Source organism: Prunus persica, chromosome G7 (assembly GCF_000346465.2).
Source record: "Prunus persica cultivar Lovell chromosome G7, Prunus_persica_NCBIv2, whole genome shotgun sequence".
Lineage (NCBI taxonomy): Eukaryota > Viridiplantae > Streptophyta > Magnoliopsida > Rosales > Rosaceae > Prunus > Prunus persica.
In genome coordinates this window covers 13,091,205-13,228,253 of record NC_034015.1, presented here as the reverse complement: position 1 = coordinate 13,228,253, position 137,049 = coordinate 13,091,205, and the positions used below count along the sequence as shown (strand labels likewise).

The following is a 137,049-nucleotide window of genomic DNA, read 5'->3' as shown; positions in this document are numbered from 1 at the left end:
GGATATTTTGCTTCATAGGGTTTGATTTTTTTTCTTCCTTGATTCTCAATTATTAAATTCTTTCAGAAGAGAGATGATTCAAAGGGGCATATTTATGTACACCAGTTGATATGTACAACACTGTTATTTACTATTTCAAAATCACCTCCAATTTCTTAAACAAACATCTATGTCATGCCGCAACTGCCTCACAATGGAAAACTAGAATACGTTGAAGGCAGGCACCTTTCAATTTGTACTTTGCCGTGCCAAGAAAAGTCAATAGTTGACAACTTCATTCCTTGTCCGCCTCCGCCGGTGTTGTGCGAGGAACAATGTTCATCGATTGGAGTTCCTGGATCAAGAGCTTGCAAGCATAAGGCATCATCGCAGTACAATAAATTTTATCTCCATGTTTCTAAAACCCCTCCATTGTTTTCTGTTTTTTTTTTCTTCTCATTGAAGTATTTTTTTTTAATCAAATTATATTTTATCTCCATAATGTATAAATTTTTTCTTTTCGCTGTCCTTTCCCCTCTATAATATGATGAAGAACCTTCAAATAGTTCATCTTAGGTAGTGAAGCAGTTAAGAGCCTTTACTTCAATATGACACTCCATGTCCATATTAGGTTTAGCAAATTGTGTGGAGTTAATAAATAAATTGACTAGCTTTAGTCTAAATGCACTTTCCGTTCCAATGTTGAAAGATGTTTCAAGTTTGAATCTCACGCTCCAATTAATTAAAAAAAGAAGTTTTTAGAATGAAGAAGATGCCTCTCAATTAATCAAATTCCCATGTTAGCAACTGGTTGAAAGTTTTATAATGTAGAGCCAGATGAAATCCAAAAGCCGGAAAAGATCAGCCAAGTGATAAAAATGCTTATTATACGTGAATAATTGAAATACAAAAGGATATATCTCTAAATGCAAGCATAAATTTTGTAATTCTCAGGTTTGTACATTTAAGGCTAGAGAGTTAGTATCAATATTATTAACACAGCGGCATTCATCCCATGAGGGTGCTGGGTGCCAGCAAAATGGTAAAATCATAAGAAAAAAATCACTAATCCACTATATCTCCTGTGGTAGATGACTTTTAAAATCCAACTATGGTTTAAGGTCGAAGGGATGAAATCCTAGGTGCCACAATCTCAAGAAGACCTTTTGGATTGTCCACGTGAACCCAATGGCCTGACTTGGGGAGAACATGAACTGAAAACTTTCCCTCCGATCCATCTCCTTCCCGATTGGCAAGGCTTCCAAGCCGTTGAATCACATCCGGGTCCCAACGATCACTGTTCTCAGCACGCACAACAGCTATCTCCATATCTTTTGGGGGTTGCTCTAACAGATGCCAATAGGACTTCTCCCTAATATTTTGGATTCATAGAAAGATGGAAATGTAAGGGGGAGGTGGGGAACAAAAATTATTGTTTATAATTCTAAGAACTGATATGAAAATAATAAGAAATTTACTGGTAAGACTTGAACATCTGGACAACACCGTCAAGATTGAACGCCCATGTCTCATGATCTCCCTGTTTTTTGAGGTTGGTGCCTATCCATTCTGACAATGACTTTGAGAACCCAAGTTCAATCATATGATCCACAAGCCACCTGAAGCCAAGAACCAGATGTATCACATAAAAACTTGGAAACATAAACGTTATATGACATATGACAATCTTTGTAACTCCATCATGCAAACAAGCTTTGACGCAAAAACAACAGTTTCACAATGAGTTTAAAAAGACTCCTGGTCAAGCTTAACCAAAGTAAATCTAAGACGGAACCCAAGACTCTTGCTTGAGTGAAGCAATCTGACGGTATGGACCAGTATTATTAAGCAGACTGACTTCTTTGATTAACAGCCTCCACTATATTATAGAGACTTTTGAGCAGGAGAATTAAAGCATCAGAATAAATTTAGCAATGTACGAAATTGTGTCAATCTCCAAAGGGGGTAGCATACAAAGAAAGAACTCCACCTAACTGACACCTATTTTCAGACCCCAAAAAAAAAAATGACACCTACTTCTGAACCTTTTACCCCATAATAATAGTGGCAGTTAAACACTCCAGCACCCAAGTACACAAATAAGAAACAAATAATTTATCATAAGGAGAAAGAGGTTTTACTTTCGTGATGGAATTGATGAAGGTAAACTCTGCAATGTCTGCAAAACTTTCTCAACTTCCCCATCACTGTTTTCACGGATCACTTCTCCTGGAATGGAATCCAATACCCACAGCTGTTCTGGATCACAGAGAAAGTACAAAGAGCACAAAAATATTTTTAAGTGCAAGTGAACTGAGCTTTCAATCACACAGGATCATAAGCTTTTAAATGATTTCTTTGTTTCCTTTTAGCTATAAATTCAAGAGTTAGAATTCACTAGGCAACTGACTAAGCTGGCCCTATTTGACAGCAGGAGTCGTATCAAAATGAAAAACCAATGTGATAGATAATCCTTGCTTTTGTTTCAATTTGAGTTCATTAGACAACACATAGATTATGAAGCAGTACTCGCTCATAAACCAAACACAGGAAACTAAGGCATGATCCATGCAACATTCAACAGAGCTACGCATGATAAGAATTTATAAGTTTACAAGCATTGGTTGGAAAGTTTTCAACATCCACGGTTCAAAAAAAACGTGGAGAACCAAAAGTGTCGTACCTACTCCCCAACCCACCAAGAAAAAATATGATTTTGATTCACACTATATACCCATATTGTATCAGGGAAGGGCACAACAGCCTACAAGCAAAAAACTTGCCAATTTAGTTCATTTTGCTAGAATGATTAGATTAGATTTTTTTTTTTTTTTTTTTTTTTGGTCTGAATGATTAGGTTTTATTATGGTTCTGGTTATTGCAGATGATGAAAGCCTAGAATTTGAATAACTTAAACATTACGCCAAAATAAAGCAACCTTCAGCAAAGAGAAAGCACAAGTGTTGAAACTACGAGGGCAAAAGTGAAAACCTGCTTGGGCAACTTAGCGGAACCACCATAGTGACCACGAGCACAGCTTTCTGCAAATTGCAGAGCAACCTTACCACCCATGGAGTGGCCAAGAACAACATCCGGCCATGCCCAACCTTGAGACTTAACCAAATGAGCCAAATCTTGGGCCGCATTGACCAAATCATGAGGTGGGTTCAGACCTTCGATCTTAGCTGACCTCCCATGGTTCCTCAAATCCACAAGCACCAATCTCCAACCTACAAAAACACACACAAGCAAAGAAACAAATTATCAAAATTTGTGCATTGAACAAAAAAGAGGAACCAGTAGAACTTGAGCAGAGAGAGGAAGAGTGACCAGATGGGTTGGAAATATTGGAGAGGAGGGCGCGAGAGAAAGATCTCCAGTTTCTGGCGGAGCCCAGAAGGCCATGGAGGACAAAAGCGGTGGCGCGGTAGGGTTCTGGGTCGGCGGAGTGCCGGAGCTCTTCGTAGGCTAGGGTTTGCAGTGGCCGTCGTGAGATTGTGAATCCGGTCAGGAGGTGGTGAAAACCCGGTTTGTTTCCGAAGGTCCGGGCCATGGTGATGAAAGAGAAAACTGTCCTGTTTCTTTCAGGCTTGAGCAAAGTACACATAATAGTGCGAAAAATTATGAGCTATACGACGTCGTTGCTCCTCTCGCGCGACGCGAGTACTTAACGGAAAGTGTTAATATTAACAAAACGATTAAAAAAAGTTTAATTTGACAGCTGTGGGATTTGAACCCACGCCCTTTCGGACCAGAGCCTAAATCTGGCGCCTTAGACCACTCGGCCAAACTGTCGGTTGATATTAATGTAGACAACTTGAATTATATATACCCTAATCTTGATTTATCTCTGTCTTATACAGCTTAATTATCCATTTGCTAGAATGATTTGGTTAGGTGGTGCTTAAAGGAAAGAGCTGATAGTTCTTTGGAAACTGAACACGTTATGAATGCTTCATCAACTTCAACGGGTTATTGGATCATATAGGAGATACTATTTTTTCTCATACAAACAATTGTGAATCCTATCATCTTTTTGTTCTTTTGAGTGGATTTGGCTCATAGGACAGCCAACAGTGTTGATAATCAAATATGATCGCTCTCACTCATGTCAAATAGCTCTTAGCTCTTGTGTTGATACTCAAAACCTAAAACCGGAGCTTTAAATGACCGTTTTTTTAATTTAAAGAAAATTGAGTAGAAGTGAGGTTTCTCGATGTATCCTTCCTGCACAGAGAATATCTGTTAAAGTTATAATTCTGATTGCAGGAAATCTTGGATTCTGGTTGCCGGCTGAATTCGTCATACAAATAAATTCATATTGGTTATGTCTGATCTCACATTGTAAGCTCCCTTGCATATCAATTTCTTTTTATTTAAGTAACTAGACTATTTTGCAGTTGCTCAGGATGTGATAGTCATTATAGCTTTGCTTCTAATAATCTCTTATAGAATATGTAAACAAAAAGTAAACTTTTCATTTAAATTGGCATTCTGCTCAACCAAGTACCCAATCCCTACATCTCATCAAACAGAAAACTTACAATGTAAACTTAAATTGGTGTTCCTAGTTTACATGAGGTACTCTGTGATTAAGACAACAATGCCAATATGAAGGGAAATTGTGACAACATTCTATTGCCTTATTTTATTTTTACACAATTTTTACTTTATATACTTTCTGTGTCTTTGGACAGTGGAGGAGAAGGCCAGGAATGGGAAAATTATTCCCAAGCTACATCGACAAGAAGATAACACTGGTAAAGTTATTTGTGTGGTTTGCTTTAGTCAAATGGATCTATCCGTGGGTCGTGCTCGCTTGCCATCATCATCCCAGTGCAGAGGCATGTTGGGCACATGACCTAAATGAACATGGAAGATGATTAGTACTACAAGGGAGAGATTGGCATTACAATATATCAAGAAACAAATTGCAAAGCTCTCTTATCAAAAGAAACAAATTGCAATTGAAGCTTTAACACTAAATCTTTTCTTTGGGAAGTATGACAAATCATCGTAAGTGTGATAATTGTTTCTTCTCTTTTAAGCTTAGTATGACTAAAACCATAGGAAAACATGACAAGATGGATTTATGGAGAGATTTGAAACATGTGTAGCACATGCCAAGACAAATGATCAACACTAGTTGATTAGTATGATAAATGGCAGTTCCATAAACTTCAACATGCCAAATCATATCTCATGAACAAGCCACCTTGTATAACAAATTCCATACCTTTCCAGCACCAGAGCAATTTTGACACCTCTCAGTTGTGGGAACTCGCAAAGGGCGGTCCGACGCACTAGATTCTAATATAGGATTGATGTTCAAGCACACACCACTTGCTGAACATCTAGCACAGGCCAAGTACCCTGTCCAAGTATGATCAGACAAAATTTTCAAACTCATACAAAAGAACAACAATTATGCTGAAAAAATAAAAAAGAAACCACACCCCAAAAAAAAGTAACAGAATAAGTTGAAAATAACTTTTGTGATGAAAAAACTTCAATAAATTTGAAGAAACATAATATCCACAACATCATCCCCTTTTTTTTTAATAAATAAAATCGTCAAAGAGATCCTAAATTCAAATGCAACTGTTCAGCATGAAAATCTGTTGGCACACTTGTATTTGAGACAAATTGAAACATACCAGTTCCGTGGCAGTATTTGCACCTTTTCTTCTCTTGTTGCTCAACATTGTTAGCTTCAATCAACATCAATGCTGAAATAACACCCACTGCCCCACCCGAGAAAGATGCCACAATGGGATCAACCTGACTGAATTCAAGATCCAACAGAAGTAATTTGGGACACCAAGTAAGCAAATCCGTATTTCATAGAGACACAAATAAAAATTGCTTGAACTTTAAATTCGTACTCAGGAAAAAGCATGTTCAATAAATACCTTAATTGCAAAGGCAAATGCATGCTGCGAATGAAGTCTTCATAAGAGGTACCTCCTATACCTAATTTTAGTTCCAACTGCCACAGAGAACAGGTTGAGACATTTATACATATAACAGTAAAGTGCATGAACATATTTACCAGCACAACGCATGAACTTTAAAATTAATATTAAAAGGAACATGTACCACCCTGCTATAAGGGTCACTAGACATAAAGAGGTATGGAAAATGAAAATCTACTTAGAATAATAGTATAGAATGAGCACCATACAGTCACGATAAAGAAACTTAAATTGACAATCTACATTTACAGACTTACCGTGGGTGCAATAAGGCCCCCAAATACAATTACAGTAGATATCATTGATAAACTTGTGAGGTAGAGCTGCTTCAATGTCTTTGGTGTCTACATGACAACAAAAATCACAAAATGTTGGACGAAACTAAACGGCAAGCTCAAGGCAGTTTGCTACATTATTAATGAAACTCACCACATGATTGAGAAAAGGGATAGTTGATGGAATGTCCGGCATCTCATTTGACTCTTCCTCGCAAGCCTCATCGATATCTTTCGCCATCTTTATGCGGTGCTGCACCCGCAATCTCCTTAGCTACACAAACCAAAAGTATCAAACAAGGAATATGCCATAAGAAAATGAACATTCAAGACACCCTTTTGAGTTTTGACCTCTTCCATGAGAAGAAAAATCTTGTTGCGCCTGCTCCTGATGTTGTCCTGAATTTCCTGCAGCTGCATCTGAACAAAGTCCTGTACCGTCTCTGGCCCTTCTATGATACAAAAAGTGCTGAGAAAAAAAAAAAAAAAAAAAAAAAAAAAAGCAAATTAAAATTCAGCATTTTCTCATCAACCAAACATCAGGAAGAAAATTCAATTAATTACCTGGGGAGGTTATCTCCGGAGGAACCCTCCTTGGAAACAGAACAGGAAAGTTGGGGACGTGAGGAGGTGAATTTGGACAGGGAGAGGCGTCTAGGGCTGCCATAAGAAGAGGTGCAGGGAATTTGGGTTTTGGAGGAAGGGAGAGGATGATAGTGGAGAGAGAAAGAAGCCATCTTTCTAAAACTTCTACGTTCTGCTCATCCTCATCATCCAAACGCAGTAGAGAGACGAGAGAGAGAGAGAGAGAGAGGGTTTGGTGAGTGAACAAAGGAATCTTTGAGAGGGTTTGAGGGGCATCTTTGGTAAAGATGTAGACAGAAAGATGAGGCTGATGGGCTAATGCCACGTGTCACTCTGCCAACTTCGTCTCTCTTGACCGTCTTAAATTGTTATTTGTGTTCCCGGCAATTACCGCCCCGCTCGTACTGTTGGCTCTTACTAATTTTTATTTTTTTTTTTTCTGGTGAAATGGGCCCACTTGCTCAACAAACTAATTGAGATTAACGGACAGGCCGAAGTCTTCTCTCAGTACAGTGCAACTCAAGCCCAAAATTTGGCCGTTTCTTGTTTCGAGTACTTTTTTGGTGTGACGTCTTTTATATAAGCGATATTGGAGGTGGGAGGTGAGATTCAAATACAGTTTTTATTTTATTTTAAATTAAGCGATATTAGAGGTGGAAGATTTTCTCACACATACTGTCAAAATTTCATGGTCTGTAAATTAATATCCTTTTTTTCTGGGCTAAATCCCGTTAGACGAACACAGTTTTCAAACCCGTGCATAACACAACATTAATAATATCACCTGAAGGTGCAATAGTAATAGACAAAAACTTCTCCTTACTAATAGGTCAAATAATTTTAATTTTAATCTTAGAAGAGGTACAATGGCATAACTAATATGAGTCACTTTAAAATCACTGAAACATTGTTTATTATTTATTCATTGATTTGTAATGGTTTAAGACTGTGTCACCATAGTAAGAGCATTTCCAGCAAAGGGCCCAAGGGGAGGGTTCGGGGGGGCAAACCCAATTTTTCCTTTTCAGCAGCAAAGATCTGGCCAGGGCAAGATGTGGGGCCCACAAAACTGGGCAGGCCCGAGGAGGAGGCAGGCCCGAGCTCCAGCCCAAGGGCAACGGGTGACGTCAGCGCTGGCATTCAAATTTTTTTAACGTTGGCGCGTGCAATGCACGCGCCAACGTTAAAAAAAAAATTGACGCTCCCGCTACAGTCCCCCAATGGGTCTCTTCCACGTGGCGCGCTCCTGAGCTGTCCGATTCAAATTTTGCAGCGATCCAACGGCAGCCATTTTTCTCGAATAAAAAAATAAAAACCGCACCCCCCAACGGCTCTCTTCCACGTGGCTCCTTCTGGGCTCTCCGATCTGCTTTTTCCAAAAATCCAACGGCAGCCAATTTTTTCCCAAATAAAAATTTGAAAAAAAATCGAAATTTTTTCCCAAATAAAAATTTGAAAAAAAATCGAAATTTTTTTTAAAAAATACCCAAAAAGTACTGAAATTTTTTTCTATAAATACCAACCAATACTCTTCACTTTTAACACCAATTCATTCCAAATTTTCTTCTCCTTCTACTATTATTCACTTTCTACTCAATATTTTTTCACTTTCAAGTTATTTTTTATCTCTATCATATTATGGGTTCTTCTAATGAAACCGGAGGGGCATGGAGCATGATGGAAGATGTTAGCTTGTGTGAGGCTTGGCTCCGAGTTAGTCATTGTCCCGTAACGGGCAATGAGATTAAATTCTGTCATATGTGGAAAAAAATTCATCAGGAATTTTGTGATAGGGTAATTGGTTCGACCCGTACGGATCAAGCATTATCTAGTAGGTGGAAAATTCTTAACAAAGAGTTGAGAAAATGGAGAGATGCATTGACAAAAGCTATGGACAACCATAGAAGCGGGGAAAACCTTAGTAGTGAGGTAAATTATTTGTAATTTTTGTTTATTAATTTCTATGTCATATTAAATTTTATTTAAATATTTCTTCCAATTTATATATGTTGTTAATATTTCTTGTATTTCCAATATTAATATGAATGTTTCTTGCAATATTTATATTTTGTTTTGCATTTCTAATAAATTGTTAAAGTTTCTTGCGTTTCCATTATTTTTTTTTTAAGCACCTCCTGCATTGCCAATATTTTTAAAAGTTTCTTGTATTACCATTTTTTTTTATACTTGTTGCATTGCCAATATTTTTTAAAGTTTCTTGTATTGTCATTTTTTTTTATACTTGTTGCATTGCCAATATTTTTTAAAGTTTCTTACATTTTCATTTTTTTTTATAGATTATGCAAGCACAAATGTTTTTTGGTGCTACTGGGCAAGGAAAAAAAAGTTTCAACCATACCCTATGTTGGGAGGTGGTGAAGAATTGTAAGAAATTCCAAATTATTCCAACGGGTCCGACGGTAGTCTTGAAGGAGACGCCACTCCATGAGACACCGGCATCGGATTCACCTATGGATTCCCCAATGAGTCAAGACTCGCCTATTGAAAAGGAGCCTAGGCCTATTGGGAGGAAGGCGGCGAAGGCGAAGAGAGGGAATAGTTCTACCAAGAATGCATCTAAATTTTTGGAGGAACTTTCAAAGATGCAAGCCATGAGAATTGAAATGGACATGAAACAACAAGAGCACGATAGGGCAATTGATGTAGAATATGCAAAAGAAAGGAAGTATGTACGCCAAGAAAGGGAGTATGTACGCCAAGAAAAGATTGAAAAAAAGGATCGGGAAATCATGGCCATGGATACAAGCCATATGTCCCCTGAAACAAAACAATTTTGGAAGCTAGAACGAAGGGATGTTATGAGACGAAGACTTTTTCGTGACGATGGACCTAGCAACACGGATTGGTTAAATGATCAAAACCATTAAGTTAGTTTGCTTGCCTTTCATTTCATTGTACCATTAAGTTAGTTTGCTTGCCTTTCATTTCATTGTATTTTTTGTTTTGTTTTAAAAATTAGTGGTAATTCATGTATTTTATTTTATGAGTTGTATTGATTTTCTTTTAGTGAATAAAGAAAATATTCAACAAAATTCCTTTTTATTCAAAACATTCCATACATAAAAAGCAAACCACAACCAAAGCATAAAAAATAATCAAACCACAACTAAAGCATAAAAAAATAATAAAGCATAACTAAAAATACAACATAAACATAATACATTAAAAAAACATCTTCACTTCACTTCATTCACCTTCATTGCCTTTCACCGCCCACAAATGCTCCATCAAGTCAACTTGACGGTGTTCATGAATATACGACGATTGCATCTCCGTGTAGCGCTCAATCATACGAGGCAAGAAACTACCGTCTCTAACCAAGGGATCATGCTGCACTGGTTCTCCATTTGGCCCTATGGATTTTTCATAAATTCGTGTTAAGGCCGTGTTCATGGGATTTGGTTCATACACTTCATCAGCATCGTAATCATACTCATCTTCCACAATCATGTTGTGGAGGATGATACAAGTCATCATTATACTCCTAAGCACCTCCTCATCAAATAGATGCGCCGCACCCCTGATAATAGCCCACCGGGCTTGAAGGATACCAAAGCACCTCTCCACATCTTTTCTGTACCCCTCTTGATAAGCAGCAAAAAAAATTTCCTTATGGGATCGGGGATGTGGAATTGATTTCACAAATGTTGTCCATCTCGGGTAGATACCATCAGCTAGATAATACCCATTCTGGTAGACGGTATTATTGATTTGATATGTGATATTTGGGGCTTCACCTCTCAGAACATCATTGAACACTGGGGATTGACCCAGGACGTTCAAATCGTTTTGAGAGCCGGCAACTCCAAAGAAGGCGTGCCAAACCCATGTATCAAAACCAGCAACTGCTTCGAGGATGATGCTTTTCTGTCCTTTCTGATTGCCATAATCCCCTTGCCAAGCAGTTGGACAATTTTTCCATTGCCAGTGCATGCAGTCAATGCTACCAATCATTCTAGGAAATCCACGAGACTCAGCTTTTTTTAGAAGCCGTTGTAGGTCCCTGAGCGTAGGTCTGCGCAGGTACTCCCTGGTGTACAGAGTTTCCACTGCATCACAAAATCGCACCAAGCTCTCCAAAATAGTGGACTTCCCCATCCGGGCAATCTCATCCACCTGATCAGCAGATGACCCATACGCTAACATTCGTATCACAGCTGTGAACTTTTGATCGGGAAGAAGCCCCAAATTTCCAGCACAATTTTTCTTTTGAACAAAGTATTCATCATAATTACAAATATCATGCATGACTTTATTGAACAAATGAGGTTGCATTCTATATCTCGCTCGAAAATGAACATCAGAGTACAGAGAATGTGGGATAAAATAATCTTCCAGAAGATTCTTACCCCGAGAATGTCTATGTCTGTCCACATTCGGGGCACGGCCTTCTCGTGAACCACGGCGGCTCTGGTTTTCTTCCTCCAGCAAAGCAACGGCCATGCCAAGTTGCTCATCTAGTTCTCTCTGCACCCTTTTGCTTGCAGCTCGTCGACGCATTCTTTCTCTCCTTTCTCTCTGTTGCCTCTCCAAAACCTCTTGCATGTCTGCTATTGAAAATGGAGAATTAAATCTAAAATATGAGAAATGGAAATGTAGAGAAGATCTGGTGTGGGAGGTATAAGTTGAGCCTCTGGTTTTATAGAAAAATTTAGACAGATAGATATGACACGTGGCGCAATCTTAAAGGGTGAAAATCTTATCCAAAATTTGAAATTCAAATGAAATTTAAAATTTAAAATTTATCTGAAATTTGAATTTCGAAATGTATCTGAAATTTGACATTTTGAATTATCTGAAATTTTAATTTTGAAATGTATCTGAAATTTGAAATTTATCTGAAATTTATATGAAATTTGAAACCGAAAATCTTATCCAATATGAATAGTATTGACACGTAGGAACCCAAAAATCTTATCCGAAAATATTATCCAAATTAATTGTTTAAGTAAACAAAGTTGTGAAAAAAAACAAAAAAATGAATAGTATTTGCCATGGCAAGCCTAAACTGCTAGAAACACATTTTGCTAGGGGGCTAAGGGAGCCACTATTCACGTGAATAGTAGCTGCCCTAGGGCTCTCCTTGCCATGGCAAGGGGCTAACTGGTGGAAATGCTCTAACATACTAACACTATTTGAACATTTTCCCAAAATGCTCAAAATGAAACTACATGACATAATGGAGTATGGGGCCTGGGGTTTTGACAAGGCAGTCATTAATATTTTCCTATTTTCAGTTATACAAACAATGACTCCTTTTGGCTTGGTCTGAAATTATATAAAGAATGACACTAGCAGAGAAAGCAACATAAACAACAACAAAACTATAACAAAAGGAGAAAACCAAGTTCCAAATTCACCCAAGCCTTCATATTGATCATCAGCTTCCCAATCCAAGGCCTCTTTTCTGCACTTCTTTCCCTTCCCTATTCTTCCTTGTTCAGCTGATCTTATATGAGATAGTATGTGAGGAAACACCTTCTTGTAAGATTCTTCTCCAATCAACAAATCTGAATGTCCAAAACCCTCCACAACTACCCTTTCATGTCTGAAGCCAGGCTGGTGCAACTTCATGTATTTATGAGCAAGGAAAGATGTGTGAGGAGTCACAAGGAGAGACTGCCCGCCGGATATGTAAAGTGTTGGGAGTGCCATTCTTTCTGGATGGATCAAATATGAGTTGCTGCCACTGCTGTCGACTATAAAACCAGAGTTGCATATCTTTCTGAGGTGGGGAAATGCTGCCATAGGAAGCCTTGTTGAGCTTTGCTTATTCAACCACTGGTGCATGGTGGGGCTTATGTTTTTGTGCCAGAATGTGTTTCCAAATATGCCAGAAAACACTTCGCATTCATTGCAGGTGCATTTCTCATACCGGGGTATGAAGCAGGCTATAAGTTTCAGGAGGCTGTGGCGTGAGCTGACCGATGATGTTTCCAACAGAGGAAGTATCTTGTTATTTCCAAGTATGAACATTGATATCTGCATTAAAAAAAAAAAATTAAGGTTCAAGCATGAAAGAATAATAGAGGCACCTTTAGGTCACTCAATTGTGGCTCTCATATATTATGAACTCTATGTCTCCTTAGTATTTACGAAAACTATGTACGATTATTAAATTGCTACAACTTTAAACCATATAATCTATTTAAGCATTTTGCCATTATTTGAGAGCACTTCTTTTTTCTTTTTTCCTCCCCTTGTTAAAAAAGTATCCTGCTAATTTTCCCACATCTTCATTGCTATTGTTTTACTGTGTTTTTTTTTTTCTTTGAGAGAAAGAGAGAGAGAGGGAGAGAGAGAGCTCACTGGCATCAGAGGAAGCCACATTTTAACTGTGGACAAAGCACTAAGCTTGAAGAACATTGAAGAGTTGGTGCAAGAAAGAGAAGCTATACGGGTTGCAGAGACATGACCTCCCATGACAGCTATATGTATGGCTAAGCCTCCAACGCAGTGTGCAACAACATGCACCTTTACACATGGTCCATGCAACTCCATGATCTTATTAATTGCTGCAGAAGTAGTAAAGCAAGAAAATGCTTAATGAAATACAATAGGATCAGATCAGTAAGAGTTAGAGTAGGTGTTTATAATTTTTTACCAGCAGGGATATCAAATCTTCCAACATCTTCAATCGTAAAACCGTTTGAAGGATTCAGAGGGTGTAATCTTGATTGCAACAGCCATGTTTCATGCCCTTCTTCAAGTAAGGTTCTGATCAAGTCATTTGGCTCCGTTGGCAACCAGTAACTCTCAGTAGAATATCCATTAAGAAGGAGAACTGGAGTTTGTTGTTCATCTCCTTTAAGTTGTGACAAAACATGGTAGCACTTCCATTGTCTGCAACTGATATTGAATCCATCTTCTGCATCATATATGGGACATGAAATTAGGAACTCAAGTAGCAGCAAGAATATAAGGGACAAGAAGCAGCACGTTCTGCGGCATCGGATGGAATTCCAAGGTTAAGCCAGATCATCAATCCAAGTATATGACCTGAAGTGTTCAGCATCTTTTATTCCAGTCTTCACCGAAGAAGGTTTGCATTGAAAATCCAAAGTTTTGACTGGATGCTATTTTGTAGATTATGAAGAATTTTTTAGGTTTGTGTTTTAAAGCAAATGATCATTGATGCATAGATTCTTGAATGGCAACATATTAAGTTATAAATAGGTTTGAATTTAAAGGCCTGTAAACAATGAACTCAACTTTTTGCTACCTGTTTTTATTTCATGGAGAGTACCACTTGGATAAGATTTATGTAGACAGTAGGACAGATTTAAATCCTTGGGATTCCCTCGAGGTATCTGCAATATAAAGGTTCTTAAGATAGCCCCTGAGAGGAGGCATATGAACCTTCCTTTCTTGTTTCCTTCAAGGCTAATGAAGCTCTTAAGAAGCTCCTTCATGGAAATACTAAGTTCCCCTTTCAAAATCACCTTCTCATCCCTTGAGTTTTTCTCTGCAACTTTTACAAATGTCACATGCAATGTTGTCATCTCCCTCCAAGCATATAAGCCAAAGAGATAAGGATTCATTATCTTTCTTCCCTCAAGAATATACCTGCACTAAAATTGGTAATGTTTTAATTGTGACAAAAGAAAACAAAGGAAAAGCTATCAAATTTTCAAGTTTCATATACCTTGAACCAGTAGAAGCCCCAAGAAGAAGATTATAATGCATATAGTGTGTGTAAGGAGTTCTGCAATCTACTTCACACAAATTTACGTCCCCGTCTATGACGTGTAATTCATCCTTCTCAAAGGCTCTAAATTCCACATGCCCTCCCACTTTCCCTCTTAGAAGAGGATGGGATTCTCCAGTACCAGACTTCTGTTCATCAGAGTGGTCCCCAGTGTTCATCTTCATTCTGAGATAAGCTGTGCAGGGCATACCCCCAACATAACCTCTCATGGTTTCTTTAATCAAGACCTCTGATCTCTGACCAGTAATTATAGTCTTATCAGTGAAGGAATCTGGACCTTGGTTAGCAGTTTTGAGAACACATTCAAGCCCCTTTCTCCTCTTGTTCTTGAGAACATCCTGCACAAGTTGCTTACTTATGTGCTCAGCTACAGTGGCAATAGTAAGAGATGGATTTATTCCAACAGAACATGGGATCAAAGAAGCATCGCACACATAGAGGCCTGGATGTACTGTGGTCGAATCCTCTGCATCAAAAACCTGCCCATTGGGGTTGCAAACACCGTGTGAAGGTTGTGATGATGCATTGCACCCGCCTAGAAGATGAACCGATGTGCTTCGATATTTTGACATAAAGAGAATTCCTCCTAATTTCTTAGTGATCTTTTGAAAAGCTTTAATTTTTCGAGGGAGAAGGGGATCATGAGCTGGGATAAAGCAGATTTTGTTTGTGCCCCTTTCTAACATGATCTTACCATCACTTTCATCATATCCTAATCCTATAAGAACCATTGCTTGGCTTGCTTTGAAACCCATGATATGTTTTATCTTGTCTATAATCCCATGAAAGAACCAGTATCCAGCAGGCCATCCATATGTTGTAATTCCTTTAAACAGCAGGTACGGATAAGCTGTAGGAAGCACAGCACTCTGACAGAGGAAACTACATAAGAGGTGGTTGTATCCATCTTACAAAAGAGCATTTTCATTTGCAGAAGTTCAGATTAATATTTATATATGCATGCATAATTCATAGTTCATATATATAATAATTCACTCGTTTTTTGTGCAAAAACCAGATCAGCAACTACTTAATAATTATCTTCATTCTTGACCATATCAGGCACCTCGACTTTAAGGCCGTCAGCAGGGTATGTATTATGGTACATCACAATCACACCAGCTGTACTAAGTTGTGAGGTTAACTATGACTAACTCCAACACCACAGAAATTTTGGCCGTATCTGGAAAGCCATGTAAACTCAATCTAGATTTCCCACCAGATAATTATATGATACAACGTTGATTTCCATTGCAAATTAAAAGTAATTGGAACCAAGCCATAAATTGCAATGAATGAAAAAAACTAAAGTCAATTAAGTGTAAAGAAGTCTCTGAACCTGGATTGTAAAACCCAGTGAAGAAGTGTAAGATGAAGAGATGGATGGCCCTGGCCTTTCTTGAAATGGCATCTTAAACACTTTCTTTCTGTCTAATCCGTAGCCATTCAGTGGTGCTGGGCTCCCAGCAAGATAAGCCACGGTATTCCCGTTACAGCTGAATCCAGATCCGAGTGCTTCTGAAAGTTTTAGTCCTCTCATTTGTGACTGGAAGAGTATCTTAGTTGTGCCAAAAACTCCAGCTGATAAAACCAAGTCTAGAAATTGTTAGAATCTCTGTGATCAAAATTTCCAGAAGATACCTACTTTGACTGTTTCTTACCTGATAGGATTACGAAATCAGAGGTGATATGGTCAATCTCATTGAAGTAAACAAACCATCTTCTATTTTTTCTTCCAACTTTTCCTTCATATTGTAAGCTTTCATGCAGGTTTCTAACCACATACTGCACTTGACATTCTGTTTTAACAACGCATCCTGCCTGCTTCACAAGAAACACTGATTTTAGTGGAGAGGGTGACCTTAAAACTTAAACAAAAACGTCTCTTACATCCTAATGGATATTATTATTTTCTCCACAATATAGTATAACATAAGGCATGCCTGGATTGCAGAACGTAGATAATTTTTATCGGTAGAACTTTTGGCATTATAAGGACATCCAGAAAGACAGTTTCCACAGGCTAAGCAGGTACCCATTGCATCGGCTAGTGGTTCTTCAGGGTCAAAATTCACACTCAGCTTCACTGAAGTATCAAAAGTTTCTCCAATCTCTCCATTAGAAACTTCTTCCATAACTTTCGCAATAGGAAATTTGACAGGAATACTCTGTGCTTTCAGCATGGCTGCAGCAGAAGCTTCACAGTTATCCCAATTTCTTTCCCATTCCTTTGGCCACTTTGGATGCCGTCTCGCACGAACTGGTGTTGGAACCATAACTCCTGCATTCACTAGTGAACCTCCACCAAGCCCACAGGCAACTGCTGCTAGAGAATCATTTTGCTCATATACCTACACTTCCATCATAATAGATGCATTTTAAGTAATCACATAGGTTTTAACTTCCATGCGACAGAGTTAGAATCTTTTCCAGATGACCTGCCTAAGGTCATATAAATTGATTTTAAAAAATCCACTCAAAATGTCTGGCGATATTATTCCCTTATAAGATCCAGTAATCACTGAATATGAGTTTGTTCATGGTGTTTGACAGCTCCCAAATCCCAAAACAAAACACTATAGTCACGTTGCATTTACGTTTAATATATGAGTTGCAAGGTGCAAGGTTTTGGGAAAACTGTATATGTTTCTATGTTGTAGTAAAAACATCCGTATATACACAATAGTAAGCAAGTAACATCAGAAATTAAAGGAAATAAAGACCCCATGACTAGTGGGATTTAAATTGAAAAAAGGAAGGACAATATAGCGTGGAGATATTGTCCGAGCTGCACTTTCTAACACAATGAGATAACAGCATGAAAAAGAAACAGAGGAAGAGAGAATAACCTGGAACAAAGCATCTTTTCGTCCAAAGCTAATGCCTAGGTTCTGTTTCTCCATCCTCATAGCAGACAAGATTTTGGAGCTGTCAGTTGGAAAGTCCTTAGATTCCCATCTCCGGCCTTTCTCAATTAGACATACCTTTACGCCTGCCATAGACAACCGACAAGCAGCAATAGAACCACCATAGCCAGACCCCACAACAACTGCGTCATAACCATCTTCGTGTCCATCATCAAAAAATCCTTCTGTTGTTGCTTGTTTCTCCATTTTCTTTTAAGTCTCAAATCAAGAAGTCAGGGAAATTTCTTATTTACTGTCAAAGTCTTACAAAGGGTGAAAGGGAAGTAATGGAGTACCAAACGACAGTTTGAGAGATTCAGTCTCAGATTCAAGATACCTTATAGCTGAGTATACTGCCAACATGGAAAGTACTGGATATAAAATTTTGTTTCTTAGTGCCCTTTTTTAATAGGTGTAATAGTAACTTCAACTTCCTTTTTTTAAGCTTTGAAGATTACAACTTCCCCTTTTTTTTTTAGCTTTGAAGAAACCAATGAGTTTAGTTAAGACAAAGTTGAGAGAATGATTACCTAGTAATAAGCTCTTAGACTATCATCCCAATGCCTTGGCCTGTCAAACATATAACATCCAAGAAACAGCAAATATAATGTAGTCTAGCAGCACAAAGGACATAAATCAGAACAATATAAAATCAGAGCGCAACAATATAATGTAGTTTAGTGTTGTGTCTGCATGTTAAAAAGCACCTTAATGGTGTTTCTGGACAATCCCAGTCCTTTTTTGCATTGAATGTTGCAGAAGCAGACACAGTTGTTAAAACTTAAGAGGGTTGCTTGGAGTTCACAAACATGTTCGCACATTCGGTCACGACAGCATAAAAATGTACAAACAACAAGAACTATGATCTGTTTGCTGAAACCAAACTTTCACTGAGACCAAATTTATTTGGACTTAAGAAAAGTACAAATATTTGCATTACATAAGAAAGCGCATATAATCACAAATATATGGCAAACTTGTTTACACTCTAGCGATTTCAACTGACTTCGGTCACGACAGCATAAAAATGTACAAACAACAAGAACTATGATCTGTTTGCTGAAACCAAACTTTCACTGAGACCAAATTTATTTGGACTTAAGAAAAGTACAAATATTTGCATTACATAAGAAAGCGCATATAATCACAAATATATGGCAAACTTGTTTACACTCTAGCGATTTCAACCGACTTCTGAAGAGCCTGCATAAGACTTCTCATGATTCTTGGCTCACCAGGAGGCGTCTTATCCTTCAAGCGTCCATTTCTCACAGCTCGGAAAATCGGCCCAGAATCAGCGTCTGCTGGAAAAACCAAGCAATCTATGTACACAAGGACCTCAGTCTCCCCGTCCCCAATTGTAATAAAACCCAATCTAGTCCCACCTGCAATTTTGTCCACCTGTTCCATTGCAATGCGCACAAGATTATTCAATCCATTACACTTTGCAAGGAGGCTGAGACAGATAGATGTCACTACAGGCCTCAATGCTATTGTCATAATACATGTAGCACATGTTTGTGTTGTCCAATGTGTCCATGCAATTAGCAACAAAAATATTAATGCAAACACCCAACAAATGTCACAACGCAAAGAAGCGCATGCCACCTCCGCGACATGCCCCAAAAGGATTAGTCAATAATTAGACTCAGATTAACCCAGTAACTAAGGCTTTGGCAAGGAATAGGTTTGAATATCTAAGGAGCAAGCTTGGAATTATTTCAGCTAAACACTTAGAAGGGAGTGTTAAAGTATAAGAGATTTAGCTGAGTTTGTTACTTAAATTATGAGCCTTTGGATCACAGTCCAAATGGACAGCTAGGATATATTCTTAGGTGTAGTTGATTTGTGCCAAGTGTAGCTATCTCATAGGGTAGTTAATGATTGGTTAGATTTGCTGATGTAAGAGAGAATATTCTTTTCTTTTACTGATATATATTGGTATGCACAGATTGTGCATGACTAAGTGTGAGAATACAATCTGATATTTTCATCTTCTTCTTCTCCAAGTTTTCTCTCTACATTTTACTAGAGCTCCATTCACCTATAATCCAAAAACATGGCAGATCATAGTCTGCAAATGCTAACAAAAATGAAAGAAAAGAACTGAATTGTTGAGTAATGTGTACCTTTAAAGGCGAAGGGAGAGGCAAGTTAGCTCCTTGGGCGAGACTATTAGCCCACTGTTAAACAAAACACAGCATCTTATCTTTTAAGATCAACAAAAATATGAAAAAATGAAAGAATAAAAGAATAAAAAGCGCTAGAAGGAGGGTTCGAACCTCCGACCTTGTGGTTAACAGCCACACGCTCTAACCAGCTGAGCTATTCCAGCTTTGATGTTAGGGTATACGCTTTAAATAATAAGTACATAACACAAATAGTACCTGGAAGAGCAAGATCTGGAATCTGGGAACGTCGGTATCCGAGGGCAATTTCATGGTCCCAAGCAAGACGCCATCTTCAGCGTCGTCGGAAGGGACGAGGCTGTTTCTTTCCTCATACGACGCCCTGGCCGGTGTCGTTTGATTTGGGCGGTGGCAGTGGCCGGAGTGTAAATTAAGCTTGAGGAAGAAGCCGTGGCTGCTGGTGGTGGTGGAAGCTGCCAGTGAGAGAGGGGGAGAGAATGGCACGTGGGAATTGACACGTGCGGAGTGGGAAGGGAGTGACCTCGCTCCCATAGTCACAGCATTGGCCATGGCTAGCTGAATTGAAGCTAAGTAAACGAAGAGTTTTTTTTGTTAGAATTCAGAGGTGGGATAGGATAGGAGGAAGAAACGAGGAAGGAGAAGGAATTTTAGAGGATATGCTGCTTTGCTTTCTTTTCATCTTCTTTTACGAGGCGGGAAGGGAATGGTTGGCGAGAAGCGCTTCATACATTTTTCCAATCAGTTCATGCCACGTCAGCAAAGTACCACGTACCCCACCCTCCACATCACATTATTTTTCCAATTCTAGTTTTTTTTTTCTTCATTCTATTTTTTTTGTATTATACAAGAATTAATCGAATCTTTAACATATCTTAATTTCAATTACCTGCCCTAACCAATCTTCATACTCCAATACCATTTTATAATTGCGTGGGAGCAATTTCTGACCATTGATTTATGTATAGCCCGCACTCCATTAACGGTAAAAAATAGCCCATGTATGTACAATTGACGTTAACAATGATTTGATACATGACACCTTGCATTTCTACATTTGAGATAGGTGTGTAGATTAGATTAATTTAGAGTTGTTTAGATTATTGTCAAAAATACACATAATATTTAATTAAAAAATCACATACTTCCCACATAATAGATTTTTCTTTAAAAACATCCTCAAACACGCCCTAAATAACTAGATTTCAATTTCAATGGTCAACTCAAGGAAAATTCAACATTTCAAAGTACAGCAAAATGTGAAAATAAGTCCAATGTGTGAGGTACACATGAAAATCTATTCGTGGTTTGCTCTGCAAATGACAAAGCAGATAGTAAAGCTTTTCAATTAGCTCTGAATTTGTACAGGTAATAAGTTAAAATGGATTTAAACAAATTTGTAAACCACAACTCGCACAACACCAGAATAGCAGAACAAACTCCTGAAGGTCGACAGTTTTTACAAAGCAAGAGCTGCCCTGCCATCTCTACGAACCAAGTGAATTATACTGCTCTGGTTTTAAATTCAATAGCTATGCAGAGGAACAAGTTTCGAGCTTGGGGAGGAGACTTCGCCAAGCATCTGCAATACTATTTGCCAGGCGTGCCTGTCCTTTGGCAAATTCGTGGAAAGCGATCCCCATGTCTGTTGTTTTTTGTTCCTGAAAACGGACAATCTCTTCGTTCATCAGACGCACCATTGTTTCAAATCTTCTACTCGCTTCCTCACCCTCAGCCTTCAACTGCATCACAAAACGAATTCTAGTCAAATAATGAAGATCCCTAATGTGTACACCATATACTATTGCATCAGATGACTTGCCCCTTTGTACTCGTGCTCAGCTTCTCCAACCCTGTCTGATCGCGTTAGCATGAGTTTTTCACTGCAAACCAATTGACAAAAAGGGATTAAACCAATCATCAGACCAACAAACAGTTACAGAAAAGAAAGAGCATCATGATGTCTAAATCAACATGGTGAGTGAAATCCAACTCTAGTTGAATCAATTGGTTGTCATCTACAATTTTTTTGCAATTTTTAATTCTTAATCATTTCTTTGTTTACTGAAAAACTTGAAGAGGCCAGCCATTTTAATACTGGCTACTTGTCTATGCTTTCGATTTACAAGTGGCCAGCCTAACAGTAAATTCAGACAAGCAGAGAAACACAATAGTTGGCTAGATGCATACAGATTTATCTCCTTCAACTTAATTGTTTCAGCAAGTTCACACTGTTGTCTGAAGGCATTTGCTCTCTCAGCTATCGTGGCCTGTTTCAACACACAAAAGCAGAAGGATCAGCAGCTTCTATGACAAATGAAGATTATCCAGAAGGCCAAAATAGGTTGGGAAATAAAAATTTCTACAAATAATTCATAGCCACTTCTTAACTTTTCCAGGATCAGCTTTTATGAGATATAAAGATTATCCGGAAAGGGAGGGGACAAATTCTACAAGTATAGTGCCAAATGGGCAGGAATAAGATTCTACCAATAATTTGTAACCATGAATTAGATTTTCCCACAGGAAAAAATATTGAGGATCAATATTTAAGCTTAAGCCATACACCTACAGTATTATCTAATGGGGAAAGAGAAAAATGCAATGAGAGATGATATATTCTGAAAACATTAATAAAGTCAAACTGCACTCACCTTAATAGATTGCACAGCGCGAACATAATCTTTCAAGGGTTCTTCAAAATTCATTAAGAGTTGGTGAGCCTACAAAGAAATACAAGAACAGTAATACTACAATATAACATGATAAGCTCTTAAATAAAACATAATGCACAACAAAAGTCAACACCAGGCATATACACAGAGAGGCAACCTCAACAAAATGTACACACTGGAACACTAATTTATGCTGCGTTCTCAATTGAAGCATACCTCCTTTTGCAGTCTGATTGATAATGCCTCTGACTTTGCCCCAAGCTCGGTGAAAGCCTTTCCAAGAGCATCACCTTCACAAGCTCCAAGGAGCTTGGCTGCTTTCCCGAAATCTGAGAGAGACTGTCCAAGCTCTGCATAAATATAGTTAAAAACAATCAAATTTTATCCTATACACACGTACTAATTAAGAATAAAGAAGCGAGCACCTGATACAGAAATAATAACTACTATAAAGTTAAGCCTTCATTGTTATTACCTCTGTGCCTCTTTACAAGACGGTATGCATGCTTCTGGGCTTCAGCCAAGTGGTTTTCAAGCTCAAAGATGTAGTGTTTCAACTTCTCATATTCTGGATTTGACTCTTCCACTGGCTTTTCCTTTCCAAGAACAACATCGCTCACTTTAGATTGTACATCCTGTCAAACATGCAGGTGCTGTTATTGCTCAATCAGATAATCACTCCAAAAGGAAAGTGTACTAGTTTAAGTGGCCTATTCAGTCCAATAGAGATCATAAATGCACAAGGAATGAATTGTGCAGTGGATAAAGGACTGCTCCTTTTGATTCACTTGACAACAGACTTAGCAAATTTTTAAAATTTTAAACATTGAAAGAATTTGAAAGAATTGGATTTATCATCAAGCAGAACTGACTTTACAGAATCCAAATAATGCTCTCAGATGGCTAAAGTGTTATGTTGCATTCAAGACAGAGGTTGCGAGGAGCTCTCTTCTTCAAATATTCCACAACAGATAAATGTTCTGCTTTTCTATTTGGCTACACAATGTCTACAACATAGGTCATAAATATGACAGTGACAATTTTCTACAGATTTTCAGTACTTGAATCAGAAAATTAACCTTACAATGTGCCCATTACAGGTCACTTGTCTAAATTTATTGAAAATGAGAAGTACCAGCTAGAGCATATGCAAAATAAGAAGAAGTTACAGAATGTTCCTTAATAACTCATGAAATGCTTTTCTTTTTTTAATGAATAGCTCATGCAAACTGTTCATCTTTGGAACATTGTGCAGAGTCTATGTTACCTTGAAGATTTGCATCAAATCTGCTGGCTTCTTCTTAAAGATACCAGTCTCATGAAACCTTAATCTCTCCATTGTCTGAACAAGTTACAGAAACATGTCAAATACTCTGAAGCCTTTGCACATTATACAATATAAATTCTTATTAGAGGTATGTGTTTTTGTGTGCACAACAAAGAATCAGTTCAGCTATTTTTCAGATGTCCAACACAGGTGACCTATTGACTTTCATAGTAGTGAACTGTGTAACTCAAGGCATCAGTTTAGAAACATCACCTCTTCATCTGCCTGCAAGAATGTTCTCAGATCCTCACTTTGCTGAAGCTCATGATGTGAAGCTATTCGATTAACAAATACATCCAATGCTTGACGCCTCATCTCAATGAATTCAGCACTGAAACGGAACTTTTCTGCATTAGAAAGACTGAAGTTAGTCCTGTTATATTTAAAATTATTCCAACATAATCTTATTAAAACTTCATTAATCACATTTTACAAAGACTAGGAAAACCATCAATGCATGATCCTTACATAAACCCAAAATAATAAGTTCATGTAGCCAACAAGAAAAATGCACAAAGCACCTTGCATGCAATAGGATTGGGCAGAAGTGTCCTGCTGGAATTCAACTTCTTGCCTCTAAGCCCTTCTTTAGAATACACAATAAACAGATTTGTGTAAAAGAGTGAAAAAGGGTAGCCTTTTTAGGTGCCTAAGCATTCCAAGCATTTCACTGGTTACAAACCTACAAACAAAAATTCCCACAGGGTGGGCTAACCACCTACGCACTACCACAATGCCTTGACTGGCAATTTCAAACACTAACCAAGTTTTATCCAACTGGGTATGTCAAGCTGTACCATGATGATGCAAGAAAAATAATTTAGGGGCAGAAAACAATTATGCTCACGGAAATGTAAACGTGGTATTTTCTACTTAGTACACCAAGGAATCCTAAGAAAGTGGGTAGAGCGATGTTGTTACCTACAGCACTCTTTTCGGGGAGAGGAGGAATAAAAACTCCTTTGTATTTTTCAAAAAGACGGTCACGTAGCCAAACAAAATCACTGTACCGTCTAATAACAATCTTCTCCGGCCCTTGGTACTCGGGAAAATTTGTCTGCCAAAGCAAAAGTATTCATTCAAAAAGTAATACAAACATAACAGAGATGTCAAAACTCAAGAATATAATCAAGCCTATAAGATTGCATCAACAATAGTCACAAAAATAAGATTTAAAGAGCCCGCTTAGAGATTGCAAGCTCTGCCCAAGTCACCAAGCATGTTATTCACAGCATGCTCAACCTCAAAAGATCCATAATAAAAACATAGTTCATTTGCACGCATTTGATAACAAGAATAATGATTAATGCAACATTGTCCCCAATCCAATCAATAATCAATCTTCCATCATTAATAAACCAACACTAGACCCAAGTCTTCTGCCAAAACATACGTACAAAACCATTATCCAGATTCTTGTTAGTTTGTTCCATCTTAGTTAGCAAGGAAATGCTACGGCACATAAAGCTTGAATAATTTTCAATTTTCAGTGCATGTTGTATGATAATGTAGATACAAATTCTTAATTTCTTTCTTACATGCCCGGGTATCCCATTTTCCTACTTGCTTTTTAAAGACCTAATCTAGCATTAACTGAATTGATCATTCGTAATTTTCTTCAACAATCTCATCAACCCATTTCCCTTTATCACAAGGTGTGAACTTTGTCAGCCCTAACTGTGAGCTATCAATCAACCATGCAGCTATTGTTAATTACGCAATGAACCCACTCACAGAAACACATCCTGCAATAAACCCTAACCCGGATCAAATTAAGTCTACGACTAATAGCACAAATAGAAGATGAAAAATCAAAGAATACCTTGGTGATTACACGATAGGAGATATAGGCCTGGACGCCATTGCCCAATTTCACAGGATCAGTCACTGAGACTGACAGGTACGGCTGCGAGGATGGAGATCTAGGGCTCTGCGACGACCCCGATACACTTCTCTGCTGCTCCATACCACACAATCAAGAAGAAGCCAAGTGGAAAATCCAAATTAGGACACAAATCAACAAAATTAAGACCCAATTGTATAATTTGGGGATAGAAGAAGAGGAAAGCGAGCAGGGGCAAATTTGTAATTACCGTGGTCAGCATCGCGGGTTTGGGGAAGGTGGAGTCAATGAAGAAGATGGAACGAGACGAGCCTCTGCGAGATTTCAATCGGAGAATCAAACAGAGCGTAAGGGTGGAACTCTGTAACTGGAGCTGCGATTGAAGACAGGTGTATGTTTCTAAAATGCGCCGGGTGTGCGCAGTACTCTGTTCCGGTGTTCCATCGGTCGACACCAGGAAGGAAATGACTTGGGATATCTTGGTACGTAAGTGAGTATGACCAAAGTATTGTATTTTTTCTTCCTTGGTGATTTTTAGAATGAAGTATTGTTGTATATTTTAGTGTTTTTTATTTTACTTTTTCTTTTGGCCTGTGTGTTGAATATTGGTAAGAAACTATTAAGTTTCTCAAGTTTCGTCACTTCGACTTATAATTAAGCTAGAAGCAACAAACATTTTCTACCAAATCAAACCCAACTGCAAAAATTAACCGTTGATTTAATGGTATTTGTCTCTTATTAATTGGAGTAGGTTTCAGGTTTAATTTATATGAATGAAGTATATAAATTCTTTATGAGTTTGTCTCGTGTTTGTAGTCTCTACTTGTATTTTTATGTATCTAGTTCTTTTCTAGACTAGCCACCTTTTTGCCATAATTTCTTAGGTCATATGTGGCTATGAGTGGAGGTGCACATGGTTGGACTAATTTGTATTTAGATTCACCTCCTTGTGGTTATTGTGCATCCGTATTTGCATTAAAATTATGTGGTTGTTTGTAATAATATTGATCTTTGTGACACCTAGATTATGAATGCAATATATATCCTTTCTCTTTAAAAAAAATACCTAAAATAGATGAAATTGTTTATATTAATTTCATTGTCTAACCATTGAAATATTGGTATTTATTATAGTCATTTCGTATTATATTTCATTTTACACATTCAATATATATAAAATCCCTATATTAATGGGCTGAATTATATAGATGGATAGGAGTTATAACCCTACTTAATTGTCTAGTGGCCTAAAACTATCTAGATTGGATCATGTTTAATTTTATTAGGCTCAAATGTAGTAGGATTATGATTTCACCAAAAGATTGGGAGTTAATCCAGATTTAAACCAAACCGATCGTGCGCACCACCACTAGTAGTAATTCCAACTCTACGCTAATATCCTTAGATTACACGGCACATTAACATCCATTTTTCCCATTAGGGACCAGAAAAAATTGGACTCGGATGCGACTTCGTTAAGGCCTGCAGGACCCGCCCAAAAAAAAAAAAAAAAAACTAAAATCCAAACCCCCAAAACTAACGCCCATATCCTTTCCGAAAGCAACTCCCCCACACGTGGGTCCCACTCCACTTCAACAATTTCAGGTACCTCCCACTTTCCTTCTCTTTCTCTGCTCTTCTTATTTTGCCTCACCCACCACACTCTGCGTCTGTCCGCCACATCAAAACCAAAAGTCTCCTCCTTTTTCTTTCCTCTCTGTCCAAAAAAAGAAAGGAAGGAAAATCCACAAACAATGGATTCAACCAGCTTCTGCCACCAACGATCGCCGTCGTCAGATCGCTTCCTCGGCTTCTTCTCATTCTCGCCGGCTTCCTCCGCCACCGCGGGCGAGGAGCTCAACGAGGCCGAGGTCTTCTGGACCACCGACTTCACCGAGCCCAGCGACGCGCAGAACCCCCGGCTCAGTCTGACGCGCCGGGTCAACTCCGGCATACTCGCGGTCCTCCCGGAGCCAGGTCTCCCGGCTCCGGTCCTGTACCGGAAGCCCGCGCTCTCTTCATCATCGTCGTCGAAGCCCATACCTTCAATTCCGAGATTTTCTCAGTCTCAGTCGCAGTCGCAGTCGCAGTCTCAGTCCGTGCCGACTTCGAGAAAGTTCCAGAGCTCGGCTCCGATGAAGGTTCCCATGCTGTCCAGGGCGGTGGAGAAGCATCGGAGAAACGACGACCTTGCTGATGTCGTAGACGATGATGACGACGGAGACGACGAGATGCTGCCGCCGCACGAGCTGGTGGCGAGGGGGTCGGGGCTGTCGGCGAGGACCACGTTCTCGGTGCTGGAAGGCGTGGGGAGGACCCTCAAAGGTAGGGACTTGCGTCAGGTCAGGAATGCCATTTGGCGCAAGACTGGGTTTCTTGATTGAGATTTCAAGTTTTTTGTTTTTGTTGGTTGATCAAGAATTCTGGTGGCTTTTATTATTAATGCGCCAAGAAATTGGGGGTAGTTTTTGTTTAGTGCCCCCATGATTTGCTGATTCTGGATAGTTAAGTAGAGTTCTATTTCTGTCTGCTTCTCGCTCATGTTTCTAATAATTCCTCTGTTTGCTTTGCAAGAATTAATGTCTGGATAATGAAGATCAAAACTTTCACTTTTAATCACTGGTGGGAATTTGTAGTTTCACAATCACCAATTGACATGAATTCAAGAAAAGTTTCAATCTCATTCAACACAATTGTTTGTTTCAATCTCATTCTACATTTTCACTGAATGACTGAATCTAAAACCCACATGAGAAAACTACACAACAAAATGCCCAAGTCGACGGGAGTTTACATCTACCAGACAAGAGTCAACATAAGTTTACATTGTTTCATCAACATAAGTTTACATGGTTCCATCTCAAAGACATAGTTGTAAGTATACAGGAGTTATGCCGGTTAGTCAAGGCATCCTTCGCAATTTTCCTAGATTTCGCTCCCCGTACATTAGAATTCAATTTTCCTTCCTGTACATTAGAGTAGCTGGAGCATAGCTCTGTGAAAACAAACAAAATTCGCATTGTTACGAAGGTTTGGCTGGGTGTGACTGACATTAGCCACAAGCTTTACAACAATGAGTCTCCTCTCATGCTGATTGAGAAGCTTCAAATCCAAGTAGAAGCTCCCTCATGTGCCAACAGGAGTACCAGCTGTTTGTTTTGCCTCTTTAGAGCAATTGTGGCACCACCAAAACTGAACAAGTGTACTTGACTCTGATCTGCAACGCATCATTTCTGCACAAAAATATGACCACCTCACCAACCATGTTGATGAAAAGCAAGCAGTTACCACAAGAGAGGGTTACATACATTCCAAGTAAGGTATCAATCAAGGAAATTTCAAAATGGGTAAGAATCACGAAACACGAAAAAGGGCATTCTCAAATCGTGCACCATTATACATAAAGCAGAAAGAAAATCAACCAATCCATTTTGAAATTCTGCGACCAAATCCCACTTCAAATTTTGACCTAAAAAGAACCAATAAAGCAAGAAAAGTTATGCCAATTCGTGGTCCAGTATTGTACATACGCAAACATACATCCCAAGGGGCTACATTCAGAAAGGATGAATATGGATAACTATGGCAGGCAAGTCAGACAAATCCAAATGCCTCAAATAATTGAGTTCATAAAAAAAGATTTCCCTTTCTCACACATCTAATTGAATCATCACTCTTGCCATGTCCATTTCCACCCACTTATTAAAAAAAAAGTTGAAAAAATCCGTCTCTTTAGCTCCAAAATAAAAACAATTATGGACTAAACTTGTTTTTAGCAATCATACAAGTCATCACATATCAAAAAAATCAAAACAAAATTACAGTGAAAACGAATCTTGCTTTAAAAAAATGAAGGAAACATAAATCACAATGGACAACATTTTAATAACATGCATCAAATAACAACAGAGACATGCCTTGATCTTAACCCCTTCGAGCATACTAAGAGACAATTTCCAGTAAAGATCACTTCTTGACTCCAAAATGCTCCTCCAATAACACATATTATATGAAAGTTTAACGTAACATTCAAAAATAGACAGGGACATCATATGAAATTCACAAAATATTTGAGATGGAATTTCTTTTACCAACCACAGAGAGCCTAAACAACCAATATTTCCAAGAACAAGTTGTACAAGACAATTTCAACATAGGCAACAACCATTAAGGGTGTTCTCAAGACATGGAAAGCTGAATTATCCAAAAGGCAGAAAGGAACTAAATCATAAGTTTTGAAATTGGGATACAAAATCCATTGGAGTAAAAGAACTCAATGAAACAGGAGAGGTTATGATAATTTTCAGTTGAAATGTAGGTGTGCATCTACACATTGATACAACTTAGAAAGAAGCTAACATGATTGAAAATGATGGCAGGCAAGTCAGACAAATCCAAATGCCTCAAATAGTTGAGTTCATAAAAAAAGGATTTCCCTTTTTCACACATCTAATTGAATCATCATTCTTGCCAAGCTTTCCGACTTTAATCAATTTATTTAAAAAACTATACACAAAAAATGGGATAAGAATGTTACCCACCCAAGACTGAGACATTTACAAGGAATAGTTTCCAATGGGCCTGAAGCTCCCCATTGACTGAAACACCCATGAGCAACTAGCATTGAAGCTATTTGCCATTTGGTTTCAGAAAATGAGAAAATGAGCTCCAGGACCCAAATGGAAACAGAGCAATGCCTCAGGAAGAAAAACCCAGGTGGGAGAAGAGGAGGGTTCAGAAGGAAAACCCTAAAGAAACCCTCCTAAATGGTGTTTTGCTATTGCGCAGCTATGACTCAAAACGCTTCCATGGTTGCTAAGGAAGGCGATCTTAAGGGCCGCGCTTTAAAACAAACGAAGCAAAATCGATACTGAGCTCAGCATCCAGAACTCCATGTTCGGATTCTGAGCCACACAAAAATAAAAAACAAAAACTATTTAGAGCTATCACTGTAAATGTTGCAGATTTTGAACGGAGAAAAACCCTAGTGGCTAAACAGACTGAGTAGGCGGGTGAAGTGACATAAGGTGGCTTATATAGGCTCTGTAGTGTGTGGAGTAACGAATTTACCCTTGCTCACTTTGGGCTGAATGATTTGAGGGCTTAGTTTCGATGTTCATATTCTTTAGCCCAGGTGAGATAAACTTTTGAGACTATTTGACGAGCTTAGTTTTGAGACCAGAGACCCAAGAGTTATCATTTGTGTGAGGCAAGAGGCCCAGTGAAGATAAATTTTGAAACAGCATCACCCTAAAATTTTATGATTTTGCCTGAAACTCGGCATAGACTTTGGAGGTCATAAATTATAACTTAAAATTTCATCCAAATAGATGTCATTTCTTAAATTTCATGATGTTTTCGTGCATATTGCTCCCTTTACAACGTCCTCTTTAATTCTTTATGCATTAAGCTAGCTAGTTAGAGTCGAAAAAATTTCGCCCTCAATTGTTTGTGTCGTGTTATTTAGTATTAAAAAATAATTGGTCATCGCCTTAGTCTAGTTGAGTGTCTCTCAACACTAACCTAACCCATTTGTGATCATATCGTGTTCGGGTTGACTCACATATATTGTGAACTAAATTTTTTAGATCAATAGTAAACTTATCCCTTATACATTCGTTATAAAAAAAAATATATAAAAAAAACTCACTTAATCATGAATAATACCATTAAAAAAATAATTTGTTATTATACAACTACTCATACATAATACATTGATACAAATAAAAGAATGACACCTCCCTCTCTGATGGTGACATTGGTGAGAGAAATTGGGCTCAGCCTTTGAGAAGCAGAGTAAGACTAATGGTGATAGAAGGGGGCAAATGAGAAATATGGGAAGTGCGATGACTTTCAAATTGAGCAGGGGACTTGGTGCTGGTGGTGGTTTTCGGTGAAGAAAGCCTTGGAAGGGTGGAGACACAAGACCATGGAAGTTTGGTCTGCTAATAGAAGGTGGAGGGTTTATCGAAGGCAGTTCCTGGTTGTGGATTCTGCCTCATTTTTATTTTTCTTTCTTTTGTTTCAAGTTCATCTCCGTCGGAAGATATTGGTGGTGTTTTCGTTTCTCATCTCTAGGGTTTTTCTTTAATTTATTTTTAATAACTAAAATAGTGTTATGATGCAAGTAAAAGATAATGACGTCATAATTTTTAAATCAGTTTTTTTTTTCTCTATCTTTAGATTAAATCTAATGGGAGTAATCACAATTTTCTTGGACCATAGAATTTAGGAGTGGGTACAATCACCGCAAAATTTCATGTAAACCGCAAACCAACCGAAGAGTTGCGGTTGACCGCAAATTGATGAGTGTCCGCAAAAAACACGGTATACACCGATTGGGTCGTTTTGGGCCTAAACAATCCAAGCTAAGCAATCCAAGCAACCCCAGAAAATCCACCACCCAAACTAGTCCTTAAAAAAAAAAACAGAGGGAGAGGAGATGGAAAGAGACAGAGAGAGGAAACAGGAAGAAACAAGAAAGAGAGAGAGAGGTAGATAAGAAGAAGGAAAAATATGAGAAAAAGTGAGAGATGAGAGATGGAAAGCGACGGAGAGAGAAGTAGGAAAAAAAAAGAAAGAGAAAGGGAGACAAGAAGACCGAGAGATGGGGAGAAGAAGAAGAAAAAAGAAGCATACTTTGATCTCGGCGCAAAAGCAAGGCATGCCCAACAAATGGCTAGCTTTTTAAATTTTTTATTTATTCTTGAACTGTATATTATATATTTTAAATATAATATAAATCCGCATCGAGAATCGCTAATTACGGTGAGTTTTAAAATCGCAATTTGCGGTAGGTTTAGATGCAGCTAAAATGCGGTCAGTAAATGTGGTATTCCGATTTAAAATGCCAGTCCTAATAGAATTCAAGTACACAAAACTGTTTCATCCTTGAAATGTAAATTTCATTGTCGATTCGTCGTGTCGTTGAAATTGTGACCTTTAATAGAAATTGAAACTGGTATGAGATGTTCACTTCCGCGAAAAGGAGGATTTCTTGGGTGAAGATGAGAATGGATGATATCTGGCAGTGGCAATGCCCTCGAAAGTTCACAATGAATTAATAAAACAAATAAAGTAAAGGCCAAGACTCCATTTATTATAACAGGTCAAGCATGCAGCAACTCAAGACTGATGAATTGATTCTGGGATTGGACCTGATGATGATAGCCTCACATTAATTAACCGCAAAGTAAACGATGATCATTATAATCAATCGGTAGGAGGAAAAAGTGAAGACAAAGTCTTCAAAGTACAGAGAAGAAAAGACAAATGAAGGAAAACAGAAATGCATGCATGTTTTCCTTTACTCGTGAGAAACACATGACCAAATACATTTCAACAATATATACAATTAATTTACTAGAGTTTAGAACCTTAAATTTAAAATGAATTAGCAACGTTTTAAACATTGTGATCGACAATTTTGAATGAATAATGCAACTCTTACTATATTTGTATATCATATTTTCGTATTATTTCATGTGGTAGATGAAGTGGACAACCACATCAATTAAAACTAATGTAACATTTTCTTTTCTTTTATGATTTATTGACACTTTTTAATTGATGTAGTTATCCACTTCATTTGCCACATAAGATGGTATGAAAATGTGCTATATAAACGTGGTAAGAATATCATTACTCATTTTGAATATATACCCGGTCGGCAGTGTAGACTTTAATAATATAGTTTCTAGAGGGAATCATATTATTTACTTATCATAATAATAATCATAATTGTAATTTGTCAATGGAGTCTATCTTAGTGGAACAGAGCTTTGACTTGCAAACCAGTATAAATTCAAAGCACCATGTAGTGTATGAGTCCAATTTTCTTGCGTGCTGCAAAGCAAAGAAGATGTAGGGACTAACGAGGAAAAAGAGGGGCACATAGAATTATTATTATTATTATTTTTTACATTAGAGGAAAGAAATTCCATTGAGATTCCATCCTGAGTGCCATGAGGGATAGGAGAATCCATCACCACTATGGTGGGAACCTATTAATGGGGCACATGGAATTTAGTAACATGAAAATTTGACTCATAAGAAACCATTCTCCCCAAGACATTTGCCCTCACGTACCTTTTTTATGCGTTTCATTTTGTTTTTTTATATTCATTTGCCCTCACGAACTTACCACATGACATTTTTTGATGGAAAATTGGATGGAGCTCGAAAAATCTAATGTGAAGCCCTATATTATTATTTTTTGTATAGTTCAAGTACTCAAATTTCTGGACAAAATAATTTAGGAGATCAATTCTCAATCAAGCGATAATTTACGGGAAAAAAGACTATTCACTCCATAATTAATTAATAGTAAGAGGTTAATAAATTTATATACATTGTGAGTAGTCAAGTGATTTTTTTTAAGGACCTTTCTTATTGAGATGAGTAATAACATATTAAACTCACATACACTACACAAATGCTAGGATTCAAACTCAAAACCTTTCTTATTGTGATGTAGTCAAGTGATTTGAATGTAGATCCGGAAAAAAAAGAAAAAAAAAAGTGATTTGAATGTAGACAAAAGAAGATTTGCATTAACTTTCATTATCAAGTCATAATATGGACCAGTTGGTTTTGTACTTGTTCTGAATCTGAATTGTGAAGACATTTCAGCGTGGTCTCCAGGCAAATACGGATTCCTTCCTTCCTTGTTTATCTCATTGCGCGTGAAAAATTGCATGATTTCTTTCCACTGCACATTTGCATTGCAGCCTTCAACTTGAACTCTACGGGGAAAAAGAAGAAGAAGATATATATCAAGATCCAAGTCTGTGTTTGTGTTGACTTCTTTATGACCAATATTGACTCATATGTATTTATTATTTTCACAATTGAGAATTGAAATTCAATCCTGCATGTGCATCTTTATTGGCCACCACAAGTCAATCGGCATTATTTTCTTCAGGCCGCGTTTCTTCTGTGCAATTGAAAATGAAAAATGCATTGTCAATTTGTCACGCACATTCATTGCATCCTTCTTTTTGTATTTTTTTTTATAAAAAAATTCATTAAATTTTAAACCACAAATTTTAGTTAGTCTACCAATAAAAAAATTCTTAATTCCGCCTTTGCCTGCATCTTTATTGGCCACCACGAGTCAATCGGCGTTATCTTCTTCAAGCCCACGTTTCTTCTGTGCAGTTGAAACTGGAAAATGCATTGTCACGCACATTCATAAAGATGCATTGTCAATTTATCACACACATTAATTCATCAATCTAGCTAGGTTGTTGAAGCAGTCCATATGTAAATTATGGCGGCCTTTTGCTTTATGAGAAGGATTGCATGCATAAAAAATGCAACTGAATTCTTATATAGATGGTGTAGGAATTGTTGCTGCAATGATCTATATGGCGACATTATCGATGACATAAACAGTGCCGATCACTTTAGTTATAGATATCATCAGTATTACAGCAGTTTGTTGGAAATTAATTAATGTTGCTTTTGTTCAACTGGAGGGGGCATCATAAACTCCATTATTCTAAATAATTCCTTGCTTTATGTTATTTTTGGAGTAAGAATTTCGGTGAAAGTACCTGAACATCTAAAAAGAAAGAAAGTTGGATTTGGACAGGTTTGAAGTCCACGATATTTATGCAAGTCAAGCTCAGTTTTCTTCTTTCAATTCCAATCCGTACCTACCATTAAACACCTAACATTTGCAACGAGTATCATATCTCAAACTAGCCTTACTCTCTTCTTTATCAAAGAAACCAAAAACACAAATAAAAACCAGTAACGTTCCCATCCACGTATACCAATTACAGCCCTACCATATTGTGGAAAAAAAACTGGGTTGTGAAATAGATCTGTGCATACGTGGTGCTTATAATTAGATAATTTGAGATAATATTTGTACATATATGTGATATGCGATGCAGAAAATGACATGCATATTTTCAGCTAAAAAAGGAAAATGACATGCATAGTTGGCCTCAATTATTATAGCCTCAATTATTATAGCCCGTAAGGTAACCCTAATTATAGGAGTATATAGCTATGGATAGTAGCTAGCTGCTGCCTCATATAGCTATGGATTTGTTCCATTTCTCTTCGTATATTTGCATGCCATGCCAAATTGCCAATAACTTGTAGGCCAAGTCGAGCGAGGAAGGAGAAGGACCAGACGTTGTCACAGTGAACGATCTTGAATTCTTTGTCAGTTTGCTAGATGACAAAAAATTGATAAATTCTATGCGTGTGTTTATTTTTTCTGCAAAAGAAACCAAGGAAGTTCACGGTGAAATTTCAAAGAACAAGCTGCACATGGCCACTTAATCCACAAACTTCTATTTTGTGGTTCCAAATTTATTTTTATTTTCGAGTAAGAGATGCATAGATAGGGGGCTAGCTAGAGATTCAATACTTTGTTAATTCATAGAGAAACTACAATTAGAGCCCGTTTGTTACTGTTATGCGAATATGTTTTTGCGTTGCAAAACAAAAGACGACCTGTCAATGGAGTATAACTCAATTGGTTGAGTTCTTCTATCTCTACTTATGTGGTCAGAGTTTTGAAGCCCCCAGATATCCAGTGAATATTTGTGTAAACCCCCATCCCCAAATCGTTTGTACTCAAAAAAACAAAAGACGACCTTAAATGGCATTTGGTTGTGAAATATGGAAACATTAGCAACATGCAAAGTCAGTCATAAAAAGAGAAAAAAGTGTTGTAAAAACCCATTAGTGACGACATTACGACGTTTTTTATCGTGTCACGTCGCAAAGGTTTTGAACCCTTTTTATGCTGCTTTTGGGCCGTCATAATAACGTGTCGAACTTGCTAGCAATAAATCAAGCGTTAGATTTAAAATGTGATTTTTACGACACAAGTTACGATGCGATCTCGTGTAGCAACTAAAGTAATTGCAATGGCGCCGTTCTGTCGCTCATGTTTATATGACAAAGGAAGCGACAATGTATACGACAGAGGCACACGTCGTTAAAATTGATTTAACGACTGTATGTAGCATCGCAATAAATATGCGACAAAGTTCTTCGTCCGAGAGCGCATCCCCTTTATTTTGAAGCTGCTAGTTTGAGAATATATTCCTGGTAAGGCGTTTGTTAATATTAATCAATTCTATTTTTTGAGTTGTTTTTTAATTAATATTTTGCATAGCCAATGACAGTTTTAATTGACATATACACTATGATTATAAATTAGAATTGACTATAAAAACTTATAAAATGGTGTTATATCTTTATCAAAGTAAAAATAACTTCATTTATATGTACTTGAAAGTACCATCTTTTACATTTAAAAAAAAAAACTAATAATAACATAATCTCAAATCTCAAGTCATATGTAAACAATACCATCTATATATATAAAACAAAATATTACGGATTCAAAAGTATTAAAATTAAAAACTTGAAGAAGTCATCATTATCTTGTATTTCACCTTCACCCCCAACCTAAAAATAGTGATAAAAACATAAATAAATGAATGGAAAACAAATATATTTTAATTTTATTTCAAAGATGTCTATCTAACCTTTTAATGAAAACAATTGCTTCTATGTCTCCAAGTCTAAATTAGGCTGCAGCTCGCTATTAACACTAAGTCTTCTTTCAGTGCATACTTGAGGCATTCAGAATTTATTGATGACATCAAATATAAAATATTTCAAAGTTACATAAAAACTAAGATCACTTAACTTTTAATAGTATTTATTCTTTAATAAGAGAAATACATTAAATATAATGTACATGTCCGCTTCCGCTTTCTTCTGAGGTGATTTGGAAACCAACATGAGTCGTCACTTGATTGAGTTGTGAATTGACTTCACTTAACTTGGATTGAAGTCATCACTATCCTCATCAAAAACGTCATCTTCATCATTTTTCTTCTTGTTTGTTCTATATGCCTCAGGGGCATCTCTATTATCCTACAATTATAACATTTTAATTATCAATCAAACTCATCAATACACATACATTATCACAAATATAATTAGAAGGTCTTGTAAGATATGTTATAGGAACTTTTTTTCCATTTCGTGCCATGATTTCAAGCTGTGAACTAAACAATGATGCATTCGTTTTAACTGGCTTCCACTCAGGATCAAAGGAAATATGCAATATGTTTCCTATTCCCCATGTTGAGTCCAATTTTTGTACTTGGACATAAATCCATGCCTTCTTACTACATCCCTTGTGAACAAATAACGATTATGACATTTCTTGCATAGATAATAAATTCTTGCATCATCTATATTTTTAGAAAATGAAAAATCTAAAAAATTCTCAACTCCAGTGAGATATTGCGTAGATGTTCGGTCTTGTATATCTATCCAACTCTTGTCTATACTTTTCTATTTGTTATCCAAGAAGAAAGAAGAAATAATACCTACCGATCAATACTAGAAAACAATGAAAAGCTTTTTATATCAATGGAAACCACAGCTATCGTTCACATGAACAATTATGTATTGAAATATCCGAATCTACAATAAGAAAGACAGATTAGGAAGATTATAATTGTCTTGTCTAAAAAAAAAAAATTATATTCATGAATATTAATTGTAACAATATAAACAACCTTAACAAACCCAAAGTACTTTAGTTCTAAATGAAATCAGTTTTAATTTTTAATTTTTCAGAGAACTACTAGATTTTATTTTTCATAGAAAACAGAACGATTGTGATCAAATTCAAAGGCAACAATAAATTGACCACAACCACCAAACCAAAATTAGCCTCCCTCTATATATATTGATGGGATCAAGTTCCCAACTCCAACTCTATTTACACTATTGATGGAGAATACTTTTCGCAAATAGCCATTTTTCTTGTAATGGAGAATACACTTCGAAAAACAATTCAAATTTGTACTTTAGTTTAGAAAGAACCCAAAAGTTATTTTTCTAGGTTTCATTGTTACGTTAAAATTGAAAAATACGGGAAAGACTTGCAATAGAAACACAGCAAAGGTTTCTCACTTCGTCAACGTTCCACTTCGATTCTTCATCACATTTCGGCTCCCCATCTAGAATATCCCCCTCACACTCTTACACAATGAATTGAATATTGTACATTAGTTTAGAAACCAACCAAGACCTATTTTCCTCAATTTTACGGTAAAATTGAAAATATAAAAGTCTTCTCAAGTAACATAATAATATAAAGGTAAAAGCTTTCACACTTCGTTGAATTTTCACTCGTTTTATCTCTCCATCTAAAGTCGTTTGTCTTTTCGCAGCTCAGTTGAAATAAATTACATTGAGAGCTGTTTGGCATTTCAAAATAGTCATCATGCACTTTTCTCTAATGAGAATGATAAAGGAGGAAGGAGTGCATGAATCATGATGGATTTTTTTGGGTGCTAATAATACTTATATTTGCTTTTTTTATATATATTAAATATATAGATAAACACCCACATAAATTTGTGTATATTTCAATTGAGATCTCCTTAGCTCAACTAGGATTGCTGAAGGGTTGTTTTATTTACAATTTGATGCATTAAGTTTTATCTTTACAATTACAATCACAAGGATATTGATCTAATAGTTTTAAACATAAATAAAAAATTATATATAATATCCTTGTAGTTGGATATATTAGTCGGGTAAAGTTCATATAATTCATAGTCTTGGAAAGATCCTTGGATATTTTATGCTGCTAAATTATTTATAAAAAAAATAACTGCACATGAATTAATCTGCTAGTGTTAACATATTATTGGTTGAAGAAAAATATAGTAAACCAAATTATACAACAGCGCGTGTAGAGAAAGAACCCTAGACTGTCCCACAGGGATATAAATTTTGACCGATTCATGAAGTCAAGCTAAAGGAGAGAGAATATTTTCTCACACAAGCGCGTAGAAATTTCCAAGCAACTCAAAACTGTCCCTCCTTTCTCCTTTCTCCTTTCTCCTTTCAGTCGGCTTCTTTTGCTAAACCGTTTGCTCATTTGCCTAACTTCAATTCATCCTATATATAATGAACCTCTTCACGTAAGTGAAAATCAAATTAAGCACAAGACATAACATTTTGAGAGAGAGAGAGAGAGAGAGAGAGAGAGAGAGAGAGAGAGAGATCAGATGGAGGATTTGCCACCTGGGTTTAGATTCTACCCAACAGAGGAGGAGCTGGTTTCGTTTTATTTGCAGAAGAAACTGGAAGGGAGGAGGGAGGACTTGAACCGAGTCATGGACCGAGTCATACCTGTTCTTTACATATACGAGTATAATCCATCGGACCTCCCACGTAATTAAACTTCTCTCTCTGGTGCATCATTTTCTTTTTGAGGTGCAGATATAGGATAGGCTGCATCATTTTAATAACATGAAAAAAATAATGGAGGTCGCTTATGGAGTTACTCCTCATTGCAATGTCATGATTTTATTTAACTTGTATTTCTGTTTTGTTTATACTTGAATTAATTACTTGGGTTATGTAATGAATTAATAGAGTTTTCGGGAGAGGCCTGCCATGGAGATCCGGAGCAGTGGTTCTTCTTCATCCCAAGACAAGAGAGTGAAGCTCGAGGAGGGAGACCGAGGCGACTCACAACAACTGGGTATTGGAAAGCAACTGGGTCACCGAGTTTTGTTTACTCTTCCAATTCCAATCGAGCCATCGGCCTCAAAAGAACCATGGTTTTCTACAATGGTAGAGCTCCTCATGGAAGGAAAACCGAGTGGAAGATGAATGAATATAAAGCCATTGAAGCTCATCATGCAGATCAAAATCAACCATTGATTGCCTCTTCATCATCAAATACCCCTTCTGCTCCTACGGTACTAATTAATCATATATCTCCAAAATTACTTAATTTGTTTTCGAAACCTAGATATCATATAACTTGTCAAATAATTCTTAATAATTTTGAGCACACAAGATCAAACCTTACATTTAATTTGTGTATCATAACAACTCGAAAAGACTTGATATATGTATGTTATTAGTGGTACCGCTTGGACCACAATGTTTTTAAGCGTGGTACTTGATGGTATACGACATCAATCAAATTACATGTACATAACCTCTCTTTATTATGTTGTAAATGGAATTTTGATGTGTTTCTAATGAAATATCTACCAAATTAAAACTTCATAAACTTAATTATGTTGTTGCTCTAGATTTATTAATTTATATTGGCATGCATGCAGTTGAGGCAAGAATTCAGTTTGTGCCGAGTGTACAAGAAATCAAAATGCCTGAGGGCATTCGACAGACGACCTCTAGGGGCGGAGATCATGAGCAACCCTAGTTTGAATTTGAATCAAACGGCTGCTGCTCATGAAGGTGCAGGTCATCAGGGTCAGGGTTCAGCATCACATAGCAGGAACCCCCTCATGGGTAGTGATCAGAGAACAAACTCAAGCTCACCAGAGAGTTCTTCCTCAGGAGATCATCATGGCCCTCAACCACCCTCTCAACCCGCAGGTGAAACTGGAACCTTGCCAATGTTCATTGATAATGAAGCACTTTGGGATTTGGAACAATTGATGATCAATAATAATTGGCTTTAAGGAAGAAAATAAGGAGAAGATTAGTTTCACTCAAAATGGAATTGATGATTTGTAGAGTTTAACCAACTTATAAGATAGTTGTATTACTTTTTGTACTAGAGTTGTGGAGAAAATGCCTAATCTTGTTGTGTTAGACTTGTAGCTTCAAGTGGTACATGTAAGGCCAAAGTTTGAAGTACATCTCTTGATATTTCCTTTGTAACAAATAACTATAAGTTTCTTTGCCCACTGTACTTTCATATGTATTATGTATGTTTCTTGGATTATATGAATCTTGAGATTTTGCAGAAGTGGAGAATAGTTTTTGTTGGTAAAATGGTGAGAAGTAGTAATTCATATGAACTTTTTATATCAAGTACTGCACAAATGATCGAAAAGTTCATTGTAAATAATTAATAAAAAAGAAAAGTTTGATGCACATTTTTCTTTTTATTCGGAAACACAGAAGTTCTAGTTATGATTCAGAAGAGATCTTAAGTCATAATCTAACTCCTTTAGCAAAATAAAAACTAAACGTCGTCACTAAACTAATTGATCATTAAAAATCATGTTTTCTCCTGAGGTTTTTAAATAATGTGTCTGAATATGAGATATGTTTATAGATCAACTAATATGAATGATTGGGATGCATTGACAAGGGAAATTCCCCACTCGAAAATATTTACATCATCGTCGTCATCATGCATGTGAAGTTACTATCACACATAAATCATTTCCAAATGTAGTCAAATACTATACATATTCCATGCACAAGCCGCATACAAAAACAAAGTAGGCAAATCATCCAATAAATACATACACATGTACGCACAAGCACGAATCGAGTCAAACATACAGACACATGTATAAGGAGAAATTCTTTAATTTGGTGAGGGAATTACGTCATATGTTCGACCATTACACACAAACAAGAAAGATTTTCGTATTAAGATTGAACCAACACAGGGCCGTGTGGACTCGAAACACAATAAAATTCTCTGATTGGTGTATGTGGCCGTACAAGTGATGTTATCCACCTGCCGAGTTGAAGAATTTCTCCATAATTAAAAAGGCAGTGGGGCGAATTCTTTGGTTACCAATCGATCAAATCACCTTTTGGGTGACGACCAGTGAGAAATTTGTATGAACTTTACCTACTTCATATACACTTGTATGCATGAGACTTTAGTGTTGATGTTGATGAGATGTCGACAGCAGTAATCTTTGGCCTTTGTATTTTCTTTCTCATCATGGAAAAGAAAACAGTAAATTGAGTTTTGCAAAAGGAAACATCTTGGAAATTCCTAGGTGTGAAAATACTTGATTATTTTCTTTCTCGTCATCATTATGTGCCGAGAAGAATGTGATCTTCCACGTGCAAACTGGAGGAGGTCAGCCATAGCAAAGTCCTGACAACGTTGCTTCGTCTGTTTCTTGTGTCTCTGCAAACTGAAATAGTATACACGTTTAGTCAGAAACACGCATGAACCGCCACTTGACTTTGTTCATTCTTTTTTTCCCCAAAATTTAAGTGATCATTATTTCTTCACCAAGAAAAAAAAACCATACACGTATGTCAGTTTTTCTATGAAAAGGACGTTCCTTATCGAAAGAAATGTATACATATTTGTTTTAGGATTATAACATTTCCCACATCTAAACCGCCTAGATTTTAGGTCATCATCCTTCAGTGCTTATTTCTGTAAAAACACACATTACAAAAAAAAATGGCAACAATCACTATTATTTGGTGACATTTACTGGGGTGATTAAAGACTTTTTTTGGTAGTGACATTCATATCGAAAGTGTTTGATCATCTAAAAACATGCAAAAAACCATAATTTGTTTGGATAAAAATGAAATGAAAATGTGGATAATTAAATGGCTAAGGTATTTTCTGATTTAGCTGATTTTTTGCATAAATAATCCACGGAACAACCTCCTTAAAACTAAATTGGTGTTTGGTAAGCCGTTATAACGATTATACTTTTCTGCATGACTTTCGGTCCATTGTACGAATGGATCAGATTCATTGTTATCTATATATATAAAGCAAAAGACAGAGAATTATGAAATATTCAAAATACCAAAAAATACCCTTGGTTAAATGAGGATAATATGGTAAATTCACATTTTTTTCATATTAAAAAAATTAAAATTAAAAACAAAATAAGATAATAGGTCATATTTTTATGGAACATAATTATCCATGTTATATTTTCTTAACTCTAAAAATAAAATAAAAAATAAAAAAGAAAACCAATTAGCACATGCGTGAGCGTGTACCAAGGGTTAAATTCTTCTACATTAGATGGGTACATATACTTGACCAATATGTATTATTTATTAAGCAATAATGATATATACGACTTTACAACATGACAGCACAAACGCTTACCGACCAAAGTCTTGGTTTAAACCATGACTAGGTCATCATCCTTGATATCTAGGATCATGTCGCTTCATAAGAAACAATAAAAAGCAGAAAGTAGAACGTAAAAAATGATTTTGTTGCTGCAACATAATTTGTTTAAATTTTGAAACAGTTCAAGTTCTATTGCATGATAGGAGGGTTAATGTCTTTACAGACACAAGGACATATAGTAGCATTATAATTATTTAATTCTCTTTATTAAACAAAAATTAATGATGTAATGAACACTTTTAATTGATAAAAGAAGAATTTTAGATTTAGGAACAGTCTACAATGACAAATCTATGTACTTTCTGTAATCTTTTGATTTCTTGGATATAAACGATTGGAGAATGACAGTTTACACAAATATTTATTGGATGTATGAGATTTTGAATCTCTATCGATGGAGATGGAGGTGGAAAACTCAACCAATTGAGGTCGTACTCATTGGCTTTAGTAACCAATTGTAGGTTCTAAATCGATGGAGATGGAGGTGGAAAACTCAACCAATTGAGGCCGTACTCATTGGCTTTAGTAACCAATTTTAGGTTCTAGATCCAAAAATAAAACAAAGATGAAGAAGAAGAAACGTCAGGTTTTTGTTTTTTGTTTTTTGTTTTTTGTGGGCATGGATCAGATTTTGGCCAGATTTTTGTCGAGCATCCAATGCCGTTCATTTTTATAGCATAAGACAAGACAGTGGACGTCCAACTAATCGTCCCTTGCAAGTTGCAAAGACCTACAAATCAGCCCATGGCTAAAACCTGGCCCAAAAGTCAGAGCTGAAAAGTCCCATTTCATGGGAGTGTCCTATATATATGGCATTTAAGTGATGTCTAATATTTTAGTAGTCAAATTAAACTAATCAATTTGATTCAATAATTAAAACGTAAGAATACACCTAAGCCCCTCACTACAGAATTCTTGGAGCTGAAAATCACAAGAAGCCATAGGGCTTTTATGAAAAGTCAATACCCAAGTGGGTGGGTGCTTCGTGAATATAATATTTTTCTTATATGGCTTGTTTTACTTGAGTTTTAGTTTCTGAAAAGTAATACAGGTTAAGGGGGAAAATAGGTTATTTTATGCAAGTTATACTGCGAAGGAAATTAAGGGGGTGTTTGGTATCAAAATCAAGTATTGAACTAAAAAAGTTGATTTTTCTTAGGAGTTGTGAAATACGCTTTTTAATATTTAAAAACTTATTTGGTATGTAATTTGAACATTATTTCTAAAAAAACAGAGATTTTTTTTTTCCTTCTACTTTCAAGCATTTGAATATTTTTGAGTTTGGATTTTCTAAACCGGACATACCAAACATATTTTCTGGATTTTAGACTCAAACTTTGTATTAAAAATTTAGATTCAAATAGAATACCAAACATGCCCCAAAATTCCAACTCAAAAACCAATTGGAAATTGGGAGGGTGATACAACTCCTTATAAGCCCCGGCAAAATTTCCTAACTCTGAGAGAATTTCTTCACATCCTCGTAGCCATGTCGAATTTTATTTTCCCTCTCTTCCATCTGATCTGAACTGGTATCATCAACTTCATAAAAGAGATGCATAGTATTTAACGATCAAAATTCTAGTTAAATTATATTACATAGCAAATACTACTATCACACAAAAGCAATCCCACATTAACCAGAAACCTAATGTCCCGCCCAAATCGGTTAAAAGGGCAAATTAATCAAGATGCCTTTGAACATATTACAAACTGATAAAAAAAAAATTGTCTTTGAACATTAGATATAGAACACATTTACAAAAGGGAAGAGTCTCTATCCTTTTCCATTGTATGCACATCACACTTCATGCAGGAGTTTACATTACATAATTGTTGGCCCCAATGATTGCCTGTCAGTAGTAGATAAGAAGCTAGGTTTTTTGATGTTCATCACCACTCATCTTCGAGGCTGGCACGGTGGAAGCACAAGACAGTGCAGACAAATATGAGGAATGAAAAGAATTCAATCCACATAGCAGATGTCTCAATCATATGAGCATGCCTAAGGATAATAGGAATGGCTATGCTCCCCACAGTTGATGCTCCAGTCAAGAATTTAGCAGCATTTACCCACCTGCAATATAATAATTTTATTTAATCTAAGAATATGAACCGAAAAGATAAAGAGAAAGCCAACAAGGAAGCTGTTAATGTAATTTTGAATTATAGAGGTTCTTCGCAAACTCAGTTTACAAGTTACAAAAGTTCCATAGGCTGGTTGTCAACTTGTCACAACTATTTTACGGTAAAATCACAATTACACACATAACTACTTATTGCTCTGTTTTGTGACCCTAAAAAGGAGCAATATTTTTTAAGTTTGGCCCTTCTCTCAGCGATATTCCAATGTGTACCTTTTCACTTGTTCTATTCCAGTTAGAGTTGAATTTCTTGAATGGGCTATATGTCCCTTGGCAGTGTTGGAAAATCACGACCCCCTTCAATACTGAGGTTCTTCCTTTGTGTACATTAATAGCCCCATTTGTTCATTTTGAAGCATAACAGTACCCCAAAAAATTGATTTTATAGAAAGCTAAAATTTATGGTGTTAATTTAAAAAATAAATTAAGTCTTTCTTAGGGACAGTAACTATCGAAACGAATTGAACCAATGACTCAATCCTGAGGTATTCAGAATATCATCCAAACCATGGCAGTGATCTTAAAAAACTTGGTTATATCCAGTTGTGAGTTCCGACAAAAAGGCTGACAAATAAATTGGTGCATGGCACACAAGTATCTTGACATTATTAAAAAAAAATACGGGATGTCTATAATGAATGAAAAATTATAGAAATACCAGGTATATATAAGAGGGTTACATTATAGATGAAATTTTTGGTAAGTAAAAGTGCTTAGAAAATACTCACCCATCACTTTCCCTGCTAAGCAAAAACTGAGTAGAACCACCACCAAAGAATAAGCAAGGCATGGGTACGAGCACGTACATGAGAGCTACAACAACAATTGAAATTTCAATAATTTGATGCTCAAACCAACCCTAAATATCAAGTAGAATAAGAAACTTATATTAGCTACTCTCACCAGATAACATTGGCCACCAATTGTTGTATAATGCACAAGCCTGCACACATTAAAAAAAAAACAGTAAGTGAGTCAGCATAAAAGATATTTGAAATCCAAACCCCCAATCTGGTGATGTATCACCAGGCAGTATTATTAATATCACAAAGGATACAAAAGCCCCTTTCAAATGCAGAAGGCAACTTGAATAACACCCCTTTAGTAGGGTTCTAGATTTTGTCTTGGTAGTAAGCTACTATATCAACAAAAGAAAGAGAAGAAAAAAACATCTAATCCGCAAAAGAACAATTGAATACTATAATTAAAAAGCAATGCATAAATGTACTCCTACTCACTTTGACATCATTAAACACATCCTAGGAATGAATGTACAAAATCCTCCAATTTCCAATGTCCACAAGTAACCAGAAGAATACTCATTAAAACTGAACCCTAACTTTCTTGCAGGACAATAGCCCATTTTGTAGCTTTAACTTTTCTTATGCAGTGGGTTTTTCCAAAAAAAAAAAGAAAAAAAAAAGAAGAAGTCATATATGCCAACTGCTTCAATAATTTCACTGTTTAAAAGCTCAATTGAACTTGAAAAATATATCTCAGAAATGTTTGGTTCAAAATGTTTGCAAGATTCATCACAGTGAGCAGAGCACCTTCTTTTCTTTTTTTGATAAGTACAAATTTTACTGACATGCGCCAAGAACAACAACCCATGCAACACAAGCACACACAATTAACAGAATAAATAAACAACGCGTGAAGAAAAGGATGAAAGGAAGTGCCATCCGCAAAAATAACAAAGTGAATGCACTAGACGAGAAAACAAGCATAATGCCTGATGTTCATAAAGTAAGATGATTCATGAAGATAAACGCATGCGCATGTGCCTTATTCTTGATGCATCTGGCATATTTGCAAGACAGACTATGTATGGCCTAACATAATACTGGGATATAATTACAATTGAACAAGCATATATATGAGCATCTGTTCGAGTAAAAGGACACAAAACTTTCAAAACGTAATTATAAAGCATTTACTATACAAAAAACAACACATGATTTAAAGCAAAAGGAAACTGCAAAATATTCCAAACCACTACAAACATTCAAACCATACCAGGATCTGTAGCAAGATGCTTGCTGAAAACATAAAAGCAAGTCCTGCAAGCCTGTACACGAAGAAATTCGTCGTTAGAAGTCTGTTTGAGATAAGCTGCATAACAGGGCTAAGATCACAGAACTAAATTCCTACTTACACTGCAAAGAACACGACCGGTCAACAACACGCAGAGCAACAATGCACCAAAAACAAAAAGGGTCAGTACTCAATGCCATCAAAATATGAGTGAAGGTTCAATAATAAACACAATTACATAAATTATCTTATATATAGTCACAGGAATTGATGCTCGACGCATACAATGCAACCCTTTCACAATCTGTGAACTAATGCCCCCAATTTACACATAGTAATCGTGCATGAAATTCGAGCTCCCCAATTAACGTTACCGAAATAGTAAGTTGCCACTAAAATCAAATTGATACGATTAACCATTTCTTATTTTAGACACACAAAAAAAAAAAAAAAAACCATTTCTTATAAGATATCATATCGGAAACATACATAGAATTTTAAGTTTTGATTTATAAAAAAAGTTCTGATTAAGATAAGCATTCAAACTGGGGTGTTTGAAATCATAAAATATGATTGTAATTTGTACTAAAAAGAATCAACTACACGAAACCCTAATTAATTGAGCACAATTCCAGAATGTTCAGCTCTCAAGCCCACACGATTCCAGTTCTCCAATTTTTGCAGTGGGGAATTGGAACAAGAGAAAAGGCTTATCTCAGTTTTTTGATATTATTCAACGAAATTCTGCACACACAAAATTCGTCGCCCAGCCAAAACCAAAATTGATTTGAAAAGAATCGAAGATTTGAGATATATGAAGAGAAGAAAAAAAGAAAAAAAAGAAAAAAAAGAAAAAAGTGAAACACTAAGAATTGTACCTTCAATGGTCATCGCCATCGAAGAAACGAGAGCTCTCTTTGTTGGTAGTGACGCCGGAGGAAGGTTCGTGTTCGCTGATCGCGACGGAAGAAGCAAAACGATGAGCTTGCGAAATTGCAGAAGTGTAGGTGGTCCTCGATTGGTCTTCGGTTCAAATAAAACTAAAATTTTAATCAAAGTGGAGTCTGGTTCTTTTTGCCGGGTAACCCTTTGCGGCAGTAAACTGTAAAAGGTAAGAACTCCAACTACTCTACTTTTTTTTGGGAAGGGGGGGTGGTGTGTGGGGTTGTTTGGTTTTATGTTTTGATAAACTTTTATTTATTTACTTTTTAACATTGGAAAATGGAAGTAAGAATGTAAAATACATGTTGGTGAATGAATCGATAAAACTATTTTTACATTGTAAACTAGGTTACCAATAAAGATGAGATCCATATGAATAACAATTGTTCCTATGATGTTTGAGGTTGTTTATTAATTAAACGAAAACAAAATGAGATCTGTGGGAGCAAATATTTTCGTCTTCAATCACAGCACGACACGTGGAAGAGAAGATTATCTCTTAAATTAATTAATTGAACCAGTTTATCTGACTAATTAATTAATTGAGATAAATATCTTAATTAATATGATATTATCTTAATTTAATAAGATAATATCATTAATTCAGATATTATCTATATATATAAAGCAAAAGGCAGAGAATGGTGAAACATTCAAAATACCAGAAAATGTCCTTGGTTAATGCAAACATTAATAATTCAAATTATTAATTAAATGAGGATAATATGGTAAATTCACACTTTTTCATATTTAAAAAAATTAAAAGAAAAAGAAAAAGCAGATAATGGATCCTATTTTTATGGAACACAACTACCCATTATCTTTTTTAATTCTAAAATAAATTTACTTATTTTTTTAAAAAAACCTCTCGCAAGCGCGGAAGCGCGTGCAGAGAGGCTAGTCATAATAAAGAGAAGATAATATCATTAATTCATATATTATCTTCATAAAATGTGATAATATCATTTAATTCAAATATTATCTCAGTCTGACTCGATCCCTATGAATTTGAGTAGAGAATAAACTCAGCATATTCTCTACAAAATCCTAGCCCTGAGGTTCCTATAAATAGACGACCTCATTCATCATTCAAGGTACATCTAAACCTACTCCTAATACCCGAGAAAAATACCTGAAGCTCTCTCTCCACTCTCCATATTTCTCCACACGGCTCCGCCCACCACACACGGCTCCGGCATCCCGGTTTTCTACAAACACTCGAACTAACTTAGGCATAGGCATCAGAGGGCCTTTGAGCAACACCCCCGGATGTGGTCTATTTACTCCAATCTTTTTTACAGGAAACGAGGAAGAGAGAGAAGGAAAGGTCGAAAGTTGAGGGATCTAGAAGCGAATATTCTCCCGTGAGATTATTTGCACAAACAAGATCTTCCATAATCATAGAGAACTTAGGCTACATTTGATTCGCGAAAAAGATTTGATGGAAAATAATTTTCTATATTTTTTCACAAGGGATGAGAAGTGAAAGATTCATTTCTCATGTTTGCTAATGCTAAGAAAGTAACCAGGAAATACCACTTTATTTCATTTCACATGAAATGCATTCTTTTTTTATTTAATTTAATATAGGTATAATTGAAAATTTATACAAACTTTGTTTTCCATTTCTACTCGAAACAAAAATGGAAAATGAAATAAAGTGATATTTTCCGGTTACTTTTTTAGCATTACCAAACGTGGGAAATGAATCTTCCATTTTCATCCCTTGGGGAATGACATGGGAAGTGATTTCCCCTCAAATTTGTTCCATGAACCAAATGGGACTTTAACGTAATGATTTTGAAAAAATGAAAGAAGAAAAATATAACAAAATTTGTCGCGTGTTAATGTTGTACTTAAGAAAAATTTACATTGATCAACTACCTAATTGTGCCGGTCAGTCAACATTCACATCAAGATAAGAAGTTCATGCTTAATAAAAATTTACACGATACAAAACTTCATTGTGGTATTGGTCGATGAGCATTTTGACCATTTCCATTGTCACACGAAAATTGTATTTTACAAATATCTCCCAGTTAAATTAATTCCCATTTCTCCTTTCCACTCTTAATTATACAACTCTAAATATACCATTGCCCATGAAATTGCCAATGATACTATTATATATATTTTTTTTCATGAACCTTGTAATTTCTAAACCTTCAAGACCTGCAACTTATTCAAGAAGGCAATAGCAATCCAATCCACCTCCACAGCAGACCAACGCACTTGGTTAATCTGAGCCGTCGCTCCATACCACATCTCTGGCTCCACATTCCCACCACCGTCCGATTGAACCCCAGGTTTGACCACCTCCCAAATCATAGCCCTTGAATCATCACTCACAGAACATATCTGGTGGCCCATACCTGGGGACCAGGAAATGGCGTTCACACTGGATCCGTGCTTTTTAAGCTCCATGAGAGGAGCTGTAGGAAATCTGATGTCCAATATCACGACTTTGTTGCTGTCCATGCCCACTGTGGCAATGAATCTTGGGTCTTGCTTGTTCCATTCCAGCCTCAGCAAGGACCCATCTTGAGATGGGTTTTCATACACTATGGTTGATCTATTGAAAAAATTTGTATAAAATTATTGTATTTATTAGCAATGCGATCAGTAAATGTGATAAAAATAACATCATTCTACTATAATAAATCAAATGCAAATATAGGTTAAGGAAGACAAATTATACCCCACCAAAATTGACTTTTCTCTTCCTTATAATAGTAGAACTTCATCACAAGACTTGTGAATCAGAAGGCTCAAAATTTTGTACTGTGATAGTAGGCTAAATGGAACTGTATAGGGGCTTACTCTCATGTAACGGAAATATCACTTTTTGCTATTTCTGGTCAATAACGCAATGACACGTATGATAACTTTTCCACGTGTCATTGTGTTATTGATCGAGAATAACAAAACAGTGATTTTCCTATTACAAGTAAGGTTTTTAGCCACACTTGACCTCATGTAGGTCAGCTCCTGAATCAGAAGTACGTTGAACTCAACTGCAGACTTCTTATCAACTAGGCAACTAAAACTAGGTCTAGTAGTATTTCTCATTCAATTACCCCAAATTAAAAAATGTCTCACGTTGGATTCCCTCTCTCAAAACAAATACGGAATAAAAGACTTGAGTTTTCAGTCTGAAAAAATTGCACGCAAAGTAAAATTTTGAATTAACCCTTACCTCTCTTTGTCCCTCAAATCAAAGACCCTGACAGTGCCATCCCCAGAAGCTGAGGCAAACACATTGAAGCCACCCCAAGAAATGTCATACACTTCTTTATCATGAGCCACCAACTGAGTGTCCACAGCTTCCCTCTCAATGTCCCAAATTGTGCATGTAGTGTCCACACTAGACGTGGCCACACGCTTAGTGTCACACTCAGCCCAATCAAAAGATGTTATAGCCGAATTAAATTCACTGCTACTGTTCCCATTGAGCAGGGACTTGAGCTCAATTCTGTCATCATGGATCTCCCATAGCCTCAAGTAGTCGCCGGACGTGGCGATCAGGTCGGGGTTTGAAGGGTCCTTGGAGGGGAAGAACATGAGGTTGGTGGGTGCGTAAGGGTGGTCGAAAATTAGGCGGTTATCAGTAGCAAAATCGGAGGTGTCCCGGTTGAATTGGACTAGCTCAACCTTATTGCTGTAGTCTTCAATGAAGCTGCCTATGGCAAGGCGTGAGGGCTTGTCATGACGGACTGACCAAGCTAAGGAGTAGATTGGCCACTGGCTTATGTAGGTGTACACTCCTGCTCTTTTCTCTGCTGGGCTTTGCATGCTTGGAATAATTGAAATTTGTGTATTTTCTCTCTAGCTGCTTGGTGATTTTAGTGTCAAATGTCAATAATGTACAACTTTTTTAATTTTTTTTATACAAAAGATATTCAATTTTCATATAATATAAATTACAGAGAAGGGGATTCGAATTCGAATGCATAATAGGAAGCATATCTGTTTTAACTAACTTGGCTAAGCCCATATGTGCAAGTTATATACATGCAGCATTAAAAAGACAAAACATACATGTTAAAAAAAAAAGAAGAAGCTCTATGATCTTCTAGCTAGGTGCCTACACTTTGATTTATAAAAAAGAAAAGGAGATGGCGGTCATCTCCATAAATAAAGTAAAATAAAAATAAAAAGGAAGGGTAGGCGCTTATCACCGTATTCTGTTATACCTAATCAAGGTTGACTATCAAAATCTCTATATAAAACCGATTTTCTGGAAAGGGTAATGTACTTACAAATTGTGCAGCAGTATCCATTAGACCAAGATGAAAAAGCTCTTTGACTATGATGAGAACTCATTACCACAAAAATAAAAAAAATAAAAAAATAAAAAGAAGAAGAAAAAGATTGACTCATTGATGAGAACTCTTCATCTTGGTTTTGTATACTTATTTTGATAATAATATTGTTCCATTATTCCATCCACAACAAATGCAGAGTCCTACAGTTAACTATCAAAAAACTACCCAGAAAAAAAAAAGATCAGAAAAGAAAAGGGTGTGAACAAAGTTTGAAAACCATCCAATATTAGAGGAGAGAGAGAGAGAGAGAGAGAGAGAGAGAGAGAGAGAGAGAGACTTACATTGGTGAAAACTCAAGAATACAATGGTGAAAACTCAAGAAGTTTCAGTGGTTATGGGCTGCTTCCAGAGCATGAGACATATCTACATAAGGAGGAGGGAGATGAAGAATTTGAGCTTTATGGTGGTAGTTATGAAAGTTGAGGGGGCTATATATAAAAATAGAAATATATATTATTATGAAAAAATAAATATATATGAAGTAGGGGAGACAGCAGAAATCAGAAGAAGAGAATGGAAGGTGAGGGCGTGAAAGCTAATAGCCAGTCAATATATATAAAGAGAAGAGAAGGTTTGGTCATTTTATTTTCATTTCATTTATACTCTTTCAAACCCCTTTTAATAACATGAACCACCACAACTACTCAATTGTGACTCTTTTGACCACGATTTCCATTTCAAAAAATTATATTACCAAATTTAGTTATTTATTTTTCTTATTTGGGTGCAACAATGATGGTGTCCAAATTTCTTCTAACAAAATTGCACAATAACGGTGTACAAATATTCAGTGGGTACTTTGGAACTTCGAACCTATGCGCCTGTATGCATGCTTTGATTTTCTGAGAGCCCCGCCATTGGTACTAGCTGGTGTTTTTGTAATTTTTCTTTGAAGTTTTGGCTTCCACGATCGGCACCAAACACAAAAAGAGAAAGACAATGTGTTTTTTGTTTTCGTTTTTCCAAATTTGTCGTTACTAAAATGGCCGACCCGGAATAGTATTCCATTTTTGCTATAACATGAATTAATTACTTTTCTCCATGATGATGCAAATGGTCTCACCCATGTGATAGGAAATATACAAATATATATAATGCAAGCAGCCTTCCTTCAACTTCCAAATTGTAAATTTGCTTTCTTGTTGGAATGTTTGTCAAAGAAAAGTAGCATATTAATTGTTTTTTTTCCTTCTATAAATTACCTCAGGAGGCTGCTAATGGTCGTGTGAGTACACTAGTGTGCTCAAGTACAAAAGCTTCCACCTCAAGTGAGAGTGATAGATGGTATTTATCCCCCCACATTCAAAGTCATAGTTTCAAACATACGACTCTCAAATTGGCCATTTTGTATTAAAGAGGGGGAAAAGACAAGGAATCCATTTTTGTACTAAAGAAAGTATAGCGGCGCTATACTTTTTTTTTATTAAGTGTTTTGTTGATATGGTCATTCCAAATGAAACTAAGCTTAGTCACCTACCCCACACCGTTACCATTGAGACTGGCAGGCTGCAAAAAACCATGATAGATGAAAAATCTGGTGTTGTTGCCTCTACTTCTGCCTTAGTGGAGGCTATGAGCTCTACTCTTTAAATTTGGGGTTCGCCCTGTTACCTTATTTTATTATTTATCAATGATACTGGTTTGGAATGTTAAAGGTGCTGGGGATAAAGCCTTACCCAGAATAATCAAGTCTCTACACAAGCACATCATATTGAGATCCTTGCTATCCTTGAACCAAGAATTCTCAGTGATCGTGCATTACATGTTGTTAATAGTTTGAGATTTACTAATCACTACATTGTTGATGCTAATGGCTTCTCGGGAGGTCTTTGGATTTTGTGGAATTGTAACAATGTTCAACTAAATACTGTAGCTTGTTCCAGCCAATCACTTACAGCTTTGATTACGAATGACAATACTTCATGACTCTTAACTGTGTTTCTGATGTTGCTAAATTGCCTTGGCTTGTGGCTGGGGATTTCAATGAGATTACTGTTGACTTTGAAAAAAAGGGAGGCAGACCCACTCATAGTCAAACTGGTTTTGCTGATTGGATTAGTATGAACCATTTAATGGATCTTGGATTCTCTGGAGCTGAGTTTACTTGGTACAAGAAAATTGATATCATGGTGAAACTATTCGGGAAAGACTAGACAGAGGTCTTTGTAGCATTGATTGGAGACAAACATTCCATGAAGCATATGTTAGACATTTACCTAGAATAAAGTCTGACCACTGTCCTATGCTGATATCCATGAACTCTGCTCAGTGCCCGAGACCTGAATTTAAAATTTTTAGAGTCCAAGCAATGTGGATGCTTCATGAAGACTTTAAGGGCTTTATCACTACTACCTGGAATAATACCCATGGTAATATTGTTTGTAAAACTACTTCTCTGGCCAAGGCCCTCACTGGCTGGAACAATGAGGTGTTTGACAATGTCTTTCAACAGAAAAAAAAGGATTATGGCCAGGATTTATGGTATTTAGAGAAACCTTTGCCACAAGGATAACCTTTTTCTTATTGAGCTGGAAAAAAAGCTTCATGGTGATCTTAATGTGATTCTAGAGCAAGAACAACTTCTTTGGCTCCAAAAATCTAGAAACACCTGGCTTAAGGAAGGTGACAAAAACACTAAATTTTTCCATCTATCTACTATTGTTAGACGAAGAAGAAACAAAATTGAGAGACTAAAGAACACCAACGACGTTTGAGTCACTGATAAATCTGACATGCATGCTCTGGTGGTTTCCCATTTCAATGAGCTATTCTCTCTAAAACCCAGAACTTATGAGATGTATAACAACCCAAATTTCTTTCCTGCTTTGGACTCTGAGGATTTGAACAACTTGAATCGAGAGGTAACTGACGATGATATAAAAATGAGTATGTTTTCTATTGGTAGCCTTAAAGCTCTTGGGCCTGATGGATTCCTAGCTAAATTCTACCATGACAATTGGTCCCTATGCAGCTCCGACATATATTCTATGGTCAAATATTGTTTTACCACTGCTTGCCTCCCTGACAGACTCAACAACACTCTTATTGCTCTTGTCCCGTAGGTAACAAATGCTACTATTATGTCTCAATTTAGACCAATTAGCATTTGCAACACCTTATACAAGGTAATCTAAAAAAATTTAGTGGAATAAACTCAGACCTATTATGAGCAAGATTGTGAGTCCTACTCAAGTCAATTATGTTCCTGGTAGGCAAATTGTGGATAATATCATTATTGCACATGAGGTGTGGAATAAATTCAAGACCTCAAAAGGTAAAAATGGTTTCATTGCTTGGAAGATTGATTTGTCCAAAGCTTATGACAGGCTTCAATGGCACTTTATCAAAGATGTGCTTTGGGAAGCTCGTATCAGAGGTAAAGTTTTGAAACTTCTTATGCAATGCATTATAATTGTCAAGTATCAAGCCATTTTTAATGGTGAAAGAACTGGGAGTATTCAGCCAACTTGTGGGATTAGACAAGGAGACCTTATTTCTCCTTATATTTTTGTTCTCTGAATAGAAAAGTTGTCACATATCATTAATGGTGCCATCATTGCTAAGAAATGGAAACCAATTAAAGTGGCTAGAGGTGGAGCTGCTATCTCACACCTCTTCTTTGCAGATGATCTTATCTTGTTTGGGGAAGCTAATATCCAACAGGTCACTATTATGCACCATTGCTTGGAAACTTTCTGTGGGTTATCTGGACAACAAGTCAATTTTGAAAAATCCAAGATTTTCTGTTCTCTAAACACCGACCGTGAGATTGCCCGCCAAATTGTTGCCACTAGTGGATCCTCGCTTACTAATTCTCTGGGAAGTTATCTTGGAGTCCCTCTTATTCACTTCAGAGTTAACAAAGACACTTGGAGTCATGTGGTCATAAAAATTTAACAACGCCTTGCTTCATGGAAGTCTCACCCTTTCTATGGCAGGAAGGTTAGTTTATCTACAATCTGTTACATCCTCCATTTCTATATATTCCATGCAAACGATTCAATTGCCTATTAGTATTTGCAATAAACTTGACAAACTCAACACAGACTTTTTATGGGGCCATAATGAGGATAAAGCCAAGATTCACCTTGTCAAATGGGATTCTGTGTGTAAACTTAAGTCCATGGGTGGTCTTGGTTTGAAACAAACCCATTTAATGAATCAAGCTTTACTAGCTAAGATGGGCTGGAAACTGTTGCAAAAAGATCAAGGTCTCTTGAGTCGAGTGTTGCATGAAAAATGTATTAAGAGCAACAATATCCTGAATATTAATAAAGCTGATCAAGCTGCATGCTCTACTACTTGGAGGGGAATTCTGTTTGGTACTCAAATTCTTCCTAAAGGCTTAACCTAACTACATGTATCGACTATGTGGTACAACGGTGACTGGTGGAGGAGCTATATGCACCAAGAATGACTCAGAGGATGATACTTAATGTTAGTATGAAAATAGTGTTGTCATTTCCTAAACTCTAGCATAGGTTGAAAATTAGTGTGTGAAGAATTGTTATTGGACGTTTTAGCACAACTCATTCAACCCCATACATCCGAGGCTTGACTTGACCGATATGAGAAACTTGATTTCAGGTAAATCATGACATAATCATGCATTCATTATAGGATTCCTAGTTTGAGTTTTTTTTTTCAATCAAGTATTTTTATGTTAATCTTATTTTTAATAGGATTAGACTTTATCTCTTAAGATTACTTTTCTAGTTGGACTCTATTTTGATTTAAGTTAAAATATTATCTTTTCCTATTATGACTTGTAGGTTGAAATCTTCTCTTACTTGATTGGTCTAATTCATTTGTTTTAATAGATATTGTTTTTCTATTAAAAATTGGTTGGTTGGCGTTTTTCAATAAGAATCCATATTGAATTAATATTCATGTTGGAAAACCAATTGTGGTCTTCATAAGAGTCCAAATTAAGCTAAAAGTTCATAGTTATAATTGAAGTGGGTTTGGTACTCATGTGCGGCCATCTGACTAGGTATAGGAAGCTTTGAATAAAAGCAGCTTGCATCTATTTGGTTTTGCACAATTTTTGATATTGGGTTGAGCATATAGAATTCTTAAGCAAAAGCTGTTATGCATATATTTGAGATAAATCATCAAGTGTTCCATGTTTTACTTGGTGATTTATCAAACACTTTAATCATTCATATTGCATTCATATGCATGTCGGTGACTCATACGGTTGAGGGCACCAAGACCATGGTGGCGGTTTTTCTCCGGCGAGCTTGAAGCAATCGTGGCCAGTATTGCGTTCAACATAAGGAGTGTCGAAGATCATCCCGTGACAGAAGTTGAGTTACGAAGAAGTCGGTAAACATTGAGTCTAAGATAAGTGTGTGAGTACTTCTTGTAATCATCGTTCTATAGTGGATTTGAGTTGGACTGAGAAGTCCCGTGGATTTTTCCCAGAGGTGGAGTTTTACCACGTAAAATAATTCTCTGCGTGTTCTTTTATTTTAAGCTTTGCACATCTCAGGATTGATAACTCATATCAATCCTGCTTCAAAGGTTGATCATTATTTATTGTAAAAATTCGAATTAGCTTGTTTAACCTTCTCCAGGCATATATAGATATCCTACAGGTATTTTCAATTGGCATCAGAGCAGGTTGCTGGACATACTCAGTAAGATCTAATATACCTTAGGATGGATCATGCCTCGGGCTCAATTGCACATCCACCATATTTTGATGGCAACAACTATGGAGCTTGGAATGCCAAAATGAAGTCATTTCTTTGGTCCTTAGATGAACATGTATGGAGTACAGTGGTTCATGGATTTCCTAAACCCATAAAGAAGATCGAAAAAGGAGATGAAGAAACCACAATCCTCAAAGCTAGAGATGAGTGGACCACTGCAGAAGTCACACACAGCACTACTAATCAAAATGGGTTAAATGCTTTATTTACTGCTGTCTCTTCAGATCAATTTGAATATATATCTGGTTGTGATACTTCTAAGGAAGCTTGGGATATTTTGCAGGTTACTCATGAAGGAACAGATACTGTCAAAGGAGCCAAGCTTCAAATGCATACTTTACAGTTTGAGATACTCATGATGGATGAGAATGAAACTTTTTCTAAATTTTATGCTAAACTGTGTGTAATTGTGAATGCTTGTTCAAGTTTAGGTGAAAAAATTTTAGAAGACAGGGTTGTGAAAAAGATTTTGAGATCCTTGCCTCAACGATTTCAACCAAAGATCACGGCTATTGAAGAGATCCGTGACTTGAACACCTTGAAAGTTCAAGAGCTCATAGGGTCCATACAAACCTATGAGATGAAACATCTAGCTCCTAAAAAGAGCAAAAATGTTGCTTTCAAGGTTGTGAATGAAGAAGATGATGGACATTCAAATGAAGATTGCAGGGATGAGGAATTAACGATTCTCACAAGACTATTCATAAACTTTCTCAAAAATCAGGATCCAAGGAGTCGAGATTCAAAAGGTATAAATTCTAAAAATAGGTTTGTTAACTATACTGATGGTGGGTCTAAATTTCGCAGGTCAAATGAACGAAAGAATCCAAGAGAAAAGGTCCAATGTTTCGAATGTGAAGGCTATGGACACATATCTTCGGAATGTGCCAACACCTTAAAGAAACAAAGGGATGGCAAGAATAAGGCAATGCATACTACTTGGAGTGATAATGAATCAGAATGCGAGATTGATGAAAAGACGGTTGCACTCATAACCACAGTTAGCTTGGATGAATCACATGAGGATGATGATTGTAAAGGTATAAATATTGAGTTTATCATGAACAAATATGATGATTTGTTGGCTGCTTCTTAGAAGCTCAATAAACAAAATAGTGAGCTCGTCAAAGAAGTTGCCGTGCTGAAGCTGGAAAATTGCAGGATTGCAAACGAGCTTCAATCCCCTGATGCAGATTCCGAAAAGGTAAGTGCAGGTATGAACGAAACATTGATGTTTTTGCATAAAAAATTGGCTGATCAGAATAAATTAATTGCATCTCTAACATCTGACAATAAAGCCCTTGAACTTGAACTTAAAAATTCAAAGGAAAGGATTGTTTCTTTAACCATTGGTGCAGAAAAAATTGACAAGATGATTAGCATGAGAAGAAGAGATGGTGACAAACGAGGCTGGGGTTTTGAACCAAGTAATAAGTCTTCCGCTGTGTCTAAAACAAAGTTTGTCAAATCCACTTCACCTATTGAACCTTCTGTCACTCATGAAGTCAAGAAATTTATTCCAATTTGTCACTTTTGTGGAACTCGTGGGCACATAAGACCGAGATGCAATAAGCTTCGAAATGAATTTATTTGTTTAAATTCTCATGGCATAGGTGGAAAAGTAAGTATTCAACATAAGATTTCAAATCTTATGGAAGAGGTAAACCGCTTATCCAAACTATCTTCTTTTCATTGTTTGCCGTCAACTAAGACAAAGTTAGTTTGGAGGAAAAAGGAAAATCATAATGGTATGTCCTCCTCCACTAATGTTGTGCATGAACCCGTTGCTTTAGAAAGTTTGGATCTTAAATGTATTGCTGCAAAATCTTTGGATAATCTTCCATTTGGCACTCTTAGAAAGTCTTTAGGTATATGTGCTCTAGATTAATTTGGACTCTATTGCATGCCAAAGCCTCTTTCATGTCTTATGATATTTCAATTAATTTCGGTGTTTATAAATCTGCCCAGCTCGTGCAAGGATTGTTAAGGTGTATCAATCTTGTAACTGTCTGAACGTATTTGTTGATCTTAGATTGGGCTCTGACACTGCACTATATTGAGAACTCATACTCTCAGCTTCACACAAAGGTTTCCATTGTCTTGGTGCATTATAAACTTCATTAAATGATCTATCCATCTTTTTATGTTTATTTTGCACATCACACTCTTTTCCTTGAAGTCCTTTGAATATCTCTTCTCATGCACTTGCCTCTCTTTGGATTGCCATAACACTACTGTGCGTAAGTTCTTGATCTGTTTAGAAATAAAATTATAAAAAATAAAAAAAAAGGTGTTGACGACTCATTGCTCAGTAACCGGGCCTCTTGTCTAACCAACGTCGAGGTTCGAGTCAACAAGTTGTGATGGTTTGCTATCCTTGCTTATCTTTGGAGCCTTCATGATTCGGATCAGTATTTCCCCAGGGGTGCTTTATCACCCAGTTGCTTCCAGTCATCTGACGTGAGCACACTGATTGACCATCCGTTACATGGATCATGTCGAAAGCTAAATAAAGTAAGCCACCAAATTATAATAATAATAATAATAATAATAAATACAATTCATGTCTCAAATAAACTGATCTTCTTATACTTACAATGCACTTAGTGTATGTGTCATCTTTGGTGAGATCAGTCTTGGGTGGACATATTTTTTTGTGCTTAATTGAAAGGAGTTCACTTCACACCTTTGCTTCCTAATGGTAGAATCATTTGGTGATGTTTATTTTTCACCATGCATGTGGTATGCCTCCTTGATTATCTGTGAGTTTGTGCATTTCATCTGGTGGCTTGCTTTTGTACCTGCCATGCTTTGCTTCTTATGCGTTTTAGACAGCGTTGGGTCTGCTACTACTGTCTCTTCTTGCTCACTTACTTGGCATGTTTATGAATGGAAAATAATTACATCTTCTAGAGAGCTTGGGATTTGCATCTAAAGTGTGTTCTACATCTTGGTTGTTTTGAGCCTTTTGTCTTAAGTGTGTTGTTTTTGTTTGTGTTATGTTATGTTTTTGTTTTTTCCTTTCGTTTTTCTTAGTTGTTTTGTTTTCCAAAAATTTAAATTTTTTTATTAAAAAAAAAAAAGAAAAAAAAGAATTTCTTTTTGTTTTCAAACATCGTGTCATTTATGCTTCTTGTTTAGTTGTGCCGCTAGGCTCTGCTTCATGTTACTAAGACGCACACATGATAAACTGAATCTGAGGTTTGCAGTGTCATTATCAATCTTGTCCGTTGCAGACCTATGGCACAGCAACATGTATGACACAATGCAGAGCATAAGACATGCAACCGAAGAGGTAAGTCTCATATATTGTTTATATGATTGAACCTAATTGTGTATGTTGCTCTTGTAGGTGATTAATGGATATTGGCTATAAAAAGATGAGACCTTTTCACCAATTGCACACCTGGAAGTAGTGAGGTTATTGCTCGTTGTCACTCAACAAGATAAAGCCCTTTACATGCATCATTGGTTAATCTCTATGCCTTTATATGTTGGCTTGCAATCTGATATTTTCCTCTTATATATGCGTCTGTATGTTATTTCCTTGCCATTTGGATTTCCTGACAAAAAGGGGGAGAGATCACTATGTGAAATTACGAAAAGGGGAGAGATTGTGTTGTAGAATTAAGGGGGCGTGATGTTGTAATTTTCTTTGAATTACAATTCTTCTCCCACATGCTTCACTGATTTTGTTGTTTCATAATGTGCAGGGATTCAGAGCTTCTAATTTAGAGTCAGATTTCATTTGTTTCATCCCATGCAATTTCTTTTGAGTTGTAATAGGTGTTTTGTCTAGGAAATGCCAAAGGGGGAGATTGTTAGCATGAAAATAGTGTTGTCATTTCCTAAACTCTAGCATAGGTTGAAAATTAATGTGTGAAGAATTGTTACTGGACGTTTTGGTACAACTCATTCAACCCCATACATCCGAGGCTTGACTTGACCGATATGAGAAACTTGATTTCAGGTAAATCATGACATAATCATGCATTCATTATAGGATTCCTAGTTTGAGTTTTTTTTTTTCAATCAAGTATTTTTATGTTAATCTTATTTTTAATAGGATTAGACTTTATCTCTTAAGATTACTTTTCTAGTTGGACTCTATTTTGATTTAAGTTAAAATATTATCTTTTCCTATTATGACTTGTAGGTTGAAATCTTCTCTTACTTGATTGGTCTAATTCATTTGTTTTAATAGATATTGTTTTTCTATTAAAAATTGGTTGGTTGGTGGTTTTCAATAAGAATCCATATTGAATTAATATTCATGTTGGAAAACCAATTGTGGTCTTCATAAGAGTCCAAATTAAGCTAAAAGTTCATAGTTATAATTGAAGTGGGTTTGGTACTCGTGTGCGGCCATCTGACTAGGTATAGGAAGCTTTGAATAAAAGCAGCTTGCATCTATTTGGTTTTGCACAGTTTTTGATATTGGGTTGAGCATATAGAATTCTTAAGCAAAAGCTGTTGTGCATATATTTGAGATAAATCATCAATTGTTCCATGTTTTACTTGGTGATTTATCAAACACTTTAATCATTCATATTGCATTTATATGCATGTCGGTGACTCATACGGTTGAGGGCACCAAGACCGTGGTGGCGGTTTTCCCCCGGCGAGCTTGAAGCAATCGTGGCCAGTATTGTGTTCAACATAAGGAGTGTCGAAGTTCATCCCGTGACAAAAGTTGAGTTACGAAGAAGTCGGTAAATATTATCTAGAATGAGTCTAGGATAAGTGTGTGAGTACTTCTTGTAATCATCGTTCTATAGTGGATTTGAGTTGGACTGAGAAGTCCCGTGGATTTTCCCCAGAGGTGGAGTTTTACCACGTAAAATAATTCTCTGCGTGTTCTTTTATTTTAAGCTTTGCACATCTCAAAATTGATAACTCATATCAATCCTGCTTCAAAGGTTGATCATTATTTATTGCAAAAATTCGAATTAGCTTGTTTAACCTTCTCCAGGCATATATAGATATCCTACAGGTATTTTCAATTAACTTTGCACTTGAGGCTAGGGCATATTAGTGAGCGAGCTATGCAAGAGTTGCGTAGAAGGAAGCTTCTGAATGGAGTGTACAGTTGTAAACTTGAGTTTTGTAAATTATGTACCACGGGAAAATAGTCGAAGGTGACATTCAAACAGCAAGACCAAGAGAATATGAGCACATGAGTGCTCGATTATATTCACTCATATGTATGAGGCCTGCACCGTTTAAATCATTAGGTGGAGCTCGCTATTATGTCACATTCTTGGATGATTTTTCTAGGAAGGTTTGGATCTATTTCATGAAAGAGAAATCCGAGGTCTTCACCAAATTCAAGGAGTGAAAGTCGAAAGTAGAGAACCTTAAAGGAAGGAAGATTAAGAACCTAAGAACTGACAATGAAGGAGAACATAAAGAGAGCAAAGTTTGGAGTTTTGCAAGGGCAAGAATGTCAAGAGGTATTTTACCATGAAGAAGACGTCATAGCAAAATGGAGCCGCGAGGAGGATGAATAGAACTCTTATGAAGCGTAAGAGGTGCATGAGGATTCATGTTGACTTGTTCGATGCATTTTGGGTGGAGAAAGTTAACCACACTTCCTATTTGGTTAACCGATCGCCATCAGAGTATCTTGACTTCAAGTGTGCGGAAGAAGGTGAACCGGGGAGACGAAATAGAATGTTGTTAGAATAAAGACAACCGTTATAATTTCACCAGGTAAGGTATTTAAGATACTTTAAGCATGCAGATAATTGAAGATGTTTATGAGGTGATGGGCTCCGAAACCTAGGTGTAAGAATTTGGGCAACAACGAACTCAAGATAAAAGAGAAGAAGATGCTTAAATTTAAGTGAAAATGTCATCTATAGCTAGGTCAAAGCCCAAGAGAACTATCAAACCTCCTCAACAGTTAGGATGGGAGATGGACGTAGTTCATTATGCTCTAAACATGAGTGAAGAAGATCTAACCATGTTCTAAAAAGCAATGGAAAGTTTGGAGCGAAAAAGTTGGATGAGTGCTATGATGAATAAGATGGAATCTCTACACCTGAACTCTGTTTGGGAGTTGGTTCCTAAACCCAAAGATCAGAAGGTGATCGGCTATAAGTGGGTGTTTAGGAAAAATGAATGGATACATGAGAAATAGCCAACTAGATTCAAAGCTTGTCTAGTGGCCACTTACAAAAGGAAGAAGTTGATTATGATAAAATCTTTTCTCCGGTGGTGAAACATGCTTCTATACAATTATTGCTTTCTATAGTGGCACAATGAAACATAGAGGTGGAGCAAATGAATGTGAAAACAACGTTCATTCATGGAGACTTAGAGGAAGACATCTACATGAGTCAGCCTCAAAGGTTCATTGAATCGAGTAAAGGAAATCTGTTTTATAGGTTGAAGAAGTCTTTGTATGGGCTCAGGCAATCTCCAAGATAATGGTACAAGAGCTTTGATGCATATATGCTGTAAAATAGGTATAGAAGATGCGAATAAGATTATTGTGTGAAATGTCATGTGTTCATGGATGGGAAGATCATCTTGTTGCTACTTTATGTGAATGATGTACTAATTGTGTGTCAAGACATGTCAAAGGCTCGAGAGTTGAAGATTCTACTTGGAAATAAGTTTAATGTGAAGGATCTTGATATCGCACAAAAGATCCTAAGAATGAAAATAAGGAGAGACCGAGATATTAGCAAATCGTGGCTGTCACAAGGTAAGTTCATAAATAAGTACTTGAGAGATTCAACATGTTGAATTGCAAGTTCACGTCTACTCCTTTGGCGAAGCACTTTAGACTAAGTGCCTAAGAAAGTCATTCTAATGACAAAGAGAATGAGGAAATGAGTAAGGTCATGTATGCAATCGCGATAGTGTGTATCATGTAAACAATTGGTTTGCATACACCTAAACTTAGCTTAAGCTGTGAGTATAGTTTCAAGATACATGGCAAATACTGGTAAACAACATTGGCGCTGAAGTGGATTTACAGGTATTTGAAGGGCACCAAGAAGTTTGAAATTTTTTTTGAAAGACAACAAAGAAAGAAATGTGTGGCGGGTTTTGTGGATTCGGATTATGCGAGAGACATAGATAAGAGGAGATCCACCACGAGGTATATTTTCACTCATGATTGAGGACTAATTAGTTGGAGAGTAGTGCTACAATCGGTTATTGCTTTATCCATTACCGAGAGGTTTAAAGAGGTACTAGGGGTCAATAATTTTTACAAGATGTCTAAGGCTCGCCAAAGTAAATATTGTGGATGTTGGCTTACTTAAAGATACGGAAAGATTGAAGGAAACAGACAGCCAAACGAGTTGAAGACGTATTGACTAGGCTCTAGATCTGGAGCGGTAGAGGGAAGGTTTTCGTCCAAGCGCAGGTGCTCGAGCGCCTGCTCAAGCAGCATAACTCAGACTCAAGTGGACGTAGGCACTCGAGCAGGACACGTGAATTCAGCGCATATCCTTGACAAATCTAGACATATTTTTTTCCTAATTTTGGGGTCTTTTAAGTTTTATATTCCTTGTATAATTGTACTAAAGCCTTATGATAGAGACTTTAGCGCTAGGTTATTGTAACGTGAGAAATCTGAGGCATCAAATTGGGGTTTGAACCAAAAGTGAGAGAAAAGATAGCTAGGGTTTGTGAGAGATCAAAGAAGGTTCTTCATTCCAACCAAAGAGGTTCTTTTATACTAGTGAATTTCTCGGGGATCACTAAGAGGACGTAGGCACAAGGTTGAACCTCTATACATTCTTATGTTCTTTGTGTGTGTGTGTTTACTTTTTTGTTAGTGTGTGCTTTATCCTTGATGGCTTGTGTGTGATAGTTGCGTAGTCCATCAACGACAAGTTCTTGAAGTGTTTTCACACGAAAATATGATCATTTTGTCATTCTATAGTGGTAAATTTGTCTTATTTCTAAGTTTAATTTGTTTCTTTGTGGGTTTTGTGTGTGTGGGAATGATGGGAATAATGAGGGTTGCTAATTTGATTTTAGGGTTAACGGGTTTCCTTCAAATTCTCTGAATCTTATGTCTGATGAAGTTGTTGTCAAACGTTAGGAGGAAGATATTGAGAAAAAGGCCATGGCCATCAAGATCAAGACATAGAAAATGGCATCAACATCATCATCTTCATCTTCATCTATATCTTCCTTGGACCTGTTGGCTGATGTAGCAACCCAACAATTAATGGAGTTGCTTTTGGACGTAAAGACCGTTGTTAAAGAAATGATCAACTTCTTTGCTGGGAAGGGAAGGGAAGGGAAGGGAAGGGAACAAAGGGTTGGCCGACAAGCAAGGTTTGAGTTGAATGACATTTTCATTCCAAAGAAGAAAATGAGGAGACTTAGTCCATTTTCTCTTAACATGAAAACACTAAAAAGGAAGAGAGAATGTTGTGCAGATCCTAATAGTTCCAAGAGTGGGAGCCATAAAAAGAAGAAATATAAAGGCCAAGGCACCATGATTAGGATTGCCAAGGCAAATAACTGGGTATTCCACGTCAGTGATGTTTCCCAGCTTCGCTTTTGTGCTTGTCAAGCTTAATAGCACTACTACAAAGGAGGAACCTCACCAACGTCTTGGATCAACTTCTTCTGGGACCTTTGCTCTTACTTATCAATAAGTAAGCAAAACTGGAGTATCAACTTATTGTCTCAATCATGAGTAATTGATGGTACATAATACATATAGATATTGTTTGTAGAGATTCTTTTCATTTCTTGTTTCGGAAACCAACTTCATAGAAATTCCAGTTTAGATCTATATTCTTTTATGATGATAAAGGGTTGAACTGTATTTTTTTAAAATCTCTTCAATGGAATCAAATGAATTTTTCATATTCTTTTTCTTTATTAGCCTATTGTTGAGAAAATTAGAATACACAACTCTAATATAGAATAGTTGGAGACATAACAAATAAATAAATTACTTGTATTAGACTCACAAAATATTACAACAAGACAACTCTTAAAGGAAATATCAACTCTTACAAACACTCTTTTTCACTTTCTAGACACAAACTCTAAAACACTCACACTCCTAACAATGACTACTTAACTCTATAACTTTTTGGTCACTCTTCTTCTTGACTTGATTCTTAACTTCTACTTTTTCTCGATTACACAATGCATGACTTCACACGTATTTATAAGAATTCCTAGCCGACATAGCCCAAGTCCACCGATTTGGGGTTTTTCATTATTAGCCACACGTTGTTGTTTTTGTTCTAGAGATTTCTCATATAATATATTTGATTTTTATGCTCCAGCCAACATTCCACATTTAACTGGTTGACTTTCTACTTTTCTAAAATTATCTTGCGAATTTATCCAAGTGTTGCAAACTTTGCATAGTAGGTGAGGACTTCTCCACCTTTCTAGATTTCTCCAAATGAACAATATCATTTCAAAAGGCTGGGCATTTATTTACCTTGGGCTTGGTTAATGTGTTGGGATGGTGGTGGTGTCTCCTCTTCAACATCAGCTCACATTCTTTGCACCACATTGAGCTGACGTTGAAAATTTTCAAATTTGCTTGTTCTCAAACCTCTTGTAAACAAGTCTGCAGCTTAATCATCTATACTGATATTTCTCATCTCAATATCTTCTTGCAGAACCTTCTCTTTGATAAAATGGTAGGTCTCTCCACATGCTTAGTTCTTGAGTGAAAAACTGGATTTTCTGCTAAGCAAACTGTCGATTGATTGTCACAGTATAACGACACTGAATAATTTACTAATTGATGTTGATCATTCATCAGTTGTGTCAACCACGTGATCTCTTGGGTTTTCATTGTTGTTGTCATGTACTCTGCTTCCGTGGTTGACAAAGATATTGTCAGCTGTTTCTTGCTGCACCAAGAAATTGTTCCTAACCCAAGCTTAAACACATACACGGTAGTTGATCGACGAATGTTGTGATTTCTCGCATAGTCAGTGTCACAATAACCAATTAGCTTGAAATCTTCACCTTTCTTGTACAAAAGACCACAGTCAATTGTATTCTTCACATACCTTAGTATTCACCAAACTGCGTCCAAATGAGATTTTCTTGGATTTTGCATGTATCAACTCATCATACCAACTGTATATGAAATGTTAGGTCGAGTCAATGTCAAGTAGATTAGAGTATCCACCAATTGTCGATACATCGTTTTGTCTTCTAAGTCTTTTCCTTCATATGTACACATCTTAGCATTGGGTTCCATCGGCGTTGAGATTGACTTGCATTCAAGCATTCCAAACTTTTGCAACAAATCTTTTGCATATTTCTATTGACACATAAATATCCATTCTTGTGTGCAATTGACTTCTTGCCTAAGGAAGTGCTTGAGTTATCCCAATTCTTTCATAGGAAAATGTACTAATAAATTCTCCTTCGTTTGGTGAATTTCTTCCTCATCATTATCAGTGATGATTAGATCATCCACGTACACCAGCACGATAGCTAATTTTCCTCCATTAGCTTTGACGAATAAACTGGAATTTACATGTATCACTGCATAACCACTTTTAAAAAGAAATTCAACAATCTTACCGTATCATTCTCTTAGCGTTTGTTTCAATCTGTAAAGTGCCTTTTTCAGCTTGCACATATACTTGGGATGGACTTTGTTCTCAAAGCCCATTAGTTGAATCATGTAGATTTCGCGATCCAACTCCTCATGCAGAAATGCATTCTTCACATACATATGGTACAAGTTCCAATCTTTGTTGGCCGCAAGTGCAAGTAGGACTCGTATGGTCATAAATTTTGCCACCCGACTAAACGTTTCATCATAATCTAGTCTGTATTGCTAAGAGAAACCTTAAGCCACCAACCGAGCCTTGTACCTCTCAAACGATCCATAAGGATGACACCTTATTTTGTACACCCGTTTGCAATATATGGGTTTCACATCTCTTAGCTTTGGCACTAAATCCCAAATCTGATTTGCTCATGCGCAGTGATCTATTCTCCCATGGCTTTAACCCATTCGAAAAGTTGTGATGCTTCTTCAAACGTCTCTGGTTTAACTACTTCTTCTACTATGGCTGTGTTGACGTATTTAGAATTTGGCTTTTGTACTTTGTTGACCTTCTGGGTTGTGATTGTGGAGTTGATATTTCCACTTCACCAGGTCTATCTTCTTCTAGTTGTTGTTGATGTACACTAATTTGCCAAGGATTATGAGTTACTTCTTGCTCGTCACATCACAATCGAGCAAATCTTCATGCTCATCTAAACTCGGTTGGATTGGAAGAATTTGCTTCTCCATCTTCTGTTGAAGCTTATCTTCAATTTCTCTCGAGTCTAATAACACCTCCTTTTTTGGGAACCACTAAGATGATGCTTTATCGAACACCACATCTCGTGATGTGTAACACCTTACATTTGTGGGATCACAACATTTTCACCATTTTCTCTAGCTGTTGTATCCCACAAAGATACATCTGACTGCCTTTTTGTCAAACTTGCTACGCTTGGAACAAATACTTATGACACACAGTCGAATACTCGAAAATAACTGACTGTATGTTTCATATCCCATAGTTTCTTGAAGGGCATAACAAATTCTAACCTTGATTGAGGAAGTTTGTTGATAATAATGAATGAATAAGTACGGTATAAATAGGTAAAATCCCAGCTATGGATAAAATCCTAGTGAATGAATAAGTATGGTATTTATAGGTACATAATGGATAATAATCTCATCTAGTTATATTAATCATAACATAACAAATACATGAGTCTGTTATAAAATATATAAAAAAACATTTGTCCGAGCTATGGGAGGTTAGGAGGGAATAGTTGAACTAATTTTATTTTAGCTCATTATTATAGGAGCGCAAACATAAATGTGCATTGAGACATGGTTATTATTTATTTGCATAAAATAATTAAATAAGGCTAAGATATTACTTAATTACAAATATTAAACTAAACAAAATAATTTGTACTAAAAAAATTTAAAAAACAGTCCACAAAATAATTTAAAATAATTAATTACTATATATTGAGTAATTTATGAAATTAATTAAAATATTTAAATACTAATTATTCACAAAATAAATAATAATTTAAATATAATTAGTAATTAAAGTAATTAAATAAAGCTAAGATATTTCTTAATTACAAATATTAAACTAAAAAAATCTAATTTTGTTTTTTAAAAATAAAAATAAAATAGGTATATTCAAATAAATATTTTTAAAGAATATAGCCATTATATATATTTCATTCTTTATGTATAACCTTCTCGAATTATTACCAAACATAGGCAACAATGATAAAACATATGAAGTGTCCCTAGGCATTGGGGCCATTTTTATTTAGTTTGTCTCTTAAATTTGGGCATTGGTCTCCGTTTCATCGAAAAAAGAAAAGACATATTATATGATGACAAAGCAAGTCCTTCCATGTAATATGAGCCCATCAGTTAATGAATGAAGCCATAATATATAAAGTTCATGTTCACATCCTCATCTAGTTCACCCACTATGACCATTCAATATATAGCTCACAGTCTCACCTCTGAAAAAATGCATAACAAAGTGATACTTCTCATATTTAAAAAAAAATCATTTTAAATCTCCCATTTTCATTGATAAATAATTTAGAAGTGAAATTTTTTTCAAGAAGCGTGAGATGGGGACTCTAAAAGGAGGGTTGTGGCCAATACAGGTTGGTTCAGTTGGTAAGGTCCTTGCACTGTATGTTGCCCCATCAGTGTTTGAGTCTCGCTGCCAACAGTTTTGTGTTTGGTGGGTAATCTGTAAATTCCTCTGTAAAACCAAAAAGATCTGGGGTTTGCCTTGACCTTGCGTGTGGGGGTAGCCTCTCCATCCCCTAAACTTTTGTTACCAAAAAAAAAGAAAAAAAAGAGGGTTGTGGATCTTAGCTAGCGCTGCCTTTGCAGAGAGGCCCCAGAGGCTTTTCATAGCAAAATGATAAGCAAATGATGAAAGCAGTTGCGTCAAGTGCAAGCATATATAGATGGAAGATGTAACATGAGGATGAAACACATTTAAGTCCATAAATATCATATAGTAAATTCCAGTCATGACTAAATCCCTTACCATTGTTCGACACAATAAATAAGAACATTAAGCTTGTGTAGGTTAGATTAGTTGGTCAAAAACAGTATGTTTGCCTCCTTGCATTCGAGTTTGATCTCCCTCTCCATAGTTTAGAATATCGTTTTGTCAAACAAAAAATGAGAACATTGCTTGTGCAAAAAGATCTATATAATTAAGCATCAAAGGACCGTTTTCGTTTGATACTTCTCTATTTGATTGATTTTTCAAAAGTGCGAATTCATACTTAATACAAATTGGTGTAGTGGTTAGATTGACTAGTTCACACTTCTTTACTGCTTAGTATTGTCTCCCACATACTTTTTTTATTTATTTAATTATTATTTTGTGTGCGCCCTAATGCATTACACTTGGTCCTCAAATCAAATTGGTTCTAATTCTAAACAACAACATGCCCAATAATGTCAAATCACAGTGGAGAAGAGTGCTTGGTGGGTCTTCTTCATTCTTGAGCTGCATATCCCTATCCCTCCCAATAATGTCAATCCATTATATGTTTTCTTTTTTGCACCACCCAACGATGAATGTTTATGTTGATTGATATTGATTGCTTATTGGCCGCTATTTGAAGTTGACACGCACAATGAAATTTCATGACCCCCGCTGCAACAACATACACACATACACCTTTGATTTGATTTGATTTTCGTTGTTTTATATTCACAATCACCTTGAAAATACCCAAACATCGACTTGACGATGAAATGTTCTTGGCGGATTTTCAATCCTTAGATCAAACACATGCACAACCAAATGAAACACATGGTTTTGTCCTATAAAAAATGGTCGATGTCATGAAGGATAGTGACGGAGTTAGAATATTTAGATTGGAGGCTTGAAATTTAAAACTTAATTGTAAATAGGTTTATTATATTTAATAGATGCTAACACTAACTTAACTCTTAAATTAATGAAACTATATATCAATCAAGTACAATAGTTCTTTCTCATTAATTGTCTAGCAAAGCAAAGAAAAGTTTATCATCGACTAATGTAACTATGAATTGAAGAGAGCATCATGACAATATTACGTGTGATTACCTATTACTCGTATTACACAACGACATGATTTCTTACTCACAATTATCAATCTATCAAACTATTACTCCAAATCAAGGGTTCAATGAAAAGAAGAAGCAAAGGCAATTAATTAGGAAGGAAAAAGCGACGGAACAACATAATGCATGTGAAGAACTTAGAAGAATTTTGTTTCTTTTTTTTTTTGATATAATTATAGTCAAACTCACTTAGGACGAAGCCACTTAAGGACCACTGGTGCTGACATCCCTAAAACTTTCAAATACATATACAATAACATGTCATTGCATATAAATATTAGTAGCTCTTCCAAACATGTATATAATATGTGAGATTTGGTAAACTTTGTAAAAATCAATCCAATCAAAGCTTATTTTGAGCCCCCCAAAAACTTAAAATCCTAGCTTTCTTGCTCACTTATATACGTATGCACTGATGAATTTACATTATGACTATGCATGGAATTGGCTAATGTTTGTTTGGCGTTTCAATTGGGTGGGTAGGGTCACCAAAAAATCAAAGTTTTCTACAAAATGCCTCAAAAAGGTTGTGGCATGGTAGAGAGCCAAAGGCAGCTGACATGCAAGCTTAATTTTGTCCCGAATGAAGAAAAACTAATGGATACGCCATTGCACTTGCAGCTTACAAGTGTGGTCCGATATTTATTACAAAAATATGATATGTGTTGCGTTACGGTTTCATTCCATAAGTGATGTCATTTTTTTTTAAAGATAGACACGTGGTCGACATGGTGTGTTTCGTAACGTAACCCTTTTAATTTTCTTTTCCCAAATTTTCTTTTTCTAGGTGGATAATAATTACTTGAATAAAATAGGGGAAATACCAATTATACCCATAGAGCCGGAGCACATTGGCGACAATGGCACGGTAACCAGCTCACCCCCATGCTCAAAATCACAAAATCCTTTTAGGGCTTTCGGGGATTTTGGGGCTGCCGACAACGATACTCCTCCTACTTCGCCACGCCGAGTCGCCGAGTGATTTGTGTTTTGCGCGGTCTCAAGACTCGTTTTAGCGCAGTGGTATAAAAGCAAATACGGATAAAAAACAGGGTTAAAGAACACACAGAGCTTTGTCTCTCCCATAGTCCCTCTCATATGTCCCGTTTTCTAAACGTTGTGATTAACGGCCTCCCTTCTTCTTCTTCTTCTTCTTCTTCTTCATCATCATCTTCTGGGTTTCATTTTGGACACATTCAATTCAACCTGTGTGTCCAAGAGAGCCAGAGGCTGCTGAGGCAGGGCGTCTCTACTTTTTACCCTAGTTAACTCTATAAAACGGCAAAACCCCCAGCTAAAGTCGGGTGATTGACAAAGGAGCTCGACTAGCTCCAACGGAGACCATAGCCGTGCCCTAGCCGTAGCCTTTGATCTCTCACCATTGCCCACTCTGTTTAGGTAAAGAAGGAGCTCGTCGACCTCCAAGTGTACGCTTCAAATTTCAAAATTCCTAATTTCCCTTGCATTTTTTGCCATTTTTTTTCACTCTTCCTTCTTCTTTAAGCCCCTGTTTTGAGCTTAATAGCGTGTTATTGTTATCAAAATCCTATCTTTTATCCATATGTGATCGCGGTGTATTAGGGTTTTGGTTGATTGCTTAATGATCGTTTGGTTTTAGTAGAGGGCTACTGTGATCGTGCTATATTAGGGTTTGAAATTGTAATTAATGGGGGCGTTTTGAATATGAAAACGATGGTTAGTTTATTAGGTTTTTCTGGGCATTGTTCTGATAGTAATTGCTGCTACATGGCTATCTAACTTTGTTAAGCTCGACTCTTGAGCTTTCATCCAACTGTCAGCATTATACTGATTTTCCAAAATCTTGGTTTTGCTTGGCTTAACTTATGCCAAACAAGCATTTAAATGATTGATTTTTTAGTGCGCCAAATTTCAAATTTGTGGTTAAAACTGAATCTTTATGTTTAATTTGTCTGTAGGTAGATTTTCGAGTGAAAAGTAGCGCCCTTTTAACCATTCCCAAATGGCATGGACGGAGAAAGATGTTGGTAATGGGAGAGATGGAAACTCAGTTGGAGAAAATGGATTCTTGGATGGTTCACATCCTTCTCCTAGTACTAGTGGCTCTATCGTTGCTGTACCTCCAGTAGGGAAGAGATTTGAAGTGAAAGATGCTCTGTCTTATGCCAACATTCTTCGCTCGAGGAATAAGTTTGCTGATGCTCTGAGTCTTTATGAGACTGTGTTGGAGAAAGATGCCGGAAATGTGGAAGCTCATATTGGAAAAGGAATATGCTTGCAAATGAAAAATATGGGAAGGCTCGCATTTGACAGTTTCACGGAAGCAATCAGGTTGGACCCGCAGAATGCATGCGCCCTCACACATTGTGGTATTTTGTATAAGGATGAGGGCCGCCTAAGGGAGGCTGCTGAGGTATGCTCCCCTTACTTAACTTACTATTTTTGTCTGAAAGAACAAAAAAACAATAGAAATTTCTTTGGTGAGTAACAATACAAAGGTGCTTGGCACTTCGCAGGCCTACTGCAATGCTTTAGTGTTTGTTTATTTGCGCCCAACCACCCTTTTCAATGCATTACTAGTTACTTAGTGTATGCATAAGAAATGAATAAGTACACTTGATTGTCCATTGATTTCAATGATGACATTTAACTATTTTACTCTAGACCTTTGAATGGATCCTGTCCAAGTAAGGTCGAAGTAAGGTCGTTTTGATGATATATCTGTTATCTACTACTTTTTTGTGCTTTGAGTGATTGATAAATCATGTTTAAAACTATGAAATATTACCAATTAACAAACAAGTTTGCTTGGAACAGTCATATCAAAAGGCTCTAAAAGCAGACCCCTCGTACAAACCTGCTGCAGAATGCCTAGCCATTGTATTAACAGATCTTGGAACTAGCTTAAAGCTTGCTGGCAATACTCAAGAGGGACTGCAGAAGTATTATGAAGCTTTGAAGACAGATCCACACTATGCTGTAATTTCATATTCTCTGTCCTCCTTTCTAATGGTTTCTACCCTTTTTTATTCTTCTTGTTTTCTGTTCTTACAGATTTATATTCTTACCTCACTCTGTAAATACAGCCTGCATATTATAACCTTGGTGTTGTCTACTCTGAAATGATGCAATTTGACACGGCCCTTAGTTGCTATGAGAAGGCTGCACTGGAGAGGCCGATGTATGCTGAAGCATATTGCAACATGGGTGTCATTTACAAAAATCGTGGTGATTTGGAGTCTGCTATTGCTTGTTACGAGAGGTAGTCTAGTGTTTGCATTCTATTTGTTGGTCTAAGTTGAAGCTTGCATAGATAGCTGTAAATCTTGTTGATGGTTATATCTATGCTGATGCTATGCTTGCTTGGTTGCTATGCTGTCCTAGGTGTCTTGCTGTTTCACCAAACTTTGAAATTGCAAAGAATAATATGGCCATAGCCTTGACAGATTTAGGAACAAAGGTGATATCTCGTCCTTTTTATTTTTTGGGTTTTCCTGCCATATTCATTGTCTTGTTGTAATCAATTATGTTATCCTCATCACTTTTCTTCTAGGGCTTCCATTTTGGTTCTGCTACCTAATTTGTTATTCGTGATCATCATTGTTTTGTTGGGCTTATTTTCTAATGATTGGTTTGGTGTAACTTTTAAGAAGTGGCTGCTATTTTTTGTTTTTGTTTTTTTAAAAATATTGTGCCGAGGGCCCAAGAGAAATAGTGTCCTAGAAGGCAGTGAATAGGTCTGGTCAGATTTATCGCACTCTCCTGTCACTAGTGTAGATGTTTCACTGAGATGGATTTAATCAATCCTCAATGATGAAGAGATTTTTCTGGCAAAGCTGTGGCACTGGCATCATGGACTCAAAATCGAACTTTCCACCAGGACAAATTAGGTTATTGGGTTAACCCAACTCAAATTTCTGTTGAATCACCTGGAAATGAGAATCAACCCACTAATTACTCAACTACACAACCACAGAGAAAAAATCCTAGGCTTTTTACCACCTAAATTTTACTGGTAGCATGTGCCTGATAAGTTGGCAGTTAGCTGGTCCATGTCGGTCGGGTGAGCCTGGGGAGTGTTATGCTTGACCAAACATAGATTAGATTTGTATCTTCAAGGCTCTTCTAAACTCGTCAAGCTGTCTACTTAATGATTTCTTCTTGACTAGTTCAAGTGAACACATCAGGCATTTGCCAATCCTAAGAATATTATATACTAGCACCCAGGACATAGGTTGTAACTGGTAATTATGAATTAAAAATTTTGACGAAGTATTAATTATGGGAATTTGACTTAAATAAAAGAGATATTAGCTGGTGAAAATCATTGAAGCATTTTGGTAAAGAGTGTATAGAAGTCCTAACTTCTTAGTTCTCCTATTTAAAGAGAATGCTGTTGAAAATGCAGAAATATTTTGTTTGCCGCTCATAAATTAGATGTGTCAGTCAAGGGGGAACTATATGAGTTATGACTTCAATTTCATTTGCTCTTATTTTTCGTTGCTCAAATAGTTCAATAACCGAAAAGGGTGTCTGGACTCTGGAGATCTCATCATAGTGTTTCTTCAACATTTTTAACTCGATTCTTTTTGTTGTCCATCATCTTACTTAACTCCAATCAGTAACATCCATGAAGAAATTTTGGTTGTCAAACCTGATTATTTTATTGACTTTGGGTGAGATAAACATGATGGTACATATTCGCTGCAGTGACCCAAATGTTTTTCTGTTCCAGAGTCTTTCCTCAGATCTGTCTGGCCTATCTATTTTCCTTTCATTTATATGAAACACACCCTAACTCATTTTGAAGACATTCTCATGTTCCCTATTTTCCAATTATGATCAAATTTCCAATTTTTTTATTATCTGATTTTGGATTCAGTAACATGTTTGTTAGGTTAAATTGGAAGGTGACATTGATCAAGGTATATCCTATTACAAGAAGGCTCTTTATTATAACTGGCATTATGCGGATGCTATGTACAATCTCGGCGTTGCTTATGGTGAAATGCTAAAGTTTGACATGGTAAGTTTTTATTTTTATGAAAGGATCTCTCTCTCTCTCTCTCTCTCTCTCTCTCACTTGGATATATTTTCTTTATTGGTTAAGTCAGTTCGACATGGCGGTGGTAATCATTTTCTGTTTGTGCAGGCCATTGTGTTCTATGAACTTGCGTTCCACTTTAATCCCCATTGTGCAGAAGCGTGCAATAATTTGGGAGTAATATACAAAGATCGAGACAACCTTGATAAAGCAGTAGAGTGTTATCAGGCAATTTTTGATACTTGTACAAAAAAAATTCTTTCTTTTTTCTCTTCTAAAATACTAATTGAATGATGTTACCATCATCACTTTTGTTATCATCATCGTTGGTTATCCATTTGCAGTTGGCTTTGTCAATCAAACCAAACTTTTCACAGTCGTTGAACAATCTTGGTGTTGTCTACACTGTCCAGGTTTGTTTTCAATCCCTTCTAGGCGTCAGACTCTAGAATGTCTATATATCATATATCAATGACTGCTCTTTGCTATTGGCAGGGTAAAATGGATGCTGCTGCAAACATGATTGAGAAAGCTATAATTGCAAATCCCACATATGCAGAAGCATATAACAACTTGGGTTGCTCTCTTTTTCTATGACTCTCTGAGTTTTTCCTTCACTGAGCTTTTGCCATTCACATTACTCTTAGAGACACTATGCAAGATTTGGGCGTTGTGATTGTTTTTGTATACGGAAGTAGTTCTGTGAGTTGAATTGTAGCAACTCATAATGGAATTGGTATTATGCTAGGTATTTAAATTGAGTAATCTGATTTGTTTTAGAGTTAATCATAGAATTTATTTGACAACATATATTAGCTGTTAAATGTGTTCTTAGTTTATTGTTTCTAATATAATTTAATCCGTCTTAATCCAGTTATCAAGCTCGGAACAGAGATTTGCTTGCTATTTTATATAAAAATTAGTCCTAAAGATGTGAGAGGAAATTCTCAAATTTGTTTCAAATGCCTCTGCTTTTGATTGTTTTGTTTCATTTTATTGTTGATGGGAAAGTGTTTAACTCTTAATGTAGTCTTTAGACCTTAGGCTTTCAAGGGTCGTTGGGATTTGAATGGATCTTAATTCGAAATTCAAATATTCCCAGAAGCAAGATTGTATATATACAGAGAGCTTCCATTGAGGGGTCCCTCAAATAAGCTTATTTGAGGGACACCCTTGTCGGGCCCACTCCGCATTGTATTTCACTAATCCAAACCATCTATTTTCTAGATATTCATTCAAAGATCATCTCTACAAAAAATCACTTGAATCTGATATCATTTGACCACTCAATTAAATTATTGAAATTCAAGTACTTTCTTGAAACACTGTGTTCATTGATTTTGTTGGTCTCAATTAGATGCCTTAATGATTTTCAATTTGCATGATTTTTTGCAAGGATGATCTTTGAATGAAGATGTGAAAAATAGATGGTTTGGATCGTTGAAAAAATTTTCATAGGGGACCCTAAAGGGTGTCCCTCAATAGAAGGGGATTGTATATATATTATATATCATTTGATAGAGTCTAAGAGGATGGATCCTTCAAAAGGCAGAGTCTAAGAAAATAAGAATTCGTACATATAAGAGAAAATGCCAAACACCTGCTTTGACCCATATTGAAATCGTTGTTTCCTACTTGGCTAATGTTAGGACGGGAAATTTTATAAATAGAAATGGTTAAGATATTCTTCTGATTTTATTCATAGTGAATTTCGAATTTCTGTACTTGTTCTATTGTGGTGGGTTATGCTCCATTTTCTTTTAATTATAAATTTTGTTGTAAATTCATATCTGTTTATCCATTTTGTGCAGGGGTTCTCTACCGAGATGCTGGAAATATTACTCTGGCTATTGATGCGTATGAGCAATGCCTAAAAATAGATCCTGATTCCCGGAATGCAGGCCAGGTATTAATTCTCTACACTCTCATACGATTTACTCATGTGAGTGCTAAAGGTCTTTCAATCTGTTTGCTGTGGTTTATATCTGTAATCTTTGTGTCAGTGAAAAAAATGTTAAACTTGGTAGTGGCATGCTCCAGGTTTGATTGCTAATGGAAAATGGGATAGATATTAACAGTTCTGACTTCTGATATGAAACTCATTGGTGCACTGCCTTTAGATAATGCAATAAATGAGTATTTATTTATTGTTGGTGCTCTTGGTCTCTCTTATGGCTGAACCTGTTATTTGCAAGTTTTGTTTTTAATCTCTATATGGTTGACCGTGTTCTTGCAGAATCGATTGCTTGCAATGAACTACATAAATGAAGGACATGATGAGAAACTTTTTGTGGCTCACAGGTCTCAACTAAGTCCTCTTAACTTTGCACGATTTCTTGTCCCTTCTCCTTGTTCAATGAATATACTAAACTTCTAATGAAAAAAAGCAAGTATTGATAACCACGTTGGTATATTATAAAGGTATAGCCTAGACTTATCAAATGTGTACCCTATTTATTTATATATATTTTTTTATTTTTAACATTAAGTATTACATTAGGCTATACCTTTATAGTAAAGGTATATTATAAATGTATAGTCTAGTGTAGCGGTAATTGTAGTTTTCCTATTGGCTTTTGTTTATTATTTTTTATGTTCTGTTTGTCAATTCACAAAAAGAATCAGTAATTGTAAATTTGATGATGCTTAAACTGAATTTATGTACATGCAGGGACTGGGGTAGACGCTTTATGAGGTTATATCCACAGTACGCTTCATGGGACAATCCAAAAGATCCAGAACGACCCCTTGTGATCGGATACATATCTCCTGATTATTTTACTCATTCCGTGTCATATTTTATAGAAGCTCCGCTTGCCCATCATGAATACGCAAAGTACAAGGTGGTTGTTTATTCTGCAGTAGTGAAGGTATCCTTTTTCTTTCTTTTGTCAATTTATACCTACATTCATCTATGGGGGTCGTGCATTTTGATTTTAAAGTATGTTCATGGTTCCTGTGTGTCTTACTTTTTCATTTGCATATTTTGCCAACATTCTAATTTGCTTTCAATTCCCATTACAACTCCATTCTAAAGCCATATGTTTGGTGAAAACTCATCATCATCTCTCTCTGTATGTGCTTTAGTTTTCCTCAACCGTTCGCAATACACTGGATGATCATTAATGTCTGTATCCTTCTATTTTTCTGATTTCCTCTCTCCTCTGCTATTCATTGATTGGTAGATAGAAAATTTTGTTGCTTCACTTATGAGTTTTGACACCCATGTGGAGCTCCCAGAAATCCACACCTGGTTCTACTTTGACTCCTGGAAAGACGCAACGACCACTTAAGACTGTGTGACGAAACCAATCTTTTCATTGTCTATTTTCACTTTTGTTTTTATATGCTGCATGTTACATGTATCGTTGCCAGTGTGTTGGTTTCTTCCTTTCCTTTTACCACTGTTACTGTCATTGCCACTTTCTGCATTGTTTAATTTTGCAATGTTAAGAGTTCACACCCTCTACAACAGCCAAGAGCCACCACCACCAGCATAACCACTAAGTTCACCTACCATAGGCATTGGTATTGCCTCCATAAAGCTTGCAATTCTCTCATTTTTGTAAAGCTTGGGCCTCCAACAAATGGCCATCTTTACTATATCCAAGTACATTTGGTGCTTGCACTTTTTCCACCACAACTATTGTATTTGTGAATAACGCCACGATCACCGCCAACGCTATCTTGATTATCATCAGTATCTATCATCTCTTCCACTGTTCGCTAACCAATACTCTCCTAGGATGTGCAAAAAGTTACTTGGTTATTGCTTCACTGGTCATAAATTCTCATGTTCTCTTGAAATTGTGATTTTTATTTTATTTCAATGTTGTATATGTTTCTTAACGTCTTATTGCTTATATGGAAAATACTATTTGAGATGTTTTATTGTTAGATAGTTTTATCCCACAGACAATTTGGAATTGATTTTTATAAATGTCACAGGCAGATGCCAAGACTATTAGGTTTAGGGATAAAGTTTTGAAAAAGGGCGGGATTTGGAGAGATATATATGGGATTGATGAAAAGAAGGTTGCGACCATGGTTAGAGAAGATAAGGTTGATATCCTGGTGGAACTTACTGGCCATACTGCTAACAACAAATTGGGAACAATGGCGTGCAGGCCCTCACCTGTTCAGGTATGCTGAAAGGTGTTCTGATTTTGCTATAGCATATGACTTTAAACATTCTTGTTATTGTTAGTTTGTGCAATTTTTCTTTGTTGACTCATATCTTATAGTGTACAGTATATAGTGTATTGCAAATCTAAATTTCTTTTTGGCCTTGGAAAATCTGGAAGTGGAGCAATGTTAAAAGAGCATCTTTATCCTGGAATAACTGTATGATTTTCCTATTTATTGTACAACTTTCTAAGCATCGCGAGTTGCTTTATTTATTAAAGCCTGATGTTTTATTTTTCAGTTCAAAAAACAAGGGCTTCACATCAAATTTGTTCCTTTTGTTGTCACATACCTCACTCATTCACTGTTTGATTGCGTATTTGTACTGGATCATGTGCTTAAAGTAGCTAAACCTGCTATTGCTGGATTTACAGGTGACCTGGATTGGCTATCCAAACACAACTGGTTTACCGGCAATTGACTATAGAATCACAGATTCACTGGCGGATCCTCCTGATTCAAAGCAGAAGTAGGTCTACTACTTTTACTCCTATGATTAGTACTCTTGTTTTTTCTGAATTCAAGCATGAGTACCCCCTAGAGTAGGTAGTACCATTACATTTTTATGTAACTTTGATCTTTTTTTTTTTTTTTTTGGTCAGGCATGTTGAGGAGTTAGTTCGATTACCAGACTGCTTCCTGTGTTATACACCTTCCCCTGAGGCGGGGCCTGTTTTGCCCACTCCTGCTCTTTCCAATGGCTTTATTACTTTTGGCAGCTTTAATAATCTGGCAAAGGTATTGGCTAGGTTGTTTCTCTTGTATCAGATATACAGCTAAAACCATAAGCAACTAGATTACTTATCATATAATAAAATTCTTGTTTCTTTCGGAAAAAAAGATCGTCCTTATCGTGTAATGCTTTGCCTCACTCCTCTTTTCTTCTCTCTTATTAGATCACTCCAAAAGTGTTACAAGTTTGGGCGAGAATTCTTTCTGCAATTCCAAATTCTCGTCTTGTGGTGAAATGTAAGCCTTTTAGTTGTGATAGTGTGAGAGAGAGATTTCTTTCAACATTGGAGCAGCTGGGGTTGGAACCACTACGTGTTGATCTTCTACCTCTAATTTTGCTCAATTATGATCATATGCAAGCCTATTCTCTCATGGACATTAGGTAAAACTAAGATATATTTTCTTACATTTGGAAGACAGTAGTATGAAAGTTGCTTATATATATTGTTTATTTATCTCTGTTGGATGATCACTTCCTATACCTCAAACCTTTCTTACATCGTGTGGTTGTGTGAGCCTTCTATATTATCTATGGAGTTCGAATCCAAAACTGTGAACTGGTTTCCACTCTGGATCTTGAATTAAATAGATTATGTAATATAAAAAATGAACGTAGGAAAATATTTTAATTTGGAAACAAGAGACTTGATCTTTCACAGTCGTAACTAAAGTTAAAATATGTGAATTGAATTATTTTATGAATGACTCTAAAAATAATGATAGAAATTAACAAAAACAAATTATGTTTGTTAGGGGAAATTAAAGGCATTAAAAATAAGAGATCTTTTTATTCTTTGCAAAAATTGTTCAAGACATGAAGGTTACCCAAAAAAAATGTGAATTGAATTGGTTGGGATGAGTTATAAAGCACTCACTTACATGCCTATTTGGAACCTATCATATGAATGTTAAGATACTATAGTTACTAATTACTAAGTTGACAGTACTTTTTCTAAGGGAATGATATAGCATTGTATGATGTGTATGATATTATCTTGATGACATATTAAATAAGTTGAGATAATTAGTTATTAAAAATCTTGGTTAGGGAAATTGCTAGGGTATTCCTAAATTCGTAGACATTGAGATATTTAAATCAAAACATAGTTAATGAATTTAAGCTTTTTAGAGATGGTGAGATGCATTAATATCATTATAATAATTATTATTTTTCAATGAGTATGAAAGGAGGGCTACAATATTGGGGGAATAAGAGGGAAAACAGAGAAATTATCTCTTAAATGGTATGGTATAGTTGTAATAATGATATTTATGCCCAATGAATGTTATACGATATTAATGTTTTTATTTAGTTTAACAAGGAGTTTTTTTTTATGGAGTGTTTTACGATATTTTTCTGTAGATGGAATATTATATAAAAAAAATCAGTTGCCTCCTTGGATAAGGTTTACTCATAGCTTAATGACTACTAAGGAAAGCAAGTAGAACAAATCATAGTTGATTCCTGATCCTTCTTTCTTCCTCTTGCATCTAATGCTCGAATTACAGTCAGCATGTGTTCTTTTAAAGAATTAGTCAGATGTCTAAAATCAATTGCATTGTTATGTACTGAAAGGTGCTTTAAACTTGTCATTGGGTATTTCTTTATTGCATTATAGCTTTGCTCCATGTTTGTCATTGTATGTGTGATTGCTAAAATAGGGATCCTTCTTTCTTCCTCTTGCATGTAATGCTCGAATTACAGTCAGCATGTGTTCTTTTAAAGAATTAGTCAGATGTCTAAAATCAATTGCATTGTTATGTACTGAAAGGTGCTTTAAACTTGTCATTGGGTATTTCTTTATTGCATTATAGCTTTGCTCCATGTTTGTCATTGTATGTGTGATTGCAGAGGTAATGCTACTTGTAAATATCACTTTTTGAATGGTTGTTTTGCATGGAAAAAAGAGATTTGGTCAGAGTCTTAGGACAGAAATTAGAGAACCATTTGAGAATTTATGATGTGTATGCAATAAAGTCTCGCTGGATTCATTTATGCTAGTCCTGCTGGTTGCACATTTTAGTGACGGTTTCACTTGTTTATTGTTGGATCTTGTTTGGAGGTTCTGACCCAAGTTATCTTCTCTGTATGTAGTTTGGATACTTTTCCATATGCTGGAACAACCACAACATGTGAATCTTTATATATGGGAGTTCCGTGTGTTACTATGGCTGGTTCAGTACATGCGCACAATGTTGGAGTTAGTATTCTCGGTAAAGTTGGTAAGGAATTTTTCTTTCTGCTTTTTGTTTTTTATTTTTTTTAATCAATGTCTACTGGTGTATGGTTGCACGGGAGATTACTGTTTTGCTTCATCTGCCTTATGGTTGGTATGCATATATTTTGGTTTATGCTATAAATGCATAAACAAAGCCAATAGAAGTATGAGATCATATCTCATACCTAAGAAGAACTGTTATCTTGTGGAGAGGTAGATTTAACTATCCTAGTATTTGAGATATAGTGGGATAAAAGGGGACAATAAAATAAACAATATATGAAAAATAAATGCCTTCATTGGGGTGGGAGAGCTCATATAGCCACAATCTTCTAAGTATCTCCTCACTGTAACAGGTTCATATACATTTTTCACACCTCACTAGGCAAATAGTTTTATCAGTTTAGAGATCAATTCTCTCGATATCGAACCTTTGATGGATGTGTGCAAGTCTTTCTTTTGGTAATGTCTAATATGTGTGTGTTCTTGCTGATGAGTTCAGTATTGTTTAACCGATTAAAGTGGACTTAATACAGGGTTGGGAAATCTGATTGCTAAAAATGAGGATGAATATGTCCAGTTGGCAGTGCAGTTGGCCTCTGATGTTACAGCGCTTTCAAATTTGAGAATGGGTCTCCGGGACCTTATGTCCAGGTCGCCTGTCTGTGACGGACCAAAGTTTACCCTTGGGCTGGAGTCAGCATACAGGAACATGTGGCACAGATACTGCAAAGGTGATGTGCCATCACAAAGGCACATAGAAATGCTACAACAGGAAGTAATCACTGAAGAGCCAGCTGCTGAAATCTCTGAGTCAACAAGTATTACAACACCAAGAGAAGGTCCTCCTGGATCTATTAAGACGAATGGATTTATTCCTCTTCCACAGCCTGTGCTTAACCTCTCTACTTGTGAAGAAAATGGAGGAGTCTGATGGGCACATATCGGAGGCGTTTGTACGGGGATTTGTTTGATGGGAATCATATTGCTTTTCTGGGTGAATTGATCTCCTATGGTATATTTAGTCGTGGCTGCCTATAGTGGATTGAGTCCGGTGGTAACTAAGGTGGAAGCACTATGTTTACTCGCCTAGGATCACATTTTTTGGGAAACAACTGCTGGCAGCATTCAGAGTCTATATATTATTATCTGCGTACAAAATGAAGAATTTAAAGAGGTGATGCTATACACTACCAATGAAAAAGAGGTGATACTATGAACTGATATTTTAGGTGGCTGCCAGCAATTTTTCCCGACTATAGAATTGTGTTTGTAAATTTTAAGATAATTTTTTACTTATTTTAGGATTGCTTGTATGATTTTTAAACAGCAAAGATGGTGAAATTACCTGGTTTAGTTACAATGGAATCCTGTTTATCTCCCAAAAATTCAAAATTGTACGATTTAATCATTTTGATGGTGGCATGGGGGTTAAGTGTTGCCAATCAGTTCTATGAGATGGATGCATTCTTGTAAATTCAGCCTGACGTGTCGAGGCATTGATTCATGAAATGTTCCTGCCCGCATATGAAAGTGGGAATTCGAGTTTTGAAACAAGACGTAGTTCTATGAAAGATCACTGAAAAACGGTAAGCATAAAGCAATTTGTAGCACCTTTTTGGTTCCTGAAAGTTGAAAACTACTTGTGTAAAAGTAATCTTCAAAGGTATAAAATTCAAGTCGGGGACATTTTTCAAACAGTTTAAGAAATATCAGCAAAATTCGTGAGGTTCCATATAAGGTTTAAATCCAGAATTTTTCACTCTTAGTATCCTTGCAAGAAACTGAAATACATTGATCATCCTAGTTCTGAGTTAATACAAATATCCAATTAACTTGTTGCAGCTCTTTGGCTTTTTATCTCTGATAGCAGCTTTGCAACGTCTAATCTTTAACAGATGTCCGCAGTATCTTCACATCATGCACCGGCCTGTATTTCGGACAAATGCACATGTTAAATAGAGTTTTCGACAAATCACACAAACTAAAGTCTTCTAAAGAAGTATAGTGAAAAGGAGCAACAATTAGATAGTGTAGACCCTGTGGCCATGAATGGCAAACTTTACAAATCTAGGCATGTTAAGGATGCATGTATGGCGGAATATGGTTCCGCAATCCAAAGCCATGACAAGATGCCACAATGCGTACTTGCCTAAACACACATTAAATCTATTAACTAAGAATATGTGCGGCCAAATGGAGAGTTTCATGTTAATGGTCATAAATAAAGATTGAGTACATTGGACAAGATGTTCCAACTAATGACAATTATCAATTCTCCCAGCATCTTTTCTAAGTGAACTAAAGCTTTGCAATTGATAACTCTTAACTAATGACACATTTTATAATTTTTCCAGCATCCTTTTCAAAATATCGACAAGCTTGACCAGTGAAGACATTGTATCACAAAATTGAATCCGAAAAAGAAAATAGTCAATAGCCTAACTTTATCGAATATATAACATCATCGCTTGACATCTCATTTTCTCCCTTCATTTCTCATAAATTTTACTCAAACCACACCAGATTCCTTTAGCAGATTTTACAAGGCACAATGTCACCTATTTTCACTCCATTCAAAATCCCAAAAATGTAAAGTCTTAAGTTTTTTGGTTTAGTGCAGGGAACCACAACAGGCTGAGCAATTTAGGGGATCTAGCAGTCTGAATTCCTAGAACAACTGCCAATATCTTACGAAAAGTATAACCATGAATAATCATTTGCAGATAAAATGTAAACATGATAAGGACATGTATGTGAACTAAACATCAAGAATACAACTAAGGGAAAGCATACCTATCATTATTATCAGTTTGGACACTGCCGAGTCTTTTGATGATTTCCATTCCTTTGCACACTCTTCCAAATATTGTGTGCTTTCCTGTATGAAAACAGAAGCAAAAGGCTAAGTGTTATTGGTGCAAGACAAATTTTTACAGCACAAAATTGTACTGATGAAGACTGAACATAAGAATAGAGAGAGCCTTCCCTACTCTTCCACCAAAACCCCTTCATGAATTTTTGAATGGAGATAACTCAATGGTAAGTAACAAACAAATCCAAGTAAACAGTGTTGCTCAAGCGGAATCCTAACGGCGGTGGTCTAGTTTTTATTGTCACATAAAGCCTAAGGAATCCATACAGAAAAACATCCCAGTACCATACAGATAAAATTATTATGGCAAGAACTGTTTTTCAGTTTCCGATCGTTTCAATAGTTCACACAGTGATGCACTGATGTCTCATGCAAATAACTTCTGGGAAAAAATGCGATAAAGCCATTTACGGTCAGAAGTGCACCCAACCACATTGTATACTTAGCCCATCATAAAGCAAAAAACATTTACTGGTAACTGCTAAGCGCCACTTTTATGCAGATTAAGTAAAACAAAAGGTGGCATACTGCAGAAAACACATATGAAACAAAATAAAGAAAAAGGACCAGACCAGTTTGATTAAACAAAGTCTAGACATTACTGGGTAAAGATTATATTACCATCCAGTGATGGGCATGGCGCCAGCGTGATAAAGAACTGGCTTCCATTTGTATTTGGACCAGCATTCGCCATAGATAAGATGCCAGCTCCAGTATGCTTCAACTCTGTTCTTATCTCATCCTCAAACTTTGCACTGAAACGCATGATACAAGAAGGCATTAACTATGAGTTATGATAAAAGTATTTCCCACAACCCTTCAATGGGTATAGATTATTATAAATATCCTTCAACGTTTAACTAAATAATAAATAAAAATAAATAAAAGAAGAAGCAAAGCATACCCATAAATGGATTCTCCACCCCTTCCTGTCCCGGTGGGATCTCCACCTTGCACTATAAAATCCTAAATCCAATTAACAATTCAACCATCAGTAATGGGGGAAAAAAAAGAAAAAAAAGAAACCAAAAGTCCAATTTTGAAACCTTGATGATTCTGTGGAATTTGACATTGTCATAATAACCTCTGCGAGAGAGCTCAATGAAGTTTCTGCAAGTCCTTGGTGCGTGTTTGTAGTAAAGCTACGATTTTCAATAATTTACAAAAAAATAAATAACGTCAAAATACGAACTTGATGGATTGAAGTCTCAGCTTGGCTTCCGGGGAAGTAAGGGAAAGTTAGGAAGAAAAAAAATTACCTCAACAGTGAAAGCGCCCATGGAGGTTTCTAGAGTGACCTCCGGAGACCCTCCTTCTGCACTTGCCCACATCTTTCAGACTCCAAGACTCGCACAGACTGAGCAAAAGGCTTCAACTTGGAAAGGGTTTTACAATAAGTCGTTTCGTTTCGCTTCGCTTCGTCCCGTAAATAAACCCAGACACCCAGAAAGCACGACATGTCGTTACTCCGATACGACCTGTCGTTTGTTTCAAACTCGTGGTTTAAGGCTTCGTGGGGTTTTGGACGAACAAGCAGCAAAAGAGGAAGAGGAGACTAGAAGAGAAATGAAATGATGACTGAAGAGATTTGAAGCCCTTGGGCTTTTAGGCATGGCGGAGATGTTCCAAGGTGGGGTCCACCGAGCTAGTAGAATCAGAAGAGCTGTTGTGATCGGAAATGGGTTCGCGGGTGCAGAGAATCAGAGCATTGGTTTGGTTCGTGCTCTGGGCCTCTGGGGTCGTCAATCCGTCTACGTGAGTATAAATTTTTAATCTTTTTGTAAAGAGAAAACAAAAAAAACTCTTGATATTGTTTTAGCTTGGTTCTGAGCGTTGTTTTTGGTTGGTTTAATTGATTGATTAATGATTGTGCAGCGTGTTACTCGGCCAAGAGGAGGAATTAATGAGTGGCTTCACTGGCTTCCACTTTCTCTCCATAGAAAAGTCATGCCTCTTCCTGCTGAAAGAACAGGTACTCGTACTTGTATTGTTTTAGTCCTTCATGCTGCCTTGCAATGTGAATTCTGTCAACAAGTTATCTCTACTGTACTTTATTTTATGTGGGGCCCACTTAGATTTCATAGTTGAAGGGAAGAAGGTTGAACAACTTGAACTAATAGTTCATTTTTCTGCTGAAAATGGTTCTAGCTCAGGCCTCTCATCCTGATGTTTTGGAAGCTGATGCAAAGCAGATTGCAGAAATGGCTCGTCAAACATTTGACACGTATGTTGCTACTTCCTTTCTATTTTTCAATGATTAAATCTTTTAGTTAGATACGTGGGTTCCATTGTTTGTGCTTCGTGTTCATCATCCTCACAAGCTTATACAACATATATGATGTTACTTTAGTCTTAATGCAGGGGTTTTTGAATTATTTCAAATTTTGTTTGGTAATTTCTTTATTAGTAAAAAAAATATATCTACATGCATGCTTCATGTTCTCTCCAGAGACGGCCCGTTGCTGGTGGTTGCATCTGGCCGGGATACCATTCCTGTTTCAAGCGCCATAAAACATTTAGCTCCAGAAAATGTTTTTGTTGTCCAGGTTAAATTTCACTTCCCCCCTAAAAAGAGCTGCATATGTTTGGCTGGTAAATACTTAATACTGATACTCTTATTAAAAAATACACTGATATACAAAGTGAGGCACTACGGCAGTTTATATACAATTTGTGTTTTTTCTTTCCTGTGTGCATTTGAATGAACTCTGGTGATATGCAAGTATCGTCATTCATGAAGATGGCCTAACCATCCTCTCCCTCTCTTTTTTTTTTTTTTCCTTACTGCTGTTCATGTTATTGAGCTGTCACAATTCTCATAAGAATTTGGAGATTCAGTTTTGCTTTATCGGAAAGATATTCAGAAACTGTCTGGTTTAGATAAAATGGAAGCATATGATGTTGTTGCATAAATTTTACACACCATGAAGTTATCCGTTTTCTGCTTAAGAAGCACATATCTTTGATTATATTTTCTGCTTTTAAAAAAAATAAGTTTTTTGCTTATTTATTTATCATATGTTTAGCTAAAAATTGATTTTTTGATATTAATGGCATCATATTATGTTTTTCTGTGGATCGCTATGTAATTTGATTGTAATGAACTGACACATGCAAATACTGCAGGTCTAGATTATCTGATTTTATTAGTTCTCTTTGGAAACATGTTTCAGATACAACATCCAAGGTCGCATCTGAATAGGTTTGATTTGGTGATAACTCCTCTCCATGATTATTACCCCTTGACTCCAGAGGGACAGGGACAAATCCCTTGGTTTCTGCGGAGGTGGATTACCCCACGTGAACCACCTGGCAGTAATGTGGTGAGTATTTTGGTTGAATAGGATCTGTACAAATGCCTTTCTAGAATAATTGTGTTGACAGGTTCACTTCTATGAGTTTCAGGTTCTCACAGTGGGAGCACTTCATCAGGCGGATTTCACTGCACTTAGGAATGCTGCATCTGCCTGGCATGCTGAATTAGCACCACTTCCGAGACCTTTGCTTGTGGTTAATATTGGAGGCCCTGCAAGTAATATTTTTCGTCTAAGAATCCATCATGATTTTCATGTTGTCATCTTTATAAGGGGATGACTGTGATGGATTTATATCATTTTTAATGTTGTGGTTGCCTTTTATTTGCTTTTTCGTTTTACGGAATTGCTTACAGGATTACCAGCAAAAGTCATTCTGTAATGTTTAGTTTGATTATATAAATCCTGACATTGCTAGGAAATCACATTTTTTAGTGCTGTACTGTTTTATTGAGTACAGCTATCTTTCATACTTGTGATCTGGCGTTGCTATGTCAGTAGCTCAAGAGTTATGGGTTTGTTAAAATTACATTTTGAACCTCTCTTGTATTTTTACATTGGTCAAGCTGTTTCTCCCTGTATGTCTTTTATTTAAAAGATAATCAAAATGCATCCGTATTGTTTTCATAGGAAACTGTTCATATGGTGTCGATCTTGGGAAAAGGTTAGCAGCTATGCTGCAGAATGTTCTTTGGAGCTGTGGATGTGTGAGAATATCTTTCTCTAGGAGAACTCCTGAGAAGGTACTAGTGCTCCTTTGAGAGTAGATCCTTTAGAGGCTTTATGGACGCATACTTACTTTCTCTGGTACACGTTTTCAACAGTTGTCCAGAATTTTGATGAAAGAATTCGGTACTAATCCAAAAGTCTACATTTGGGATGGTGAAGGTACTTAGTTGCCTTATTCTTAGAATACATGCATCTATTTATGTATCTATGTTATGTGTGTACAGAAGAGGGGAAATATTGATATTTTTTATTTTATTTTTTATGTAATACTGCTTAGGTTGTAATCCACACATGGGCCATTTAGCCTGTGCGGATGCTTTTGTCATCACAGCGGATTCAGTCAGTATGTTGAGTGAGGCTTGCAGTACCGGGTATGTTCCAAGTATGATGATAATGAAGGTCACTTTTTCTTTTCTTTTTTTGAAAAGGAGAAATTTAGGGTCACTTATTTACAGTTGTTTTAAATATTCCTTTCTTTGGTATGGGATTGTGTGTTTCTAAAAATTCATAATTTTCACTTCAGCAAACCTGTTTATGTGATCGGTGCTGAACACTGTACGTGGAAGTTTGCAGACTTCCAGAACTCCCTGCAGGAACGAGGAGTGGTTCGACCATTCACTGGTAAAGAAGACGTAAGTCTGTCGACATACTGTTGTAGAATGATAGTGTTTTGTTGTGAAATAATTTTTGGCCATTCCTTACTCTTTTGGTTAGTAAATGAGGAAAGAAAGGATGTAAGAGGCTCTCTTTGAAGAGGAGGGTGGTTTTTCTTAACAAAGTTTACCTTCGGTTATTAATATGAGGTTTTTTTTTCTTTTCCTTTTTCTGTTTTTGTTTCCGTAGATGTTCAAGTCTTGGAGCTATACACCACTCAATGACACAGCAGAGGCCGCCAGTCGGGTGAAGATGGCACTTGCTGAGCGTGGATGGAGCATATAGTAACTTAAGTAAATGAGCTTGCCAAGCCCTTTGTCTAGCTTACTTCAGTAGTTTGTTTGACCCAGTTTTGTCCAATTCATCTTTTACCAATGTAACTATTATTTTCTATTAAATTTTGCTGTATCGTGCCCCAAGGTTAGGGAAGGCACGTCCTTTTGTATTTGCTTTTATCTTGCGATCGAGCCTGGGGGTGTTGCCCATAAACAATTTCTTCAATAACAAGACCAAATGAAAGAAGCAAGATCAAGGACGCATTCTTCACCTAGAGATGCAAATTTATTTATTTTTGTTGTTGCTAAACATGGCCTGTCCTCGCCATATGTTGCTTCTGCTTTCAAGTGCGGTTAAAAGCAGCTTCAAGGAACTAAGTTGTTGAAATTTTTAGAGTGTTTGAACAATCTTTCTTTTTCTTTTCCCGTTTCCTCATTGCAAGCATGTTACGCTCACAACACATTCTGTGGGGCCAGGTGGGCCCCGAATTCTTGTAACCGAGATAAACTTCATTTATCACGTGACGAGAGAGATTGCAAAGACAATGGGCTATTGTTCTTTTTTTTTTCAAAAATTTTCGGAACACAGCAGCATAACATGAGCTCGGCAATTAAAGAGTACATATATTATGTGGCTATCCATGCAAAGGAAAAACAATATTGGTAAACTGGACAACCTTAAAGTGTATGCAAATAATGTGGTTTACACTTAACAATGATAGAAACAACACTTATCTCAAACCAAAAATAAATAAACACCACTTTTCATTGTTGGGTTAGGGAGCCCTAGCTGTGGTTTAGTTGAGTGATTAAAGAGAATAAAGTTTCTTAGTTAGGAAGCCCTTTTGACTTTTTAAATTTTATTACTCTTTTAATAGAATCCAACTTCCCTCTTCTGCATTATATCATCAAAAGCTGAAAGTCCAAATGGTATGCATCATCAAACTTTTCCATCCACTCCTCCTTTTAACAACATATTATTTTATTTTAATTTATTTTTGTGAAAAAAAAAATTTAATATTGAAGTGGTTACTACTTGATCCATCTGCCAGATAAAACCTCTTCACTTGCTGTATGAACAAAAAGTCATATCAACAACTCTCCTTTGCCTCCCATTAGCTGATTAAATAACAAATTAATTTGTATTATGGCCAATTTTAATATACTAATCTCTTATAATTTGCTGCACTATATAAAGCCTCTCATGTTAAGCAGTTTTCATCACAAGCTTCTGAGTCTCTCCCATTCAGCAATTCTCATCTCCAAAGTCTTTTAGCTTATTTCTTTTGCCTGTTTCTCTCTTAGCTAAAATGAAGAGCGGTGACTCAACTACCATTGATGTTCCCCATCATGAGGCCAGCGGTGGCGCCGCATCGAAAGGAAAAGGGGCAATTCTGACAGTCCCTGCAAGGCAAGAGAAGGGAGGGATGAGGAGAGGGATGGCCATAATTGACTTGGTTTTGAGGATTGGTGCTATAGTGGCTGCTCTGGCTGCTGCAGCCACCATGGGAACAAGTGATCAAAACCTTCCTTTCTTCACCCAGTTCTTCCAGTTTGAAGCTAGCTATGACGACATGCCCAGTTTCCAGTATGCACTTTCAACCTCTCTTTACAATCTTGCATTTTACATTGTTAGACTATCAATCTGAACCATTATTTGCATGTGACGTTGTTAGACTGTCAATCTGAACTATTAATTCGATGAACAATTGTTTCTATCTGTGATGCCAGATTGACAATTTAGCGACATAACATACCTATCTATTATCTAACACACTCATGCATGCAATGCAGGTTTTTCCTCATAGCAATGTCGCTTGTGGCTGGCTACTTGGTGCTCTCAGTTCCCTTCTCCATAGTCTCCATTGTTCGTCCCCATGCAAGTGGAATAAGGCTCTTGCTCCTCATCCTTGACGTTGTAATATTCATTAACCTCACAATCATACTTAAATCCTCATTAATTAATTTAATTAATCTGTGTATAATAATACTTATGATGATCATGACAGGTGGCACTCACCCTGGCCACTTCTGCTGCTGGGGCTGCAACTGCCATAGTCTACTTGGCTCACAATGGCAACTCAAGCTCCAATTGGCTTGCCATCTGCAACCAGTTTGGTGATTTCTGTCAGACAGTCAGCGGGGCTGTGGTGGCTTCGTTTGTTACTGTTGTTACCTTCATGTTCTTGATTCTGCTGTCTGCTGTGGCTCTCCGAAAGCATTGAGACAAGATATGGAAGGGGAAAAGCTCTTCAAAAATGACTGTGAACGCTGTTTGTGATTCTGTTTTGGTGCTTTTCTGCATAAGTGCTTTTTCAATTGTTGTGTGAATTTGGTTGTAGTTCATGTAATTTACTTTGTCTAATGCAAGTGGAAAAAATATTGTAATTGAATTTACTGTTCTTTCTCTACAAGCATCCTTTTGTCAACTGGTTTTTCTTTTCCTCGTCTCTTCAATTTTCAACTTATATTAAACATTAAACATCAATTGCCATTAGTTTTATTCCAATTCTCCAAAGTCTCCTCCAGAAGAACTGAATTTTCGAACTTCTATAAGGTCCTCGAAAATGGGCGGCACGAAACTTTACTATAAGGATGTCTTGAATAAAATCAGGGGCACCGGTGACACCTCTACCCAATTCACACAAACTAAGTCTAGCTGGTCTAATCTATATGAAGCAACTAAATTAAAACATACCATGATGATGATCATCAGAGATTTAGTCCACAACCACTAGATTTTTATATCTGGGGTAAGAGATGGCTGTTTCCATGATGACATGGTAAGGGCCAAATTTAATTTTGCCGTCATTGTCCAAGAAGGACCTGACCAAATTGTCATTGAAGCCACTCAACATCTCCAGCCCTTCCAACTGTGCATGAGCTACATCTGCATCAGTCGAACACCTTCTCAAATTCCAAAACACAGTCTGTGGCACCACATCGCCGTACCCTTTGTCCTTGAACTTTCTCTGTATCTCCTCATACTCTGTCTTCCAGCACCCATCAAAGTCATTCTCGCTAGAGAACACGACCACCCTCCTGATCATCTGCTCCGGCTTCAAATCATTCTTCACTGCAACCTCCAAAACCAAATCAAACACCTTCTCAAAATCAACCCCCCGCTCCTCGTACTCCATCTCCATCCTCCCCGCCAACTCCAGCTTGGCCTTGAGATTATCGAGGCCTTTTAACGAATGCAGCCGCGTATTTACACTGCAATTCATCAACTTTCCTTTCCATGGCTCTTCACTCAGCTCGGAGATCATCACTGCCAAAGCCGCCCCCCTCGCCACTTTTTTATCTCCGCAGTCTGCCTTTAAGCTTAACCAGTTGTCATATACAGCCAAGCAGTTTTTGAACTTACCCTGCTTTTTCATGTGCTCCACCATTGCCTTCCACTGAAGCTCGGCCACTTCGCCGAAATCCTCCTTCTTCACATAACGTGCTATGTGATGTGGAAGCAAAGCACAAGCCTTAATCTTCGACTCGCCGGCGGCGGCTGCTGCTTTCACTTTCTCCAAATACTTCTCCACCGCATAGGTCTCGGGCTCGGGCTCGGGCTCGGGCTCTGGCTCGGGCTCGGGTTCCGGCTCGGGCTTCGGATTATAACCCCACCGGTTGACAAGTGTGGAATAGTTGGGGGGCATCAAGGCCTTCCCCAAGGGCACCAAAACCTCCTCCCTCAGCCGCTGCCGGACTCTGTAGGCGTAATCCGCCTCCTCAATGCCTTGGTACTCCGGGTACGATTCTCGCGGGAAAACCTTATTGGCGATGCTCTCGCAGAGCAAGGTGGCGCGGTTGAAGGGGGAGTCGAAGTCAGGACACAGCTTCGCTGCCGAGGTTATCTCCAAGCACTCAGCAGACGTCTCACCCTCATCGCCGTCATTGATACTCTGCTGCTGTTGCTGATGGTGTTTGTTGAAGTTTTGTATGTCGAACTTCAAGCAATCTGCGAAAAGATCCGAAACGCGGTCGTGTAAGAACCGATAATCTGGGTCGCTCTGGTACCTGTCGAGGTAGGCGAGGAACTTCTGTCCGCTCCGAGGGACTCCGGTGGTTGTTCTGTCCTCTGAGTGGACAGAGAGATGGAGGCGGCGGTCATGGCGTTGTAGGATCAGGGATAGAATATCCAGAGCGGTTTCTAAACTGCCGAAGGAGCCGGTGATGGACGGGAGGTTGCAGGCCAGGGTCTTGGGGTGGTTGTGGTGGAGCCAAAACGCCGCCGAGTCGAAACCCTTTTTGTAGTTTTTGCAACGGGGAGGACGGTGGTCTAGTAGGTTGCAGATGAGCTTGATGGTGGTTGTGGGATTGTGGGCCCATGCCGCCGGCAGCAGTTGGTTCAGATACTGGAGGGAATGAACGGGGTAGGCGTCGTGTCGTTTGGCGTTGTAAAACAGATCAAGGCAGGGGTTGCCGCGGGAGCGGTAGAGCTTGTTGGCCATGGAGCTGTCGGATAGAGGCGCCATTATAAGAGTTGTTCGAGTTGCAGGAGCAGGAGAAGTAGAAGTATTGCCAACGGCATCGAGATAGTTCCTCCGGCGGCATGCTTTCAGAACCGAAGTGATATAGACTTGCACCGGTTTCTTCTTCATCTTCAACTGATGGAGCTTTCAGAACCCAAGTGATAGAGTTTGTTTCTTGTGCTACACTTCAATGAGGCCTCTAATTAAACATAGAACCAGCAGCTTCCTTGGATTTAGGCTTTTTTGTTTGTTTGAGAATCCTAAACAATTAAAATCATTCAATATATAATCAGTTCTATTTATTTATTTTTCTTATTGTATTTGGAAAAAGAAAAAAAAAACAACAATCTGAACCCTACGTTGTTACAGAAAAAAAAAAAAAAAAAGATGGTATCGGTAAGTAAGGGTCTGGCATACTACTTGGATCTAATTTTATAAACTCGAAAACATATTTTAAGTTCAAAATCATAAAAATCCGTTTAGTAGACCTATTTTTTTAAATGGGAATCTTGGGTTTCTGATTTTCTGATTTTAATTTCAATCTTTGTAGATCTTAAAAATAATTTGGAGTTCAATACCAAACAAGTTTTTAGATTTTAAAATCACTATTTGAAAATTCATATTTTTAAAAAGAATCATAATTTTCCTTTTCTTTTTTTTAGTAGGATATCAAACAAGACCTATTGATTGAGGATTTTGTGGAGAAGAAGAGAGGATATTTGAACCCCAAAATCAACAATCTCAGCATTAATTTCCTACCAAATATATGTCCTGATTTTCTCATCATATTCAGTGCACAAAAAAACTAAAGTGTGGTATTAACATTAGTATTTAACATAATTCTTAAAAGTTGCTAACATAAGGGTTTAAGTGTAAGGTTTTTGTGAATTTGGATATGGATTTTTGAAGTTCAGATACCAATTTGAAACGACTTTCCAAATTCTGAAGGTTTTATGTAGTTAATTAAAAAAAAAAAAAAAAGGGCACCATGATAGGGTTTAGGTGTATGATTTTCACAAAATTAGATATGAGTTTGTTTAGTTTTCAAAGTTTGAATACCAATTTAAAATAATTTTCAAAATTAATTCATTCAAATAAAATGGCACGATGATTGTGGTCTTAACTAAAAAATTAGATTTAACACTTTTTCAATAAGTATTTAAATTAAAAATTAATTACATATTTATTAAATTATTAAATTATATTCATTAAATATATAAGTAGATTTAATTTGCGACATATATCCAATCCTACCGTCTAGGTTTTCATAGGTTGACCACAAGAATCTACAAAGTTAGACTTTTATTTTTATTTTTTCCGTTGTCTTTTTGGAGACATTGGATTGGACTATGGTCCGCATGTGTCTGACAAAATGGGCCTCCAAGCCCACAACATAACCGAGATGGTGAGGACATTATTGTAATTTGACAATAATAAGTAAGCGCAGCAAATCTGTGTAGCTCCATTGGAACACTGTTCTTCCATCACACGCTTACCCTCTCTCTCTCTCTCTCTCTCTCTCTCTCTCTCTCTCTCTCCATTCCCGTAGCTTCTGTAACTTTCCCGGGAAAATAAAACGGAAAGTTCAAAGGGAAATCACCTCTAGGGTTTAAGGTTGTTCTCCGCCAATCAAAAATGTCTCAGACGGGGAAATTGATGCCAAATCTCGATCAGCAAAGCACCAAAATGCTCAATCTCACGGTGCTGCAGAGAATCGATCCCTTCATCGAAGAGATTCTGATTACGGCCGCGCATGTAACCTTCTACGAATTCAACATCGAGAGCAATCAATGGGTTCGTTTCTCAATCGTATTTCACTTCTCCGCTTGGTTGCGGAGAAAATTAAGTGAAACATAAGAAGATGCAAGGGTTTTCAGAATTAAACCAAATTAATAGTTGACTTGTTCTACTGGTTACATTAATATCTAATAGTTTTCAAAATATGTTTGGATTTTTGCAGAGTCGCAAGGATGTTGAAGGGTCTCTCTTTGTTGTTAAAAGGTAAATAATTCTTTTTTGGGTGATTGTTTTGTATCTGTTTTGGTAGTAAGCTTGCATTTTGTTCCTTTAAAGTTTTGAGTGAATTTTTCTATGGGTTGTGTTTATTTATATTGATGATTGGCTCACCTAGTCTTAAACTGTTGTATTATCAAGGAACGAGTATTTTGTTTATTCATAAAGATGGTTGACTTACCTAATATTGATACTATTGTATTGTTAAGGAATACTCAACCACGGTTCCAGTTCATTGTAATGAATCGGCGTAATACAGGTACCGATTCTCACTGTTCACTGTAGTTTATATTTGAGGTATGCTCTTTATTGATTTCCATTTGGTATCACAGTATTGTAGCGCATTTTACCACTATGGTAAAATCTATATCTGACTTGCTGGTTTGCTACTGTTTGTATCAATCATCATTACCATTTTCTCTGCTGTGATTAAATGTTTCTTTGGACAGTCTTTTAAGCGAAGATAAGAAGTAAAAATAAATGGTTTAGTCTGCTTCCTCAAAAAATATAAATAAGCGAAACTTATGGTTCAAGCACGTCACTGATCTATGGATAATTCTCAAGATTGATTCATATCAGTTGATGAGAAGCTTGGGATATTTGGTCTCTTCAAAGTGGCATGATATTCATGTTCATGAAAATTTGAGAAATAGATCAATGTAAAGTCAAAATTGTCACAAAGTTGATAAAAGATGGAGCTTGTTTTTTAAGTGCCATAGAAAATAAATTCAGTAAGAGAAACAATGATTTGAGAGCGAAAGTTCAGAGGTAACTGGTTGCCTGTCACAAGAAATCTACTTTTAGCTTCTTGTCTAACCTATGAACTAGGGTCTAAACTTTGTTTCTTATCCCAGAAAAGAAAATGGAACTAAGTGGTTAAATTTCTAGATAGTTTTAAAATGAGTGTTTTTTCTTTTCATAAGGTCATTCTCTTTTGTTTATGAGCATATTCTTATTAGGAAATTGTGTACATACTATCTTCTTACAATATCTCCTCTAGTTATGTTAGTAAAATATGTTGTGCATGCATTTACATACAACTATGCATATGCCCTTGTAGGTATTAATTTTACATTAATATGTGGTTTTATCTTGTACAGATAACCTAGTGGAGAATCTCTTGGGAGATTTTGAGTATGAAGTACAAGTTCCATATTTGTTGTATAGGAATGCAGCCCAAGAAGTTAATGGAATTTGGTTTTATAATCCCCGTGAATGTGAGGAAGTTGCAAATCTCTTTACTAGGTGCAATATCTTTCTTATCCTTTTTATACTTCCCAGTTTGTTTGTAAACTGTTTGTTGTTAGTTTACTGTAGAGTTCAAAACATCCAGTTGCACATGGCTGATGGTAAATACCACATAAAGGATTTATTTATTTTTGGTTAATACTTGCCCATGAGAGTTGCAGTTACAAGAGCTTGACATTAGCAACTTTAGGAATTATACATATAGAATATACGTGTGTCCCAGATGCATGCATATGATATGCATACAAACACAAAGCATATCATGGGATCTAAAGCAGTAAAATGGTGATTTGAAATTACTGGATACGTAGATCAGTGTCTGCATGCAGCTATGGTGATGTAAATAAGCCACATTTACAAATTTGTATTCTAATGTTTTTTATTTTACAGGATCCTTAATGCATACTCAAAGGTTCCTCCAAAGTCCAAAGTAGCTTCAAGCAAAAGGTTATTCCCCCAATTTCCCCCTTGTATAAGTATTGAAACTGGAATGGTCATAGTTCCAATTGCATTATACGTTTTCTTTTTACTTTCTGTGTTAGATTCAGAATTATTTTCTCCAATTTTAGCCATATAAATTTAGCTTCTGCATGAATTGGTGTGATGTTAAATAACTTATATAATATATTTCCCGAAAATGGAAATTTGATAGGAGGGGTAATATCTCTCTGTTAGATAACTTCTTTGGTATGGTTTCTCTTTTCTTATCAAGGTCATGTAGTTTCTAATATTTTTATGTTACAAGCTTTGTCTTTTGGGAATATAATATGCCATTTTCTCTGCCATATCAGGAGATGCATCCTTAGTTGGGTTACATCTAATTTTCATTCTGAATGTTACATTGTAGCGAGTTTGAAGAACTTGAAGCAGTCCCATCCATGTTGGTCATGGAGGGGCCACTGGAGCCATCTTTGAATGCCTCTACTGCCACTGATGCCCCTGAAGATTCTTCCTTTGTGAACTACCTGGTATGATTTTCTGCATAGTGGCTTTCCCAGAGAATGTGGTGGCAATCTGCTTATTTTTGTGTCATCTAGAACTTTTGAAGTTGAGAACTGTGGTTCATTTTCGTTATGCATCATCTGTAAATATGTATTTAATCCTATGGTTGAAATGCTTTTAAATTTATTTCAAGAATGCCAAATTCTCTAGTTCATAGGCATTGCCTAAAGAACTCATTGTTTGGTACTGGGCATGTCTGGATGAAGTTCACCCCAAGTCTGAGCTATTTTCCCCTCTCTAAAATCTATTGGTTCTGCAGTTGACTGAACTTAATTCCAATCCTTATCCTCTGAGATATCCATTGGTCCTAGAAAATACCAAACACTTAGCAATGCTTTGAACTTCTTTATAGCTTGAGGACATTTTGTTTTTCTCTTTCTTAGGCCCGGATAATGAAAATATGATTCAGAAGCAATACCAATAATAGAAAGAGTGTGGGTCTAAGATTAAGTTTGAGAACAGACATTGGAATTATAAGTATTAGAGATACAAGTAGGTGCAGGAGATGAAGAAAAGCTTATTTCTGATGCTTTAGTTTTTACAGATAGTAGTGTTTTGGCTAAAATGTTTCTGTAAAAAACCCTTTCTTCTTCTCTTTTTCCGGATAGAAGTTTTCTAAGAAACTTGACTGATGTAGTTTTGGGTTGTGTGTTGTCCTTACTCAGTATCTCTTTACTCGCTGTAGCTTGTTTCCAATGAGGGCTGAACATATTTTCCCCTAATCTTACTGCAGGCAGCTATGAATATTGGAGGTAATACTACAAACCCAACAAATTCAAGACAGGCCTATCATTCTGCTGGAACTGTTCCAGCGTCTTCCTATGCACCCAGTGCTGTTTCACCTCCTGCACCAACTCCACAACCACCACCCCTTTCCCTTTCAGTCCCATCTACGCCAACCCCCCAGCATGTCCCCTCTGATCTAACCACCAGCAACAATCGAGTCACTAATCTTATAAAGCCCTCTTCTTTCTTCCCTCTCCCTGCTTCTTCATCTTCGTTGATTATACCACCTGTTGCTTCAGCTGTGCCAACTGCTGCCGCACTTCATCCTCCCCTGAATCTGCAACGCCCTTATGGTACTCCAATGCTTCAACCCTTTCCACCACCGACGCCCCCACCATCTTTAACTCCAAATTCTGCTCCTCTGGCTCCCAATGATGGGCCTCTTATTAACAGAGAAAAAGTTCGCGAAGCACTGCTGATGCTGGTTCAGGTATTTTCGTCTTTTGTCTCTTGTTCAGGTATTATTGTCACTTTGAAAAAATGTATGAAGTAGTGTATATATGTTATCAATTTCTAGCAAGAAAGGAAGTCAGTGTATCAACTATAGATGCATCTTAAAGTGATAATATGTTTGACTTGTATTGTACATTTGGCCTCCGACGTTATAAGCATCCTCAATGTAAAGTTTTGTCAATTATTAGCTTACTCGTGTGTGGTTATTCTGTTAGGACGACCAATTCATCGACATGTTATACCAAGCATTGCTGAAAGTGCACCATACATGATAACTTAGTGGAACCAGCGGGGTCGTCCTCTGCAAATTTGATATGAGTACAAAATCATGTAGAATAAGTTCTGTATATAGTTATTCTACTTTGGTCCTCAAGAATAATGGCAGCACAACAGCTAAGGGGTAACATCCGCCAAAACTTCTCTCCGCTCTGAGCTTGTCAACTTTCGTGAGGAATTACTGACTTGGGAGGGTTGCAAGGGTGGCACTCACTTGGCCTGTTTGTTAATCCATATGTATCTCCCCCTGGAATTTAATGTTTGTAATACTTAGTTGAGTTTTTTTTTGCTCTTTTTATTTCCAATGTTTAATTTGGAGGAGTAATTTTGGTTCTTTAGGAGGTTTGGTTGTATTAGTTGTATTCAAACTTATGTTAAGACGTTGTGATTATGGATTTATTTTATTTCTTTTATTGCTGCGTAGCAGGTACACAGAATATACATGAATAACCTTTTTCTTCCTTATCCTTTTTAATTCCCTTAGCCTGGCCATCCTTTCTATCTTACTATGAGACACGAGTTCTTCGGTAGTCCTGCCGCATCGAAGCACCCTATCACAGTGGGCTGATATGTGATCCCACCCCGGATGTGAGAGGGTGCTGCACTGCGACAGCACTGTGTAAGTGTTTCTCGTGAGACACAAGATAAAATTTGAGCATGGTGCCCTCGTGTGGATGGTGTCTGATGATGGTATATCGATGTGCAATGTGCACGAATGTCGTTAATCTATCTCTACAATTTCGAAGTGCACGAATGTTGTAAAGTTTTCTTTATAAATAAGCCTCTCGAAATCGAGAACATAAAAACGACGTCGTTTATAAGATTTTATAAAGCTTTCTTCTTTTGGTTTCAGGTTCTTCTGTCGCTTGGATTGGATTGGATCCAGCCCACCCAATAACCCTGTAAACGTTAAAATTACTTGGTTTCAGAAAGCCCCAGCCGCCCCGCCCCCTTCCTCTTCTCTCTCTCTCTCTCTCTCTCTAGTTTCTCTCTGGTAAGACAACAGTGGTAGCAGAACCAGAGTATCATAGTAATGGCGATGCTTAGAAGACTGGTGAGGTCAAGCCCTAGTTTATCATATTCCTCCCTTATTCCTCCCGCTTTTCTAATCTCTTGCCGGGGATTAACTACTAAGCTTTTCGTTGGTGGTAATATACTCTCTCTCTCTCTCTGCTTTGTTACCATTTCTGATGATCTGTTCTTCTTTATTAGATATAATACCTAAAAACTGAAATTAATCCACGTGGGTTATCTTTTCCACGTAACACGCAATAGAAGAAGAAAAAAGATGATCTTTTGGCTAACGTTGGTGGTGATATATGATTAATTGAACTAGGTTGACAAAGTGTTTGAAGTAATGCCTGTTAGAGATAGAGATATGCTTGTTCAGTGTTATTTACCCACAATAAAAAAGAAATTATATATTGAAACAGAGTACGCACACGTACTCTGTTTCAAGCTAATCTCACGGTTTATAAGAAAACATATCATTTAACAGTTCGTTATGTACTTCAAACATTTCTCATCAGAATGGTGAATTTTAAGTAGCAATCATGGTGTTATTCTATGAGAAGTTATGGGAATGACTTCTTATTTCTCTGACTCTGTACTCTCTGCATGAGATAATTTGTTCTTGTATGATTTGACCTGTAAAGCTTGTTTGAGAATTTTTTTTTTTTTTTTTTTTTTTGCTTTAGTTTTGCTCAAGCTGGCAAAAAGATTGATCCCTCATCCAAATTTTCATGTTATGACATATGAGTTCATAGTTGTTATTTTTATCATCTTCTTAACTTTTTCAATGGGGGTTATTATTGTTTCTTCTTTTCACTTTGTAGATTTCTTTTTCTCTCCATTTTGTAGGGCTGTCATTTTACACCAATGATAAGGGGTTATCTGAAGCATTCTCTCAGTATGGTCAAGTGATTGAAGGTGATTTGTGGGATATTTCACATGCAAGAATACTAAGGCAACTATCTCTGAACTGATTAAATTCTGTCATTTGGTGCTTAAACCCCCTTTTTTTTTCTTTGGCAGCTCAAATTGTAACAGACAGAGTTTCTGACAGATCAAAAGGATTTGGGTTTGTGACCTTTGCTTCAGAAGATGAAGCCCACAAAGCCCTAGAGGAGATGAATGGAAAGGTGCATCCCTGTCTTCTGTATTCCTTTATCCATTTGATTCTTTTGATCTTAGGTATCCCAAAATAACAGATTTAAAATACCGGCAGGCACTGAATGGACGTGTGATTTTTGTGGACTACGCAAAGCCGAAAGCCAATTATGGTGGCGGAATGCCAATTGCAAGAGGACCTCCTGATACGATAAAGGACAGCTGATCTACTTTCATAAACATTTAACTTACTGGTAGGCACTTGCAGGAAGAATGAAAATGCCTGGAGAAAGGAAAATCAACTTCATCTGAGTTTGCTGTATTATCCTATTCTCGAAAACAATTTAGAAGCATAGCAGGGTATTACAAAAGCAAGAACATATGGAATTTTGCATTGGATGAGTTGATGGGACTTTGGCAAACATACCAAAATCACTACACATTTTGGCAAGGACAAAGAATGATGGAAGGTTGGGCTTTTAGCTAATATGTGAACATGTATGTGTTGCTTTTGTTTATGTAAGCATGCATTTCAAATATTTGTTTACCCTATTCATGTTCCTCTTTCTTTTGCCTTCCTTTTTCGATGCTTGTAATTCCTTATGTTGGATGCATACACAGAAATTTCATTGCTTTGATGAAGAGTGCAGAAAATATTTCATTTTTCATGACTAATGGCCATATCATTGCACATACAACAAGTGGGTCATTCTCATGTGATGAGAGAGACAGAGAGAAGAAGGATATAAACCCGTTACATGGAAGTTTCTCTCTGATTACACACACTTGTGCCACAAACAATAGAAGCAGAGCAGCATGCCTAAAATGAAACTTTCTTCCTACGTCTTGGGCTGTTACCTGCTATGGAGACCCATCTAAACAATAACCCAAATTCAGACCCACAAAAACATAATATGCTTTGCTGAAGAAAAAAAACAAAAGGGCCTCCATTATAAAATTAAAATTATAAAAAAAAAAAACCCAAAACACAAACCGAAAACACACATGAGACATGAGAGAGACTATTCATTCACCACTTCTCCTCTTCCTTAAATCATCTCCCCGTGAATTAACAACCACCGCCCAAAACCGGTTTTCTTGGTGGCCTCTTGTCGCGTCAGAAAGGGCAGTCACGCTCTCATGTCATGGCACTTTCTAGGACTCGACACAACATTTTTCAATTTAATTGTATGCCCAAGTAGGTAGTAGTTACTAATTAGTTAGCGGAGCGAGTCGTTTTGCCTTTTTTCGATGTCTTCGGATGCTTTGCTTCACAAGTGAGATATCCTGTTTCTCCACATCTCATTTTCTTCTTCTTTCTTTTTTGGGAATATTGATAGAGAAGGAGAAAAAAAAAAAACTTACCTGATTTGGTAGTTTGTGTACTAGTGAAATTTCTTTTCATGTTACTATTTTTTCGTGACACAATATATTTTTCTAATATGATCTGCATGACAAGTCTACATCTAATAATAATACAATTCATCAAATTTGAGTACACGATATCTTGCTTGGACTTAATACAACATAATTCATTTTGTGTATTAGTGAAGTTTAGTGAAATTTCTTTTCATGTTACTATTTTTTTATGACACAAGATATTTTTCTGACATGATCCACATGATAGATCTACATCTGACAATAATATGATTCATCAAATTTGAACACACAGTATCTTGCTTGGACATAATACAACATAATTATTTTGTGCATTAGTGAAGTTTCTCTTAAAGTTGCTATATTTGGTGACACGAGATATTTTTCTAACGTAATCCACGATGAGTCTACATCTAACAATAATTCAATTCATCGAATTTGAATATATGATATCTTGCTTAGACACAATACAAAATAATTCATTTTGTGTATTAGTTAAATTTCTTTTAAAGTTACTATTTTACGTGATACAAAATATTTTTCTAACATGATCCGCAATATATCTACATCTAACAATAATTCGATTGATAGAATTTAAATACCTGATATCTTGCTTAAACACAATAAGACACAAATACAACATGATTCATTTTGTATTTCGTTCCACATGATACAACATAAACCGTGTCGTGTGAGTGTCAACCTCATCCCTTTTACAACTATATTCTTTATGAGAAATAAAGCTATGAACACTTCTTTTGTTTCTATATATATATATATATATATATATATTTTCCTGCCAATATGCTTCTTCTAAACCGCTGAAAGAAAATAACAGGAAAAAAAGAAGAAGAATTTGAGTTTCATCTGCATAGAATAAATAACCAAAAGACGAAAAACCCCAATACCCCAAAAGCCACACACAAAGTGTCTAATGTCCCTTCTGTCCTCAGCTTCTTCTCTTTCCTTTGCTTCTTCCTCTCCAAATACTCTTCGTATCTTTTTCTTCCCTCCTCTTCTCTCCTGCTCCTCTTTCTTCCCTTTCTGCCCTCCAACGCCCTCTGCAAAATTACCAAACCCTCCCTCCCGTTCAAATGCATTCCATCCATGTCCTCCACCTGCAAGCTCACCTCCCTCACCTGCAGCTCCCCTCCCTCCGACTCCCCGCACGTGACCAAGATCCCGCACTGCACGTGCTCCGACGCCGACCCCTTCTCCCCGGGAAGAATCGACGCGAACCGCACGTGCACCTCCCCGCTCAGCCAGTGGCGCTGCACCGACACCGCCCTGTGGCTCGTGAGGTTGATCGCCCGCCGGCCGATCGGGTCGATCAGAATCCAGCTGAGGGTCAGATCATCCCCGAGGTCGCGACACGTGTCGGATTCCCGGCCCGCCGGGTACTTGATTTGGGTGGGGACCACGTCCTTGGGGTCCAGCAGGTCAATCCGGAACGGCGAGCACCGGAACCACCCGGTCACGGTCTCCGTCTCGACGACCTTGCTCAGAATGAGCTTGTCGCGGTGGTAGATATCGACGGATGAGATTAATTCACACGGGCGGTCCTGATCGTGATTCGGCGCGAGAGTTGTTGCGGCGGTGTCTAGGTTGGTGAGGAGCGGGAAGGAGTCGGAAAAGAAGGAGAAGGCACCATCGGGGAACGTGGAGATGACTTGGCGGACACGTGGCGTTGAAGTGGAGGGCCATGTGGAGTGGCAGATGTTGTCCCAGAGGGGTTGGTGGGAAGCGAGGGCGTGGAGTTGGGAGGAGGTGGAGGCGGCGGAGGCAAGCGTGGGGCCGTCGAGGCGGGTGAGGATGTGGGTCTGGATTATGTCCGTATGGACGGTGGAGATTGACGCGGGGCTGGTTTCATCGACGGTGGTGGATGGCGATGGTAGTTGGGAGGAGGAGGAGGAGCACGCCATGTGTGACTGATATTTAGGGGCACACACTGAAGAGAGGTTTCGTATTTTGGGGTTTATATAGGAATGTGGTAAGGAGACAAAGCTGAAGTCAAGAATCGAGTTTGTTATTGATTGCCCTTCAACGGTCATTTAATTACGAGATTACCATTTTTTTGGAACTTCATGTTTGACTGCATAGTTGGTACGCTTGCTTTGACTTCGAAAATGCGAAGTTGCACTCAAATTTTTTAAATAAACTTGCACTCAATCTCTACAATTTTGAGGAAGAATAAACTTTAGGGTTTTAGACCCTAATAAACTCTTCTTAATAAGAGTTTTATTTTTAACTAAACTTCGAGACTCCTATAAATAGATAACTTCATTCATCATTTAAGGTACATCTAAACCTACTTGAAAAACTCGAGAAAACTCTTTATCTCTCTCTCCCTAGCCACTGGCGATGACACCACCGCTGTCGGCCACACAGCTCTCCTCTCTTCATATATACACAGCTCTGACCACCACACACGGCTCTGGCCACTCGATTCTCACTATAGAGAAACTAATTTAAGCATCGGAGAGTCTTTGGTCAACACCCCGGGTGTGGTCTATTAGCTCCGGTCTTTTTTATAGGAATTAAGGAAGAGAGAGAGAAGATCGAAGGTTGAAGAATCACAAAGTGAATATTTTCCTGCGAGATTATTGCATGCTTAATAAACTTTTCTTCTCTTCACTCTCCAATGCTTATGTCAATGCATCGAGAGTTCAATCCCTTTCAATATAACACATAAAGCTTGATGGTGCATATCTAGAGCCTAAGGTGACTAAGGCACACATCAGATTCGAATCGGGAGGGGAATAACATGAGTTCCCTCTTCTCACAAGTCACAAGTGGAATCTTAGACTGTCCTTGTAAGTTAGCAACACCAAACTACTCAAAAGGTTTAGGGGTAGCCTTCAAAGACGCTTGAAGGTCCAAGCCAATGAGATGGACATGACGTTACATAGGTTATCTCTATATATAGCAAAAGGCAGAAAATTGTGAAACATTCAAAATACCAGAAAATGCCCTTGATTAATTCAAACATTAAGAATTGAAATTATTAATTAAATGGAAATAATATGGTAAATTCACTTTTTTTATATTAAAAAAATAAAATAAAAACAAATCAGATAATAACTCCTACTTTTATATAACACTAGCCTCTCTGTACGCGCTTGCGAAAGGTTTTTTTTAAAAAATAAGTAAATTTATTTTAGAATAAAAAAAGATAATGGGTAGTTGTGTTCATAAAAATAGGATTCATTATCTGCTTTTTTTTTTCTTTTAATTTTTTTAAATATGAAAAAGTGTGAATTTACCATATTATTCTCATTTAATTAATAATTTGAATTCTTAATGTTTGCATTAACCAAGGGCATTTTCTGGTATTTTGAATGTTTCACCATTCTCTGCCTTTTGCTTTATATATATAGATAACTACCCATGTTATCTTTTCTTAATTTTAAAAATAAAAGAAAAAAAAAATCAATTAGCACATGTGTCACGCATGTGCCAAAGGGCTAGTCTTAATAAAACAAAGGAGTCATACTCAACTTAACCCCACTAATATTTTCTTTAATAGAAAGATCAATGTCATGATAAAATGAATGTCGCAGTCGTATATTTTCATAAGTTTCTTCCTTTAAATTTGATAGGCTCGACGTGTAGATTAATTTTTTTAAAACCAGATTTTGATTGATTTGTATATTCCATATCCATGCTATTAGACACTGAATATAATAATTTGATAGCTGTAGGCAGGTTAACATCACCCAATTATCCTAATTGTTTTTATGGAATAATTTATTCGTTTATTATTATTAAATTGAAATTAGGTGAGAAACACGCTTTAAGGAATTGTCGAATAGGGTAAGGGCAGTACTAAGTTCAAAACCTCAATTATGCACAAGTCCTTTTCAGTGGGGTGCTAGGGTTACATATTGTTTGCATTGCTTTCGAGTACATTTCTTCAATAAATATAATTAAAATTAAGTTTATCCTCGTGATCATGGATCACACAGTAGCTCTGGTATAGTCAAGAATTTTTTTTAATTTTGAAAATACCTATAGGATGGCTTAAAACACCAAAAACGTAAAGTCTGTGTTTTGAGTAGTTAAGAGTATCATAATAATACAAATAAAACAAGCGAAGGGGATTGATATACGATGTACCAATTCTGTACAGTTCAAAACGTAAAAGCAGAGAAAAACACAAAAGGTATTTTACATGGTAAAAGCCCACATTTGGGGAAAATCCACGGGACCTGATAGTCCAAGACAAATCCACTATAGAACGATAATTACAAGAAGTATACAAACTTGTCCTAGGCACTCTAGACAACATACCAACTTCTTCGTAACTCAACTTCTAGCGGGATTTCTCCTTCTCTCCTTATGTTGAATCTGATTCTTGACGTGATCGATCCAAACTCAACGGAGGTATGAGAACCTTGTAACTTGTGCAAATGAATGCAAAGACAAATCACCAAGATAATCTTACTCTTGATGATTTATCCTTATGAACAACAAAGCACAACAACTTTCTTTTGTGAATATGAAAACTCAAGAAATACTCTAGTTGTTGAAAGTTGTTGAATGAATGAAAACCAAGCCTTGCTTTTCATAATGCTTTTCAAAGCTGGAAACAAGATCAATTAGTTCCTAATCAACAGATTAATTTTTCAAAATCAGACTAATTGATTTCCAATCAAAAAAGACTTTTAATGTTCAAAACTGGAAAACAATTTATAAAATAAATTAATCTTTCTTAAAATAAGAAGTCTTCTTAATCAAAATGTTAATTAGATTGTGAGTTTGAAATAATGCTTGAAATATCACAATCGGAATGCATGATTGAATGAAGAATTTACCTTAGTGATCGTTGGTTGACATATAAGCCTTCAGAGTATATCTTGGAATTTTGATGGCCACCATCACAACTAATTTACCATCTACATTTCATATAATTTGTCTCTAGGAAATGTTAATCACAAAATCAATACTAACAGATTTAAAAAGAATGAAGGATGGAAAAGATGTTTCCTAATTGATGACCACATTGATAGGGTTGCTATAATTAGAACTTTAGATTCTCTAAACAATTCTATCAATGAAATAAATAGCAAGAGATGCTAAACAAATGAAAGAAATTGGAGGATCTTTCTCCCTCTTTATTTTATAAGAGAGTGCCTTTCGTTTTCTTTCATTTTTCTCCTACTCTTTTGTTGGAGTAAACAAACTATGATTTGTTAGACCAAGTCCTACTCTGCCTACGGTTTCAAGAGTTTGTGATTAAGTCAACTTGTTATCCACCAAGAGTTAGTTTTGGTTAAGACTCTTTTAAATATTTCATTCCGTGTAAATCTAAGTGTGTTGTTTCTGTTGTATTGTTTGAATTTCAAATAGCCTTGTAAATAGGGATTTCAGTTCCCTGATGTAATCTTGAATGAAGTATAAATACATGCAGCCCTTACTAATTGGGTATGCAATTGAGATCACACATCCTTCTCTAAGTTTTTCATGGTATCAGAAATAGCATTCATTTTATCAAGATAATCATCAATCGACAAATCACCTTTTTTGGTTGTATAAGTTCATTCCGCAAAACATGATGCGATTCTGGGACGTACAACATAACGTTGCTCAAGAGCCTCCCAGGTATCACCGAGAGGTCCTCTTGTTGGCTACGAGCCTTTCCATGATCACAGTCGGTGTCAGAGAGCCATGTGACCAGCTGAATATCTTTAAATTGTGAGCCTCCCAGGTAGCAAAAGCAGGATTGGTAGTTGTACTTCCAGAAAGCTGCTAGGAAGGACAAACAATGGTTCCATCAACATAACCCATCAGGTCCCGACTCCTGAGAATAGGTAAGATTTGAGCCAACCACAAAGGATAATTGGTACGATCCAGCTTAATGTTTACAACTGAGGTGAAGGAAGAGAAGGGGTTCATGGTGGAATTTGGGAGAGTGGTGTTGATAGTTTGGGGGGGAGTCATTGTTGCTAGAGTCAGCCATGGAAGCAAAGAGAAAAAAAAATTTGGATATGTGTCATTAGACTTCTAGGGCTCTGATACCATGAAAAACTTAGAGAAGGATGTGTGATCTCAATTGCATACCCAATCAGTAAGGGCTGCATGTATTTATACTTCATTCAAGATTACATCAGGGAACTGAAATCCCTATTTACAAGGCTATTTGAAATTCAAACAATACAACAGAAACAGCACACTTAGATTTACACGGAATGAAATATTTAAAAGAGTCTTAACCAAAACTAACTCTTGGTGGATAGCAAGTTGACTTAATCACAAACTCTTGAAACCGTAGGCAGAGTAGGACTTGGTCTAACATGATTATGATAGTATGGTTTGCACTTTGAGTAGCACAATACAACGATAAATTTTTCATACAACTTGTAACACCATGCAGTGTTAATTACCATCATACATAATAATTTTTTCGAGTACATGTATACTTTGAGGAGAGCATATAAAGCTTCTTTAATGGCATATGTTTACTAATCTGTAATTGAAATCAAAATAAGAAGTTGGATTTCGATTATGAATTACTCATGCTTTTACTTCACATAAAGGAATGAAAATGCAAGTGGAGCCCACTCTTGAAGTATATAGGAAATAGTAAGCATGCAATCCATAACCTATATAAATTTGATTAGAAGCATATATCATAATTTTTCTTCTAGTCACCCAAAGCGTCATATTTGAACCTTGAGAGCCTAGAAGAAATAGCTCTGCCCCTCTAAAAAATTGTACCAATATATCTTCAGTGGGTTCTTCAATCTTGTTAAGTTTTTTTAATTTTATATATATTCAATTTCCAATTTTAATTGTTGTTGTTAAGTTTTTATGATTTATGGTTTGGGTGAAATTTTTTGGTAATTATTGATATATGTTTTATTTTTGCAACTTTAATTATTTATTAACATATATGATTTTTGGTGTCTAGTATTTCTTGTTAGGATATCATGTCACATGATGATAATAGACCGACAAAGAGAGATCATTCTTCAAAAAAGTGGTAAAGATAACAACGATACACCTTATACATCTAATGTTGATACTTAATTCCTGAGGAACTTACTCAACTCATATCTCAAGTAATTAAATAATGTGTTTAATTTGATATTTATTTATATTTTGTACTTCTTTGTGTTGTTTGTGCTTGTAATGTGACATTATTTGATTTATAAATTTGATTTACATTTTTATATTAAAAAAAAACTTATAATATATTTCCCATAAAATAAATAGAAAATATTAGCCTAATCCTATAAAAATTCATGATTTCCCATTGCCTAAAAGCGTCACATAATCTTGGGCGGAGGCATGGTGGGGCTTTTCCGGTTGTAACCTATCTATTTCCCACCACCTTGCCGTCTCTATTACGAATCACTTTGACTGCGACTCATCTACCTTATTGAAAGATGATACCGACCCTAAATGAACAAATATGTCAACTTTAGGTTTAATTTAATTAATTAACTGACATAAGAAAATTATTTTTTTTGGGTCAGAACTGACATAAGAATTAAGCAATTGGCACCGGCTTCTAATATTTTAAGAAGAAATTAAAAAAAAATCCCATTAAGTTTACAACTAACAGGCTGTTTGTTTGTCCGACCAAAAAAAAAAAAACAGGCTGTTTGTTTGTTGTGATTGAGATGTCATTTACTGAAAGCACTATTTCATTTTTATATATGTATGTGTGACTGTAACACGTTTTATTGAGACATAAATTGTTACCGTAACATTTAAAATTTTCTTGTGATGACAATCACGTATGATCAATTTAATTAATTGATGTGGGGTTTGTTACGTACTTAATTGCTATGACTTGTCGAAATTTCAGAGGGTAAGTACATGGGAATTGAAAGTACCGCAAACAAGAAAGGAGGTGCGGTAACTTGCTCTTGAAGGCTGACTGTGAGGTTTTTACTACACAATTTAGGGATCTTAATTACTTGTTTTAATATGGGTTAATTTTTTGAACCCCTGAAATATATATTTTGTTTCTATTTATTGAGGAACTACATCAAGGTAATGGTGATGGGAAGGTCAACGTCCCCCAGAGATGTGATTTATCTGAGTGAAAGATCCTCCTCCGTGCAAGAACTTTATTCCTCTGTTGCTTCCTGGAATTTTAAAAACTATAGCAAACAGGTCAATATAGCATGATTAATTAAATACTCCTCACAATATATTGTTTATTTATACACAACACTAAATTAATTATAAAATGTTGTTCTGTATAGACGTGAGTTAAGTTAATTGGCATTGATGTGCTGTGTGTCTGCCTCCTAAATAAACAATGTCAAATAGGCACTAAAACAGTGTGTCCACTTCCTTTAACTTAGTACGTATAATGCCTTTTGTTCAAATTTTCGCATAAAAAGAAAAATATTTGGTTACGAAATAAAATAAAATTTTACCATGACCACCAATTGTTTTCATCTGGGGGTCCGTCTGGCCGACATTTTTTAGGCTATTCTGTACTTGTCAAAGATTTCATTGGTTATACTATTTTATTGTAGTAATTTGGTATGTGGTTATTTTTGATCACGCATCAAAGAGTTTGACTTTTATAAAAAGATCGAACGTCATGTACAGAGCCGAATCATATCAACTTGTTTTAGTTTATTATGTCAAATACCAATCCCCCCACAAATCTTTTAGATCAGGTTGCACTTATAATTACATTGACCAGATTGTAGTTTGAAAAAAATGTGAAAACTAGGCATTAGTTCTTTGTCAAAAAGGCTTTGCCAAAGAGATATATATCAGACTAACTGCAGTCCCCATTACCAAAGAGAGCCCTCTTAGCAAAACTGTTACTTATTTTGTGTGAGGATCATACTTCAATAATCTTTCCGTTGCGTCGCGGCGAATACTCTACTAAAGGAGATCTTTATAAGATGTCTGACAAAACATATGAAAATAAAATACTTATTATGTCGTTAGAGTGTGAATCTAAACAATTGATACGTCATGATATATTAGTCCCTTAGCTCGCAGAAGGAACTAGCATATGTAATATAAACTATTCCAGTTAGGAGGTCAACATCCAAAGCATTAAGGAATCGGAATGGCATTCCTTCAGCACTGCTGGCAATTTTGGTTGCTAACAGTCTAACCTTTCTCTCATTCTAACATTTCACTACTAAGACTCTATCTCATTTTGGTTCTTTTGACACCTTGAAGTGAAGCTGCAAAAAATAGTGCAGAAGAGTTTGGACTCTGTTCTTTATATCCAAATCAATAACTAAACTCTGTCTTCCTCTAACTCGATTCTATACTGTCTCTTTTCTTTTTCTGAAGTTTCTGTCTTAACAAGGACTTCTTTATGGACTTCCACCTTGATTAAAATACGTACTATCCTAAGTTCCGGGGAAAAACCTCCAAACCGGTTCGAATTGACTAAATCAAACTGACGAAATCAACTAATTCAAGTCTAAGGCGAGTCTAAGGCCTAAATTAGTACTTGAGTGTAGTTTCAAGTAGCTTAAATTTGTCTCTGACTTGATCAAAAAGACTATGGAACAAGCTGTTGTCAACTTTGTTCTTTTTTGTCAAGGCTGTTGTCAGCCTAGAAGAAAGCTTGGCTTCGTGTACTAATTGAAAACGAACCCATATCTACTTTCTACAATAAAGAAATAAATTGCACAATCTAGCTAGTTAAAGCAAACATTTAGTCGCCACATTTGCCAGATCTTTATGCTGTATAGTTCATTTAAGAGAGGAACATAAATATAAACAATTTCTTCTTGTATATAAACGATAGTTAAGTTTGAATTCGATACGAAGATATGTCACACTGTCTTAACCAACCGACCTAACCGTAGACAAAAATTTGCAGCCTAAATCAAAGCTTCTTTTAGGGGACGAGGCCCAAAATGATCAAAAGATGAGCTGAGCCAATACAGGCCTGTTGGGCCCTACACATGGCTGCACCAGGGTGCTTACTATAAGATTGACCACACACAATCCATCCCCACTATACTCTTCTACATGTTCTACAGTGTAGATTTCGAGAGGGAGACTACGAGAGCCAACAATCTGTTATGTGATCACACCCTTCTCCACGTATGCGGATAATTCCATTTTGTCACGTCACTCTTGCTTTCTCTGTACACAAACAACCCAGACAGCCCACACCAAGCCTAAAGCCTAAGCCTTCCCCAAAAAAATTCTTTGCTTTTCGCTCGATTTTCCCTGTGCTTTTCTCGCCAACCAAGCAGATTTTCCGACCAGTTTTATCTCCTAGCTTGTACATGGCCACTAAATTGTGCCACAACGGCTTTCTATCACCAAGGTGCTCAAATTCTCTTCCACATTTTTTTTTTGGCGCTTTTTTTTATCTAAATTCTTCGCAGCTTACTCTTTTCTTGTTGCCGTAGGTAATTTAATTTGTAATAAACTGCAGTAGGGTTCTTGAGGATATGATATACGATTACTCGTTGGAATTTCTTTGTTTAATTATGAATTTCTGTATTTCAATGTTTGGCTACTGATAAGCTGAAAGTGAAAGCAAAGAAGAAGATAAGATTATGGCAAAGCATTGAATGTTGATTTGCTTTCATTCAATCTAATTCGATTTTAGTTGATTGTTCGTGGTTAGTATTTCATTTTCTTGTAAACCAAACAGTAGATAATGTAAAAATTTGTAGAATTTTGTTTTTCGTTTTGTTCGTTTGGTCTTTACGAAAACTAACTGCGAATGTGTTCCTCGTACCAGATGGAGTCCTAAAATTTTAGGTTTCAAGTGCCTGTTTTTGTGCAATCACTGTGCATTATGTGTAACTGTATTGTGTTTGAGAGTGGAAGTAAATAATGTGACAAGTTTTGTGGTTTTTAAGTGTTTTTGTGTTGAAGTATGACGAGTAATAGAAAACTTGAAAAATGTAGCAGCTAATACTATGGCTTGACCCGTCAGAGTTATGCGGTGTTGAATGTATTTGTTGCTTATTCCTGTACTTGCTCCTTGCAGCTCTTCAAATCCATGGCATTCGCGGACGCCAGCTAGAAAATATTATTCTGGAAGTAAGGTGGTTGATTTGGACCATCTATTAAGTAACTGGGGTTATTCAAGGAAGAGATGCTTTATAAGACTTGCTTTGTTAGAGCACAATAATGGTTACAGTCTTAATCTCCGAGCAGTGGGACATAGGAAATGCTATCTAAACTTTCGAAAAGCAAGGAGGATGGGTAACCTAGTTCCGCTTGCATCTGCTGATGATGGTGTCACAGTCAACGGGAGTCCTCAAGCAAGTACCAGTAGGGATGTTGAGGCCATAAAGGTCAAACTTAATCAATCACTTAATGGTGAAGATTCTAGCGATGGACTTGTCCAATTTTTACATGAAGCAGCCAGGGTTTTTGAGTTAGCAATTAAGGAACAGGGTTCATTCTCAAAGTTATCTTGGTTTTCAACTGCATGGCTTAGTGTAGACAAAAACGCCTGGGTCAAAGCACTGTGTTATCAGGTGATGTCATGAACTTCCCTAATGTCTCTGTATAGGCCTCAACATGTATGCATCATCTTATGATTCACTGCATGCTGCTATCATTTTTGGGAAAGGAAAGCACTCTCTACAATTGTATTTGCCGATATTTATTGTTGCAAGAAAACCACTACCACTCTAATCTTTAGTTTTAGTAGGGGAGATTTTGTATGAGTAAACTCAATGTTCCTTCCTACTTGGTTTATTCCATCCTCATAGAGTTAGTGAACTTGTTCTTCAGTTCCAGGACGTGTCTTCCATAGTATGACTTTCATACTTCCCTTGTTGAATTAGTAATTTGTGTTTCTAAAGTCATGTTGTTAGTTTATCCACTAAATTACTGTATATATATCATGAAATCTCCTTGCATTATATTATATTTGTAACCGGTTTAAGCTTCTTGTAAATCTATTACATAGGACTTATTTAATGGGTATTGACTTGTGAACCTTTTGAGCTAGTTATTGTTCTAGGTACTGATTGATTAGTTCTCAATATATAAGTGTATTAATAATATATGTGTGGATATATACACTTATACATAATGTATTTTATACCGTCACTGGGCCTATCTGAAGACAAATAATTTCTCAGGCTTCAGTGTATTCCTTATTGCAAGCTGCAAGCGAGATTGCATCCCGAGGGGATGGTAGAGACAGAGATATAAATGTTTTTGTCCAAAGGAGGTATTGCATCACTTGTATTCCAAAAATTATGACTTCTTGTGTGGAATTGGACTACCTAGAAGCTTGTCATATCAGTTTCTTAGCTAGTCTATTTAAACTGTGATTTCCTTTGTTACCAATCCCTCTAATAAGGATGTATGTTTTAAATTTGGGCTTTAACGATGAGTCTCGACCTGTGTATTGAATTAAGGACCTGTCATCTTTTCCTCACTTTGATAACATTTACATAATTTGATCTCTTGTACAGACAGTTGAAATAAAGCAACCATAAAGTTTTTAATATCAGCACCAGCAACCTTATTTTCTAATGGCATTGACTGTTTGTGTAAATGGAACAAACTATAATTTTTAATTGAAAATTAAGTTGATTATTATGTTAACTTGACAGTGGAAAATGTGTGCTCTGCTTTATTTGCCAGGCATACTATACAGAGGACTTTGAAATTTCAGTTATTCTGTTTTATTCATGTAAAGGTTTCAATTGTAGCTGATGTGTACTTTCTACCAATTTCTGTTGTTTATTGATTAATTAATATGATTTATTTGGTTTAGGATTTTCAATATATTTAATTAATGCATTGGTGCAGTTTATTACGACAATCTGCTTCCCTTGAGAGCTTAATCCGGGATCAACTATCAGCCAAGCAACCTGAAGCTTATGAGTGGTTTTTCTCTGAGCAAGTTCCATTCGTGGTAACATCCTTTGTTAATTATTTTGAAGGGGACTCTCGCTTTACTGCTGCAACTATTGCGTATGTTATCATCTTTTGCTCAATGTGTGTTATAATTTTGCTAGATGGCTTTGAAGGGCATGGAATTAATACTGCATTTAATTTGTTTCCAGGTCTAGGAAGGGAACACTCTTGGGGTCTAGCAACACAAGTGACATATCTCTCCTCATGCTTGCACTGACATGCAATGCGGCAATTACAAAGCTTGGGCAAGCAAAAGTATCTTGCCCTCAATTCTTTTCGACAATTCCTGATATAACCGGCAGATTGATGGACATGCTGGTTGATTTTATTCCTATACGCCAGGCTTATCTTTCTGTAAAGGATATTGGTCTGCGCAGAGAGTTCCTTGTTCATTTTGGTCCTCGAGCTGCAACATGTAGAGTGAAAAATGATCGAGGTTCAGAAGAAGTTGTTTTCTGGGTGGATCTTGTACAGATGCAGTTACAGCGAGCTATAGATAGGGAGAGAATATGGTCAAGACTTACAACCTCTGAAAGTATTGAGGTAAGTGTTTAAGCCTTCTTATGGATAACCTCAGGGACAACTTGTAGGCCTGTCACCTTTCCATGGGTGGCTTGGTTGCAAAGTTCACAATTGAAATAAATTTGTAGGTAACATTCGTGCAGGTTAAGCAAACGAGGAGTGTAATGCATTAGTGTGAGTCATGAATGTCGGGCCTATCATCCCCAAAAAAATTATATTAGTTGTGTTGGAAATGCATTATAAAAACATTTTACTCACCAGTATGTGCCATTGGTATGACGGAACTGTTTCTGATGAGGATATGTTTGGGATAGTAACAGAGGAATAGGGAGTTCTGGGCAGCCGTAGCTACTATATTTCTTTCATATTTTAGTATTGAGCGGAATTATCTTGTTATGTAATGGTCAAACCTTTTGAATATTTAGAGCATGCTTCATACTCCACTCAAGAGTTCCTTTTAGAGACGTTAAGGTTAGCCAGTCAATATAATAGGAGAGTATATTAAAGATGTGGCTCAAATGTAAAGAAATTAATGAAAGAACCAGATAATGAAATTGTTTGAATCTTCTTCTTATGTACAACGGTTGACTTAATGGTCAAACCTTCTGAATATTTAGAGCATGCTTGATACTCCACTCAGGCGTTCCTTTAAGGGACGTTAAGGTTGGCCAGTAAATATACTAGGAGAGTTTCTGAAGATGTGGCTCAAATGTGAAGAAACTAATAAAATAACCAGATAATGAAATTGCTTAAATCATTTTCAAAAAAGTGAGAGGCAAATTCCCTATCGTTAAGATACCTATAATAGATGGTTACTTGTATAAGTTGGGGCTTTCAAGCCTTTCTGTATGTGTGGTTGCAGTTCTGTACTATGTTGATGCTGTTATGGGAAGCTAATACTGAATTAGTGTAGGTATTGGAGAGGGATCTGGCTATATTTGGATTCTTTATTGCCTTGGGTAGAAGCTCTCAATCCTTTCTATCAGCAAATGGATTTGATGTTTTAGATGAACCACTTGGAGGCTTTGTTAGGTATACCTGGATTCCTTTGACAGATAATTCTTAAGTGTGAAATTGATTTTTATGGTTTGGTTGTGGATTTAGTAATTTCAATATGTGCAGGTTCCTGATTGGGGGCAGCATCTTATACTATCCTCAGCTTTCATCAATAAGTTCCTATCAATTGTATGTAGAGGTCAGCATGTGTTGTCTTTATCGTCTTGTGGATAATGTTTTGTAATTCAAATATGATATCTAATGATACATAAATTCCCCAGGTAGTCTGTGAAGAGCTGGACTGGCTTTCATTTTATCCTGGCAATTCAGGCACCCCTAAACAGTCTCATGGGCATAAAAGTAAATGGGAAGGACCTCCCAATGCAGAAGCAATCCCCCAGGTCCTAGAAGTATGTCTTCATTGGATGCAGAGTTTTATCAAATACAGTAAATGGCTGGAGAGCCCTTCTAATGTTAAGGCAGCGAGATTCTTGTCTAGAGGGTATGTGAACTTTTGGTGCATAATGATTGAACCATAAAGAGCTTCATTTTAAAAAAAATTACGAAGTTTTTCCTGTCTTCAATGTTTAGGCACAACAAATTAGTGGAGTGTATGGAAGAACGGGGTTTATTGAAGTAAGTGAATGTCTCTATATCACCCTCTCTCTCTCTCTCTCTCTCTCTCTCTCTCTCTCTCCTGCTATATTTTACTGTATATTTACAAGTATCTCTCTCAAGTGTTTCCTTTTATAATTTCTAGTATTATAATAAAATTATTATGACTAAAGGATCCCTCCTCCCCTACCAAGAGCTGTGTCAGTTATGTGTTTTTTTTTCTCTGACCGTAACAGTCAGTTTGATTACTTAATAGTTGGAGATTACTCCTTTTAAATGTGATGCAGGAATGAAAAGATGAAAAGCTATTCCGATAACACTGTTGAGAGGACTAGATCTGGAACTCGTCCACCATCTGAGAAAGAATTGGATTCTTTTGACAAGGTTGGCTTATTCCCTTTTATGTTATGTTCATTATGAGTGCACTAAGTTAATGCTTCTTTAGTTAAATTTTAAGCCAGTATTGTTCCATATATATTTTTGGGTTAACCATGCATTAATGGTCACAAGGGCTCTATACTTCCTGTTTATGTGTTGTAGATATTAGGGGACAATATAAGGGATACTTCTGGGGCTTGAACCCAGACAAGCTCTTGGATGTGCGTGGATTTACCACCATGCTGTACTGATAGGGACATCTAGATTTTTAGTACTTTGAAGTAATACACAGCGCCATTGATCTATATGTATATTTGTGCATTTGCATGTTATTTTTTTTGTGTTGATTTATTGATATTATCAATTAGACTTATGTAGTTCCAGTGTCAAATAAATTTGCACGATGGTAAAATTATTATAGATGGTAGTTCTGAGCCTTGTCATTGCAGTGGCCTACTTTAACTGCTAAGCTACATGAACAAGTATCTGATTTCATTTGTGGTCTTACTGGTGAAAACTATAAAAAGGTTCTTTTGTGGCTCAGTATTCAAGCTTATTCTTTTGATTTGGAACTTGTTGAATGCTTCTGATCATATAGTGGAAATGGCCTTTGGTGTCAGGCCTTGGAGAGTGTTGAAGAAGCGGTGATAAGACTAGAAAAGTTGCTTCAGGATTTGCATGTGTCAAGTTCTAACTCAGGAAAAGAGCATATAAAAGCTGCTTGTTCTGACCTTGAGAAGATAAGGAAGCTCAAGAAAGAGGCTGAATTTTTGGAGGCGTCCTTTAGAACCAAAGCAGCTTCCCTTAAGGAGGTATTTCTTCATTTTATTGTAATATCTTGCTGACAATTGTGTGTTTTGACCACCAACAGCTGATGTATGTGCACCATCCAACTAATTTATTAATAGAAAGTTGGTGAACTTCGCAGTTTTTTGTTCTTTCTAACTATTCAGCTTTTCTGTGTTTATTTCATGTTTTGTTATAACTAACAGATGGATGTCTTCATTTCTTGATGTTGCGAGAAATGATGTAGGTTAATTACCTACAAAGTGTCCTATAGTTATAGATAATTACATGTATTAGATAGAAAATTAGAGGATGAAAACCACCAAGTCTGATGGTGCTTTTGCCTGCATTTTTAGATTATGTTGTTTGGCTTCCTTCCCAAATTTACCTACTTTATCTCTTAAGTTTCTTTATTACCGACTAATGCACTGTAATTGTAAAAAGTCTATCTGATGCCAACCTCCGTTTCTTAGGTTTGCACTTACACATTTGTTATGTGACTTTTTGTCCTCGTAGAATTTTGTGAATTCTCATTTGTCTTAGTTGTACTTATGTGCTTGTCATCCAGGAAGGTAATCGCTCCCGGTCTTCTATTAACAAGCAGCAACAGTTCCTTATAGGGAAAAACAGAAAGAATGGTAACATGATGATTGATGGGGGCAACAGGTGTGTGTGACGCTTAAGCTATTGTACATGTGCTTGACCATTCCTTTAACTTAAGTTTTTATTACTCCTTGATGACCTACTATATATATAATAATTTATTTATTTTTTCATTTTTTTTGGGTTTAATGCATTTCAATGATAAGCAAATCTTATTTCAAAAATTTATTTTTAGAGCTTCCAGTAACTCTCGCGGATTGTGGAGCTCCTTTATGCGCCCTCCAACCAGAAAGTCGAATCCTGAGTTGATCGTGGAAGAACCTGTATGCCTCATTTTCACAATGATCTATTCATTAATTGCTTATGCATTTGCTTATTCACTATCATGCTATTTAATTGCCAAATGCGTTAGCTTTTAACTGGAATTCTTGTATCTGAAAAAGGTTGCATATACTGCTGGCCCAAATTTAGATCTGTTTTGACCAAAGTTAACAACAATATTACTATTTTGATATTTATTTTCTGGTTAGGACAAGGTCGTTTATCACTAGAGTAATGAGGTTGAAGTTGCCACCGTAATAGTATTTGTTTGCATTCACATGATAATATGTTTATGCATATTAACATGTATGTTTGTTTATCCCCTGTAGCTGCTTTATTAGCCCTCTATTATATTTTTTTGTTCCTTCTTTTAGTTGTCCTTTTAAATACAGATTTGAAAAGTTAGGCTATTAGTTATTGACTAAGTGGGGTTGCTAGTCCACCTTGTTGCCCCTTATGTGGTGCTGAATGGAGATGGAATAGCTGTCTCTTTCACTCTCTGTTCTCAGCTAAGCAACATGGCATGCAAAAAATATCATAAGAGCATGTACTTTACTTTCAAGTGTGGAGAATCATTATTAAGTACGCTCTTGGTTCTCTGATTATGAGATTATTCCTTGTTGCCATTGTGTCACTTGATTCAGTAGCATATATCTATTTTGTTATTGGAAATGTGCAATTTCTCAAACAAAAGTTACCTGATTAATGTTCCTTTCTTGCATACAGGATAATGAATTTGTTGAGCAGACTGCTTCAAATATTGATTTTGAAGACCCAGAATCAACTAAAATCCAGCGTTTTGAACTTTTAAGGAATGAGCTGATAGAACTTGAAAAGCGGGTGCAAAGGAGTGCTGATCAATCAGAAAATGAGGTATTTAAAGTTTGTACAACTGGATACCATATTCCTTGGACGAATAAGAAATTTGATGGGCAATGAATTCCAATTTGCAAAAACTGTTATTCAAACTCTTATGATATGCTTATGTTGTGGAATTTTTTTTTAAAAACAGGATATTAAGCCTGCTGATGATAGTTCTACGTATGAGGATGACATTGGAGCTACTCAACTAGTCCAAGTTCAGAAGAAAGAGAATATCATTGAAAAATCGTTTGACAAGCTAAAAGAAGCTAGCACGGTATGAGTTTTTTTTGGCTTCAGATGGTAAATGATGATCTTTGTCAACTAGTAAGACACTCTTGGCTTACACTTGGGCCAAGAAAATTGAGAAAAAGAAAAAGGAATTTTAATATTTAGAAATCAAGTGAATATTCCCATCACCTTAAATTTATTAACTCTGCTTGAATCCTTATAGATAAATTTAATCAGACTAGGCATGTTGAAATAGAAGTACACGTACAGACTATGTGCGGAACTTGTGATCTCAAAACATGTGTGATGTTCTAATTGGATAAGGTTTAATGTTGGTTTTACTCTAATTTTATTTTGATACTTTGATGAGAAAATTATTCAGAATGAGGACCAAGCCTCCTTTAATCCCGTCCATTTAATTACCACCAAGCCAATTAAGATTTAGGATATATATTAAAGATCTGTCGACGTCTTGATTATAATTTGTACTTTGATGCGCAGGAAAATAATAGTTGTATTAGTTTCATCTCTGTTGCTGTGTGCTGCTTATTCACAGATTTTAATTTCCCTTTCATTAATAAAATTTAATTTTTTGTTTCTTCTAAAAAATGTTGAGCAGGATGTGTGGCAAGGAACTCAATTGCTAGCTATTGACACTGCTGCTGCTACGGGGTTGCTTAGAAGGGTCTTGATTGGAGATGAACTGACAGAAAAAGAAAAGAAAATTTTGCGAAGAACTCTGACCGACTTAGCATCAGTTTTTCCTATCGGTGTCTTAATGCTTCTTCCTGTAAGATTTTTCCTGATATCTTTCTTATACTTATATGAACATAGGAATGATTCCGGCCAAAAAAATATATAAATGGTATAGCTCTCATCTTGGTTCTTCATCTGGATGATGTGGTTTATTGTATCTCTGTCTTGTCTCAAATCAGGGCATTTGTTGCCCCTTTAGTTGAAGTTCGAGTATCGCCACAGATGATTTAGCCTTTATGCTATTGGGGAGGTTTATGGAATTTAGGTGCATTTTGGATATTATGCTGTTTGTGTATAGTGCACTGATGTGCGACTTCGGATATGTCATTGGGGGAGGTTTATGGACATATGACTTGGTCTCTTTTGGATATGCTGTTCACATAAATATGGAATGGGGTTCAGGGTTGGGTTAAATTATCTTCAATCATAAGGCCAAAAAAAAGAAATGAAAGCCTGAAATATATGATGAATCGATCATTCATCTGTTTCTCCTAACATTTTTGCAAAACCTGTGCTAGTTTATGCTTACACATGACCAGACTAGATGCACCTCTTGGCTCTTGACCTATTTGAACTTAAGATAGAGATAACTTGTGTCTTACAGGTCACTGCTGTTGGACATGCAGCTATGTTGGCTGCTATTCAGAGATATGTACCAGCTCTGGTGCGTGAATTTTGATTTCTAGAGTTTCAGTTCCTACTCTTCATGACATCCAAACTTATGTTTTTTAGTGTCCATTGATATGTTTCTTTGACAGATACCATCGACCTATGGACCAGAAAGATTGGATCTCTTGAGGCAGGTTGAGAAACTGAAGGAAATGGAAAGCAGTGAAGACAGTTCCAACGAAAGCATGGAGGAACTAGCTTGAGTAGAAGCAATGCTGATTATGTACAGTTGTCCTTACTCAAAATAAATTTTCGAATCCGAGGTATGCTGTCTTTTCTCTCACTTGGTTCTGAATCCTTTTGCCAGTAAATTGGCATAAATTAGTGCATTCCATGTGTCAGGCACTCCGGGTAGGCACCAGTGGCTGCAATCTTGTGGAGCATCGGCTGGAGTCCCTGGCTCACGGTACTTTGAAGGGTGACCATCCTTCCTGAACTCTGTTAGATATGTGATGTTTAAGAACTGGACCTTCCAGTTTTCATATTCCATCTGTTTGATTGATTCAGATATGTATAGATTATTCACTGGGTCAGCTTCAAGATTTTTGTAGTCTGTTTCTGGCTCCAAATAGGGATCGCAAAGTCCCCCTTCGTTCCATGTCCCGTTCCTGCAATTTACATGTTAAAACCTCTTAGACTCATTAATTATCAATTCCTTAATTTAGGCCATGCATGGTGGCAACTGTTAAGGAATAGAAAGTTGTAAAGTCACCAAACTACACTGACTGCATTTCATTCTTTTGGGATCCATAGTGTTGAAGAATGTAAATGGAAAATTTTCGTCCTCGACTTTAACTATGAAAGTTATAGTCATATAGATATCTGTTTATACTTGCCTGTAATGTACCGGGGAGTAGCTACGAAAGAAAACATGAGTCTTTAGAGGTTCTATATTCTCTAACACCCAAAACTTCCAGGTTTGTAAAGACCTCCTAAATGCTTCCATCACATCCATTGTGGAGTTCACTTTCCCGCCTTCCTCAAAGTAGCATCCCCTGAAACACAAGATGGCCAGAAAACAATAAGTCCAGTGATTTTTACTTTGCCGCTTGTTATGTTGTCGAACTGTTAATTTGGATCGAATCGTTGATTAGGTGAAACTTTTTGTAAATGTGTGGTCATAGATTGAAAATTAGATATGTGAAGGGAGGGTCGTACATCCTTACTGTTTTGTCTTGGTTCCACCAGTGCCCTGCACTGAAAATTAGGACATCGGCCCCCACCCAATGTTTGGAGTACCAGTGGAACTGGTCGAGCTTGATTGTGGTCTTGACTTGGTCCGGTGAGTTATGGGGTGGGTGCCCTACAACCACAAGGAAGGGTGCCCTGTAATATTCAACTGTGAGGTTGTAATCCTCGAACCGCATGGAGAGAAAACCCTTGTGTTTGGTTATGGGGTTCCCGTTCACTTCATAGATTCTAGACTTGTTGGACACTGCTTCTGCTAGCATGCATAACAAAGATTCCCACTGGTTCCTTCCGATCGAGTCGCCAGCAAACACTATCCGTCCGTTTCTGCTCCTTTGCAAGAAGTCACTTGCATTAAATCTGAGATCATGAGGAGGAAGAAGCAAAACTCATCAATTAGGTTAGTTGTTTAAACCTTGTGAACTTATGGATATCATCGTCAACTTCGAACTTTGTTATTTTAAGGAAAATATGCATGCGAAAGCCCTGTTTTACTTGGGCCATATTAAGACCGTAATCTATTTAAAATTTAAAGTTTTGATGTGGTTAAAAGTATCTACTTCATCTTAAAAGGGTGTTTGCCCCTTTATGATCGGAAGAATAAGGGGAGTAGACGACTAATTTTTGTTTGTTCGTTGAGCAGTGTTCTACCACGTGAGATAGAAACCGGCTCAGAAAGAACCTGAGGATACGAAAATGTTCACGAATGTTTATCTGGTTCTATGAGAGTTTAACCTAAAATGTAGCTACAATATGCGAGACTCCAAACGCAACAAACAAGACCATCCTAACTTAGACTTAATATAAGACAAAGCATGCGTGCACTGTGCATGAAACATGCTTCTGAAAACTCCACGACAAACTCACCTCAAAACATCACAGCCAGCCGGCTGCCACCGCCATCTCCGATAACCTTCGTCTTTTCGACCACTTTGGCTGCACCGGAAGCCCGGGTCTAGGAACGGGCAGTTTTCGGTGTAGGGCTGAAGTGGATGGCTCTCGTCGCGGACCCATCTGCCATAGGAATAATCACAAGTCCCTGGAGATATATTGTGATTAGTTGGTAGGATTTGGGATAAGAAACCCAAATGATCAGATAGAAACTGCGAGTCAAATGGGGTTACAAGACTAAGAATAAATAAGGAAGAGACTAGGAGCAGGAAGAAAGAGACCGCATAACGAAGTTCTCTTCTGATTAGAATGGAAAAGGGGAAACTTTGGAGCTTCTGAGATTGTTGAGAGGGCTGGAGATCCATTAGAAGATAATGGAGAAGAAAAAAAAACTTCTGTATTTGAACAGGTCTAGGGGTTGGAGAGATGGAGGAGAGAGAGAGAGAGTTGTGGAGTAGTGGCTTTTCTCTTGGATATATATTAATATGGTATTAATGGATTTACGTGCTAATTAATTACAGGCCACTGACCTTTTCTAGCTCCATATTAAAATTAAAATTAAAATTTCCAATCGAGGCAATAGGGCTGGTCATGTACTTTATTTAGGTTTCACTTTTGAATTTCATGCTACGTACCTAACAAGCTTGGCACGTTCTTTTCTTTCCTTAACGTGCACAGCATGTTTGGAAGCATATCTTTCTGAATCCTAAACCCCTTAAAGAAACCGATAAATTTACCAATAAATACATCATACATGCATGACGCATTCACAATTACAATGATTTTTCATTTTTAACTGAAAAAATTATTATTCTCAGTTACATGATCATCAATTTATATAAGCGTTTGAATTATATCAAAGTTTTTGTTTTGTCAAATAGAAGTTTCAAAAATTGTTACCATTCTCACCCAAATGCAACCATAATTTACCTTTGTATACGAAATCATCAAAATTGTTTTTTTTTCCCCCCTCTTTCATTTCTATCAAACACAATGTTATTACTGCTATATGGGACTTTTTTATCTAAAGAAAATGAATTAGCCCCCACAAATAGAACAAATTTTTTTTTTGGAGGGGGGGAGGCTGCTACTCCTCTTTTTCCTTCCATCTTCTTTCTTTCTTTCTTTCTTCCTAGAGGAATCATCCCATCATACGAATAAACTGGATTATCTCTCCCCGGATTTGTGGAGGGCTTTTCTTCCTAGCCGATTTCGTGCTAGGCTTTTGCAACCCTTTCTTCAGTGATCTTCTTACAACGAACATGAGTTTTTCCACGGACGGAGCAATCAACAAATTCCCTTGTGTTTAGCAAGGTTTGTTTCCCCTAGTTGTTCTAGGGTCGTCCTACCAACCTTTTGGTTGGAATTTGTAGATTTGTGTATATCTATCTTTTTTTTGCTTCTGTTGTGGTGTCTTTGCAGGTTTGAGGTTGATAAGGTGGATGTCCATCAAATCTTCGTACTGAGGGTTGGAATTGTTAATTTTGTGGATATACTATCAAATGGTGCTTTTGAGGGTATGGGTGTTTGGGAGATGTTGTGATGATGTATCCTAGTGGAAGTTGAGCGGGATTTGCTTTTTCACTTGTAGATGTTTTCTATCCCCAACTCCCAAATTGGTGAAGAGTTATCATCTCTCATATGATTTTATTTCAGCACCGAATGCAGTGGCTTTATGGATCCTCTTATGTTTTCAATTCCTGATGAGCTGAGTCTTCAAGATGTAAAATTATTTTTGCTTATTGTCTTGCAATAGTTGTGGTTATTTTTTGTATCTTTTTTTGTTTGCAAGAGCCCTTTGTGGGGCTTTGATCTTGTAATGCCCATTTATTAATGAAATTAGTACGTCTATAAAAAATAAAGAGATTTTATATTTAAACCTCACATTTCTCTTTCTTCTCCCTAATACTTAAATCATTATAAGCTGTAAATTTTATTATTGTATAAAAAGACAAAAAAGGTCATCCAACTTAATAATTAACCCTAGTACATTTATACACACACCCCACCACTCTTCATATTAAGTTTTAGAAAACTCCTTTCAACTTCCTATTTACAATCTCTCTCTCTCTCTCTCTCTCTCTCTCTCTCTCTCTCTCTCAAGTTCTCAACTCAACAAGACCCAAGTGTTAGAATTCCAGTTGACGGTTCTTGGAGAGAGGTAAAGTTGTTCTCTTTCTCTAGAAAGTATTAAATTTCGAATTTGGGGTTTCATTTGTTTGTGTTTTTTTTTTTTGTTGGGAACAAAAGAAAATTGTGGGGTTTAAATAGAAAATCTCTTTTAGTTCTTATTTTTTCAGTTTGGGGTCTATTTAAGGGTAGTTTGGGAAGATAGTGGAGTTTTATTAGAAATTGTGAAAATTTAAACTAAAAGTTGGGGTGAACTAAGAGAAGTGTGGGGTTTAAATAGAAAATCTCAAAATAAAAATAAAAATCTTACATTCAAAAGTTTAGCGAATCCTTGTGTAAGATTAAAAATTGGAATATATATATATATATCCCCTTTTATTGAGGAATCTTTCAAATAATTTTTGAGGGACACCCTTTAGGATACCTTATGAATTTTTTTTTTCCAACGATCCAAATCATCTATTTTTTTAAGTCTACATTCATAGATTATCCTTGTAAAAAATTAGACAAATTGGCAACTGTTTCGACATCCAATTATATCTTACAAAATCAATGAACACGATACTTCAAGAAAGTACTAAAATTTCAATAACACAATTGAGTGGTCAAATGATATCGGATTCAAGTGATTTTTTGAAGAAATGATCTTTGAATGATTATTTAAAACATAGATTGTTTAGATTAGTGAAATACAATGCGGAGTGGGCCCTCCAAAGGTGCCTCAAATAAGTTAATTTGAAAGATCCCTCAATGAAAGCTATATATATATATGCAGTCTCCTTCTATTGAGGGATCCCTCAAATAATTTTATTTGAGGGACGCCCTTTAGGGTACCCTACAATTTTTTTCCCAATGATCCAAACCATTTATTTTTTAGGTCTTCATTTATAGATCATCTTTACAAAAAATTAGACAAATCGGAAACCGTTTCGACATCCAATTGTGTCTTACAAAATCAATGAACACAGTGCTTCAAGAAAATGCTAAAATTTCAATAACTTAATTGAGTGGTCAAATGATATCGGATTCAAGTGATTTTTTGTAGAGATGATCTTTGAATGAGTATTTACAAAATAGACGGTTTGGATTAGTGAAATACAATCCGGAGTGGGGCCTACAAGGGGTGTCCCTCGAATAAGTTTATTTGAGGGATCCCTCAAGGGAAGCTCTCTGTATATATATGTATGTATATATACCCAATTCAACCATCAATAATATAAAGATACCCTGATTAATCTAATTTGGAAAGAAGAAGAAAACCCCCAAAATCATCCACCTATCATGCATTTATTAATATTTTATACATGAAATTCCCTTTTTGTACATGTGTGATTTAGCCAAGGAGTAAAGCGGTGGTAAGATATGGAGGTTTTTTTTTTTTTATCCCTCTTAGAGCTTTGAACTGAGCTCATTTAGGTTTTTTTCTAATCCCTTCAACCTTTTGAGCAAAATGCAGGAAAAGGGAGAAAAATACCGACCTACTTGTTCGGATGGGTGTTCACCCTAAAGTGTTGTCGGATTGCATGCGTATTTGTAAATAAGTTAGCGCAACATGGCAAATTTCATTGAGAGGAAACTACAAATAAAAGAAAAACACTTTGATTTCTTATTGAACTAAAAAGGTGATATTATTTCTCCATTGATCAAGAATTTAGATTTTTTGTGGCAATTTATTTTGATGTTGTTACAATTACTTCTCTCTTTCCTACATTCACCTATTGAAGTATCGTTGGACAAAAGAATCAAAATAATATGATATACTCCTTGTTTTAGATCCTTGAGAACCTTTTGAAGAGTCTCGATCTCGGCCATGTACTAAAGAGTTATGTTTTCTTAGATGGGACTCTATTTAACATAACCAAGAGGGTCCGCATATGTTCTTGAGAAATTCTTTCTTGAATTAGTGGCATGCCAAGATACTTCCTCAAGTTCCCGATTGGTTTCAAGTCAAATAGGAAGAACTACAAGATTCCATCTCTGGAAAGCGCCTACACCTAATGGCTTAAGCCGCTAGGTTAAATTTAGAGGAAAAACCCCATCAACTGTCTTAATTGGGTTTATTTAATAAAACGTGGGTTGGGCTTCATTGTGGGTTTTTCTTGGACAAAATTGATGACAGTGTTGTAATTTATAGGTGTTTGGATTGTCTTTTTGTTTTGAAAATGGACTCTGGGTATTTTTATAGAGTGGGTTGAGTTTTCTACTATTTCAGGCCCAATTCAAGCTCCCATTCAACTCCTTTGAGTCTATGTCCATGTCAGCAGGCATATTCCACATCATATTTTCTTTTATTTTCTCCAGAGTTACTAATTTTCTTCTTCCTTTTATGCACTCTATCAAAGAAAATGTTTGTTTGGGATAGTCTGCAATTATATTGATGTCAACTATGGCTTATTTCATACCATTTTAATGAAGATGTTGCCGACTCTTGATACTTGTTTGAATTTTCAAATTAATCTCTGATTGAATGATTGAATCAGTTGAATCAGTTTAAAGTAAGCCTCAGTTCAACTCATTTAGCAAAAAGTTGAAATTTCAACTGATTCTATCTGTTTAGTTTGGTTTGCCTCCACCAATGATTGAATGAAACTGATTCAACTTTCAGAGTGTGAAGGGAAGATGAAGTACTAATTAAAGCCTTGTTTGGTATCTTATTCAAAAAAATAAAGTAAAAAACTATGGTTCTTTTTAAAAGCATGAGTTTTCAAATAGTGATTTTAAGATCTAAAAAAATTGAAATTAAAATGGGCCTGTCAAACAGGGTTTTGTGACTTTGGACTTAAAATATGTTTTTAAGTTTATAAAATTGGATCCAAGTAGGATACCAAAAAAACTCTTACTAGCTTGCAATACTTATGAAAGAGAATGCTTGCGTTAGTCACGAGTGAAATAACTAATTTCTAGTCGTTGATGCATGTGACACCCATGGTGAGATTTATACGTATCTATAATCAAGACACACACATCTTAGCAATCGCCTAAGAATGAAAGGATTCTGATAATGCGACTCTAGAATGGTGGGTGGTATTTTAATTCATGAATAATGGTATTATGATGTCTGCATGGTATTAGCCCTTTCATGTTGTACGTTCCACAGGTGCACGTTTATTGCTTCTCCATGTTGTTTCTGTGGGCTATTTTCTTGTAAGTTGAGATTTCAACTTTTGGTCAATTATGGCTTATTTTCATACCATTTTAATGAGGATGTTGCCGACTTTTGATACTTGTTTGAATTTTCAAATTAATCTCTGCTGTAAGATTAAATATTGAGTACAGCTCTCTGACTTTATATCCATGTCAATATATTAGACTATATATTGGCCCCAAAAAAAAAAAAATCCACATCAGAACTTATTTTATTTATGGTGATTTTATTAAAATGACATTTCATTTATTTTTATTTTCTACTTCAAAATATTGTAACTTTCAAAAATAAAATTGTTAGCACAAATGGAATTTACCACAAACGTCAAACTCTAATCAAATGGGGATTGGTCTTAACCATACGAGGATTTTGAGTATTGTGTTGTTGGGCCGGTTTGGACTGTACAAGCAATGACACAAACCTCAGTGTGATGTTTTTGGAAGTTCAGTTTGGTTTGCCTCACCGTGAAACTGATTCAACTTTCACAGAGGTTACTTAATTCATTACAGTCAGGCACATGTTTACTAACTTGCAAATTGCAATAGTTATTACAAAAGAGAATGCTTGGGTCAGTCACGTGTGGGCACTTAAAGTAACTAATTTCTAGCCGTTGATGCATGTGATATCTATTGTGAGATTCATACGCATCTACAGGACGCACACTTCTGGTAGGCGGCATTACTTTTAAAGCAGGTCCACAGAGCAGAGGTTCTGCATATAAAGATGCTCTAAATTAATCTACTGATGAAGAAAAAGGAAGACAGTAAATGGATCTCAACGGGAAAGTGATACTCGTACGTAGTAAATTTACTGAGCAACTTATGACATCATTTTGTAAATTGTAAAGAGTCTCCCTCTCAAGCAAGCACACACCGAGTACTGGCTTCAGTTGTTCAACTTCTCTACAGCTAAAAGCTCAATGTACTTGTAAGAAAATCTGCCATCGCCATTCATTCGACTGTTTAAGTACTCCGACGCGAAATTCGAGAAATGTGCATGTACTGGAAAATATAAATTCATGTAATGTGTATCTCCCTTTTGGAGACTAAGAGTGATCAAGCCCTACGTTACTTTTGGGATGCCATAATGATCCCCTTTGTGATATTTTGCTCCCACTGTCGAGTCCTCAAAACTGATGAAATGGCTCCTATGTGGCAAAACATTAGACAGGTCACTTAAGAGTCACGTTATTGATATTTTGACGGAGACTTGATAATGGAGTAGAGTGAGATGCACAACATTGTTAGTGGATCGTTGTGGGACAATATAAGATTTAACTACAGTTTCAAAGGCACCAGCATAACTGAGGAAATGTATGCAAAATGTGTTATCTGCATCTGACCAGATATATATATTTTGGTTGGAACAGGAATTACTGTATGATCATCCAGCCTGGACGATTCCTAGACCTCGATTAAGTTTTATGTTTGTTACCACTGCCAGTAGTACCTACTGCTACTTACACATGATACCATTATTGTCCTTTCACATATATATGTATCGCAACCCTTTCACCTTGTAATCTGTTCAAGTTAAATCTTCAGTAAAGCCATCTGATGGAGGGATCTTTCGGAAACCTTTTAGACATCTAATTTTTTCCTACAAAATCGATGAACACGGTGCTTTAAGAAAGCACTTGAATTTCAATATTATAATTGACTGGTCAAATGATATTGGATTTAAATGATTTTTTGTAGAGATGATCTTTGAATGAATATCTACAAAATAAACAGTTTGAATTAGTGAAATACAATGCGGAGTGAGCTCTACAAGGGTGTCCTTCAAATAAACTTATTTGATAATTTGAGGAATATATACATATATATATTGTGGAAAGTGTGAATAGTGCTTCTACGCACAGTGCAATAATAATTATCAATATGGAAGTGGTTATTTTTTAGTTAAATTAGTACCCATCTTGTATCTAAAATGCGTCACCCTCTTTGGTTTCTCTGTGATAGGTTAAATTAGCTGTTTTTATCAAACTAGTTTTGTTGGTATCAGTGTACCAATCTACAATACATGTTACATTGTCGACAATTATGAAATCTCAACAGAGTATTAATGTCGACAATGAACCAAATACATAGATTTTGATTGCTATCCACTGCCAAACATGATTTTCTTGTTGCAATAGTAGTGCTGATAGACATTATTGCTGTTGTATATATTCTTCAGGATAGGTTGAATTTTCAGAATGATTCTCCTTTTTTTTCCGTATGGCTGGTCCAGAGTGAGGTGAAGGGTGAGGTTGACCCTGAAGCCCCAAAGCAATATCAACAAAGCCTGTTAAGATGAAAGTGGAAGGAAGAAGAAAAAAAAAAAGGAGAAAGAAAAAAAAAAAAAAAAAAAAAACTCACATGGTGTTTCTATACTGTACTTGGTGATATCTCATATGCATGCATGATTGAATTATTCTGTCAGGACAAACTAAGTATATATACAGGAAGAGTCCCTTCATTCCTTTAATTGGTCACTGACTTGTAGTTCAATCATAACTAGACATATCTGGGGACCCTCCCCCACTTGCAGAGCCACTAAAACAATATTGGCCTCCATAAATAGTCCATATATCTCCAGGAGAGCTTTCAGTTTGAGAGGTCAATGGTTTATCATCACTTTCGTCTCAATCTTTTTTATGGGCCCTCATAATCACAAGACATTTCTTTAGCATAACAGTTCCTCTCTCTTTGTCTCACATGTTCTGCAACTTGCATCACACTCATGTAGCAATTGGGCATGACCTAAAAACACCCTAGCTACATCTTGTTGGCCAATTAACCTTAATTAACAAGTCATTAGATTAAGAGTTGTGCTAGTGTTTTGAGCATTTATGGTATTAGAATTTTTGGGAACAATGTGATTGAGTACATATCTGAGTACTAATACATATTCGGTATGTATCTGTTCAGAGTATTATCTCATATCGAAAATAAGATTTCAGACATCAAAAAAGTTAAAAACGATGCATAGCACTATAAAAAGATTTTGAGCATCTATATATATCATAGATCTCAAGTATCATACAACAATCTTTAGATTGGGTGTCCAACTTTTGCACTGAAATCGGTGGGGGGGGTCTTTATGTAATCAGTGAATCGAAAACCATCTCGGTGATGGGTTGATGCTGCATCTTTGGTTTGGTCACTCAGAAATTTGTCATTTTAGGACAGGCATTGGGTTGGTCTGAGTTGACATCTTGAAGAGCAAACCTCCAGTGGACCTGTGGTGGTTTTAATCATATCATGTAGTGGGGTCCTGACCCATGTACCAGATTGCCCCAAATTCAAAATCTGATGACTGAGAAATATTGTCTTGCCAGGTGCAGCGTGAGACATGCTTTTTCTGTTTCAGTCATTGGCCGCAAGGAAGGACTTCTTTTTTCTTTTTTTCCCTCAGTAATTCATGAACCAAAGATAGGGAAAGAAACTCCCCTGCAACATGCTATATGTAACATTGTCTCTATATATCTCCTAGTTAGGGCCTTCCGTGAAATAATACACCGTATATTTTGCTACCACGTACGATGTACATGGTACTATGATGATACTGTACTTGTCGCAATATTGTAGACATTTTTTCGTTGATTTGTCTCAAGCGGAGAGACTTGTAACTCTAGTAACTAGACATATGAGATATAAATTCTCCCCTTGTCTTGACATTACTTAACTTTTAATTTGAACCGTGTATTATAAATTCAAGCCAAGCAATGATCCATTTTATA

The 137,049-nt window shown here is 36.6% G+C and overlaps 19 protein-coding genes and 2 non-coding genes across 30 annotated transcripts; 8 read left to right on the top strand and 13 right to left on the bottom strand.

Moving 5' to 3' along the window:
• On the bottom strand, window positions 850–3,618 carry LOC18769400 (protein ABHD11). Its single transcript, XM_020568296.1, has 5 exons — window positions 3,310–3,618; window positions 2,971–3,209; window positions 2,121–2,233; window positions 1,458–1,598; window positions 850–1,351 (listed from the first exon to the last, which is right to left on the bottom strand). The coding sequence occupies exons 1-5, from the start codon at window positions 3,584–3,586 to the stop codon at window positions 1,096–1,098; spliced, it is 1,026 nt and encodes a 341-aa protein (XP_020423885.1). The 5' UTR covers window positions 3,587–3,618; the 3' UTR covers window positions 850–1,095.
• On the bottom strand, window positions 3,695–3,774 carry TRNAL-UAG. Its single transcript has one exon. It is a non-coding gene; the product is annotated as a tRNA-Leu (tRNA).
• Window positions 4,436–7,139, bottom strand: LOC18770069 (protein ORANGE-LIKE, chloroplastic). Its single transcript, XM_007202264.2, has 8 exons — window positions 6,794–7,139; window positions 6,581–6,698; window positions 6,384–6,503; window positions 6,212–6,298; window positions 5,892–5,968; window positions 5,637–5,764; window positions 5,216–5,352; window positions 4,436–4,841 (listed from the first exon to the last, which is right to left on the bottom strand). Exons 1-8 carry the CDS (start codon window positions 6,964–6,966, stop codon window positions 4,764–4,766), a joined length of 918 nt encoding a protein of 305 aa, XP_007202326.1. The 5' UTR covers window positions 6,967–7,139; the 3' UTR covers window positions 4,436–4,763.
• LOC18770189 lies at window positions 11,838–17,656 on the bottom strand. Its single transcript, XM_020568984.1, has 9 exons — window positions 17,393–17,656; window positions 16,487–16,894; window positions 16,205–16,364; window positions 15,883–16,124; window positions 14,481–15,412; window positions 14,058–14,401; window positions 13,440–13,703; window positions 13,145–13,350; window positions 11,838–12,817 (listed from the first exon to the last, which is right to left on the bottom strand). The coding sequence occupies exons 1-9, from the start codon at window positions 17,654–17,656 to the stop codon at window positions 12,110–12,112; spliced, it is 3,528 nt and encodes a 1,175-aa protein (XP_020424573.1). The 3' UTR covers window positions 11,838–12,109.
• On the bottom strand, window positions 18,319–20,608 carry LOC18771620. Its single transcript, XM_007202543.2, has 3 exons — window positions 19,837–20,608; window positions 19,579–19,632; window positions 18,319–18,850 (listed from the first exon to the last, which is right to left on the bottom strand). The coding sequence occupies exons 1-3, from the start codon at window positions 20,146–20,148 to the stop codon at window positions 18,617–18,619; spliced, it is 600 nt and encodes a 199-aa protein (XP_007202605.1). The 5' UTR covers window positions 20,149–20,608; the 3' UTR covers window positions 18,319–18,616.
• On the bottom strand, window positions 19,711–19,784 carry TRNAN-GUU. Its single transcript has one exon. It is a non-coding gene; the product is annotated as a tRNA-Asn (tRNA).
• On the bottom strand, window positions 20,781–26,012 carry LOC18771494 (sorting nexin 1). 2 transcript variants are annotated; one of them, XM_020568453.1, is made up of 11 exons: window positions 25,692–26,012; window positions 25,421–25,555; window positions 24,520–24,655; window positions 23,812–23,945; window positions 23,539–23,613; window positions 22,747–22,906; window positions 22,488–22,621; window positions 22,251–22,319; window positions 21,787–21,866; window positions 21,419–21,479; window positions 20,781–21,338 (listed from the first exon to the last, which is right to left on the bottom strand). In XM_020568453.1, the coding sequence occupies exons 1-11, from the start codon at window positions 25,701–25,703 to the stop codon at window positions 21,129–21,131; spliced, it is 1,206 nt and encodes a 401-aa protein (XP_020424042.1). In that variant the 5' UTR covers window positions 25,704–26,012; the 3' UTR covers window positions 20,781–21,128. The 2 variants fall into 2 exon arrangements, with proteins under 2 accessions (XP_020424042.1, XP_020424043.1); XM_020568454.1 differs by having other exon boundaries at window positions 25,421–25,552; window positions 25,692–25,975.
• Window positions 26,663–28,057, top strand: LOC109950251. Its single transcript, XM_020568636.1, has one exon. The coding sequence runs from the start codon at window positions 27,196–27,198 to the stop codon at window positions 27,823–27,825; it is 630 nt and encodes a 209-aa protein (XP_020424225.1). The 5' UTR covers window positions 26,663–27,195; the 3' UTR covers window positions 27,826–28,057.
• On the top strand, window positions 39,368–41,234 carry LOC18769812 (NAC domain-containing protein 90). The gene is made up of 3 exons (XM_007203118.2): window positions 39,368–39,679; window positions 39,884–40,212; window positions 40,585–41,234. The coding sequence occupies exons 1-3, from the start codon at window positions 39,514–39,516 to the stop codon at window positions 40,945–40,947; spliced, it is 858 nt and encodes a 285-aa protein (XP_007203180.1). The 5' UTR covers window positions 39,368–39,513; the 3' UTR covers window positions 40,948–41,234.
• Window positions 44,896–48,572, bottom strand: LOC18771870 (vacuolar protein sorting-associated protein 55 homolog). 2 transcript variants are annotated; one of them, XM_007202716.2, is made up of 5 exons: window positions 48,409–48,572; window positions 47,513–47,564; window positions 46,400–46,439; window positions 46,225–46,309; window positions 44,896–45,429 (listed from the first exon to the last, which is right to left on the bottom strand). In XM_007202716.2, the coding sequence occupies exons 2-5, from the start codon at window positions 47,543–47,545 to the stop codon at window positions 45,246–45,248; spliced, it is 342 nt and encodes a 113-aa protein (XP_007202778.1). In that variant the 5' UTR covers window positions 47,546–47,564; window positions 48,409–48,572; the 3' UTR covers window positions 44,896–45,245. The 2 variants fall into 2 exon arrangements, with proteins under 2 accessions (XP_007202778.1, XP_020424831.1); XM_020569242.1 differs by lacking the exon at window positions 48,409–48,572 and adding an exon at window positions 47,652–48,352.
• Window positions 50,388–53,226, bottom strand: LOC18769945 (WD repeat-containing protein LWD1). Its single transcript, XM_007204808.2, has 3 exons — window positions 53,079–53,226; window positions 51,669–52,301; window positions 50,388–51,044 (listed from the first exon to the last, which is right to left on the bottom strand). Exons 2-3 carry the CDS (start codon window positions 52,262–52,264, stop codon window positions 50,630–50,632), a joined length of 1,011 nt encoding a protein of 336 aa, XP_007204870.2. The 5' UTR covers window positions 52,265–52,301; window positions 53,079–53,226; the 3' UTR covers window positions 50,388–50,629.
• Window positions 73,566–86,258, top strand: LOC18769725 (probable UDP-N-acetylglucosamine--peptide N-acetylglucosaminyltransferase SPINDLY). Of its 4 annotated transcripts, none has more exons than XM_020567634.1 (18): window positions 73,566–74,052; window positions 74,596–75,046; window positions 75,451–75,612; window positions 75,720–75,895; window positions 76,018–76,093; window positions 77,531–77,659; window positions 77,786–77,905; window positions 78,022–78,090; window positions 78,173–78,254; window positions 79,489–79,583; window positions 79,914–79,978; window positions 80,349–80,547; window positions 81,626–81,820; window positions 82,237–82,331; window positions 82,465–82,600; window positions 82,759–82,976; window positions 84,690–84,817; window positions 85,350–85,778. In XM_020567634.1, exons 2-18 carry the CDS (start codon window positions 74,636–74,638, stop codon window positions 85,745–85,747), a joined length of 2,754 nt encoding a protein of 917 aa, XP_020423223.1. In that variant the 5' UTR covers window positions 73,566–74,052; window positions 74,596–74,635; the 3' UTR covers window positions 85,748–85,778. The 4 variants fall into 4 exon arrangements, with proteins under 4 accessions (XP_020423223.1, XP_020423222.1, XP_020423221.1 ...); XM_020567633.1 differs by having other exon boundaries at window positions 73,566–74,081; XM_020567632.1 differs by having other exon boundaries at window positions 73,694–74,052; window positions 74,592–75,046; window positions 85,350–86,258.
• On the bottom strand, window positions 86,483–89,094 carry LOC18771154 (peptidyl-prolyl cis-trans isomerase CYP18-2). The gene is made up of 6 exons (XM_007202618.2): window positions 88,948–89,094; window positions 88,735–88,830; window positions 88,593–88,654; window positions 88,310–88,443; window positions 87,610–87,694; window positions 86,483–86,743 (listed from the first exon to the last, which is right to left on the bottom strand). The coding sequence occupies exons 1-6, from the start codon at window positions 89,017–89,019 to the stop codon at window positions 86,698–86,700; spliced, it is 495 nt and encodes a 164-aa protein (XP_007202680.1). The 5' UTR covers window positions 89,020–89,094; the 3' UTR covers window positions 86,483–86,697.
• On the top strand, window positions 89,190–92,953 carry LOC18770193 (mitochondrial fission protein ELM1). 4 transcript variants are annotated; one of them, XM_020567636.1, is made up of 11 exons: window positions 89,190–89,443; window positions 89,564–89,660; window positions 89,842–89,912; window positions 90,138–90,234; window positions 90,862–91,011; window positions 91,094–91,220; window positions 91,633–91,745; window positions 91,827–91,890; window positions 92,009–92,102; window positions 92,255–92,363; window positions 92,575–92,953. In XM_020567636.1, the coding sequence occupies exons 1-11, from the start codon at window positions 89,367–89,369 to the stop codon at window positions 92,668–92,670; spliced, it is 1,095 nt and encodes a 364-aa protein (XP_020423225.1). In that variant the 5' UTR covers window positions 89,190–89,366; the 3' UTR covers window positions 92,671–92,953. The 4 variants fall into 4 exon arrangements, with proteins under 4 accessions (XP_020423225.1, XP_020423226.1, XP_007204128.1 ...); XM_020567637.1 differs by having other exon boundaries at window positions 89,837–89,912; window positions 92,255–92,352; XM_007204066.2 differs by having other exon boundaries at window positions 89,837–89,912.
• LOC18771535 (casparian strip membrane protein 1) lies at window positions 93,890–95,102 on the top strand. Its single transcript, XM_007203098.2, has 3 exons — window positions 93,890–94,248; window positions 94,455–94,578; window positions 94,670–95,102. The coding sequence occupies exons 1-3, from the start codon at window positions 93,971–93,973 to the stop codon at window positions 94,883–94,885; spliced, it is 618 nt and encodes a 205-aa protein (XP_007203160.1). The 5' UTR covers window positions 93,890–93,970; the 3' UTR covers window positions 94,886–95,102.
• On the bottom strand, window positions 95,381–97,417 carry LOC18771392. Its single transcript, XM_020568983.1, has one exon. The coding sequence runs from the start codon at window positions 97,253–97,255 to the stop codon at window positions 95,381–95,383; it is 1,875 nt and encodes a 624-aa protein (XP_020424572.1). The 5' UTR covers window positions 97,256–97,417.
• LOC18770832 (mRNA-decapping enzyme-like protein) lies at window positions 98,586–103,365 on the top strand. Its single transcript, XM_007204315.2, has 8 exons — window positions 98,586–98,920; window positions 99,087–99,127; window positions 99,349–99,398; window positions 100,240–100,384; window positions 100,778–100,834; window positions 101,235–101,355; window positions 102,123–102,605; window positions 102,844–103,365. Exons 1-8 carry the CDS (start codon window positions 98,762–98,764, stop codon window positions 102,898–102,900), a joined length of 1,113 nt encoding a protein of 370 aa, XP_007204377.1. The 5' UTR covers window positions 98,586–98,761; the 3' UTR covers window positions 102,901–103,365.
• LOC18770401 (glycine-rich RNA-binding protein 4, mitochondrial) lies at window positions 103,765–105,667 on the top strand. Its single transcript, XM_007203740.2, has 4 exons — window positions 103,765–104,052; window positions 104,765–104,833; window positions 104,939–105,045; window positions 105,132–105,667. The coding sequence occupies exons 1-4, from the start codon at window positions 103,938–103,940 to the stop codon at window positions 105,237–105,239; spliced, it is 399 nt and encodes a 132-aa protein (XP_007203802.1). The 5' UTR covers window positions 103,765–103,937; the 3' UTR covers window positions 105,240–105,667.
• Window positions 106,977–108,523, bottom strand: LOC18770821 (probable F-box protein At2g36090). The gene has a single exon (XM_007203306.2). It carries the CDS (start codon window positions 108,439–108,441, stop codon window positions 107,254–107,256), a length of 1,188 nt encoding a protein of 395 aa, XP_007203368.2. The 5' UTR covers window positions 108,442–108,523; the 3' UTR covers window positions 106,977–107,253.
• On the top strand, window positions 116,416–126,774 carry LOC18770286. 2 transcript variants are annotated; one of them, XM_020568400.1, is made up of 19 exons: window positions 116,416–116,663; window positions 117,339–117,834; window positions 118,447–118,538; window positions 119,126–119,290; window positions 119,383–119,776; window positions 120,669–120,787; window positions 120,878–120,950; window positions 121,033–121,253; window positions 121,343–121,387; window positions 121,654–121,750; window positions 122,365–122,556; window positions 123,099–123,196; window positions 123,378–123,456; window positions 124,181–124,327; window positions 124,467–124,592; window positions 125,166–125,336; window positions 125,907–125,966; window positions 126,061–126,234; window positions 126,314–126,774. In XM_020568400.1, the coding sequence occupies exons 1-18, from the start codon at window positions 116,437–116,439 to the stop codon at window positions 126,172–126,174; spliced, it is 2,916 nt and encodes a 971-aa protein (XP_020423989.1). In that variant the 5' UTR covers window positions 116,416–116,436; the 3' UTR covers window positions 126,175–126,234; window positions 126,314–126,774. The 2 variants fall into 2 exon arrangements, with proteins under 2 accessions (XP_020423989.1, XP_020423988.1); XM_020568399.1 differs by having other exon boundaries at window positions 116,419–116,663; window positions 123,369–123,456.
• Window positions 126,248–128,415, bottom strand: LOC109950232 (protein trichome birefringence-like 8). Its single transcript, XM_020568402.1, has 4 exons — window positions 128,027–128,415; window positions 127,130–127,519; window positions 126,808–126,966; window positions 126,248–126,579 (listed from the first exon to the last, which is right to left on the bottom strand). Exons 1-4 carry the CDS (start codon window positions 128,413–128,415, stop codon window positions 126,252–126,254), a joined length of 1,266 nt encoding a protein of 421 aa, XP_020423991.1. The 3' UTR covers window positions 126,248–126,251.

What these genes read in the sequence shown, in the direction of transcription:
- LOC18769945 (XM_007204808.2), bottom strand. Translation starts at nt 52,264, where the DNA reads ATGCAAAGCCCAGCAGAGAAAAGAGCAGGAGTGTACACCTACATAAGC. An exon ending in GATTTGAGGGACAAAGAGAG is followed by an intron (nt 51,045 to 51,668) that starts GTAAGGGTTAAT and finishes TTTTTTCAATAG; the next exon opens with ATCAACCATAGTGTATGAAA.
- LOC18771494 (XM_020568453.1), bottom strand. An exon ending in CCTATCGTGTAATCACCAAG is followed by an intron (nt 24,656 to 25,420) that starts GTATTCTTTGAT and finishes TTGCTTTGGCAG; the next exon opens with ACAAATTTTCCCGAGTACCA. An exon ending in GCGCTGTGCAATCTATTAAG is followed by an intron (nt 21,867 to 22,250) that starts GTGAGTGCAGTT and finishes GTGTTGAAACAG; the next exon opens with GCCACGATAGCTGAGAGAGC.
- LOC18770401 (XM_007203740.2), top strand. Translation starts at nt 103,938, where the DNA reads ATGGCGATGCTTAGAAGACTGGTGAGGTCAAGCCCTAGTTTATCATAT. An exon ending in GTATGGTCAAGTGATTGAAG is followed by an intron (nt 104,834 to 104,938) that starts GTGATTTGTGGG and finishes TTTCTTTGGCAG; the next exon opens with CTCAAATTGTAACAGACAGA. An exon ending in TAGAGGAGATGAATGGAAAG is followed by an intron (nt 105,046 to 105,131) that starts GTGCATCCCTGT and finishes AAATACCGGCAG; the next exon opens with GCACTGAATGGACGTGTGAT.
- LOC18770832 (XM_007204315.2), top strand. Translation starts at nt 98,762, where the DNA reads ATGTCTCAGACGGGGAAATTGATGCCAAATCTCGATCAGCAAAGCACC. An exon ending in TCTCTCTTTGTTGTTAAAAG is followed by an intron (nt 99,128 to 99,348) that starts GTAAATAATTCT and finishes TGTATTGTTAAG; the next exon opens with GAATACTCAACCACGGTTCC. An exon ending in CACTGCTGATGCTGGTTCAG is followed by an intron (nt 102,606 to 102,843) that starts GTATTTTCGTCT and finishes TTATTCTGTTAG; the next exon opens with GACGACCAATTCATCGACAT.
- LOC18769400 (XM_020568296.1), bottom strand. Translation starts at nt 3,586, where the DNA reads ATGTGTACTTTGCTCAAGCCTGAAAGAAACAGGACAGTTTTCTCTTTC. An exon ending in CAATATTTCCAACCCATCTG is followed by an intron (nt 3,210 to 3,309) that starts GTCACTCTTCCT and finishes GTGTTTTTGTAG; the next exon opens with GTTGGAGATTGGTGCTTGTG. An exon ending in CAGATGTTCAAGTCTTACCA is followed by an intron (nt 1,352 to 1,457) that starts GTAAATTTCTTA and finishes CCAAAATATTAG; the next exon opens with GGAGAAGTCCTATTGGCATC.
- LOC18771870 (XM_007202716.2), bottom strand. Translation starts at nt 47,545, where the DNA reads ATGTTTTCAGCAAGCATCTTGCTACAGATCCTG. An exon ending in GCATCTTGCTACAGATCCTG is followed by an intron (nt 46,440 to 47,512) that starts GTATGGTTTGAA and finishes TAATGTGTGCAG; the next exon opens with GCTTGTGCATTATACAACAA. An exon ending in TTGGTGGCCAATGTTATCTG is followed by an intron (nt 46,310 to 46,399) that starts GTGAGAGTAGCT and finishes TTGTTGTTGTAG; the next exon opens with CTCTCATGTACGTGCTCGTA.
- LOC18770286 (XM_020568399.1), top strand. Translation starts at nt 116,437, where the DNA reads ATGCGGATAATTCCATTTTGTCACGTCACTCTTGCTTTCTCTGTACAC. An exon ending in CAACCTCTGAAAGTATTGAG is followed by an intron (nt 119,777 to 120,668) that starts GTAAGTGTTTAA and finishes GAATTAGTGTAG; the next exon opens with GTATTGGAGAGGGATCTGGC. An exon ending in AATTGGATTCTTTTGACAAG is followed by an intron (nt 121,751 to 122,364) that starts GTTGGCTTATTC and finishes CTTTGGTGTCAG; the next exon opens with GCCTTGGAGAGTGTTGAAGA.
- LOC18770069 (XM_007202264.2), bottom strand. Translation starts at nt 6,966, where the DNA reads ATGGCTTCTTTCTCTCTCCACTATCATCCTCTCCCTTCCTCCAAAACC. An exon ending in TCCGGAGATAACCTCCCCAG is followed by an intron (nt 6,699 to 6,793) that starts GTAATTAATTGA and finishes TTTTTTTCTCAG; the next exon opens with CACTTTTTGTATCATAGAAG. An exon ending in GGGGCCTTATTGCACCCACG is followed by an intron (nt 5,969 to 6,211) that starts GTAAGTCTGTAA and finishes TCTCTGTGGCAG; the next exon opens with TTGGAACTAAAATTAGGTAT.
- LOC109950251 (XM_020568636.1), top strand. Translation starts at nt 27,196, where the DNA reads ATGGATTCAACCAGCTTCTGCCACCAACGATCGCCGTCGTCAGATCGC.
- LOC18771620 (XM_007202543.2), bottom strand. Translation starts at nt 20,148, where the DNA reads ATGGCCAATGCTGTGACTATGGGAGCGAGGTCACTCCCTTCCCACTCC. An exon ending in TCCAGATCTTGCTCTTCCAG is followed by an intron (nt 19,633 to 19,836) that starts GTACTATTTGTG and finishes TTTGTTTAACAG; the next exon opens with TGGGCTAATAGTCTCGCCCA. An exon ending in CTCTCCCTTCGCCTTTAAAG is followed by an intron (nt 18,851 to 19,578) that starts GTACACATTACT and finishes GCAATGGAACAG; the next exon opens with GTGGACAAAATTGCAGGTGG.
- LOC18770821 (XM_007203306.2), bottom strand. Translation starts at nt 108,441, where the DNA reads ATGACCGTTGAAGGGCAATCAATAACAAACTCGATTCTTGACTTCAGC.
- LOC18770193 (XM_007204066.2), top strand. Translation starts at nt 89,300, where the DNA reads ATGGCGGAGATGTTCCAAGGTGGGGTCCACCGAGCTAGTAGAATCAGA. An exon ending in GCTCGTCAAACATTTGACAC is followed by an intron (nt 89,913 to 90,137) that starts GTATGTTGCTAC and finishes TGTTCTCTCCAG; the next exon opens with AGACGGCCCGTTGCTGGTGG. An exon ending in AGTGAGGCTTGCAGTACCGG is followed by an intron (nt 92,103 to 92,254) that starts GTATGTTCCAAG and finishes TTTTCACTTCAG; the next exon opens with CAAACCTGTTTATGTGATCG.
- LOC18771154 (XM_007202618.2), bottom strand. Translation starts at nt 89,019, where the DNA reads ATGTGGGCAAGTGCAGAAGGAGGGTCTCCGGAGGTCACTCTAGAAACC. An exon ending in TGGGCGCTTTCACTGTTGAG is followed by an intron (nt 88,831 to 88,947) that starts GTAATTTTTTTT and finishes TGAAAATCGTAG; the next exon opens with CTTTACTACAAACACGCACC. An exon ending in CAAACTGATAATAATGATAG is followed by an intron (nt 86,744 to 87,609) that starts GTATGCTTTCCC and finishes TCCGAAATACAG; the next exon opens with GCCGGTGCATGATGTGAAGA.
- LOC18771535 (XM_007203098.2), top strand. Translation starts at nt 93,971, where the DNA reads ATGAAGAGCGGTGACTCAACTACCATTGATGTTCCCCATCATGAGGCC. An exon ending in GACGACATGCCCAGTTTCCA is followed by an intron (nt 94,249 to 94,454) that starts GTATGCACTTTC and finishes CATGCAATGCAG; the next exon opens with GTTTTTCCTCATAGCAATGT. An exon ending in TGCTCCTCATCCTTGACGTT is followed by an intron (nt 94,579 to 94,669) that starts GTAATATTCATT and finishes TGATCATGACAG; the next exon opens with GTGGCACTCACCCTGGCCAC.
- LOC18770189 (XM_020568984.1), bottom strand. Translation starts at nt 17,656, where the DNA reads ATGGAGAAACAAGCAACAACAGAAGGATTTTTTGATGATGGACACGAA. An exon ending in CACTGGGTTTTACAATCCAG is followed by an intron (nt 15,413 to 15,882) that starts GTTCAGAGACTT and finishes TTCCTCTGTCAG; the next exon opens with AGTGCTGTGCTTCCTACAGC. An exon ending in GGGGCTTCTACTGGTTCAAG is followed by an intron (nt 14,402 to 14,480) that starts GTATATGAAACT and finishes ATTTTAGTGCAG; the next exon opens with GTATATTCTTGAGGGAAGAA.
- LOC18769812 (XM_007203118.2), top strand. Translation starts at nt 39,514, where the DNA reads ATGGAGGATTTGCCACCTGGGTTTAGATTCTACCCAACAGAGGAGGAG. An exon ending in TAATCCATCGGACCTCCCAC is followed by an intron (nt 39,680 to 39,883) that starts GTAATTAAACTT and finishes ATGAATTAATAG; the next exon opens with AGTTTTCGGGAGAGGCCTGC. An exon ending in ATACCCCTTCTGCTCCTACG is followed by an intron (nt 40,213 to 40,584) that starts GTACTAATTAAT and finishes GCATGCATGCAG; the next exon opens with TTGAGGCAAGAATTCAGTTT.
- LOC18771392 (XM_020568983.1), bottom strand. Translation starts at nt 97,255, where the DNA reads ATGAAGAAGAAACCGGTGCAAGTCTATATCACTTCGGTTCTGAAAGCA.
- LOC109950232 (XM_020568402.1), bottom strand. Translation starts at nt 128,415, where the DNA reads ATGGATCTCCAGCCCTCTCAACAATCTCAGAAGCTCCAAAGTTTCCCC. An exon ending in CAAGACAAAACAGTAAGGAT is followed by an intron (nt 126,967 to 127,129) that starts GTACGACCCTCC and finishes CTTGTGTTTCAG; the next exon opens with GGGATGCTACTTTGAGGAAG. An exon ending in TACTCCCCGGTACATTACAG is followed by an intron (nt 126,580 to 126,807) that starts GCAAGTATAAAC and finishes TGTAAATTGCAG; the next exon opens with GAACGGGACATGGAACGAAG.
- LOC18769725 (XM_020567632.1), top strand. Translation starts at nt 74,636, where the DNA reads ATGGCATGGACGGAGAAAGATGTTGGTAATGGGAGAGATGGAAACTCA. An exon ending in GCCTAAGGGAGGCTGCTGAG is followed by an intron (nt 75,047 to 75,450) that starts GTATGCTCCCCT and finishes TGCTTGGAACAG; the next exon opens with TCATATCAAAAGGCTCTAAA. An exon ending in TATTCTCTCATGGACATTAG is followed by an intron (nt 82,977 to 84,689) that starts GTAAAACTAAGA and finishes CTCTGTATGTAG; the next exon opens with TTTGGATACTTTTCCATATG.